The sequence below is a fragment of the Camelus ferus genome, chromosome 17 (assembly GCF_009834535.1).
Source record: "Camelus ferus isolate YT-003-E chromosome 17, BCGSAC_Cfer_1.0, whole genome shotgun sequence".
Taxonomy (NCBI): domain Eukaryota; kingdom Metazoa; phylum Chordata; class Mammalia; order Artiodactyla; family Camelidae; genus Camelus; species Camelus ferus.
In genome coordinates this window covers 48,717,850-48,862,028 of record NC_045712.1, presented here as the reverse complement: position 1 = coordinate 48,862,028, position 144,179 = coordinate 48,717,850, and the positions used below count along the sequence as shown (strand labels likewise).

Sequence of the window (144,179 nt, the reverse complement as noted above, 5' to 3'; positions counted from 1 at the left end):
CAGAGGGGAGCAATCCTTGGCTTTAAAGTCCCCATAACTACCTCTTTCTCTCCCTGCTTTTTGATACAGGCATCTTCTCCTCAAGCTTTCCTTTCCTTTGCTGTAAAGTCAATTTAATGGAACTCTTTTAGGAAACGGTTCTAAACAGCAAACTTGGTTCTCAATTGTCTTAACAGATCTCAAAGAGCCCAAAATACCTGAAGACATGTGACTGCCCCGCTTCACCTGCTCCTGGGTGGAAAGCACTTAGATGAATGTGGTCTTTTCATTCGATGACTATTTACCAAGAACTTACCACGTGTATCCCAAGGCACCATCTAGGAAGCACGGAGGACCCGAGGTAAGTCAGATGAGGACCCCGGTCGCCAGCATAAGTCTCTGGATCCCGGCATCCGTTTCTCTTCCTTCTCCTGCACGTACTCAGCCAGGAGATGGGGCCGTGACCCAGACCAGTCAGATCGTTCCTTTCTTCCACCTGGTGTGACAGGCTCGGGACAGACAAATTACCTGAGATAGACCAATACAAGTCTTATCTGGGATGGTTTTGCCGTATTTATCAAGAAAGAGGTGCTCTTCCCAAAGGAACTGTCTGGTGAGAGGGATGTGAGTAAAAGCCCACGAGAAGGATGTAGCCAAGTTGAGGAAAGCAGAGCTGGGAAGGAGAGAGGGAGGCTGAGGCTCTGGACCAGCCACACCTGCCGCATGTTAGACTCACGTCTCCGCATCCTGAGACAAGGTTCTTGTTCTGCCTGAGCTGTGGTTTCATCTCTTACAACAAATGAGTCAAGAAGTTTACATGTAATGGGGAGGATAGGTGTGTAAGTAACACATAAAACAAAGTTAGAAACAGCCTTTTTAAAAAAGTAGTATACAGACTTCAGGGAGACTAAGGTTTACTTGCGGAAGGAATTACCTGAACAGTGAAGGACATGAAGATGCCATTTGAACTGGGCCCTGAGTCACAGGTGAAACGTGGTCGTGGTGATTTTTAGAGCAGAGAGCTCAGGTGGAGGCGGCAGCCATGGCGTTTGTGTGTTTGTGTCTCGCAAAGACAGAGGTGCACAACACAGTTACACCTTACAGTTTTTACTAGTGAGGACACAAACGCTCAGAGTATGTGTAAGACTCCGAGAACATGGAGTCAGTTACTTAACAGCTCTTAGCTTTCGAGGGTAGGACTGTGAACGAATGGTCACGTCTTCTTTGCACATTTCTGTTTCTCAAACTGCGTTTTGGTAATAAGGAGAAAATATCATTTTTTAAAAACCGTAGTGAGAAAAATGCCAGAATTGATCCCAAAAGGGGGAGGAGGGGCACAATTAATGTCAAGTTTTGAAAGTGTTCATGCTTAAGCTCATTGAGTTTTGAATTGTTGCAAGACGGGTCAGTGGCAGTTCTTAAAAGCATACCCACAAATTCCCGGGTAGAATTAGCGCTAGGAATCACACCGCATGCTGTTGCAGCCTGCCCAGAATCAGCGCATGTGTCAAAGACCTCCCTGTCACACTCGACTGTCATTCCAGGAAAACTAGATTTCAGCATACCGGTTTATCAAAGGGAGTCGAAGACTCAAGCCATATAATCGCATCAACCGAATAAAACCATAAAAACCTGGCATTTTAAAGCAGGTTCTGTAAATGGTAAGGCTCCATCAAAAACCAGGAAGACTGAGCATTTCCTTTTCATAAGGGAGAAGTTTTTATTTGTGTAAAACTAAGCAGTGATGAGCGTGAACATACACACCTCCCTCCATTTGAACCAATGGAGTAAAATCAACACATTTCACAAAATCAGTTAGGGAATTGTAAAGACCACCCAGTTTAGACTCATGAGAAGTTAACAGCCTTCTCTCTTCTGTCCCTCCTGAAAAAGAGAAGGGCTCCACTCTCTGTCAGAATTGTTTTGGGCACCATTCTTTTACCAATGATCACGAATGGGACTTTGGATAAAAAAATTCTTGGCATCCTTCCTCCCCAACCAGCTTTCATTGTCTGAGCCGATTTCTTCTTCCTCTGTTTCTATGGGGTATAGCTGGGGGCTTCGGTCATAAGTTTTGTGTAGCTGGAGGTTTGGGAAAGAAGAGGGAGTGGACCAGAGACCTCAGAATGTAAAATTTAAGCCTACTTTATGCGGCATCACAAGCATGCTTTCTTGGGGTGACCTTTATGTTTACTGTTGTTTCATAGATTAATTGTTTTACTATTAGTGCTTCCCCTTACAGTCCCAAAATGAAGTGTGATTTGCCTATAGTCGTTTTTACAAAATGTCTAAGCATGCCCTAGTAAATTAGATAAGTGTACATAAACCTACTCTTTAATAAATAGAACTTAACTCATTTCAGATTTTTGAATAGGCTGAAGTTAACTTCACTTTGCTATTAAGGAAAACTCGTGTTCATTTCAAGAACTAGGCTACTGTATGAATAGGGAAGAAAAAAAGCAATGGGCAAATCGTGTCCAGAACAAACTCAGGTTACATTCAGGAACTTAATGCCACTTTAAATCAGCAGAGAAAAGGCAAAATATTCCATTAACTAGTTTGAGGACATTTGGCTATATATTTGAAAAAAATATGTGTATATTCTTACCTCATACCATTGACAAAAATAAATTTCAGGTAAATAAATATTTAAATGTATATTTTAACTGTAAATGTTATAGAAGATAATAAGGTAAAATATTTTTATAATCTTACTAGGGGGAAGACCATTATAAGATCTGCCAAGAAATGCAAAAACCATGAAAGGAAATTTGTAAGACCTGGCTACATACAATTGCACTACTTTGTGAATTAAAAGATACCATAAACAAAGTTACGTAGTTTGAATCAGTAGTTTGGAAAAAAATGTTTTGAACACATTTGAACACATGTAGCCCAGGCAAAGGGCTTATATCCTTCATACATAAATAGTTCTTGCAAATCAATAATGAGAAAAGCAAACAATCCAATTAAACATGGCCCCCGAAGAGAGAAAGTAGGTGTTAAACTCAAGATGTTTAATCACACTAATAAAGAAATGCTCAGTAAAATAACAATGAAGTATAGTGCCAAACATTTAGAAGATTAAAATTAAATAACAGAGTAGCACTAAAGATGTAGAGAAACAGGCAATGTAATTCACTGTTGGGCAAAGTGTAAATGATATAGCCTTTATAGGACAGTATCGACATGTTAAATCCGTACCCTTTATGACCCAACAGTTTCACCAGGAGGAATCTGTCTTATAGAAATAGTGGCAAGGGTGTGCAAACACATCTACAAAAGAATGATTGTTAAACTTTAAAATGGCATTAAAATCAATAGTAATCTATATAGTTATTAAAAGGACACTAGAAAAATAAGTTACAGTGTGTCTATGTGCTTCAGGCATGTATTACTGTATAACAGACCACTTCAAAACCTCTGGTTTAACACAAGTTACTGCTTCTCACAATTCTCAGGGATGGGAATACGGGCAGTTCTTTTGATCTGTGTGGTAATGACCATGGCCAATCACATGCTGCAACAGCTGGTGGCCCGTTTCTTGCTGGAAGCTTCAGAAGGCTTCACTCATGTCTGGTCCTCAGCGCTCCGCATGTGACTGGCTCAGGCCTCCACACAGCATGGTGGTCTCACAGCAGCCAGACTCCTCACAGATGCAGGACTTCCACAAGATGGCATTCCAAAGGGTCAAGCCCCTACGGCCTGTCAAGCTTCTGCTGTCCCGATGGTCAAAGTAAGTCACATGGCCAAGCTCAGTATCAGCGTGGACGGGAGCTACACAGAGGCATGGATGCCTGAAGGTATGGTCCTCTTGAACGTGCACAGAAAATGATGTAGCCCTTAAAAAAAAAAAAGGAATGGGCCGCTTTTATATTTCTTGGTAGACAGAGAACTGTCCAGGATGTATCTGTGTGTGTGTGTGTGTGTTTTGGTGCTTCATTGTGGGCTTTTTTTAATTATTGAAGTGTAGTCAGTTTACAGTGTGTCAATTTCCAGTGTACAGCACAATAGTTCAGTCATACATTTACATACATATATCCATTTTCATACTCTTTTTTGTGATAGGTTACTACAAGATATTGAATATAGTTCCCTGTGCTGTACAGTATAAACTTGCTGTTTGTTTATTTTATATATGGTAGCTAGTATCTGCAAATCTCAAACTCCCAATTTATCTCCTCCCAACCCCATACCCACTTGTAACCGTAAGTTTGTTTTCTATGTCTGTGAGTCCGTTTCTGTATTGTAAACAAGTTCGTTTGTCTTTTTTTTTAGATTCCACATATAAGTGATATCATACGGTATTTTTTGTTCTTTTTCTGACTTACTTCACTTAGAATGGCATTCTCCAGGAGCATCCATGTTGCTGCAAATGGCATTATGTTGTTGGTTTTTATGGCTGAGTAGTATTCCATTGTGTAAATATACCACAGCTTCTTTATCCAGTCAACCGTTGATGGACATTTAGGTTGTTTCCATGTCTTGGCTATTGTAAATAGTGCTGCTATGAACATTGGGGTGCATGTATCCTTTTGAATTAAGGTTCCCTCTTGTTATAATATGCCCTGGAGTGAAATTGCTGTATGATAAGGTAAGTCTGTTTTTAGTCTTTTGAGGAATCTCCATAATGTTTTCCATAACGGCTGCGCCAAACTACATTCCCACCAGCAGTGTAGGAGGGTTCCCTTTTCTCCACACCCTCTCTAGCATTTATCGTTCTTGGACTTTTGAATGATGGCCATTCTGACCGGTGTGAGGTGATACCTTATTGTAGTTTTGATCTACATTTCTCTGATAATTAGCAATATTGAGCATTTTTTCATGTGCCTATTGGCCCAGGATGTATTTTTAAGAGGCACGTTATAGAGCAGTATTACTAACCCAATCACATTTGTTATTAGAAAAAAGTTTTAAACTACATATATATATTATACATATATGTGCTTATGTATGTATGTGTGTGAATATACACACCACACACACAAAAGGGGAAAGAGACAGAGACAGAAAGATCTGAAAGGATATATTCCAGTGCACTTCAAACTGTTATCAGTGCTAATTATTAGGAGTTAAGGTATTAGATTGGGAATGGAAAGGTTTTTTTTAAATTATTGTTGGTTGGTTTGGGCTATAATCTTTATTTTCTCTTTTGTATTCTTTAAATTTGTTCCAACTATCATACGTCACTTCTGTAGTTTTTTAAAGAGAAAAAAAATTCCAATACCTCCTTTGGTTCACACTGCAGACCTACAAGCGGTTTCGATAAACCACGTGTTGATTGTGATCTTCCAGAACAGTGTGCTGAGGAAGGGGGACGGGTAAGCAGACACAGAACAGGGACATGAATCGTGGCAGGACAGTGTATTGGAATGACTTTATAAACAGCTTTCAAACGTGAAGAGATCCTTCCTTAAATTCTTCCTCCGCTGGATGTGATTTGTCCTAGACCAAACACAAGTTGTGATGTTGGTAGTAATTAAAATCTGATTTGGTTTGCCACACACGGAAGGATCTACCAGATGGATGTTGCTCCGCTTTGGTTGAGAAAACTAAGCAACCAGGACGTAAGAATGACGAGAAAGATGATATAGTGCATAGTCCATGCCAAGCACATCACATGCACGGCAACCCTGTACATGGTCCGCTCCTGTAATCTGCACTTGGCCATGGAGGAGAATGACTCTTTTCCTGGGCCCCATACCAAGCACCTGGGAGCCGACATCTGACCTCACGCAGTCCTGACGCAGGGCTCCTGTTCCACAGCTTCTCCGTGGGGACGGTGGTGGATGATCTCTGCATATACACAAACATTCTGAAAGAATTAGGAGCCGTATCCCGAGTACAAATAAGAAAGAGCGATAACCAAAAGTTTTCGCTGTTTCACTGCCCTGTTCCATTATCCTTTGGTGCACGGCTAGCTGACGTTAAGGGTGCTCTGATGCCCATAATCTCGATTTCAGCATCATACTAATTCAGAGGTGTGACTACCCCATCCGTATCTGTCGCTCTGCGCCCTGAGGATCCTCTGTGCCTGGCAGAACGTGACCTACCAGTGCTGAAATGAGCACTCAAGCAGCAGCTGATGGCACACCATGAGATCACTGCAGCCCGACAGCAGGCGTGTTCACCAGTTTTGACCATCATGACGGCAGTCAGGAGGCTTTGTGATAAAGGGACGAGGGAGCAGAGATCTGGCACCAGGCACCGGGAGAGAAGAAAGCAAGACAGTTTTAAACAAGGACCACATGGAGTGACTCATTAGATGCTGAGAGCTAATAAGAGGCTGAAGATTTTCAGCTGAGCGCCGATGCTGGGGGCAGCAGGACCTCCTAGCATCTAGAAATTGAGAATGCATCAGGAGGTGGTGATAAATCCTGTGCGGATGCCTGGTGCGTGGAGCTGTTATATTTTTAGGATGAAGGCAAAGATGTGAAAATCCAAGAGAGCGCCCGGGCGAAGCCAAGGTGTTGAGAGGTCTGCGTGTTTGTGCTTCCTTCGCTCGCCAGCAGGCCCCGTGCCACGGCTAGCATCCTAGGTTTCAGAATACAGATGGCGGCCCTTTCCTGATGGAGCTGGTCGTGTAACAGAGAAGAGACAATTAACCACAAGAGACTGTGAGATGTGATGGGTGTTGGGGTCGCAGAAAGGCAGGATCCGCGGAGGGCGTGGTCTAGAGAAGTGAAGAGACCTGCGTGGAGGTGCAGGCCCAGGACAATAAGGAGGAGTGATGAGGGAGGGAGGGGAGTCCCCGAGGAGGGGCAGGAGCGGTAAGACCAGAGCCGGCAGGACGGAGGGGCGACAGGGCCTGGATCTTTATGCTCAAACAGACTGCTCCGTGCCACACAGTGAACAGATGAAGTCCCCACCCTCCAGAAGCTGGTCAGACACGAAGGCACAGAAGAATAAGTGTGCCGAGCGTGAAGACAAAGATGAAAGACGGTGTGGTGTGACAGCATGAGGGGTCCATGGTGACCGCTCTTTTGGGAGAGAGGTTTGGACTGAGGTCTGAACGAGGAGAGAGAAGGCAACCTGTGAAAGTCTGAGGGAAGCATTCCGAGCAGAAGGACAGCAGACTCCTTGAGAAAGAAACAGGCAGGCGTGTGCTCAAGGCCCGGAACGCGGACCCCTGTGGCCAAGACGGGGAATGAAGGGAGGAGTAGGGGACACGGTGTCCGAGAGATGAGCGAGGACACACCAGGCAGACACCTGAGGGACGATGACCAAACGTCCAGGGTGGCCCCAGGTAACCCCAGTTAGCACCCTTTAGCTTGGTTTAACTACTAATACTGCCCTCCCTCCCTGTCTTAACTCCATAAAGTATGGCAAGGAGTTTAGATGTTGAAGTTCAGATGAAAGCCATTGGGAACTTTTCAGCAAGGGGGACAACGTGATCTGATTCATCCTTTAGAAAAGTCTCCCTGGCCGCGATTTAAAGACGTTCTTTAAGGGGGAAGAGGGGGGTCATGAGCCCAGTCAGGAGGCCTCCCACTTCCATTCATTCTGTTTAAGGCCCTGACACCCAAAGCACTTCTGGTGTTTCTCACAGTGCTGCAGAATCTTGGAATGTGGAAAGAATCTAGAATTCAGTTTGTTTGAATTCCTGTACCATGGAAGGATGCCTCCTACGATAGTTGATGCTTACTGGCTTTAACGAAATTGAAATAAGACTACCATCAAGTAAAGAGGCAGGGGACTTAGGCTAAGAAGAAAACCGTCTTTGCAGCAGGTCAGAGCCAGGTAGGTCCTGACCCTTTCTGAGACCCTTTGTGACCTTAGGCAAATGACCTAACCTCTCTAAGCCTTGGATTTGCCGTCTGCAAAACGGAGACAATAATAACCACCTGGGTGCCTTTAAAGTATTAAAAATAAGGTATGTAAAGCACTGCCTGGTGCGTAGTATTTCAATATTATAAAAAGGAATTAAGCAATAAAATTTTTTTTGTTCGTTAAGAAAGAAAGGGGGAATTTTATTCAAGCCAAATTTGAAGATTATAATCTAGGAAGAACACCTCAGAAGGTTCTGAGAACTGTTCTGCCAGTTAGAAATCAAGGCAGTTTTATAAGGTTTTTGAGACAGAAGGTGTTTATTTACAGTTCTCATAATCCAAATCTAAGCCTCATCTTGTTGGGTCATGTGACCCCTTACAGGCTCAAGAAGGAAAGTTACCTTTTAAGGAGTTGTCAGGTTGATGCTAGGAGAATGTTGCTCTTTTTTTTTTTTAATTGAAGTACAGTCAGTTGCAGTATGTCAGTTTCTGGTGCACAGCACAATGTCCCAGTCATATACATACATAGATTCATTTTCATATTTTTTCCATTAAAGGTTATTACAAGATATTGAATATAGTTCCCTGTGCTATAAAAGAAACTTAAGCAATAAAGTTTCTTTAATGCCATTTCCAAAACCCAGTCCAACCTGACAGAGTGAATTTCAGATTATTGTTGACATCACTTTTTCTAGTTAGCTTCAAACTTCTGTTGAAAATAACGCATTCTCTCCCCAGAGTAACACATGTGTTGATATGCACATCAAATTTTGCAAACATTTATTGATGGGATCTCAAAATAATTTTGCAAACCATTGAAGGGCTCCTTTTAAAACAGAAACTGAGATAAAATCACAGAATTGTAATTCCATCTACTCCCCCTCAGTACCCCAACTTTCCTGGCAAAGTGATTTAAATCTTTCCCCTCTGTTGCTCACACCCCTTCTCTAACTGCAGTCTACCCAACCTCACAGAACAAACAGAAGGGTTATAAGGGACTATCAGACACCCAAAGGAAAGTGTTGTACAGTTTCACCATTGAAAATTATTGAAAGTCTCCAGCCATCACTACCACGGTGTTTTTCCTGTAGTGATTTTTGTCCTTAAGGCTCTGGACAGGTCTGACTGTTCCTGAAATATACATTTACGTGGTCTTCACTCCAGCAGCTAGGATAAGGTGACCACATCTTTGTGATTTACCACTGGTGCTGAGAGACCAGGACCACAAACACTCGTCCACATCTATAGAGACAACGTTTTCCAGAAATCTTGAGTAGTAATTACACTAGCTCTAAAAGGAATTCATCGTAAAAATTTCACAGAGATTGTATCCATCACAATGCTGACATGAATTCTCTTTATTTTACATTTACTTATGTCCTCCCCCCAAAAAGATTCCATTTGAACTTTTCTAGTTTCAGAAGAATGTGAAAGGGTAACTTCCTCAACTTGATGAAGAATATCTTCAGAAATCTATAGCTACTTCTTAACCTATGACTATACTTTATGGGGAAAAACTCAGAAGTTTTCCCACTAAGATCAGGTACAAGACAAGGATGTCCCCTCTCACCACTCATTTTCAGTATTATATTGCAAGTTCTAACCAATGCAATAAGACAATAAAAGGAAATTTATGTATATATATATATATGTATATATAGCCTTACACACTTATGTACGTGGAAGGAAAAAATGAAACGGTCTTTGTTTGCAGATGATATGATTGTCAATATAAAGAATCCAAAAAAAAATCAACAAAAACTTGGAACTAGTAAGTGATAATAACAAGTTTGAAGGATGCAAGGCCAGTCACTTTTCTACATACCAGCAATGAACAAGTGGAATTCGAAATTAAAGACACAATGCCATTTACATTAACATCACCAAAATGAAATACCTAGGTGTAAATCTTAACAAAGTATGTACATGATCTATATGAGAAAACTATAAAACTCTGGTAAATAAAATAAAAGGAAGACCAAATAAATGAAGAGATTACTGCATGTTCATGGATAGGAAAACTCAGTGCTGTCAAGATGTCGGTTCTTTCCAACTTGATCTACGGATTCAGTGCAATCTTGGTCATAATTCCAGACACTTACCTTGTGGATATTGACAAATTGACTCTAGAGTTTACACCAAGAAGAAAAAAGCTCAGAATAACCAACACAATATTGAAAGAGAACAAAGTTGGAGTATTAACTCTACTCAACCTTAAGTCTTATGTTAAAGCTACAGTAATCAAGACAGTATGATATTGATAACAGAACAGACAGATAGGTCAGTGGATCATAATAGGAAGCCCAGAAGTAGACCCACATAAATATGGTCAACTGATCTTTGGCAAAGGAGCAAAGGCAATGCAGTGATGCAAAGAGTCTTTCCAAAAAACGGTGGTGGAACAACTAGACATCCACATGCCACAACAAACAAACAAACAAACAAACAAACAAATAAATAAATAAAAGAATCTAGACATAGACTTTATACACTTCACCAAACTTAATTCAAAATAGATCATAGACCTCAATGTAAAAAGCTATAAAACTCCTAGAAGATAACATTGGAGAAAACCTAGATGACCTTGGGTATGAAAATGATTTTTTTTTTTTTAAACGGAGGTACTGGGGATTGAACCCAAGACCTCGTGCATGCTAAACATGCTCTCTACCACTGAGCTATATCCACCCCGCTGAAAATGAATTTTTAGCTTGAACAGCAAAGGTATAATCCATGAAAGAAATAATTGATAAGCTAGACTTCGTTAAAATTAAAAACTTCTGCTCTGTGAAAGATGTTGTCAAGAAAACGAGAAGACAAGCCACAGACTGGGAGAAAATATCAGCGAGAAACACATCTGATAAAGGACTGTTATCCAAAATATACGAAGAACTCTTAAACATCCATAATAAGAAACCACCTGATTGAAAAAATGGACCTGTGAACCTTAACAACCTCCTCACCAAAGATGAGAAATAGATGACAAATAAGCATGTGAAAAGATGCTCCGTGTCATGCTGTCGGGGAATTGAAATTAAAACTATGAGATGCACACCTATTAGAATGGCAAAATCCAGAACACCGACACCACCAAACGCTGGTGAGGATGTGGAGCAACAGGAACTCTCATCCCCTGCTGGTGGGAGGAAATATGGAACAGCCACTTTAGAAGACAGTTAGATAGTTTCTGACAAAAGTAAGTATACTCTTATGCAATCAAGCAATTATGCTTATGTGTATTTACCCAAAGGAGTTGAAATAAAACCCTGCACATGAATATTTATAGTCAAATATTTAATTTATAATCACCCAAAACTGGAAGCAACCAAGCTGTCCTTCAGGAGGTGAATGGATAAATAAGCCGTGGCTCATCAATACAATTCAGGAATAAAAAGAAATGAGCAATCAAGCCATGAAAAGGCCAGGGGAGAACCATACCTGCATGTTACTAAGTGAAAGAAATTTGAAAAGGATATATATGTTGTATGATTCCAACTGTACGGCATTCTGGAAAAGGCAAAACTATGGAGAGAGTAAAAGAGCACTGGTTGCCAGGGGTTGGCTGGGGGCATGGGGTGGTGAGGAGGTACGAACAAAGCAGTAAAAAATACTCTGTATGATCCCATAATGATGGATACCTGTCGTTACTCCTTTGTCCAAACCCATAGATGATACAACGCCAAGAGTGAACTGTATTGTAAACCATAGACTTTGGGTGATTACAATATGCCATCGTAGGTCATCAGTTGTAACAAATGTACCGCTCTGGTGGGGGAAGCTGATAATAGGGTCTTTGTGTGGGTGGGGTCAGAGGTATACGGGAAATCTCTACTTTCCCATAAATTTTGCTATGAGCCTTAAACTACTCTAAAAATAAAATCAAGTCTTAATTTTTAAAAAGTGACTCTTTTAAACAGTTCTTAAGAGCGACTTGTCATTCCTGTTTGAAAAGATACTGGCTTTGAAAAGATTGCGCCTTGTTAAAAAATAGACAGCATCATAAAAAAAGAATTAAAAATGCAAAAGAATCTGATGCAGACCTCCCCACAGGCCCACCCCTGCCAACACTTGTTCTCAAAGTGGACATTTGCGTCTCAAGGGTCACCAAGAACACGGAACTCATTCCAAACATCTCTGCGGCTCAGTTGGAACAACTGTTCGTGTTTATAAGGCACATGGTCTGATGAAGATTCCATTTATTTTAGATTAGTCTGGGGGCTGGCATGGTGGCTGTGAAAGTCTGAGGATGAGAGGACACTTTTCAGCAGTTTGTGCTGGGAGCAGAGCCTTCTGTCACTGCCTCACCCTGTCCTGCAGACCCTCATTCTACCAGAAGCACCTATGATTCCCTGCCAGGGGGCTTTCTTCTGGGCTCACGGAGCCCAGGCTGGAACTGCTGGGGGCTTAGCTACCCCCGGGAGGAACTCCCAGCCAGTGGCAGCTATGCACTCCAGCTCTCTTGCAACCTGCTGGGATAACTCAAAGAAACAGCTACACGGACTCCCAGCATCCCAGCCTGGTTAAATCCAGCCACTGGTTCCCGTAACTCGATCTGCAATGGCCCTTTATTAGCCACCTTCCCTTCTTTCTCTCGCTTCCCTTCTTCCCTGGTATTTCCTGGTCTCATCTCCTCAATAAACTACTGACTATCCTTTTAGGATCTGCTTCTGGGGTAACCTAAACTAAGACAAGTCTTATTCCCATTTTCCTTGTTAACCTGACTTCAATTTTCCCCAAGTTCCCAGCTTCAAGTTCAAGGTCATGGGCTTCAAAGGAGGCTGGCTCACCCCCGCTCCAGAAAACTGGGTCCATCTCAGTGCAGGTGGCTCAGTGATGACCAAGGAGACATGAAGGGAGTTCAGCCCGGGGACTTTGAGGACGTAGAGGAGCCCGTTTGTTTTCAGCCCCTGGCCTCTGTCACGTCTGGGTGAGACGCTGGAAGTGGTGCAGTCATCTTGTCACCATGAGGGAGACACCGGGAGGATGGAGCGAGGAAGGCAGAGCCCTGATGACAGCACGCCTGGAGCACCTGCCTTTGGGATTCTCGTTACGTGAAACAATTCCTGTCGCTGGACACAGCTGAGTCAGGGTTTGTTGTTACTCCAGGCCAAAAAGAAATCTAATTAATACATTTTCATGACTAGAGAAAACAACACCCATTGCCATTCTTACTTGGTGAACATGGTTCCATCTCCTGCCCTCTTCCCCTGAATTGTTTGTCCCGATGTCTGTTTGTCCCGATGTCTGTCTGTCCCCTTTTGGCTCTTGATTTCTGTTCTAGCATGTCCTCTTTGGTTCATGACAGACTTACTTGTGCCGCATGAACATGCTTATCTTCTCAGATGCAGAAAACAGAATATCACATCATCAGAGTCTACAAGTTAGGAAAGACAGACTTAAGACGGTGAGGCACAAACTAAGGTAAGCCCTCATAGGTGTGCAAATCTTACTGGGAGAGGTAGGAAGTTGGCAGGCTAATGCTGAACGCCCTGGGACCCAAAGGGCAAACTCTGATCAGTGGTGTAAATTCAGAAATTCTGCTTCATCATTTTGCTCAGAACGAATCAGGCCCTGTAAATGGACTTAAACCCAGCTACCTCAGAGGAGAAGACATCAGTAGGTCAATTGGTTATTTATGGTCAAAATCCCTGTAGCCTCTCCCAATCTCAAGGGACTTATAAAAGCCATCAGGAGTTTTCTTGAAGGTCCTGGATGAAAAACAACCGACTGGAAGAGTCCTGAAGGGTTTTTAATCCAGACAGTGGCCAAGCCCGGCGATCTGACTTTACTGCGTGTCGTCTCCATGTTCGTGCCAGGCACATGGAGCCATGGGCTTGGAATGAGGCATCATTTCTGGGATCCACAGTTCTGACTCAGGGCGAGCACTGGGGTGGATCAGAGCTGACCCAGAGCCTGGTCGCGTGAGATCCAAGTAGCAGCCACCCCCCTAGTTATGACAACCCAAACAGTCTGTAGTCATTGCAATGTATATATACCCCCCAGGGTGGCAGTAGGGGGCATAAATCCTGAGGAGAGAACCACTGGGATGGAAGTGAGTTATGAAGACAATCCTGGGCTGAAGAGATCACTTTGGGAGTCGTTAGCCTGGAAATGATGTTTGAAGTCATTAGACCAATAGATATCACCAGGGAGTAGATGGAAAAGAGAAGACGTTCAGGGGTGAGATTGGGGGTGCGGCTGCACCAGTATTCGGAAGTCAGAGAGATGAGGAACCAGCAGAGTGTCAGCAAAAGAAACAAGTAGGTCAGGTGGGAGGAACGGAGAGAATGTGATGTCCCAGTGGAAATAAAGTGTGTTAACCAAAGAGACAGCATATAACTGTGTCAAACAGATCAAGTCAAATAGCACTGAGAATTGATCATTTGGTTTCCCATCATGAACGCTGTTGATGCCTATGACATTACCCATCTGTAAGCTGCTAAGTACAGTACTGATTCAACAAGAGGTGGGTCTTACATGTATGACCCCGCACCAATACTTCCTCTAAACTAAGCAGATCAAATGCAGTGTGATTTAATGTTTGTTGATTTGCACAGGTGATCCTTTGACACATCTATTTGATCTGGGTAAAATATGCTTCTAATTGATTCCACAAATAAAGGAAAATAATTACAGACACTAAATACAAAAATGTTTTCAACGCACTTTCTGTAAACAGACAGAGGGATCAGGCACAACTAGAGGGCGAAGTGGAACCATGATGGCGAAGTGGCAGGACATGTTTTCATAGAGTGCAGAGGTTCAGGGGGAAAGTTTGAAGATGCAGAGGAGAGAGGAGAAAGTTGTTGGAGTGATATCCTCGGGTGGGCAGGAGAGAACTGATCCTGACCTTTGAGTCATGTTATGTACGTTTCAGTATATTTCACAGATGCCGAGAATGTTAAGCTGGAGATACGGGAGCAGGTGCCGTATCCTCTGGAAACTTTCTGTCCCGTACCTGCCTGCTTACAGCTTCTGCCTCAAGCACAGCAGGAGGCCTTCTCTGGCCAGAAGAGAGCCAAAATGTTGGCCTCCCCTCCCCCAAGCAGCCCTCAGGCGAAGGCAGATGGGAGTTGGAGTGCGGGTGCCTGGTTCCTTCGCCCTTAGGGAGAGGCAGCCCTAAGGAGGTTCCTGTGCTGTCCCCCAGGGATCTCCAGGGCAGCCAGGCCCCAAGGCCCACAGCAGAAATCTCTTTGGCTCCCCCTGTGCTGGTTGGCTTCCCTCCCCCACCTCACTTCTCCACTTCTCGGGATCATCTCCCGAATAAGCTACTTACACTCAAATCCTTGCCCCAGTGTCTCTTCCGGGGAAACCCAGCTCAGACAGTGTACATTCAAACAACTGTAAGCCCTACCTGCTGGTTAGTAATACATGACTTCTTACAGGTTGCATAGAAAAGTTGTCACTCTGGACAAACTTCAAGCAATGTCTTTATGCCTTTGCAGATTTCAGCCCAGAATATAACATAACACAGTGCAATATTTATCTTGACGAAAATGACCCCAATCTGTGCTTGAGTGTCTCTCTCTGTCACATCAGCGTGACAGCACTGAGCGTTTAGCTTTAGTAAGTGGTTCCCTGTCCTTTGATAATACACCTTGGGCCCTGCATCCTGCTCAGTGCAATTTTCAGCTCCATCAGGGGAAGCCTAAGACAGCTCAGAATTCCCAGAGATTTTCAAACTGTGCTTCATTTGTTCTGCTATGCACTCAGTCTGTCTTGTCCCTTTGAACTGGACTCCCCAGGGGATTCAGTTAGGTAGCCACTTCTTTTGTCCTTTCGTTTCATATGCCCTCGCTGGCCATTTCCTTTTTAGTCTGAATTATGTTATTTCCTTATCCCCCACCCACCCCAACTCGCTCAACTTTCATCAAAAACCCCAGCAAGACAGGTAACTATAATATAAACCCTTCCTTTCCTTAGCACCTTAAGATTTCATTTTGCATAGTTAGGGGATAATTGGTTACATTTATATAGTGTTTCTTAGGTGCCAGACACTGTTACAAGTGCTTTACATGAGGTTTTTTTTTTTTTTTTTAAAATTTCTTTCTTCACATCAACTCTGTGTTACAGGAATAATATTATCTCCATTTTACAAGATTGGATTATGATGAATTTTAATTGGTACACTTTGAATTCCAGAGCACTTCAGGGCTAGAAGCAACCTTGAAAGTTCATGCAGGTGATCTTTTCCAAGTATTCTAGGATAATTATAGACCCAAACCTTTGAAATGGCTTACAGATGCTGTGAACGGAATTGTGTCCCCTTAGAATTTTTATGTCAAAGCCCTAAGCCCAGATGCGATGGCATTTGGAGGTGGGGCCTTTAGGAGGTGATTAGACTTAGGTGAAATCCTGAGGCTGTTGTTCCTCACGATGAGATTAGTGCCCCTTTAGGAAGAGACCAGAGAGCTTGCTTTTTTGTTTGTTTTTTTAAGAATTATATGTATTTGACAATCAGATCTAAAAGGAGTCCTTTATAAAAGAAATCTCCTATGAGAGTTGTTTTGTTAGGTTTTCTCTTTGGGGGAGATAGTTAGGTTTATTTATTTTTTACTTTTAGAGGAGGTGCTGGGGATTGAACCCAGGGCCTTGTGCATGCCAGGTATGTGCTCTACCACTTGAGCTGTACCCTTCCCTGCCCCAGAGAGCTTGCTCTTGTTCTCTCTCCACCCCACGAGGGCACAGCACGAAGACGGTCATCTGCAAGCCAGGCAGAGCCCTCACCGGAACCAAATTGGCTAGCACCTCGACCTTGGACTCCCTCACCTCCAGGCCTGTGAGAAACAAACATTGTGCAAGCCAGTGGGTCTGTGCTGTTTTGTTACAGTATCCTGAGCTGGCTGAGACAACAGGTTTCTGCAGGACCCAGCGTGGCCTCTCTCTCCAGGCCCATCTCACAGGATTATCCCGTCCCCTCCACTCTGACACTCTGGTCACAGAAACTTCATTCTGTGTCTGCAGTGAGACACGTTCCTCCTACTTCCGGGCTTTGATAATTGCTGTTTCCTTGGTCTCGAACTCTGTGGTAGACAAACTAACGGCCCCCAAAGATGTCCATGTCACAATCCCCAAAACCTGTGTATGTGTTACTTTACACGATGAAAGGACTCTGTGTGACTAAGTTAAGGATCTGGAGATGAGAGGATCATCTTGGATTATGCAGATGGTCCTAATGTGATCACAAGGGTCTTTCCAAGAGGAGGCAGGAAGTTCAGGGTCGGGAGAGAGAGAGAGGCCCACAGAGGCAGAGCTCAGAGTGATGCCTTTGCTGGAAGAGGAGCCAGGGCGCATAGTGGTCTCCAGAGTCTGGAAAAGGCAATCCTCCCCTTACACAGTCTCTGCCCAAGAGCCTCCAGAAGGAAAGAAGTCTTGCTGACCCATCGTAGATTTCTGAACTCCAGAATTGTAAGATAATAAATTACATTTGTTTGTGTCACTGTTGGTGGTGACCTGTTACAGCAGCAATAAGAAACTGATACTCTCTTCCTAGCTACTCCTCTCTTCATTTTAATTCTTATTGTTCTTTAGATTTTGATTCAAGTATCACTTCCTCAGGAAAGGGAATATCACTGTCACCCTTACCACTCTGACCACAGACTTATCGCGAAATGCCCTGTTACATTTTCACAGCCTTTCATACTTTTCCTTCATAGCCCTTAACACTGTCAGATTATTTGATTCACAGCTGTGTAACCCCCCAGATTCCAACTTCTGTGAGGGCAGAGTCATGCTGTTTTATTTTTCACCCATTATATTCCCAGCATCTCACACCATAAAATCACAAACATTCAATAAATCATTGTTTAATGAATAAATAAATGAATGAAGAAGTAACTGATTAATAGAGGACATGAAAATGATTGGTTAGCCCTAAAAGAGACATAGAAGATTATTGTTATAAGTTTAGCTGATTAGCCTCCAAGTAAAACTCAGTGCCATATATAAAAGGGATCCTATGAAGCATTAATTTCTATATTTAAGAAGCATCAGAAGTTTACAGTCAGAAACAGGTGCTGGTTAGTAAGAAATTGGAGGTTCATTTCTATCTCATTTTAATTCTTCTGTGTCTAAGTCGTGTCTTTTTCTTGCTTCCACCAGTTCAAGTATATGAAAACTGCTTTGAAAAGGAAATTAGCTCTGAAGTTAACTTTTATAACTTTCTTAGTCAAGATAATCCTCTGTGTGGTGTAGCAACAACCCCTCAAATCTCAGTGGTTTCAGACTCAGGTAAAATGACTTCTTGTCCTCAGGAAGTCTGAAAAAGTTGTCTTGCATCTGGTGATTCAGGAATTCAGACACCCTTCATCCCCTGAAGCCTCGCTTTGACCTGTGGCGTCCAGGCTGCCTGCCCTGGCAGAGCAAGAACTCACAGCCCTGAGCCACCTTGGTCCGGAAGTGACCCACATTACTTCTGTTCTCAAGCCATTGGTCTAAACTTGTCACTGTGGGCCTGACCCAACAACCAGAGAGTCCGGAAAGTGTAAAAGGTGTGGGGAATATTTGGCGAGTATTGTCCACAATGGCTATAAATGTTTTTGGCAGTGAGTTATTACTCATATGCTGTAAGTAAATTGAAATGTTGCCCAAATAATATTTAAATGTCCTTAAAAGTTCCAGCTCTTTGAAGAAGCGATACAGTGAGTCATTTTGTAAAGTCTTTTGTGATAATCACTTCATATGTCTCATTTTCAAGTCAGAGAGGCACGTTTATGTTTATGTTGGCTTTTCTTAAAATCCCAAAGGCAGCTTGCCCCAGCTCTTCCCGACTCCCGTTGACGTGGGATGACATCACAGTGGCGGCTTGAATCTGGCCACAGTGGGATCATCTACACCAGAGTAGTTAGCAAATGCTGCAAATGAGGACCTTTTTGTTTTTCGAAGAGGCGGCTGTTAAACATTTACTAGCACACCACCTTATAGACACTGGCAGTTAAAACAACTGTTTGGTACTAGAAATCAGATTGCAATGTAGTTTCAAAATGAGCCAGCTATATACAGTTTTAAAGCCAGATCATTTTGTGCCCATGGAGTTTGCACAGGCACCTGCACACGGGCTCATGGCTGGCCATGCGGAGGCTCCAGAAGGAGGAGCAGGAAAGGGCTGTTCTAGATTCTGCCACTAGTCACTCACTCACGAGTCCTTGCCCAGGTCACCCAGTCACTCTCAGGCAGGCACGGTTTTTCAAATGTCAAATAAAAAGTTTGTGCCAGCTGGCCTTCCGGACCCTCTCCTGCTCTGATATTGACAATGCAGGTCCCAGTCATGTCATGATGCACACGGTCTGCACTGAGACTGAAGGTACTAAGAACACCGAATAGTCTCCAGGGCAGATATTGTCATTTATTTCCAGATGCTTCTGTTGGGATTTGTGTTTGCTCTGTGAGAAGTGTGCATACCGCAAAAACATCTCTGCAAGAATGGCCCTCTGTTGTTGTAAAATAACTGAGAGAGTCATTTCCCCAAGAATTCAAGTTGCAAGCTCTGTCATTCTGAGAATGAAACTGTACAGCAGCAGCATCTTCCGTCTTTTTAGATCGTGCGCTCTATTAGCTTTTGTCCCAGTGACTTATTACTGCATAATGAATCACCTCAAAAACTCGGTGACTTAAAACATAAACCGGTTTAGTACATTTCACAATTTTCTGTGGCCACCTTTCATCATCCATAACATCAAAGAAGTAACTTAAACACCACCAGACCCCTGTAATCTTGCTGTCCCCCAGATACACCACTGCCACCACGAACAGCGAAGAGACCAAATCTCTCAAAGTTCCACTAAACATTATGCCTTGCCCCTCTAGATAAATCCTGCAGCAGGTTTAGCCCAGTCTTGGTATATAACAGTTATGTAAAAATGTGTTGATTTTGTCAGTACATTAAAAAATGTCTGTCTACAAAATACATGATTTATATATATGTATATATGTAAATCTCTTCATTTATTCTTCAAAGAATAAATCTCTTCCCTCATAAATCTTCCAAGACATTTATATATATTATATATAATATATTAACTTTATATGTGTACTGTTTTGTGTGTATTTGTGTGTGTGTATATATCTATATATCTATATCTATATCTATATCTATATATAGATATTTTTTTTTTTAGAGAGATTTGTTATAAGATATTGTCTCATGCAGTTGCAGAGGCTGGGGAGTCCCACTGTCTGTCTGCTGCCTGCAAGTTGGAGGCCCAGGAAAGCTGGTGGTGGAGTTCAGAGACTTGAGAGTCAGAGAGCTGATGGTATAGACTGCAGTCCAGAACGGAAGGCCTGGAACCAAGAGCACCGAGGGTGAGGGAAGTTGAGGTCCCAGCTCAGCAGTCAAACCCGGTTAACTCAGCCTTCCCCCACGTTTTTGTGCGATTCAGGCTCTCGGTGGATTGGTTGATGTCCACCCAACATCGGGAGGGCTCTCTGCTCTACTCCGTTCATCAAATCTTTTCCAGAAACATCCTCACAGACACACCTGGAAATAATGTTTAACCAGCTCTCTGGGCATCTCATGGCCCCATCAAGTTGCCACATAAAGTTAACCATCAAAGCTAATAACACTGATACTTTATTTAAGAGCTAGTAAAGAAAGTTTAGAAGATGTATACCCATGCCCTCGTCAGTAAATTTGACAACATCAAAATTTAAATAAATCTCTTACAAAATACCATGAACAAAGTTCAAAGAGAAGTGACAAATTTGTAGGAAATATTTGTAACATGTGTAAATACAACATGGATCAATATCCAAATTATACAAAACATTTCTACACATCAATAACCAAAGATAAACCACCAGAGAGAAAGACAGACAAGGGACATAAACAAGTCATTTACAGAAATAAAAATATAACCATAACCCTCACTAGTAATCAGGAAAGTGCAAATTGCAGTCAATTAAGTAACATTCTTTACCTCCCGGATTAATAAAAATGTTTTAACTTGACAATATCAGTGTCACTGACAGTGTGAGGGCAGAGCAGCTGAAAGTGGAGCCGAAATTGGGACAGGCAGCTTTGAGGCCAAGTTAGTGGTATTTATTGAAACACAAAAATACACACCTTCTGTGACCCAGTAATTCCCTTTTTACTAACCCCCTTTGTTCCTGTGCAGAAGAAAGCATTTTGATACTGTCAAAAAATTATTGACAAAGTCACGTATTTATAACATTTTTTATTTTCAGTTAAATGTCCCGAGTTACCAGTCATAACCTATGAATTTCAGTCGGCAGTTGTCATTTTTAATGCATTAATACATTTATAGGTTTTGCATGATTGTTATGTAAGGAACTACATTTTAAGTTACAAGAGTTAATAGCGTTATTTATAAGCAGGAAACAACCTAAACAATCATTCATAATTGAGGTACTAAGCAAAATGTACTGTAGTCACGGTTAAAAGCACGGGGTTAGATTGGCATGTGTTAACATGAACTGGTCTCCAGAACAAGTTGTTGAGTGGAAAAGAACATGGTAGAGTGTTATAGACAGGGGAAGATGATTTAAGCTAAGCAAATACATGCAAAACAATTCTATAAATTATTGTGATTTTGTAAAGAGTGGCATGTAAATGCAAAGAATATGGTCTGGAAGGACCTTTACGAAGCTGCTTACAGGGGTGACCTAGAGAGGTATTGAGGGTAGGAGCAGAAATCAAAGCAGAATTAAAAGGAACTTAAGCCCCATCTGAATATTTTAATTTCTATCAAGACAGCACTTTGCTGGGCAGAGGGTATAGCTCAGGCGATAGAGCGCATGCTTAGCATGCACAGGGTCCTGGGCTCAGCCCCCAGTATCTCCTCTGAAAATAAACAAACCTCTAAAAATCAGTAAACTCACCCCTCGCCAAAACGAAATAATTAAGTAATACAACAATAAATAAATAAATGATTTTTAAAAGGCAAGATGTTATATGTAAAAAGTAAAAATCATTAAAAAAATTAACCACTGAATTTTTTATTTCAACATTTTTGAAGACGCAAATCACTACTAGTAACAAGATGAAGTATCCACATTATATTTTTAAGTGAACAGAATAAATTGTAGGTTCCAGTGTGTAGTACAGCTTCATTCAGGGAAAGAGAAAGAAACTGTTCCATAGATACAAGCTGTATTTAAATGGGAACTATGTGCACATGGTTAGATCCCACAAACTGTTGGTGATGATGACTTTGTCAGGGAAGGGACCGAAGGTCAGAGGCAGAGGGCAGTGGGAGACTTTTACCTTTTTAAAAATATGCTTCTGTTGAGTTTCCATTTCTATAAGGAGCATGTACTAATCTTATCATAAAAATTCTGATTTGAAAAGTTAATTCTGGGTTGGTCTACTTGGCTAGTTATGAAACATCCTGAATTTCACACCTAAACCCTGGTCTATTTCCAGTCCCACTTTTGTTTAAGTGATGGAAATATTTGTATATCCAAGGGACTGGCTTGAAGTTCACCAGTTGAGACAACAAGAGGACGGCCTCCTCCCATCCCAAGTGCACTTTCTGGCCTCCTTCATGGGGAATGAAGAACCCAGAGATGCTCCATTACTCTTCTCTATGGGTAAGGAAAATGCCCCCCAAAGGGCCACATTGCATTTTATTATCATTATTGGTTTGTAACTCTTTAAGAAAAGGGTGTTGAGCAAATTTGAGTATCTGGACCAAATTTTAGGCAAGAATGTGTTGATCCAGACCAAATTATACAGCAAGTCCTGGAAGAGACAGTATTTATTGTCTAACCCCTTTTTTAAATTAACATAGGCACAAAGGGGTAAGTGTATAAATTGATGTTGTTCCCATCCCACCCGTTTGTGCCCCCGAAAAAAGATAAGAAAAAGATTTTACAAACAGTGTCTGTGTGATGGTATCAAACATGGTGGGAAAAGCCTCTTCGACCTCAGTCATTTCCTGTTTGTCAGTTTTCTATCTAGGTGTCAGGTTTAAATTTGGAACACACAATATGCAGTGACTTTATCTCAAGCAAGGGAAGAAAAGAAAAAAAGGAAAGAAACAAAACTTCAGATTACCCAGCTGAAAACAAAATATAATCTAATATATAAGGTCATGTTACTTCTCCTGGTGATAAAAGCTATTGTGCTATAAAGGCAGTTAATCTGCACGATGCCCTTGAGAGCCATAAACAACTATGACTCTAATGGCTTATGAACTGTTAGACTGTGGTTTGGGAACTGCTGACACTGAAAGACTATAAAATAAGAGTGATGATGAGAAGTGATGGATTCCAGAATTGGGCTAGTTCAAGAGAATCAGTCTTGCAGACACAGTAAACAAAATTATGGTTACCGAGGGGAAAGGAGGTGGGAAGGGATAAATTTGGAAGTTTGAGATTTGCAAATGTTAGCCACTATATATAAAAAAATTAAAAAAACCCAAATTTCTTCTGTGGAGCACAGGGAACTATATTCAATATCTTGTAATAACCTTTAATGAAAAAGAATATGAAAACAAATATATGTATATATATGCATGACTGGGACATGATGCTGGACGCCAGAAATGGACACATTGTAACTGACAATACTTTAGAAGTTCCTTCTGAGTAATACACAGGGGAAAGGGAGAGGGGGAAACCCTATTAAACCGTACTAGTGACTGACCCAGAGAACAGCACGTCGCTAAGAGGAATTTCTCTGTGCACGTGTGTCTCCCCCACCCAGATGTCCCAGTACAATGCCAATTCACTTATTTTTAATTGTGATATAACTGACACAGTGAAAATGCAGAAACCTTAATGGGATAGCACAATCAACGTATCCATCCATGTAACTATCACCCAGACCAAGCTTTACAATATTCAATCACCTTGGAAGAATTTCTTGCAACCTTTTCCAGTCAATTCCTCATCCCCTAGGGGGCGCCAGCCTCTCCTGCAACTGCTGTTGTCAGTTTAATTTGCATGTTCTTGAACTTAATCGAAACGGCATCAAACAGTAAGGGGCCTTTTATGTCTGGCTTCTTTCACTGTTGAACGCCATCTGCGTTGTTCCATTTTGAGATAGAATGAATGAAAGCACTGCGAGCATTCTTTACAAGTGGGCATGTGTTTTCATCTGAGCACAGGTCACCAGGTACAGTTCCTGTGGCTCCCGAGACCTAGGAATGAAAGAGAAAGGTTTCTCAACCTAAAACACGAGACAGAGATTGGATAACCATACACACAGCCCCGCACAAAATGAGAGGGGACAGAAAATAGAGAAGTCAGACGGCTGTAGCAAGTTCGAAATCCACCAGGCACAGGCCACCAACCTCTTGATTCGGGCCCACTTCTGCATCCTGTGAGTGGCTTATCCTTGGCTCTTGGCTTTGACCTTTGAGCCCTTAATTCCTCCCCCTGAATCATCATTTGTCTCCCATTAAAAAAAAAAGCCTGTGTTTGCAGCAAGATAGCTCTCTTAAGCTGCTTTCTGCTTATAGAAATTAATTTTTCATACTATCTCTGTCTCTTTCATTCTACACCAGTTTGATTCCTTTAACAATTCTGTGGGTTTCTTATATCAGTTTGTAATAAACTCCAATAAACAAAGCCACACCCACATTTCTTTCTGAGACAAACCCTTCTACATCTGGGCCACGTGTATGGCTGGGATGGAACAAAACTCTTAAAATTCTTAAAAGCTTTATTACTTAGTTGAGGGGGGGGGTCTATAAAAGTCTGCTCTTAAATCTTTCTGAGATCCTAGCACAGCATCTTACAGCTACATACTTGAGATATTTACCCCGAGGCCATGTTCCACTGATGCTCTGGATTTGGTCTTGCCGTTTATTATTTTCAAAATCTTTTACTGGGAGTCACTGGGGATGGAAAAGAATTTTATTTTCAAGCCCAGCGAGTCCTGGATAACTTATGGTTCCTCTAAATTTGACTCAAGTACTTAGCCATTCCTTATTTCATCTCTTTCTCCTGCTAAGTCATCATAATCAGGAGAAGCCCGGCACTTCCTGCATCCCGCCTGAAAATCTCCACAGCCAAGCCCGTGGGTGACTTGTTTTCCAAGTCTCTGCAGGCAACGATATTGCCTAACTGTGTGCCACCACGTAACAAGGACTGCTTGTTGCTCATCTTCACATACCTCTTCTGTCACTGCCGTAGGCATCCTCAGCAGTGGCCTCCTGAGGGCTTTGAATTTACATTTACGGTATTCTTAAAGCCCTACCAGCATCCACCCACTGCCCATCCCAAAGCCAGTGCCACATACTTAAGAGTTTTCTTAGGGCGCACCCATCTCCAGGCACCATCGGATGCACAAGAAATCACATCGACGTGTGATGGCTTCAAACAGAAGTCACGTAATTATACTCATTATTTTGTGGGGCAGGGCTCTCCAGAGTGATTCTTCCGCTCCATGTGACACTGACTGACGTCACTCAGTGGTATTCAACTGTGGCGAATGGATTGGTTTGGAGAGTCCAAGACAGCCTCGTCCCATGTCTGAAGCACTTTGGTGAGATTGACTGGAAGTCTGGGCTTAACTGCAGTGTCCACACATGCCCTCTCCAGCAGGATGGTCTCAGGACATCCAACTACTTAGAAAGGGCAGACATCAGGTCTCCCAGAGACTGCGTTCCAAGGGACCAAAGCGGAAGATGCTAAGCTCCTTCTGACCTGGTCTTGGAAGACACACAATATGCCACTGCCGCCACATTCTAATAGCTCTGAGTAAGTCACAGGATCTGGGAAGGAAGCCAGAAGGATGGTTCACTGGGGAGACTTGATAGCACATATGGTACGAAAGTAGATGTCACTTGAAGACTAACAAGAATCACTGTAATGTCACTGTTCTTCATCCAACTAGCAAATAACCATGTTCTACTTTTTAGTTATAAGTCTTTTCTGTGTTATGTAGTCTTAAGTACATTATTTAATATTTCTGTATTTTCTTTGCCTTATTGGTTATACCTCATAAATGTGGTGATTTAACTGAGATTTTAAAGTGCTCAGTTGAATGTCTACTGCTTAGTAAATATTAGGCATAATAATATAAATATTTAATATTTTTCATCCCTGTTCCTATAAGAATCCTGTTGCAAAGAAATTATTTGTAAGGTATAATAAACAAACAAACGAAAAACACACACACACACAAAGAAAGTACTGTTAACCAAAATTATCTTATTTTATTGTTGAAGTTTAGATATTTATAAATGTTATTTAGAAATGGTGAACAGAAAACTGGAAGGGCATTGATACATGTCAATACTGACTTATACTTCTAAAGAGAATGGGTTTACAGATAAATTTCTATCCCTCAGTCCCTCTTTTCAGTGATGATACTCTGCACATCAAAGCTCACAACTCCCTGAGATAGAAAAATCAAGTCCCCAAGGAGATGGGGACCGGACTCTAAATTAACAGGTCTCCCCAGTAAAAAAAAATAATAATAATAAAAAAAGTTCTCATCACAAGGTAAAAGAAAACAGGTCTCCTCATTAGGGTCAGAGAGTAGCCGCAGAATCAACTTTTATAATTATAATAATAGTTCTTGTTGTTGTTATTTTGAGTTACTAGCATGCTCAGAGAGCTCAATTTCAGAAGACAAGTCTAAAATTTATGGTTTTGTCTTTCTGAAGTTACGGCTGTGGTTAAAATCTGATAAAGAATTTCTGTTCCTTTTTCTAATTCCATGCAAGATGAATTCATTTATAAAAAGCCTCTACTTCATTCACTCATTTAAAAGAGAAGGTATGAATCAATCCACTCAGGAAACAAATCTTGTTGTAGATAAAGGATCCGTTGTTTTACAAAATAAAATTAAAAGTGTAAATGTGGTTAACGTTTTAAAGATAGGTCAATTGAAAGCACTCCTTGAACTCATTTGACCAAGTATTTTTTTTTTTCCAGTTTTTGAAATCACACCTGTATTAAGACATGCTCTCTCTTCCTCCGTCTGGTAGGCACAAGGTGTGGGAACTTGTGCAATAGATAATTAATCTCTATTGCTATCTATAGTTTCATAGTTAGCACTGTCTTAGCAGAAGTGTGAAAAAACATTCACACCTTTGAAAATGGATGATTAACTAATCAAATGACAATATGAATGTTAGACAGCATTACCGAAATGACTGCAAGGCAGAGCTCTTTATGATGATAACGTTCTCTCATTTTTAAGGGTGGATTGTTCAGTGGAATCTGTGGTCCTCAAACATCTAAGCAGATTCTCAACTTTTTAATTGCATGAGTCTTCAAAAAAGAATGAAGCAAATTTCAGATGCTTCCCTATTTAAGCATTTTTTCCAGTTTTATTGAGAAATAATTGACACACATCACTGTCTAAGTCTAAGGTGTACAGCATGACAGTGTGATTTACATATATTGTGAAATGATTACCACAATTAGTTCAGTTAACATCCATCTTCTCATACAATACAAGATACAATACAAGAAAGGGGAAAAAAAGGAAAAAATTTCTCATTGTGATGTGAACTCCTAGGATTTACACTCTAAGCAACTTCCCATGAAGCATACAGCAGTGTTAGCTATAGTCATTATGTGGTACATGACATCCCTAGTACGTAGTTATCTTGAAGTTTGCACCTTCCACCAACTTCATCCAGTTCACCCTGCCCCCATCTTCCATCTGTGGTAATCATAAGTATGATCTCTATTTCTATAATCTTGCTTTCTTGTTTTTTTAAGATTCCTCATATTAGTGAGATCTGTCTGGCTTATTTCACTTAGCATGATGCCTTTGAGGTCCATCCATGTTGTTGTGAATGGTAAGATTTCTTCATTTTTTATGGCTGAATAATATTCCATTGTAAATATACACCACAACTTTACCCATTCATCCATCGGTGAACACTTAGGTTGGTCCCATGTCTTAGCTATTGTAAATAACACTATGAACCCTCCCCACTGAATGAACTTTAAATTAAACACAAATTCAAAAAATAAAGAAAAACTGAAACTGATTACCACTTATCTACATTTTTAATTGAAAACATTCTTAAAATGAAACAATTTTATTTCTTGGAAAAAAAAAAAAAGGAAAACACGAATTCAACAGATAGCAAGCAGGGCTCCTTGCAGGAGACCCTATGATTCAGCAGAAATACATAAGTGAAGGGGGAGGGTATAGCTCAGTGGTAGAGCGCATGCTTAGCACGCACAGGGTCAATGGGTTCAATCCCTAGTCCCTCCATTTGAAAAAAAAAAAAAAAGTTAAAGTAAGAATTACGTAAGTGAGTCCTGGCCCCTGTCTGGGCAAGCCCCACCGCCTAGTGAAGGAGAAAGGCTTGAAAACAAATAAGGCGCTCACATAAAGCAGAAATGTGAACCGGGGCTGTGGAACTGGCACCGCCAGAGTGAGGCGGGAAGGGAGGCTGCGCGGAGCAGGGGGCACACGGGCTGGGCCGGGAGTGGTCTCCGCGTCCCACTCTCCTTGTAAGACAGTCAGCCTGAGGACGGAGGCTGGACTAGACCGATGGCCACTGCCAAAGCCCAGAAAATCGAAGCCGAGGGTCGAGTACCTTGAATGGGAAAATGTGGGTCAGAATTCCATGCGGTGATTAGTAAGAATAATAAGGTCTGGCTGCAGTTTGGAGTCACCAATGAGGGCGGGCACCAGCAAGCCCCGGGTGGAGGTGCTACTGTCCATCTTCAAAGTTTCTGAGACCTTTTACGTCAAGATTTCTCTCTCTTCCCCTTCTCTCTTACTGGATTAGAGAAATGAAGCGCAATCCTTTAAGACTCTGGAAAGCCCGACAGTCCTGCCTAGGGTAGGCTCCCCCACATCTTTGTGTCTTTACAGTAAACCCTGGAAAGCGATCGGTTGTGGACTGAACTGTGTCCCAAGTTCATATGTTGACGCCCCCAGCCTGACTGCAGTTGGAGGCAGGGCCTGAAAGGGGGCAACCCCGCGTAAATGAGGTCAGGGGGTGGGGCCTTAATCTGATAGGACTGGCGTGCTCGCAGAAACAGGGAGACACACCGGGCATACCGCCCCCCTCTTCTCCCCTACTCTGTGCCCAGGGAGGAGGCCGGCTGAGGACACACCCGAAGGCCTCCCCACACCCCAACCCGGAAGAGAGGTGCCACCAGAAACCAACCCTGACGGCAGCTTGATCGTGGCGTTCCAGCTGCCAGGCCTGTAAGAGTACACGCTTCTTCTGTCTAAGCCCCCCTGTGGTTTTGTTTTTGCAGCCTGAGCTGACTAAGGCACAGTCATAGTGGAAAGAATACGGCCTCTGGAACCAGAGAGGTGGATTTTAATCTGAGCTCTGCCACTTTCTAGCTGTCACTTATACTCTTCATTGTGAAATACGGACAATGAGTGTAATGTTGCCCCTTCGTTGATTTATTCAGCAATTGTTTCTTGAGTATGTTGTATGTGCCAGGGACTAAAGAAAAAAGATTATACTCTGTGGTGACAATTGGGAGTTAAAATCAGACACGGTCCTTTACCTCCTGCATCTTACAACAGAAAGAGGGACAGACAGTCGTGGGCGAATCTTATACATTCCTGCTAATTTGTAATTGTGATTAGTGCTTCCGCTTCTGTTAAAGAGAGGTCCTCACCCAGGGCTGTACCCCTTCCTGGGGCAGCCACCCAGAAATGGCTGGCCCCTGCAGGAACAGCCCCCTGCTCCAATTCAGGGCAATTCTGAGGGGCCCTCCCAGGCTCAGACGTGCTCACGGAGCTGGCCAAAGTCTTGTTAGGACTGCATTACATCACAGCTCAAGCTTCTCCGTCTGCCTAATCCTGGTTCTCTCCCTTATTTTTTCAAACGTGTTGACCCCCAGAGCACTCCCCAGCAAACTCCTGTGTGCTGATGTCCGCCTCAGAACTGGCTTCCCAGGGACCCAGCCCAAAGGGGCAGGTTTGTAGGAAATGCTCTGAAAGCTGGGATGGGAAGTCAGGACTCTTTAGCTGAACCTGAGGAGGGGGCTCTGGGCTCCATTCTTCAGCTGTCTGCTCCCAGACTAGGAGCCAGCAGGACGTGGAACCGGGATGGACAGGCAGGTCACATGCTCATTGTCCTGACACCAGCCAGTCACAGATCTTGTCTTGAGGCTTAGTAAGTCCAAAGGTCAAGTGTGCTGAGTCATGGCCCGAAACTGGAAGAGATGAAACCATCCTTGTGCCTTTGGTGTTACCTGTCTAGAGCTTAAGAATTAGTTAAAAGTAAAAAGACTATGACAGAAAAAGACAGAAATAGGTAGAGAGCTGGACAGGATAAATAGCCTCGAAGTCGATCCTACAGAAGAAAGAACTGAAAAGGAAAGGATAGGTTATTCAGTAAATACTTCTGGGAAAAGAGTGATAGAAAAATGGGTTAATTATTTGGGAAAAAAAGTCAAGGTAGATACTCAGTTCCTACTGTAATAAAATGAAGTAAGTAGGAAGGAAAGAAATAGATGTAAAATAGGAAACTTTTTTTTTTAATTTTTAAATTTTTTATTGAAGTACAGTCAGTTACAATGTGTCAGCTTCTGGTGTACAGCAAAATGTCCCAGTCATGCACATACATACATATATTCATTTTCATATTGAAAAAATTTTTTTGGAATATGTTTTTTAAAAACCAGAAAACAGAAGAAATATAAATGATAGGGTGAGGTATCTCTCACTGAGAATTAAATCATGGGATAGACAACAAAGAAAAAATATTCCATATGTGTGTAAGTCTGTCAAGTTATTATTAATAAAAGTAAAAGAAGAACAACAATTATAATAAATGAATGCCACAAATTAGATAGAGAAGTTAATATTAATCAGTATTAATCAGTAAGAAAAATAGTAATAACCCAAGTTTAAATGGGAAGGAACATAGAAAATTCATACACGGACAATTAAAAGGCTGTTAAGCACACAAATACATATCAGTACTAATAAAAATAAGTTGTAACAATATGCCCGTTTGTATCAAATTAGAAATATGCTTAAAATGACTTTCCCTGTGGTTGACAACTTATCCACAGTAATTGACACAATAATTCCACTTCTAGGACTTAGCCTTCAGAAATAAACAGAAGTAGAGATGAAAGCTTGATTTTTAGAAAATTTATCTCCGTGTTAATTTTAAAAGAAAAATCAGAGACATCGTGAACCTTCAGCAATAGATAAACAGTAAAATAAACTGTGGGAGGCAGACACAGCTCACAACAGAAAAAGAAGAGGCAAATAGTGGACGGGGAAGGGGGAGGGTACAGCTCAGCATAGAGCAAGAGCTTAGCATGCACAAGGTCCTGGGTCCAATCCCCAGTTAAAATAAATAAGTAAACCTAATCCTCACCTCCAAAAATTTAAAAAAATAGTGGACTGGAGTCATCCCGTAGACAGGAGCCTGTGTTTCTGTGCCTGGAATTTTAGGTATTTCCAATGGCCTTTTGCATCATTAGGGACAATTTCATGGTTAGCGAGAGGGTGAGGGCATTCAAGCAGCACCAAAGAAGTTAAGAATGCAAACTCTGGGTCCCATTTCCATTGGTTCCCATTCAGTTCTGTTGCTGGTACGATCTTCCATGGGACTTCTCTGTCTGAGCGTATCACTAGTGAGAGAGCACTGAAGCTTGACCGCACTTCTCAACACTTGAGTTTTTCCCCCTTGTGTCTTTCCCCTCGGCTCCAAATTGTAGTGGCCAAATCCAGCCACTTCAACCAGATTTGTAGTTCATGAGGTTTATCCAGCGTCTACTCTACTCAGTAAAACATTGTCAATCGGGACTCCATTTGGCTTTCTCTTGCTGGATACCTAATCACTCTTTAAGACTTATTCCAGATATGAGCATTTGTATATAAGTTTTCTGGAATTCAACTAATTTCTCCCTCCTCCAGGCTCCCACAGCATCTCCTCTCATGTTGGACTGTAATTATTTGTATTATGTGTTTGTCTCTCTCCCTCTAGACCCTAAGTTCCTTGAGGGTAGGAGCTTCATTTATTCATGTTTCCCCAGGAGTTAGCTCGGTGAATGGCACATAGTAGGCTCTCCAGTTTGGGCAAGGAGTGGATAATGAATTCATCAAGTTTGTCCCCTGTCAGGTTAACGATGCAGAGACATTTGGTGTAAGTCACTAAAGTTCTCACCTCTTATTCCTTCCCCATAAGGAAAAGATCCTTGCAATGTGGCCAGGGCAGCTAACTAGAACATCACGGTATTTCAGACGCACTGGACACCAAAAAGCTCTCCTGCTTTTTGTTTGCCATTTTTTTCAGCTCCTGGGAGAAATTCTGCAAAAGGTCATAGCATTTGCAGGAGCCGAGGGAGGGGAACTCCAGTGCGAGTCGTGCTGTGGTGCCACCATGATCTTTATCATTATTGTATTTTTTAGGAATGAGAGTCTCCGACCCCAGAGAAAATTGCAGTCTGTCTCATAGGAGACCATCCAGAAAACAGTACACAGTAAAAACAAACATAAAATATAGAAAGCCTACTGCAGAGGTGAGAGGTGATTTTTTCACACTTTTTTTTCCTCACCTGATAAGTGATAGGGCCCCGCTGTTAAATCTCCTTTGAAGGGTATTTCACAGAATCCTGATTTAAACATATTGTTCCTATTACCTAGATTTCAGTCCCAAAGGCGGGGCAGCTCTGAACTACTTTATCAAAAAAACAAAAACAAAACCCAAAAAAACTGAATATCGTGTGATGATAGTTCAAAAGACAAGTCTTCTAAAAGTAAAAGATGTTCATCGTAGTAACAAGGCAGGGATGGTGTTGTTGAGGGAACTGAGGCTCAAGAGGAGGAATGAGTTAGTAATGGAAATTAGAGGTAGGAAGGTAGACATACAGGTCCTTTCAACAACGTGAATGAGTCTCTGCTATTGAGTTGAACAAAAGCTAGATGTAAAACACTACACCCTGTCCTAGTACATTTATATGAAGCTCAAAAGCAGGCAGAACTCGTAGATTCTCATAGAAGACCGGAGAGTAGTTACTTTTGTGGGGGTGAGGTTTGGCTCTGAGGAGGGTCTCAGGGCACCTTCTGGACGACTAGAAATGTTTTCCGTCTTCACCTGGATGGTCGTTCAAAAGTATGCACATATATAAATACTCATTCAGCTGCACAAATATCTGCGTCCTTTTTGGTATATGATTCATATCTCAAGAAAAAATTTTAAAAGTAAAAGGAGAAAAGCAATTTGAATTTAGTTCTGTGTCTGTGAGTCTGGGTAGGAAGGGATAAATTGGGAGTTCCAGATTTGCAGATACTAACTCCTATATAAAATAGATTTTAAAAAGCAAGGTCCTACTGTACAGCACAGGGAACTATACTCAATATCCTGTAGTAACCTGTAATGAAAAAGAATATGAAAGCAAATATATGTATGTATGTGTATGACGGGGACATGATGCTGTAACCTAGAAATTGACACATAACTGACTATTCTTCAAAAAATTTTTTTAGTTCTGTTTAGTTCCAAAGGCTGTCTCCTTCCACTACACCCTCTTTTGCCATCAGTTTCAAATTTTGATTTTCAACATAGAATCTTACCCATTTTCCTGGGATAGTGCACAAAAACTCTCACAGATCCTTTGATACACTATTGCAAGTCAGTTTACAGAGTAGAAATTGCAGAGTACAGGAATGGTTATGAAAGGCTGACAGTAGCAGGGACTAGTTGATAAAGGGTTTGGGGAGCCTTGCTAAAGGAAAGGGTTTTATTTGCATGGGGAACCACTGATGGATTTTACAGGACAACTTCTATGATCATATTTGCTATCGTGGGTGAAATGGATCAGAGAGAATGGATGGGTGGAGGAAGGGCCAGGGACCAGAGTGAGTGAGAGAGCTCTCATCATCTCTGCAAACGTGAGCAGGTCTTGGACTAAGAGTCAAGACCGTGTGGTTGTACAAGAAGTAAAGATACGTTGTGTGGATGCTGCGATCGCTGGGATGTGGGCAGTGAGGCGCAGGCAGGAGCTGACTGAAGGGGCTAGGTGGTCTGAAGCACCAGGAAAACAGGGCAAAGTATATTCCTCTGGGGAGAAGCTAACGCTAGGCAGCTTGTCAGGGCTCCCGCCAAGTAATCTGGGATTCAGGGAAGGGTCCTAGTTCTTGTAATAGGTAGAGTGTCATTACAGGCTGAATTGTGTCCCCCCAAATTCAGATGTTGAAGTCCTGAGCCCCAGTACCTCTGAATGTGACTTTATTTGGTGATGGAGTATTTAAATAGGTAACTAAGTTAAAATGAGGTCATTAGGGTTGGCCCTAACCCAACACGACTAGGCTCTTTATAAGTAAAGGAGATCTGGATGCAGACCTGCATTGAGAGAAGACCAGGGGAAGAGACGGAGAAGACGGCTATCCACGAGCCAGGAGGAGAGGTCTCAGAAAAAGCCAGACCTGCCAGCACCCTGTACTTCCAGCCTCCAGTCATAAGAATATAAATATTCTATTGTTTATGTCACCCAGCAATGGCCACCCTAGCAAACTAATACAAGTGTCAACCTGGACTCAAGCCCAGGGCATGGGGGCCCGAGGGCTAAATCTCAGCTCAGAAAGCAGACAGGGTCACCAGCGCCCCTCAGATAGAGATTTTCTAGCCAAGAGCTAGTTCCAAAGTCCATCCACTGGTAGGGATGGGGCTCCTAATATTCTTCCAAACTGAATTCTCACTGGTTCAAAGATTAGGCAGAGCAGAGCTACCAGTGGGTTAAAAGGTACGGTCTTCAATTCTGATGTTAGGCAGGAATGGACACAGGCCAGGGCTGGCTAACCATCACAATTCCAAAAAAATAACTAGCTATCAGCTTGGAGCAAAAAGGAATGCTAGGTCCAGGCAGAATCGACTTGATAAACAAGATATGTGTTTATAATTGCACATTCCTGGGATATTTGACTGAAAAATAAAAGAGGTATGTATCTATACATACATATATATGTATACACATATGTTTAGTCTGTCTACTAAATACCTCACGTGCTCTGCCAGGGTTCAGCCACTGTCCTTGGTCCCTTGGGTTACTGCATCTCCTGACTGATCTCTGTCTCAGTATTGCTCCCCAGGAATGAGGCTCAAGGGCACATCATTTGCGGCATAAATTGCCATGACTTTCTCATTCGTCTATGTTTGTCAAAGAGTCGGATCGCCTAGGAGTCTTTGACTCCTTGCCTCCTAAGTACAGTTATGCAGTATAGCGTCTTCCTTTTCCATGATTCTCACATCCACTTCCTTTTTACACCTCCACTTACCCAAATTCAAATTCTTGTCTCATTCTGCCTTAACGACTGATAGCCTCCTGACTGTTCTGCGTACCTCCCTGCCCTCTCCGCCCCACCTATATCTATCCGACACGATGTCTTTGAAGCACATCACTTTGACTACAGCGCCGTTTTTCTACTTGTTAGTCCTTGGCTGCTTAGAGCAGTCAAACAGTCCGCAATCCAATGGTCGAGGCTTTGGGAAGCTGGCTTTTCTAACATTTTCAGCCTTATTTATAACCATCCTAGCTTCCCCAATGTTGAATGCATGCACATGGTTTCAGGCATTGCCCTCCAATGCGGTGCAGCCCTGAGCTCCCCCACCCCCACTCCCACTCAACCCTGTGCTCTTGCTTGTGAGCCTCCTCCACCCATTATGGAAGCACCTTTTCCAGTCCCATTGTCCTTCCAGAACTGCTCAGATCCCAGGCACGTTTGCTCATTCTTCCAGCACGCCAGGCCTCCTCCTCAACGCACATCACTTATCTTTCAAGGCGAACCCTAGTTTGTCTTCATTTTGGGGGGAGGTAATTAGGTTTATTTATTTATTCATTTTTGGAGGAGGTACTGGGGATTGAACCCGGGAACTTGTGTATGCTAAGCATGTGCTCTACCACTTGAGCTATACCCTCCCCGTCCTCATCTTTGGCATCTCTGCTCATCACCTTGGCATCCCATCCTCAGTGACAGGTACCAGGGAGGCCATTACGTTCCAGATGTTGTCTGATCCTCGAGATCACGGCTGGATAACAATAGCCCCTCATTCAATGCAGTGAGTGCCTCCAAACTGTCTATTCATGGCGCGATTGCTTAGGACATTTCTGCTGTTTTGAATTGCCAATTAAATTTCTGATTTTAACTTTTGAAAAAATGACATCTCTTTCCCAGGTTGATTGTAAAGACTTCACCCTCAAATGACCTAGTTTCATAGGAGGGAGGAGAGGAAGACACTTAGGTCCCAGACATTGAAGTACTGGTTTTCCCTGGGCTTCTCTGAATGTGATAGTCTGGCAGTCCGTTTTACGGGACACACAAAACCCATGATTTTACAGATATTCTTGCTTAGGATAAGGCTAAAGTAGACAGTGCCCATGGAAGTTTATTTTTTTATTTTATTTTATTTTATTTTATTTTATTTTATTTTATTTTAATTCTTACGGACATAATTCCCATTTGATTGAAGTATAGTCCATCACGGTGTGTTAATTTCTGGCGCATAGCATCATGTTTGTCATACTTATGCATATATATATATATGCTTTCATTATAGGTTACTACAAGATATTGAAAATAGTTCCCTGTGCGCTACAGAAGAAATCTGTTTTTTAATCTATTTTATATATAGTAGTATTTGCAAATCTCGAACTCCCAATTTATCCCTTCCCACCCCCTTCCTCCCATAACCATAAGTTTGTTTACTATGTGAGACTTTCTGCTTTGTAGATAAGTTTATTAGTGTCTTTTCTTTCTTCCTTCCTTTCTCCCCCCGTTTCTTTCTTTCTTTCTTTCTCTTTCTTTTTTCCTTCCTTCCTTCCTTTCTTCCTTTCCACATATGAGTGACAACATATGGTATTTTTCTTTCTCTTTCTGGCTTACTTCACTTAAAATGATGATCTCCAGATCATCCATGTTGCTGCAAAATGGCATTATTTTATTCTTTTTATGGCTGAGGAGTATTCCATTGTATAAATATACCACAACTTCTTTATCCAGTCCTCTGTCAATGGACATTGAGGTGGTTTCCGTGTCTTAGCTATTGTAAATAGTGCTGCTATGAACATTGGGGTGCATGTTATCTTTTTGAATTAGAGTTCTCTCCAGATATATGCCCAGGAGTGGGATTGCTGGATTATATGGTGGGTCTATTTTTAGTTTTTTGAGGAATCCCCACACTGTTTTCCATAGTGGCTGCACCAAACTACATTCCCACCAGCAGTGTGGGAGGGTTCCCTTTTCTCCACACCACCCGCCTTTTTTAAGTGAGTTGCTTTAAATAAAAAAAAAAAAAATTAAATAATAATAGTTCAAGTGATACTCAGTTATGGCAGAAACTGTAGAAGTGGTCCTTCAATGACTGAAACAGTATTAGATGATACCACATTTATTTCTCTCCACAGCTTTGCAAATTAGAAACTGAAGTCCAGAAAAACGTTGAAACTTACCCAAGTTAGAAAGCTAATAGGTCGCGAAGCAGCATTCAGGTGGAGTAACCTAGGTGTCTGGCTAAAGCTCTCCAAGTTTCCCCTTTTACCATGACGCCCTTTTGTATACAGGAAGATTTAATTACTTGTGTGTGTCTGACTTGTGTTTTTATGCCCCACTCTTCAAAAAGACTTAACTTTCTAAATTAAATTCATCCTCCAGAATGAATTTGGTGTGTTTCTAAACACATTTATAAACCATACAAAGAGAAGGACCTGATTTCCTGCCTGGCTGAGTGAAACATTAATTCTCCACCTTGGCATCTCAAACTACAGCTGTAATAAGGGCCGTTATGCCCAGATAGGCCCTTAAACGGAAGACCTGCTGAGCGGAGACCCACTTTCCCAGCCCTGCTCAACCTCGTCAGCTTCCCTGCCAACTGACCAGGCGGAAGCGGCAGCAGGGGAGGAGGGCCCGCAAGTCGGTGGGGAGGGGATCATTCTGAAAGCCTTAAATCCCTCGCAGGGAAGAAGCAGCTGCTCCTTGTTTTTCTAACATCTGTCCCACCTGTCCCCATCGGCGCCTCACCCTTTGGAGGCTCCAGCCAGCTAAAGGCGGATAGGACGGGTTGGGGAGGGGGCATTTCTGAAAGCTGGTTGTGGGCATAACTGCTACCCGAAAAGTTTCTTCCGCTGAGAAGAGGGCAGCTGGGGTTCTTGAGGGGTCCTGCCCCCTCCCTTCATTTTCCTCACAGACACACGGCTATAGTGGACAGATGGGCATTTGCAGCATCACCCTGGTCGGACGTGCGCCCTGAGGGTGTTAGCTCACAAGGCAGGTGCCCCCAGCGCCACTTTCTAGCTGTAACCTCGGGGGAGGAATAAGGCCCTGCACGCAGGCTACCTGCTCTAGGTAGGACCCCTCAGCACACCTGGCAGCGTGCTGCTCGCATCGGGCTCCCTCGCCGGTACCGCGCTTCTCCAGCCCTCGGGACCTCAATTTCACCGAGTTATTTCCCCCGGCATTCAGGACCGTGCCTGGAACCGGTGGCCATGAAATAGACACTTCTGAATGAATGAACGTTAAGGAAGAAAAAGGTAAAGGAGCAGGCTGGTTCATTAGGTTCCAAGGCGGGGGTGGAGGGAGAGGCTTGGACTTACACCGAGTCGCCGCGGGGCGCGCATTCCCGCAGGGTCGGCCTGCGGGCACTCACCCGGCCCCAACGCGCCTGCGCAGCCCGAGACAGCCCCGCCCAGGGCGCGCAGGCACGCCCCCTTCCCATCCTTCCCGCGTTCAAGCGCTCCCGCTCTGGTCTCGGGGGCGGGGCCAGGGGCGCAGGCGCAGTGCGCGGCGGAAGTAGCTACCGGAAACTGAACGGGGCCCAGGCCGCCCGGCTTGCGAAGGGCGCCGAGCTCCTCCTCCTCCCGCGGGCCGCCCCGCCGCACGTGCGGCTCCGCCCCGCCCCGCCCCGCCCCGCCCCGCCCCGCCCCGCCCCCTGTGCGGGAGGCCGCCCGGCTGCTCCTCCCCGCCGCGGAGATGGCGCTCGACCCCGCAGGTACGCGCGGGAGTGGGGGTTGCGGCGCGGCGGCGGGGCGGGAGCGAGCCGGGAACGAGCCGGGAATGCCGGCGCCAAGCCGCCCCCGGGGCGAGGGTTCGAGCTCGGGTCCGACGGTGGCTGCCGCGCGCTGTCCTCCTGACGCGTGGCCTCTTTGCCGCCGCCCTCCCCCCGTCCCTCTGGGCGGGGCCCCTGAAATGTCTGTAGCGCAGCCTGGAGAGGCCCCAGACGCCCGCGGGGTCCCCGTGCCTGTGACTCCCACGCCCTCTCCCCCTCGCACCCCGGCCGCGGGACGCCCGTGCGGCCCTGGCTTCGGGGCTCTCACTCAGCTGCCGTTCTGGAGGGAACGGTCGTTGGTTTTAGCCCGTTCCCTCCGTTTATGGAGGTGAAAACTCCAGGCGTCAGGAGAAGTGGCTTCCAAGCTTTGGAGAGTCAGAAATGGAGAAGACACTTAGGCGGGCCTCAGGGGAGGGGAGCAGACTGCCCCTCGGCTGGTGGTGGGGACCGAGTTCTGGTCGAACCCAGACAATTCCTTCCGCAGTCCAGGCGTAGACGTGCCGCCGTTGGAGGCTTCAGGAGGAAACAGACGGTTGCTGCGCGCTCTCTGTACGTCGAGTCTTGGTCTAGGCCCTGGGAATCCGGTGTTCAGGACCAACAAGACAGCTTGTGTCCCAGTGGTGGAAGGAAGAAGACAGCCCTCCCCCAAACACACACTTTTACAGACCGTGATACACATTAAGAAGAAAATAAGCAGAGTCGTAGGTAGATGGTAAATAGGACCATTTAGATGGAGTGGTCAGGGAGGAGCTCTGGGGGAAGTGTCCTCTGAGGACCAGAGGAAACAGGCCTGTAAGGAGGTAAGGAAAGTCCGCTAGGCTGTCCAAGCGGTAGGTGCTTGGGCTGCTTGGTGGGACTGAGGGCCAGAGAGTGGAGGAGATCCTTAAGGAAGGATGTAAGGAGAGTAGGCAGAACCTCAATGCTGCAGGGCCTTGAAGGCTGTGATAAGAAAGCATCTGGACTTAAACCTTTGGAGGCTTTCTGAGAGGACAGTGACGTAATATGATGTGACTTACTCCTTTACTCCCCTGGCAGCAGTGGTAGTGTTGTAGAGGGATCCTGAGATGGTAGCAGCAGTCCCGGCCAAACATGTTGTATGTATTGGCCTGCGATGGTCTTAGGGAAAAATGAAAAGAAATACAAAACTTCCGTAGATGATTGGGAGGAGAAATTGACAGGACTTGCTGTTGCATTAGCGGTGAGCAAAGCGGAGGCTTTAAGGCTTTTTACGTCAACGACTGGGTGGCTGGTGATGGTCAGATCTAACACGATGACCATGGGAAACTCCGATAAAAGGAGGGATGGAAACAAGATTGGAATGGAAAGTAAGAAAGTGGAGTCAGAAAGCAGGAAGAGTTTTAAAAAATTTCTTTGTTTAAATACCAGAATACAAATGTACTGAAGTCAGCTTTTTTTCCCCACTTCATTTTTGTTTGGTTCATAGGGTGAAGCATAGGTTCCTCTTTTGATGTTTCTCTTGCTTTTCACAGTCCACATTGGTCTATGCCCGCGCTGAGTTGATGTGTTTCTGAGTAGATGAATGAATAGTTAGGCCAAATGAAGTTTATGTGGTAAAATTTGTTTTCTCGTTGGTTTATGTTAAATTTTTAATCTTCATTTGAGAGCAGTTTTTAACTAACTTCGTAGGATCCATTTTTTTTTCGGAAGAAATTCTAAACCCAACAGTGAAATGCAGGTTGCATACTTTTATACGTAGTTTTATTTAAACAGTTGTTCCTTATATATGTATATATTTATTGAAGTATAGTCGGATTACAGTGTTGTGTCAGTTTGGTGTACAGCACAATGCCTCAGTCATACACGTACATATATTCGTTTTCATACTCTTTTTCACCGTAAATTACTAGAAGATACTGAATACAGTAGTTCCCTGTGCTATACAATATAAGCCTGCTGTTTATCTGTTTTATATCTAGTAGTTACTATCTGCAAATCTCAAACTCCCAATTTATCCCTTCCCATCCCCTTCATCCCCTGTAACCAAAGTTTGTTTTCTATGAGTCTGTTTCAGTTTTGTAAATAAGTTCGTTTGTCTTCTTTTTGTTTTTTTCAGATTTCACATATAAGTGATATGTGGCATTTTTCTTTCTCTTTCTGGCTTGCTTCACTTAGAATGACGATCCCCACGTCCGTCCATGTTGCTGCAAACCATTTTCCCTTTTTGTTACGTTAGTGGTAATAGCAGCACTGTCTGCAAGCTTACCAGCCGTGATCACGTTCATCAGTTTCTCTTGCTCTTTGAGTGCAGAGGGACAAAACTGGAGAGTCCAAAACACCCAGGAAGAGTGGCTGAGGAGAGAGAGAACTTAAAAAAACAAAAATCCTAGCAGCTGTTTGCACTTGTAGATAATTCAGACTTAATTTGCCCAAAGCCTCTGACGTTTTTAAATAGTCCATGGGCAGTTGTAATCTGCAGAGGAGAACCACCTCTCCCACCGCTCCCTGTTTTATTGACTTTGGCTTTGTTTTCTTATCAGCCTAAGCTTCCTGTTCCCCGGGAGTTCTCCCTACATCTTAAGCCATAACTGGGACTTTTGGTCACATAGTAATGACTCAGAAATATACAGTATAGTTCACTCTCCTATAATAGGACTTAAGCAGTTAGTCTTATTCCAAGTTACAACTTTCCCAGTTTATAACCCTTTCTAGAAGTATTGTATTTATTTTAAAAATCGGGTCAAACTTAGGTGAGTGAAATTTTAAAGGCTGTTTATTTTGAAGGTACAACCCATGATCACCTATAGAAACAGTGTTAAAAGTGGTGCTTATGAAAGTGGAATTTGCAAAAAGGTAAAGTTATTGCTTATGCTAATCTACACTGAATTTGTGTTGAAGATTTTCTTCAACTCATTAATCAGTGAGGGAATGGGTAAAATGTAAAAAACACTCCAAAAAAGCATTTGAGAAGGTAGATAACATGGAACATTTCATAGATTGCTGGCTTCGATAAAAATTTAAATAGGGCCCAAAACTGTGATTTGGGGGCTTATCTTTTCCACTGGCCGGAAATGATTTCTATCTCGATTCGACAAATTCTAGAATTTAACCTCTGCCCCTAACAAGTTGTGAAATAGCCCAGGAATGGGAAGCCAAGCCGATGCGGTACAGATTTTAGATTAATGGTCTGACACTGTCATACACCCATATGACAACTCCCAGGAACCTGGGCCTGATCATTTTCATTCCTCACTTTCTCTAATAACGAGAAGAGATTCCTTTCTCCCTTGTTTTTATTCTGCCTTCTCCTCTTTGAGCGGGATGGGTGGTATCCGTTCCTGGTCTATCAGTGTGGAGTCACAGTGCGGGCAGCGTGAGAGAGGTTACCTTAAACGCCAAGTGTTTCCCTCCATGGGTGTTTTTTTCCTCAGAAATCTAATAAGCGGAGGAACGTGGGATAGTGTCGGGGCTCAGGGGGTGGAGAATGGGGTCAGAAATTTCATGACGGTCCCTGTGTAGATGTTTAAGGAGTGTGAGTTACGGTAGCTCTTGGAATACTTAGGTTGCAAGGGTTCTGTTAGTGGTTCCCGTGGGGATATGGGTAGGTTAGCTGTGGGTATACTAGCACTTAGCATGGGCAAGGTCCTGGGTTCAATCCCCAGTACTGCCACTTTAAATAAATAAACTTAATTACCTCCCCCCACAAAAAAAAGGAAAGAAAATTCTTTTAAACAGATACGAAGAATCTTTTTTTTTCTGAGCATTGTGTGATTAATATGTAAAAAAAAATACTGCTATGTAGTTGGTGAGACACTTCTTTGTTTTATTATTGCTTTTACATTCCTACAGTATCCCATCAGCCATAAATTATATTATTAAATATTTTAGTTCAGAGCTAAAAATCTGTTTGACTTCCAAGTTTTGTGTATTTTGAAGCTCAAAGCATCTTTACCCTAGATAATGTATTTCTGTCTCGCTAGATTAATTTGACAGCCCTCTAATGGGTTGTTCCCTGAAATTTGAAAACCACTGGCCTGAGCATGAGGGAGATCAGAGTTGAGATCAGAGGAGTGTGTGCAGGGCAGGGCGGGGTTTGTGCTGTGCATCGCGAAATGTCTCATGACCCTGTTCCTGGAGTTTGAATTTTATCCAGAAACAACAGAAAAGACACTGCAAGTGTCTAGGCAAGGGAGTGACAGGGACAGCCTTCCTTCCTTTTGTGTTTATCTGACCTCTGTTCAGATCTGGGAATGTGGTCTCCGCTGAAGTGTCTGCATCAGGGAATCACACCTGACAGCATGGGAGGTCCATCTTTCTCTCCTGGGTAGTTTTAATTTTGACCATGTGGCCAAGCTCTTGTCTCATTTCTTTGCTATGTTTTTCCTCCCTTGTAATCAGTAGCTGATCTTTTGGGAGACCATTGAAGACTGGGCGAATGTTCATTCCTCGTCAAAAATTCCCCCTTGATTTAGCATCCATTGATGATTTTTGCTGGATTCATTCTTTCCTATGCTGGTTGCAAAATGGTTTTCTGTGTCCAGCATTCTCTCCCCATTTATGAGATGGTCGTTGACATTTTGCTGTAAACAAGAAACCACTTTGTTTCTTCTTTTCTTTATAGATTTGTCACTGGCCTGGACTCAGGAGATTCTGTTTTTTTCAGTGGTTTGTAATTTGCTACTGTATGTAATTGTTTTGGTGCCCATGCTTTTCCAGATCAGACATGGCCAGTGAGAGTTCCTTCAAAGTAGCTTCTGGGTCCTTGTGATGAGCGCCCATCATAGTTTGAGCTTTTCCTCTTTTTCTCACACAAGGTGTCCCTGGCTTATCTCCTACCTCGCCTGGCACATCCATAGAATTTACTGTCTTCTCTGACAAACCCTGGTTCCTTCATGTGAGAACAAGATACGGGCTCCTGGGTACCACTGGGCAATAGATGGATTAATGGAGCGCCCTTAGGAAGAGCCCGTCTCGGAGGGAGGGGAGGAAGCTGGGCCAGGATGTGGGTCCAGGGAAGCCTGTCTCTCCCTCAGCTCCGCTCATCGCAAAGTGCACGGTTGGTCCTGCTTTGGAGACGGGGAGCTGGGCTTTGTGATGCCCATCTGCCCTCACCCTTGGCAGGAGTAAGGAGAGGGGCCAGGGAAAGGAAACTACAGGATGGTCCTGGGGAGGGGAGGCTGCAGGTGTGGATGCTTCCGCGTTGCCTCCTCTGGGTGGCACCAGCTCCATCTTGAGAATACCTTGTCTGAAGCTATTAGGAACCTTAGTTTGGGTAGTGAGGGTCTGGATCAGGTAGAGGGGGTCCGGTAGGAAGGGGGTTTTCCCTTGCTCAAGTACGTAAATACACACAGATGGACAGTGTCTCGGGGTTGTGGTCAACGGTTTAAATAGCATTGGCCTAAGATATACCTCACACATACCAAACTGGGGCTTTGGTTTTTTGCCTCTAGGCCATTTGACATTGCTGTTCCTTCTTTTTGGAATTTTCCCTTTCTGCCCCATACCCAAATCTGTCTCATTCTTGTTCATTTTTGACACCTCACTTTTTGATTTGTGAAATTGTGAAATCAGTTTCAGAAGAGGCTTTCCATGATGGTCACCACTTTACAATGTTTCACGATTTTTTTTAAATATTTGGAATTTAAAAAAAAACACTAAAATATCAAATAACCTGGGTATAGAGTTTTTTTTTCACTCTAGCTCCAGAGTTGTTTCCTTGAGAAATAGAATGAAACTTACAGATGTGACCTGTTGTATGTATCAAATAATTTGAAAGATGAAGAAAAACCCATGTGAAAGTGGGATTATTTACTTGTGTAGTAAGCAGTAAATGTTTTTCATATGATTCCATCTCTAACTTTTTCAGACTGAATGGTTAGGAAGGACAGCCCTGTTAATTACACCTAGACAGTAAGAGGTGGCCCCCCCAACCCCAGGGGTGCACTCCGTTGTTATGGAAACAGCACCGCATTGAATTTGGGAGTGAGGACTGACTTGTTTCAGACTTTGCCATTAACCTCTGGCCCTTAAAGTATTCTAAACGGCATAATCTGGGATTTGAGGACAAGGGGTTGGGAGATTAAGATATATTAGAAGCTGAGGCTGCTTCAAGTCTTAAACTTCTATGTTTTTAAGTACTTGCAATTGGTCTCAAGGGGTCCTTGACTAAGCACAGAAAGTTGCTGTTTCGTGGACTGAATTAGTATGGTTATTTATCCATAGAGGGGGTTAACATCATATTTGTAGAAATCTCTAGCAAGAACAATTACCTTATACTTTATATAAATGGGTCACACAGAATGGGCCCAAGTAAGAATGTTGGTTCCCAGATTGACTTTTTCTCACACCATATCCCATTATATACTTTTACATTTTTAAGTAGAGAGATTGAGGGGGGAAAAAAATTTTAAGAATGGGGTGTTTACCATCCTGCATTGTGTTTTTGCTGAAGAACTGTTTGTTACTGGGAGGTTTCAGAGATTAAAGGATTTGTTCGTTAACTAAGCATGGTTAATTGAAATACAGAGTTTTAAATGTTTGTGCTGCAGAATAAGGAACATCACTGTATTTACAACCCCTAGTATGGGGAATGGTACGTGGCAGGTGCCTAATATTGGTTAACAGAACAAATACCAAATGAACCAATATATTTGTTCAAACACTTGTTAATATAATGATTGTCAAATATCAAAACTTTGAAATATATGTGTCATTTATTAAAGAGTTTCCTTGAATACCACATGCTAGGACTTGGAGCTATAGAAGTCACTGAGACATGGTCTGTGACCTCATTACACTTAAGTTTCCTCTAGTGGTTCTTAATCTAAAGTCTAATATTAGAATTATTTAGGGAACTTTTAAAAAATACCAACGCCTGGGTGTTACCCCAGCACCTCTGATTTAACTGGGTTGGGGTAGGGCCCAGATGTCAGAATTTACAAAGCCCTCTTAGGTGATTGTTAAATGTAGCCAGAATTGAAAACGTCTGGTACCAAAGCCTATCTTGGTCCTCTTGGGCTGCCGTATTGAAATACTATGAGGGCGGGGCGCTGAAACAATAGACATTTATTTGCTCACAGTTTGGGAGGCTGGGAAGTCCAAGAACAAGGTGCTGGCCCATTCGGTGTCTGGTTCATTATAAGGCCACCCATCAGATGAGGGCCTCCCGGTATGACCTCGTGTAAACCTTAATTACCTCTGCAGACACAGTCATTTCGGAGCTTAGGGCTTCAACGTGAATTTGGTGCTCCGGAACGGAGCTCAGGCCGAAGCCACCGCTGAACTATCGCGAGAGTTTGTAGACGGGTTTTTGCTGCGATGCGTCCTAAGCCCGCACGTGACTAGAGCCTTCACATTTGTGCACGAGAAACGTTGGCGTTAGAGGAAGGAGAAACCCCTTTCCGGTGCTGGCTCAGGGAGAACTTTGGAACGGAACGAGAGTTGAGTTTGATTTGAAATAAGTAAACTCTGGTAAGAAAAAAAGAGGTAAAAGCTGGAAGATAAAGGCAGAATGCGCTGGAGTGCGATTCGAGCAGTTACTTGCTGGGGAGCCTTGCAAGATTGCGTTGTGCTTTCTGAGCCTCTGCTTCTTGAAAACACCTGCTCCTACATGGGGTGATATTTGTAAAATGTTCCCTTCTGCCGCTCCTTCCTTCTTTCTGAAACTACTTGCTGTGCTTTTTCTGTGAGCTACATAAAAGTAAGCTGATTAAAAAAAAAATTTGGTGGGGGAGAGATCATTAGGTCTGTTTATTTTTTATCATTATTATTTTTAATGGAGGTACTGGAGATTGACCCCAGGACCTTGTGCATACTAAGCATGTGCTCTACCATTTGAACTATACCCTCCCCCCTACTAAGCTGATTTTTTTTTTTTTTAAGCTAAGGAGTGTAGTATAACCACTGGGATGGCAAAATGAGGATTTAAATTTTAGGAGTCTTAAGTTGAAGTTCTGATACTGCTGGGATTTGGAAGTTACTAACAGAGACTTGAAATTGCAGGCAGAGTAAATTTGGAGACAAGCACCAGGAACTCAGCATCATAAATGCCATTTTTAAAGATAGAAACTTGTGGGGTTACCACAGCAGGAGCAGGAGGAGCAGGAGCAGGTTTTACTTTGGAAGCGTTTTACACTTTTTCTAGTATTGTTACTGTTGTTGACATTTTTTAGACTCCTTTAAAATTTGCCTTCAGCCTCTCTCATTCATGCATCTTAATATGCTCATTTTGGCAAATTTCTGTTCAGAAGGTGAACTTGCCTTCAGCCAAGGTTAGGCAAAGGCAGTCTGGTGAAGGTGGTAGGTAGGTGGTCATCCTCGGAAATGCTACCCCCTAAAAAGTGGTATTGTGGAAGCGGCTTTAACTCAGACTGCCTCTGAGAGCCATACGGAGAAAGACGTTGTGAGTGATCTGAGCAAGGGCTGAGTCTTTGAAATAAGTGAATAAACTCTCAATATTAAAATACTCCCTTGGAGGAGAGTACAGCTCAGTGGTAGAGCAAGTGCTCACGCACGAGATCCTGGGTTCAATCCCCAGTACCTCCATTAAAATAAGTAAATAAACCTAATTATCCTCCCCCCCAAAAAATAAAATAGTTGGACAAAAGAATTTAAAATTAAGTCCTTGACTCTATTATCAAAGCAGTCCATGTTTTTTGTAAGATGGGAGAGAATGGTAGAGATAGGGTGGCAAAGGCATTGATCAGCACTGGTAGACTTGGGAGTGACCCACCATGTTCCAGATGTGCATCAGGGAGAAAATAAATCAGCCAGGGGTACATTGCTGCGAAGCCACAGGCAGGCTGCCGTCCATTCCTTTCTCCAGCGTCTGCTTCGTCTCCCACGACGCGGCGGGTTTTCTACTAGGTATCAACGGAAAATTGTGCTTCTAGGAAAAGATAGCCTTGAAGTTTTACCAAATAAAGTCAGTGTGCACATTTTCTTACAAGAAAGTATGGCCACAAGGGAGGTTCCACGCCTGCCTAGAACTGGCACGTCTTATTGCATAAGCTGGTTTCCTGCTTTTAGGTTTGCTGTCCCCTTCTGGCCTCGTCTCGGCTAAAGTAATGTGGGTGGAAAAGGAAGCCTTCACACCTAGCAATCTGCAGAATCTGAGGTCCAGGAAATAGGTGCTTTTGGGAGATTGGGCACACCTAGTGTGAACGAGGTGGTTATTAACGGTGGATGCTAGTAGCATACCGAAGTTCAAGTGAAGCAGGCTGTTGGGGGAGGGGGGCGGTATCTGACCCAGAAGCTAGGCAGAAAAAGCCACGTCCACCTGCCTGAAGCGCTTTCTGTGTTTTGTAAGTTTGAGCTCATAAAAAAGATCAGCTTGTTACTGACTGACCTACTATTTCACATTGGCCCTCGGTGAAGGTATTTTTCAGCCAACTGACAAATCGGTCCTCTTGCTTTTTTTTTTTTTTTTTTTTTTTTTTTCTTTCATTTCTTCATCATTTGACTTTACAGTCTGGTCAGAAAATGTGAACTGGGAAGTTTTGAATGTACCTATTTGGAATGATGCCTCTGAAACAGTCTATTGTCTAAGGGTTTTTTTCTTCAGGCTGCACCGTGATGTTGGAGGCACACGGGACCTGGCTGGCTGAGGTCCCCTTCTGTGGGCCACCGCCCCGTGTGAGTGTTCGGGTTGTGGATGAGGGTTCAGGACCTGCCCCTTTATCAGAGCCTGGGGTTCTTTCCCCTCTGTGCGTCTCCACGTGTTTATGTGCAACGTGGAATGAGAATACTTGACCTGAGAGGTTTTTAGAGGACTAAAGGGCTTCTTTCCCTGCCTTCATCTTGAGATCTCAAGTGGCTGGGATATTGGGGAGAATCTTTCCTACTCTGGATTTTCGTTTTTGTTTTATTGGTTCAGGTGTGGCTTGAAGAGGAGAGGGCGGGGAAGGGACACCGACCTTCCCTGTCTTTGTTTGTTTCCCAGTCTCAGTGCCTCTGCCCAGCACCCCTTCCTCATTTTACACTATCGTTGTAGAAGGAGATATGAACAAGCTGGCGAGAACACGAAAGCCTGGTCGGGGCATCAGTGTTTCTGTGCTGCTGAGAACTGAGTCCTCCTGGCTTCCCGGTGTGAAGCCCTTACTGGGAAGGTAACGATGGAGAACGCTGGTCTGACTCTATTGTGCGTGAGGCCACTTGCCCGGGGTCCTTCCATGTGAGCTTCATGGTAGCTAGCAAAGAAGAGGGACCTCAAGTAGAAACCGCTGCTGCGAAGAACACTTATGCACATTTACAAAGAAGCATTTTTCTCATTTTTTTCCTTCACAGTAACGGTAGCATGCAGATGTCTGCAGGAGCAAATACATGCGCTAAGAGGCTAAAAGAGGGAGGGCAGTGTATAAATAACAGATATGTTAGTTAGATTAGAACACTGTCACTTTTGCGAAGGCAGACCTCGCCCTTCAGCTGTCATTTCTTTCCTACGGGCAATTCTGTGATATTCTGATTCATTTCACCGCTATCTTTGTGGATTCCTAGCCAGTGCTGTTGTCAGTGGCCTTATCATCTCGGACTGCCACACTGCAAGAGCACGTGAGCCGCAAGCAGACTGAGCTAACAAATCCAGCCCGTGAAAAAGGTGAAAATTGACTTTTAGGTGATGATAAAATGTTGAGAAAGTTAGGGCTTTTGGAAATTTTCCCTGGTGGCATTATCTTGATTCTTTATCTCCATCTAAATTCATGTGAGCGTGTAGTAGGAAATTCTAAAAATTTGACTTTTTGCAAGCTTTTGTACAAATGTATAACATGCATGCATCACGTTGACACTGAGGGAATCAGTCTGTAGTTTTGTGGATAAAAAGTACCATGTCTATAGTATTTGTGGTGTTGAAGATAGCTTTGCAATTTGTACAAAATCCCAATTAATTAAAAATTGACATTTAGTGGTTGGTATGCTTCCAAATAGTAGCAGAATTTACATATTTTTAAGTGTACTATTTCTAATTTAACACCAAGAGTGTGGAAAACCTAAGTCAATATTCATGATTCTAGAATTTTCTTTGTTTCAGGAGGATTTAGAAGAATGATCAGAAGGAGTTCTTCGCAAGCCGTTTAAAAAATGTTTTACAGAGGAATATTATAACCTAGAATTTATAATGCAGGTTAATTTCTATTATAATTTACTTACGGAAAAATGGTTCACTGTGACAAAGCTATGTCTGTATGCAAAGAATGGATCCAAAAAATTAAGTGTTCTTGTTATCTAAAACCACTGTATGTTTCATCCAGCAAAGAGTAGATTCATCAGGACACATTATAAATAAGTTGTATAGATTAAATCTCTCTCTCTCTCTCTCTCTCTCTCTCTCTCTCTCTCTCTCTCTCTCTCTCTCTCTATATATATATATATATATACACAGAAGAATATATATGACAGATGGTTTATAGCCTCCAAAGCTTGAAATATTTACACTCTGGTCCTTAACAGAAAATGTTTGTTGACCCCCTGGCATAGGCAGCGGAAACTGGGATACATTTATAGGTGTGGTAAAGAGGGAAAAGTCACATGAATGTCTTCATATCATCAATTTGACAGTTTAAATGAAATAGATAATTTCCTTGAGAAATATAACTGACTCGAATAAATAAACAGCCATTAGAAAATTGGATCAGCAGTTAAAACTTGCTTTGTGTCTTATCTCTCATGCACATACATGCTTCCAAACCCTGACTAAACCAATTGTGTACACACACACACACACACCTGGCAGGATACTGGCCTATGTGAGTGATTGTGGGAGCTAGTTGGGCAGGTCTGGAATGGCTAGGGCGCCGTATCAGGAAGGGCAGCCTTGGATCTCTTGGTCATGAGCCGAAGCTGTAGTCCAAAGCTTCAGGAAACTCTTTTGTGCTCTGAAGGCTTTTCAGATGATTGAATCAGGCCCACCCAGATTTTCTGGGATAATCTCCTTGAAGTCAGCTGATTAGAGACTTTAATCACATCTGCAGAATACCTTCCTGCAGCTGGATCCTACAGCTGGATTAGTGTTTGTTTGAACAACAGTGAACTAAAGTCTTCCCAGATTGACCCATAGAACTATCACAGGTGGTATCCACTGGACTTTCAAAGAACTGGTCATAATCTTTCCTTTGTACAAAGCGGTTCAGAGAATACAAAGAAAAGTCCCTAATTTATTGTTTAAATAATGACTTTTATACCAAAACAACACATAGAGAGTCAACTCAAAGGCAGACACCTGAAGATAACCGCGAAAGTCCTAACCAAACGTCAGCACCCAAGGCAGAGGTGCTGCTAGCTACTACTCACCGTTCTTCTAAAGAACATAGATAATAAGAATTTAAAAAGAAAGATGCAGAGCTAACCACCCCCCCGCCCCGATTGTCTACATAGAAACTGGAAGATAATCTATTGGCAATGTATTAGATTTAATGAGAGTTAGTAAGGTTGTACTGGTTATAAGGACGATATAAAAAATTCAGTTGAACCTACATACCAACAATAAGAAATTACACGTTACTTATGGAAAGATACTTTTACCAATAGAAATAAAATCTAACAAAAGATGAACAGTGTCTTTAAGGAGAAAGTTAAAAAACTTTTTGTCTACTTAATTTCAGATAGTTTTGTGTCAGAATCAACTGCTGTGAGTACAGATTTATATCATGATTTATTTTTCTAATTTTTAAAAAATTTTATTTTATTTGGTTATAGTCTGTTTACAATGTGTCCATTTCCAGTGTAGAACACAATTTATCAGTTATATATGAATATACATATATTCATTGTTGCATACTTTTTCACCGTGAGCTACCACAAGATGTTACACACACTTCCCTGTGCTGTACAGTATAATCTTGTTTAGCTATTCTGTATATACCTGTCAGTATCTACACATTTCAAACTCCCAGTCTGTGCCTTCCCACCCCTCCCCCTGGCAACCACAAGTTATTTATTTTTATTGAAGTATTATTGATTTACAATGTTGTGTTTGTTTCTGGTGTACAGCAAAGTGATTCAGTTTATATATATATAACTATATATATATATATATATATATATTCTTTTTCATTATGATTTATTACAGTATATTGAATATAGTTCCCTGTGCTGTACAGTAAGACCTTGTTGTTTTATCTGTTTTATATACAGTAGTCTGTATCTGCTAATCCCAGACTCCTACGTTATCTATCCCTGACCCCCTTTCTCTTTTGGTAACCGTAAGTTTTCTATATCTGTGTGTCTGTTTCTGTTTTATAAATAAGTTTCTTCTGTGTCATATTTTAGATTCCACATATATGTGATATCATATGGTATTTGTCTTTCTCTGATTTACTTCACTTAGTATGATAATCTCTGGGTCTATCCATGTTGTTGCAAATGGGTTTATTTCATTCTTTTTTATGGCTCAGTAAATTTCCATTGTATAAATATACCACAGCTTCTTTATCCAGTCATCTGTTGATGGACATTTAGGTTGCTTCCATGTCTTGGCTATTCTAAATAGTGCTGCTGGGAACATTGGGGTACACGTATCTTTTCGAATTAAGACTTTTCTCCAGATTATATCATATTTTAAAGTTAACATATTATCAACTGAAGTAAAATATACGTACAGTGAAATTTATGGGTTGTGAGTTTTGATATATGCACATGCCCCAATCAAGACATCCCTTAAAGAATGTCCTTGTCACCTCCCATGGGTAACTAGTGTTCTGATTTCTATCACTAGATTAATTTTGCATCTTTTCTTGTGTACTCTTGTGTCTGGCTTCTTTTTCTCAACAAGATTGTTGAGATTCATCCAAATTAAGTATCAGTAGTTCATTCTTTTGTATTGCTAAGAAGTATTCAGTGGGCATTTAAGTTTCCAGTTTGGGGCTGTTATGAATAATGGTTCAGTGAAGAGACTTGACGAAGTTGTTTTCTGGACATATAGTTTCATTTATCTTGGGTAAATGAATACCTAGGAGTGGAAAATAAGTTGGGTGTGTATTTAACTTTATAACATAACAAGCAGTTTTCCGAAGAAGTTTGTCATTTCACACTTCCACCAGCATATATGAAGGTTCCAGTTTCTCCACGTTCTTCCTAACATTTGGCGTCATCCGTGTTTTTAATTTTAGTCATTCTGGTGGGTGTGAAATGATATCATAGGTTTCATTTGCATTTTCTCAATAACTAATGATTCTGAGCGCCTTTTCGTGTACAGGTTTACAATTTGTGTGTCTATTTTTGACGTGTCCATTCTAACCTTTTGCCCTTTTTTAATTGAGTTGTTTGCATTTTTTGTTACGGACATGTAGGAGTTTTTATATATTCTGCATTCAAGTCCTTTGTCAGATACATATACTGTGAACACTTTCTCCTAGTCTATAAGTTGTCTTTCAGTTTTCTTCATGGTGTCTTTTAATGAACAGCAGATTTTATACTTGATGAAATCACATTTATCATTGTTTTCTTTTTTTAGTGCCTTTGTGTTCTCTTTAAGAAATCTTTGCGCCAAGGAATTGAAGTGTTTGTGTGTTTAATAGTTTTAGTTTTTACATTTAGGTTTATGATCTGTGGCAAATTAAGAGTACTGTGATGTAGAGAGTCAAAGTGTTCAAGCTCCTTCCCCCCCGGCCCCCAGTGTTTACCTGGGTCTACGACAATTTGTTGAAAATGCTTTTATTTCTTTAATGACTAGCCTTGGTGCCTTTGTCAGAACAAATTGGCTGTATATACACAGAAGTGTTTCTGGACTCTGTTTTGTTACCTTAACCTGGTTATTGATCCTGACCGTGCTGGTGCCACACCACGTGATTGCTGAAGCTTTGTACTAAGACCTGAAATCAGGCCGTGCAAGTCATCCCAATTTGTGCTTCTATTTTAATGTTGTTTTGGCTATTCTGAGTCCTTTGCTCTTCCTTATACATTTAAAGACTTTATTTTGAAAGAGTTTAATGCATCCAGCTGCAAAATGGTGCAGTTTCCAAGTACTTTCTTCCCAGCTTTCCCTGATGGTCCAGTCTTACATAGCCATAGTCCACGTCTTCAGTGAGTGTGGGACTGGCGCCCATCCAGGTTGTAGCTGTTGTCTGGTGTCAGTAGTTCATTCTGTTTTATCACTGAGTAATATTCTGCTGTTTACCCATTCACCCGTTGAAGGACTTTTTAGATAATTCCCATGTCTTGGCTGTTACAAAGAAAGCTGCACTGAACATTTGTGTACAGGTTTTTGTGTGAATCTAAGTTTTTGTTTCTCTAGGATAAACCCCAAGGAGTGTGTTTGCGGGGTCATATGGGAAGTGTATGTTTGACTTGATAAAGAAGAGCCCAGTTATCTTCCAGGGTGGTTGTACCACTGGATGTCCACACCAGCCATGCAAGAGAGATCCGGTTATTCTGCATTCTTCTTAGCACTTGGTAGTGTATTATTTTATTTTAGCTGTCTTATTCGATCTGTAGTGGTATTTTTTTGTAACTTTAATTTACTTTGATTTGGACTTCCCTAAGCATAATTGAGTACCTCTTCATATGCTGTTTGCTCTCTGTATATCTTCTTTGGTATCATGTCTGTTCAAGACTTTTGTCCGTTTCTGATTGGATTGTTGTTTTCTTAATGTCGAACGTAAACAAGTCTGTATAATCTGCATACAGGTCACATATGAGATTTGCAAATATCTTTTTCCTAGTATGTGGCTTGTCTTTTTGTCTTCTTAACAGGGACTTCTGCAGAGTGAAAGTTTTTAATTTTAATGAAGTCCAATTATAGATTTTTTTTCTTTATGGATCATGGGTTTGGTGTCGTATATAAGAACTAATTCATTGATTAATTCTAGGTCATAAGAATTTTCTCCTGTGATTTCGTCCAGAAGTTTCTTCCCTTTAACTTCTTATTTTGAAATAATAACAGACTCACATAAGTTGCAAAAATATTAATATGTAGAATCTTATGTGTCCTTGACCATGACATCTTATGTAACTGTAATACAGTATCAAAAATGAGAAACTTAAGTTGGCTCAATACTGTTAACTAGACTATTGATTTTTGCAGTTTTTCACTGGTTTTTATTACATGCATGTGTGTGTGTATGGTTCTTTGCAGTTTTATTCCGTGTTCCTGTTCTTACAGGAAAAGCATTCAATATTTCACTGTTAAGTACGATGTTCTGCAGATTCTTTGTTGGATTGAAGAAGTTGTTTTTCATTCCTAGTTTACTGAGAGATTTGTCTGTTCATTTTTAATGAATGGCATTGAATTTTGTTACTTTTTTTTCTGACTCAACTGATGTAATTGTACGGTTTTCCTTTTTTAGATCTGTTAATGTGATCACATTGATTGATTTTCAGATAGTGAGCCAGCCCTCCAACCTTGGAATAAAGCCAACGTGGTGTGTTGTATTTTTCTTTTCATATATTGTGAGATTCAATTTGGTAATATTTTGAGGATTTTTGTATCTGTGTTCGTGAAGAATATTAACGTGTTTGTTTGTTTGTTTGTTTTTTTAATATTGCCTTTGCTTTTGGTATCTGAATAATGCTGGCCTCTTAAAATGTGGTGGATTCAACCAGCTGCTATCTTGTAATACTGTAGTACCTATTTACTGAAAAAATCTGTGTTTAAGTGGACCCTCACAGGTCAAACCTGTGTTATTCAGAGGATGGCTGTGTTGGTATGAGACTCGTAAAATATGAGCATTTATTGCTATAAATTTCCCGATAAGCACTGCTTTAGCTTTGTCTTAAAATTTTTGTTGTATTTTCATTTTCTTTCCGGTTGGTGTATTCCTTTTTTTTCCCTTGATAACTTCCTCTTTGACCTGTGAGTTATTTAGAAGTGTGCTATTTAATTTCCAGGTGTTAGGAGATTGTCCTGCCATCTTTCTGTTACTACTATCTAGCTGATCCCATTATGGTCAGAGAAAATACTTGCAATTTTTAATATTCCATTTGATTTACCTGCAGTGTTTTTCAGTTTATTTCTCAGGTTTTTTCTAGTGGTTGTCCTAAAGATTGCATTATGCATACATTGTTTATCATAGTCTACTAGCATGAATATTTTATCGTTTAAATTGAGTGTAGATATCTTAGTATCACCAAAGCCACTTTACCTGCTTCCCTTTATGATGAAGGCATCTTTAATAATACCTCTGCACACATTGAGAAAGCTGTAATTTTTGCTTCTGTCAAAAATAATTTTTAAAACTCAAGAATAGTTTATCATATTTACCCTTCCTACTGCTCACTCTTCATTCCTGTTGTTCTGAGTTTCCTTCTGTGACTAGTTCCTTCCTGTCTGAATAACTTCCTCTAGCTGTTCTTTTAGAACAGGTCTGCAGGCAGGAAATTACCTTCACTTCCCTTCATCTGAGCTATCTTTATTTTGTCTTCAGTCCTGAAGAATGTCTTTGCTGGGTATAGAATTCTTGATTGAACAGTTCTTTTCTTTCAGTACTTGGAAATACCATGCCACTACTTGTGGTTTCTGATGAGAAATCTTTTGTCCTTTGAATCCTCATTCCGCTGTGTTTCTCTCTGATGCCTTAAAGATTTTTCTTTGCTCATTTTTCAGAAGTTTGTTTATGATATGTCTAGGTGCATATTTCTCTGGGTTTTTAACTTTTTTGTTTTAGGTTTTTTTGTAATTTTTTTTTTTAAATGGAGATACTGGGAATTGAACCCTGGACCTCTTCCATGCTAAGCATTCTCTCTATCACTGAGCTCTACCCACCCCACCTTTACCTGTTTTCTGTTTATGTCTTTTGAATAATTTGGAAAGGTGTCAGTCATTATTTCTTCAAATTTTTTTTTTCATCCTTGTATCCTTTTTTCCTCTTTTACTGAGAGTATGGTAAAATCAATGTTAGATCTTGTCTTTTTGTCCTGCAGGTTCCTGAGCCTCAGTCCATTTTTTAAAAAAGCCATTTGCTATTTTTCAGATTGGAAAATTACTATTGAATAATCTTCTTGTCCTCTGATTTTTTTCTTATGTCATTTTCATTTGATTGTTATGTATTAATCTTATATATGGAATCTGTGCCAAACACTTACTGGTTCTGGTAACTTTTTGTAGATTCTTTTGGATCGTCTATAGAGGCAATCATATGATCTTTGAATAGCTATGGTTTTATTTCTTCCTTTTCAACCTAGAAGCCTTTTATTTTTCTTGCCTTATTGCACTGGCTAGTACATACAGTGAAATGTTGAGTGCAAGTGGTAAGAGCAGACTTCTTTATCTTGTTCCCTGTCTTAGGGGGAAACATTCAGTGTTTCATCATTAAATATGATGTCAGCTGTAGATGGTATTTATCATGTTCAGGAAGTTTCCTCCTGTTCCTACTTTACTGGGAGTTTTTATTAGGAATGGATACTGGATTTTTGTCAAATGTATTTTCTGTGTCTATTGTAATAACCATATGTCTTTCCTTTTTTAGTTTTTTAATAATGATGAATTGCATTTCTTGACTTTTGAATATTAAATGAACCTTGCAATCCTCGGATAGACCTCACCTGGTCATGAGATATTATCCATCTTCTATTGCTGGATTCAGTTTGCTAATATTTTGTTAAGGTTTTCATCTTTATTCGTGCTGGGATATTGGACTGTGGTTTTCTTTTCTTGTAATGTCTTTGTCTGGTTTTGGTATCAGGGCACTGCTGGCCTCAGAGTGGTTTTCTGGAAGAGTTTGTATGGAATTGGTATTATTTCTTTGTTAAATGTTTGGCCACATTCACTAGTGAAGCTGTCTGGGTGTGGAATTTTTTTGTGAGAAAGCTTTTAAGTACAGATTCAATTTCTTTAGTAGATACAAGGATATACTGGTTATATGTCCTTTTGAGTTGGGTTTGGTTATTTCTGTTTTTCAAGGAATTTGTCCATTTCAAATTTTCTGGCCTACATTTAAAAATTAAATACATTATTATTATATAAAAATGTATATCATTTCTGATGTTTGTGACCCTTTTTTCCCTGTCTGGTGGTTTATCAACCTCAGGAATCTTTTCAGAGAACTATTTTTGGTTTCATTGCTTTTCTGTCATTTTGCTTGTTTGTTTGGTTTGGTTTCTATTTCATTGATTTATGCTTTGATCTTTATCATTTCTTTTCTTTTGTTTGCTTTGTGTGTGTGTGTCTGGTTTTTGTTTGTTTGTTTGTGTTTACTTTTTCTGGGTTTTCAAGGCAGAAACTTAAGTCATTGATTTAAGACTGTCCTTTTCCAATGTAGGCTTTTAGTGCTACCAGTTTTTCTATCAGGACTGTTTTAGCTGCATCACACAAATTTTGATAGGTTATATTTTCATTCATTTCAAAATACTTTCCAATTTTCCTTTTCATTTCTTCTTAGACCCACGGGTTATTTAAAAGTGTGTTATTTAGTTTCCAAATGTTTGGAGATTATCAGAGATCTTTCTGTTACTGATTTCTAATTTAATTACAAAGGTGTCAGGAAACATGCTGTGTATGATTTGAATTCTTTTACATTTATTAAGATTAGTTTCATAGCCCTGGCTGTAGTTTATCTGGGTAAATAATCAGCTTCTGTCGAGTGGAACAGTCTTTAGGTCAAGTCACTTGATGATGTTGTTCAAGTACTTTAGAATTTTAACATGTAAATTTAAATGCATGTCTTTTTTAACATGCCTTACATATTTCACACTTGTATATTGGGGATTTATCTTTATTTGATCAACGTATCCCCTGTTACTTCTTGTGGCAGGACTTTTTACACAGAAGGTTCCAACGTTGCCTTCCATCTCGCAGGCTCTTCTAGGGCGTGGCTGTCCCCCGAGGAGAGGCTGAGCTTAGTGACTTGAAGTCAGGATGGGGTGACAGCAGTGATGCTCCGTGCCCCCCCCCCCCGCCCCTGCAGGGTCAGCTCGCGATTGGTCGTCTAGGACTGCTTCCTCTCCCATGAAACCTACTGCGGTACCAGGGACAGCCCTCTGGTTTGCCGTCCTCACTGAGCCACCCTCCAGCCTGCCCAGCCCACGTGCCAGATACATACGGGAAGAAAGACGTCATCTCGGAGGTAAATCCTCCAGCTCCAGCTCCAGCAGCTGTTGAAGTCAGTGTCTGAGTCTTCCCGGCTGAGCCCCAGACACTGAAGCAGAGAGAGTCGGTTCTGTCTGCCTGTCTGACTTCCTACTGCGGGTCCCCGTGCATAAGAGAACCTCCCTTGTCTTACTATCACCACGTATGATTGGTGGCTTGGCTTGTCACACCATAATAAAGATCATTTCTTTTTCAGTAGGGTCGAAAGAGGTACCCTTTCCAGTCCCTGCATACCTAATAGTATCTGGTTTTGTTTCGTTTGTTTTAGGGGACAGGTAGTTAGGTTTTTTGTTTTTGTTTTTGTTTTTGGTTTTTTTAATGGAGGTCCTGGGGACTGAACCCAGGACCATGCATGCTAGTCATGCACTCTACCACTGAGCTATACCTTCCCCCATGAAAACATCTTTAATTTCACTCTCGAGTCGCTCTGGAGTTCTTGGATATAAAGTGATTCTCTCTCAGAACTTTGAAGTTAACGATCTTCTTGCATCCAAGTCTTGCCAGTGAAACAGGATGTAAATCTGGTTCTTATTCCTCTGCCTGGTAATGTTTTTCTTCGTGAAGCTTTTAGGAGATTGGAGCTTCATATATTTCATCAAAGTGCATTTGAGTCATCTGTTATTTGCTTCTGTCTAAGGACTTGTGTCTTTTTATTTGCCTCAGTATATTTATTACAACTTATTCTAAAATTGTACTTTGTTTACTCTGTTATCCCTCTTAGGAGTCGGTTATTTCTTGATTAATTACAGTTACTGTGTTCGCTGTTTTGTTGTTGATGTTTGGTTTTGAGATGCCCTGGTACCCTCCCTGCAGCACTGTATCAGTTCAGAGGTGCATCAGAGGATGTGGGGAGTGCCAGGGAAAGTTTAGGGGCTCCTGGTCTTACGTGTCACGAAGATAGATACTGGAAAACTTTCTGATCTTTTGGAGATAAATGCCTGTGTTGACTTACCCATGGTCCGAGGGCAGCAGGAGAGTGGCTCCTACTGTGGCTGTTTCAACCAATCCTGCTTCAGTTTCCTCTGGGGAGTCTCCCTTCCCTGTTTCTGCTGCTTCAGAGCAGGGGCAGCTTCTACTTCTGGTGTCCTGGGAAGAAGCTCTGGGGTAAGGTTACCTCCTTCCATCTTGTCTCACGTCATCTGCATTTTGTCTTTCAGAATCCTCAATCATTTCAGCTCCAGAGGATACTGACCCCTTTGTTTCTCAGGGCACTCTAAGAATTTCAGGAGCAGCTGGGGGTCTGGAGCCCAGGGTCCCATTTTAGGCTAATTGTGGTAGTTGGTGTAAAATGCTCAGAAATTGCATGTGCTTTGTTTTTAATGCACACAGGGTCCTACTTGTCCTTCTGCTGGCTCTGTTTGTCTTAAGCTGCTTTTATTATTAGCAGGTAGAGAAACTGCTCGTGTGCCTCTTAGATGTCTCCATCCATCCTTGGATCTCAGTATTGATAAAAATCATCTTTCTGTGGATTATATTCGTTAAAAAGTTAAAATGCTTTAGTCTGTGACTTGAATTTTGACAAGAATATATGGAATATGTAATCAAATCAAAGTGTTGCAGTATTGTTTGCAGAAATTTTTAGAAAATGTTGCCTATGTCCCTCACACTTTTTCTGTTGTGTATAAAACAATATTTAGAATGATTTACAGCGACTAAAATAATCACAGTTTTATAACGTTATAAAAAAGAGTCACTTTTTAAAAATTTTATATATATATATATTTTGGGGTGAGTAATTAGGTCTATTTATTTATTTGTTTATTTTTAATAGAGGCACTGGGGATTGAACCCAGGACCTCCCGCATGCTAGGCATGCGCTCTCCCACTGAGCTACACCCTCCTCCAAAAGAGCCCTTTTGTAATATATTTGCATAGGCTTTCCTTTTAAGTACACCAGCGTTCTTATTTTCCCCCTAAATTGGTGATTTACTTGAGACTTTATTATATTAAAGAAAGACCTTTTTTTTTTTTCCTCCAGAGCAGCATCTCAGACATGTTGAAAAAGACGTTTTGATCCCTAAAATAATGAGAGAAAAGGCCCGGGAGAGATGCTCTGAGCAAGTTCAAGGTAAAATTCAAATATTCATGTAAAGATCAAATGTATTTTTTATAATATGATCCAAATTTAATCCTTAGCCTCACAGTCGAGTAGTCAGTGAATTAATATGTACGAATTACTTCTCACCCTTTTACTCAATATCACTCAGGATCTCAGCTTTCAGAACTTCCAGGCAGTGTTCCATTCATTTACAATTTAAAAATCTCCCAAATTACTAAGAAAAAAATTTTTTCCCAGATGTACAGTTACATATAGAGAAAAGCTTGTATTCATATTTTGGAGAAAGAAGTTATTGCGATGGTTTGGATAGGGAAAGAAGAAACATCAAATGTAATATGTGCCTCATTTTCCTCTGTCAACATAATCATGTAGATATATATTCTAAGGCGATTTTCTTTGGTGTCACTGTCTATTACTGAATTGTTAGTGGAATCTCAGCAGTACTTACAATGAGTCTTGTTTTCAAAAAATTTTTTTTTCTGTATTTTGGCATGCACCAGACACCCACATATGCAATGAAAATGTTTTCTTTGGAAAATGTTTTTTAGCATGAAATACTCCTGTAGTCTGTAAATCTAGAGATAGGTTGTTGATTGATATATAATATTATAGTGAAAAATGTAAACAAAGCAGTCGGTGAAAAGGGGGACCGTAAATGATGGGTAATTTGCAAAGCAGGTGGCAGTGTTACCGTCAAAATGTTTTTAAATAAAGATCTGCTTCTGCTTCTCGGAATGGCCACTGGAAGGGCGCAGCGGCCGAGTCTGGCCTGCTTTCCTGGCATCCCTGCCTCACTCCCCCACGGTCTTCATTGAGGGACTGCGTCTGGTAGTTCTCAGTGGGCTGTGATGGGCTGCGGTCCCACTGCAGGCGTCCCACAGCGAGGCCAGGCTGTGTCAGCTGCATGTCTGCTGTGCTTCTGGGACTGTGTCAGTAACATCTGGGTGCTGGGAACGTTTCTGTCCCTTAGACGCTATCTCCTTAGAGAATGGCCTCTGTGATTGGTGGAGAGGCAACGTCAGATGACGTTGTGTGATGGTTTTTGCTTTTTCTTAAATGATTTGTTCTGAGCTTTCTAGTTTTAAATTCATCCATGAATTAGGTCTAAAGTAAGTCCATCTATAAATAAATTGATTAACACATTACCAGTAATGTATTAGTGTCATTCTGTGGTCCTGCTTTCATTGTGAATTAGTTGCTTAATAGAGCACCTTCCTACCCCCCACCCCAGGTGTCAGGAGAAATGACCCCATTGGCACCTGCAGGTAGAGTTCAGTGCACATCTGGCATTGGCAGGTGTCATGCTGGAGGTCCCTGGAGCCCACCCCCAACCTGTCTCATAGAACATTTACAAATACGTGCCCTGACTCAGGTGAGGGAGGATAGAACTTAAAAATGGATAATAGAATTAATGCAGTTAACTTTTCACTCCTAGGAAGAGTATTTACTTATTACTGATCTGTTGGTCCAAAATGATAAACATGAGTTCTATTTATGCTGTTTTGTAACACATGATTCGGATATGTGGAATGAAAGAAAGCTAGCTAACTCAGTTATAGACTTGAGTTTTTCCTCTCATGATTCAGATGAAAATATAGAACCATTGGGTTAGGGTTTCAGAACTACCTTTGCTTACTCTTAGACAGTGAAACTTTGTTTGTGGTCTTTGAAATGAAAGAAATAGAGTGTAACTTTAAAGTATTTATTTGTGTTGTACAACTACTTGTTGTACAAACAACTTTGTGATGGTACAGAAAAGAAAATGTTTACTTTTTGCTTCTTTATCAAAACTTAAGTTGTTTAGGATGTTGACATTGTTGTTAAGTTTTTTTTCTAATATCTTGTCAAGATGTTAAAATTTTAATACTTTCATTATGTAAAATAAAACCTGTTTATTTTAACAATATTTAATTTTAATATTTAAAATCTTCTGAAGACTGAAAGCACCTTAGAATTTGAGCTCCATTTGGGTAATTTTAGTGCATTTCTTATGTTATAACAAATGATCTTTGAATAATTGAATTTTTATAGAGAATTGCCTATTGATCTTTTTAGGCCATATGGTCAAAAACAGTGTCTTAGAATCTAAGATTGATTATTTTACAAGAGAATGATCCTTAGTGTCTCCCTGTTTAACCATGTGAATCAGGGAAGAACGCACATTGGTGTTGCTCCAACAGCAGCAGAGCAGCCACATTTAACCTGGACAGTAAGACGTGATTTAGAATCAGGACGCTTGCCTTGTAGTTTATTTACTATTTATAGCCTTTGCTCTGTTAAATCATTGCAGGATTTTATATGAAAGTGTTATGCATCCTAATTGTGTAGTTCTTGGATAAAGATATAGGAATTTTAATGATTGATCTGACTTTCTGCTAAATGCCTGAAACATGGTTATGTAGGAAAGCTATTCTGTTTGATTTTTTTTTCTTCTTCCCTCCATGTCGTTTCAACCCGGCTGATCATAAGAATTGGGTCAGGCTGCCAGCGACTTAGGTTTGTGAAGGGAGTGGAACAGCTTTTCCAGTGACAAAGAGAAATGAAGTCACTCTCAATGAAAGAAGGACGCCTCATTATAGGCATGGACAGCAGTTATTGACAGCTACACTTCCTATTAACAAGGGGCGTTTAACTAAGAGTTTGGCTGTCGGATCTTTGGACTTGATCTAATTTGCTAGCATTAATTAGTTTCTTTTGAGCACAGACACTTGGTGCTCACAGCTATAGATTTGGAGGGCTAATTAGGATGGAAAATTGAACAGAATGGGGTAAGGCATTAACCTTCAACCATTACCAGCTGGGACACTGATAAAGACCACGGCGTCCACATGCTCCCTATTGATGTGAAGAGTGCCCTGATGAATATCCATTTCAGCCAGGTTTCTGTGGTCTTCCTAGTTCTCTCTTCATCAGAAGTTTGAACCCGCATCCTGATCCCCATTATCTGTCTATACACGGTTGGTTTTTAGTACACACTGATTTAGTCTGAGTTGTACACTTCACCTTATGTTTAAACAATTAAAATTTGTCTTAAATAGCAGCTAACATTTAGCATATTTCATCGTAATATCCCCTAATACTTCTAAAATTTAACTTCTGTCTACAATTACATGATTCTAATTCTACAGTTAATTTTTCTGAAGTCACTGTAACTTCGCCATTTCAGTATGATGACCATTATAAGCTGAAACAAGAAAATCTCATTTTGGGGGTGACAGTTAAGCAGTGTTGGTATTAAACGTGTCATCTTAGGAATCTTTGTCTTCGTCAAGTAGATATACCTTTTTGTTTGTTTTTGAAGAGAAAAATACTTTTGCACTTAATTTTGATGTGATGAGTGAAGATGGCTTGACTTGTAGATTGGATACAGAATTGAGACTCCTGACCTCACTATTGCATAAACTTTCACAAGATTATAACCTCTGCTGGTAGAGTATATATCAGAAGAAAGGCAATAGAACAATTAATTTAAATAGAAAACTCGACTTTATAGTATTTTTGTTTTGCCAGTGGTACTGGTGGCAGTGATTAAAGCCACTGAGCAACATGACCAGGTCTGTTTCCAGATGTTAACACAATGAACGCTGAGTACGCTGGGGATGGACCTGAAGGAAAACTAGAATTTTCTGACTTACTTGCTCCCTCCAGTCTCCCCCACTCCCAGAAGCCAAAACAGAGATCCCATTCCACCAAGTGTGATGATGGATCTGGGAGTTACCAGCTTGTGGTGTTTCAGGAAGATGGTTTGATGACCAGTCAGGGAAATGGTAGGACCACTCCCCAAATCCAGGTTTTCACACCAGCCAAGGGCCAACCTGGCAAGCAGGTCTCTCTAAGGACAGCAGTCTCAGGTCTGCCATGTTGTCTCTTTTCTGCCCCTGGACACAAGAAAAGTTACGTGTATTCAATAGTTTTATAACACTTAATTCAATGATTCCGTATTTAATGAAAGTTCTCACATACGCGTATTGGATCGATGTCATGCCAGTGGCGTCATGAGTAATAGACATCTGTCAATCACAAATACAGCTGAATGATTTTTAAAACAACTGAACAAAGTATATAATGGTCGTTACTCATTGATTTAGCAGTTCTCAGTTACATTTATTAAACCACACTTGTAGTGTAGGACTTAATGACTTACGATTGTCTTGTTTCTGAATAATGGCAGTTTTGTAATAAAATTATCTAAAATTGGACATCAGTATTCTTTAGTTTTACGGCTAGTTTTTATGGCTAGTTCCCCCCCACACACAGAGAAAGGTGCGGTGTACTTTAGTCTTACAACTTAAATCTTTAACTGCTAAATCTTTAAAGGACTAAATCAGCAGGGAATTTTGTCAGAGCAGATGAATTTAGTATTTTAAACAGCTAATTTATGCAACTCATTTCTGAAGGTATGAGTGAAAAGTCCACGTTTGAACACAGAAAAAATTATATGGCTTGAAACTTAGAAATATTGTTAAAATGAGTAAATATTATACAAAATATGAATTATAGTTTATCAGTACTTTATTAACAAGTTTGTATTATTTTCCTAGATTTCTTAGATATTCAACTTTTAATTATTTTGCTGTAATAGACTTAAATCCTTTCATTTTGTGAGCAATTAATGCCAAATTAAATGTGGTCTTTAAACAGATAGTGTCCTTTCATATAAAATCTGAGTACAATATCACACTTTATATGAGCTACCTGATGGTTCTTGAGTTGCGATTAGATTCTTTCCAGATAATCAGAACCTGTGACTGGTAAACTTCTTGCAAATACTCACAAATAATTATATTTTGACTAAATACATTCTTCTAGGAATCTTGTATGTCTGATGGAAAAATAAATAAGGGGGAAATTTGGTTTGTACAGAACTCTGGTATGCATTGAATTGGTAGGTTTAGAACTATTTAAAAACTAAGCAGTTCTTTTTGAGATGGGTCTAGAATTTGCTTCAAACTGTAATGTATAACACAGAAAAAAGTAGTATTTTTGTATTATTACAAATTATTAATCTTGTTACATTTCTAGAGTCAGTGCATGAACACGGTGTTGTATTATTTTCATAAACCAGTTCATTTTTGTGGCTGGCTTTTTTTGAGGGATGCAAAATACAGAGTAAATCCTAAATCACATAAAGAAGTAGTTTAAATAGTAATGATTTCTTATGATTTACTCAGGTTCTCAGAGTATTGTTCAGTTAAATAGATACAATAGAAATTTTATTCTGAGGCCCATAAATAAGCTTATCTGCCATATTAACTGTGTCTCCACAGTGTCAGCATTTGATAATACTCTTTGCATATATTTTAGTGTCAGACTGTTATTACATAACTAAAAATATATTTTCACAAAGCAAAAACAGAATTTTCAAATTCCCTTAAGCACTTGAATGGACCCTTAGGGTTATGTGGAACATAGTCATTGAAAAATATTTGTTGAATATTTCCTACTTGCTAGTCACCATTACATGAACAGTAAATGAACAGACAGAACTATTTATCATTATAGCCCTTACATTTCAATGAAGGAGGGAGATAAATATTATAAGCTATTATAAGTAAATATAATTGATCTGGAGAATAATAAAGTTGGTAAGGTCAGTGGTAGGGTGCTAGGGTTAGAAGGGGCTGCAATTTTTAATAGGTGGTCAGTAGATCTCACTGAGAAGGTGACATTTGGACGGAATTCTGGAGGGAGGGGAAGGAGTGAGACGTGCAGGTGTCTCTGGAAAGAACGGTGTGAACAGAAGGGGTGCACGTGGAAAGACACTGGAACGCAGGTGAAGCTGGCATGATTGAGGAACACCAGAAAGTCCCTGTGGTTAGAGTGGGATGAGTGAGGGGAAGAGTGGAAGGTGGGAGACTAGGGGCAGAATCTGTGTCTTGTAGACACTGTGGAGCGAAGTGAACGACATCGACGGCTTAGCAGTGGTATGAGACAGGGTCTGATGTACAATTGAGGAGCATCACTCGCCGCTGTGTTGAGTAGATGAAATAGGGGCGAGGGCAGAACCAGGGACGCCAGTGCAAGGATGTGACTGACAGTCCAGATGACAGATGGTGGTGGATCGGAAGGGTGGTAACAGTGGAGATGGTGAGAATGAGCACATCCAGGATGTATTGTGAAGACAGAGGCAAGAGGGAAAGAAAGGACTCCCTGTTATTTGCCCTGAACAAATAATGGATGGAGTTGTGGTTAACAGAGATGGGGAAGACAGTGTGGGGGGAAATATTATTTTAGTTTACTTTCCAGTGATTGATAAATAAGGAGTTTAATTTTGGACATGTTAACTTTGAGGTGTCTAGTAGACAGCTAAGTTTGAAGCCATTGTATTGGACAATAGTAAAAGGGAAACAAAGGAGGAGAATGTTTATCCAGTTGCAGTGGTTCTGGTACTTTTCTAAGAATTTTGTGTAAGTTCTCTTAGTGTATGTTTGGCCCACATTGCCAGCCTGGACAGTGGGAGATTAAAGACTGAATTGATGTTTGTTCCTTGGTTTTCCTTTTATGATTCCAGATGGACCACTTCCCTTACAGAATAAATCATGACTACACTGATAGGCTAATCCAACAGACTTTACTTAGTACTGCTATGTGCAGTGTCTGGTGCTAGGTGCGGTGGGGACTACAAGAACGTGGTCTCATTCCACAGAAACGGAACTGAATTAGCTCTTCATATCAAATGACTAGTTAATACATATGAGGTGATGTATCTTAGGTATCTTAATTCCTAGTTTAGTGTTTGTTCCATTAAAACATACCATTTGACTACATCAGAGAACAATAACAGTTCATCTGTGCTGACTTTAATCATTTGGAAGTGGCTGTCTAGCACACAGGTGTCATTAGGTCATCTAGCTGTGTCTACCATGAGTGGTAGATTCGGTGGGTGATGATTTGCTTTGTCTAGTGTTTGTCCTTTTGGCCTATATGCTAGTTTATCTCTACTTACTGCTTTTTAGTTGTGGATTATGTTTGCAATGTGTTATTTATCCTAGACTTTACCAAGATTGAAGTTGTTTTCTTCCAGTAGCTTAAGCAATTTTTATTATTTTCATTTTCTGGGAACACTTTTTTTTTATTGTTTCCTGTAGCACCTTTTAGGGGCTGTAGCCCTACATATATAAACTATAGACCATTTATTCATTAAATGCGGTCATACATAACATAATTTGAGTTATATATTTAACTTTAATGTTTAATTTTTATAATTTGTAATTAAGAATATCTACTTCTTGGATGTTTAGTTTTCACTGAAATTGAAACTCTTCTTGATTTTCATTACCTTAATCTTATGAAAAAAATTATTCAATTAAATATTATATGGTAATTAATAGTAGATTTTATGAAGGATCATTAATAAACCTGAACATGTTCATAATGCTAAATTTTTAAAAAGCATTATATAAAATTATATATGTAGATGGATATAGGAAAAAAGAAATACATCAGAATTTAATAAGTATCTGGAAATGTGGGAGTGAAGAAGATAGATCATAGGTTATTTCTTTTCCTATGTGTGGTTTTTTTTCATACTGTCCAAGACAAAAACATTACTTTCTTTAAAATTTTTATGTCCCACATGCATAAATTCTAAGTACATAGTTTGATGAATTATGATAGAATAAACATATATCAGTAATTACTACTGAGGTCAAGAAACAGAAATTACCAGAAGCCAGCCTTCTTTATGTTCTCTCCCAATCACTATCCCTTTTCTCCTCCTAGACGGTAACCACCATTTTGACTGCAAACTTCGTAGATTAGTTTGCCTTTTTAAAAATTTAAATGGAATCATATGGTATGTGCTATTTTGTGTCTGAGTTTTAACTCAACTTTGTGTTTGTGAGATTCATCCATTTTCCTGCATGGAATAGTAGTTCCTTCATTTTCATTGTCACATAGTACCATGATATGAATGTGCTATAATTCATTCATCCATTCTACTGTAATGGATATTTAGGTCATTTCTGGTTTTATACAAATAATGCCCCTATAAACATATCCTTTGTGACCCATGTGCATGTATTTCTGTGTTGTGTGTGTGTGTGTGTGTGTGTGTGTATATATATATATATATATATATATATATATATATTTAGAAATGGGATTTCTGGGTTATATGATGTGCATAATTTCAACTTTAGCAGATAATGTTAAACAGACTTCCAAATGACTGGAAGTACATACACCCAATGTTTAAAAACAACCATAAAGGATATGAGAGGAAGAGGGTGGATTATGAGTGATTTTTAAAAATATGATTTTATAGATTATTATCCATAATGAACATATATTTCTTTAAAAACCTATAATCATTTTACATTTTATAATACAAAAACTATAAATATAGAAAGTGAAGTTTTCTGTATGTTATGTGCTATAGAGAGATCACAAACTGAGAAAATAGTCCTAACACATGTGACAAAGGTTTGCAATCCTTAATGTATAAAAATTTACTATATACTGAATAAAAAGATAAGAAACCTTAACAGAGAATCTGAAACACTAAAAAAGACCCAAATCAAAATTGTAGAACTGAAAATATGCAATATCTGATGAATAAACTTTAGAGTGAAAATGGCAGAAGGTGTCATGAATCTAGAGATAGATCAATAGAAATCTAAAGAAAAGAGAAAAAAAGCTTAACAAAGATGAATAGAATCAGAACAGCAGACAGAAAGACGAAAAAAAAATGAAACCAATAAAGGGACCTATGGGATAATATAAAGCATGCCAATCTACACATAATAGGGGTCCCAAAAGGAGAAGAAAGAGAAAAGGGGTCAAAAATATATTTGAAGAAATAATGGCTGAAAACTTTCCAAACCTGAAGAACGAAACAGATATCCCAAGAACAGGAAAGACAGAGGGTCCCAAACAAGAGGAACCCAAACAGACCTACACCAAGACACATTATAATTAAAATGACAGAAGTTAAAGAGAGGATTCTAAAGGCAACAAGAGAAAAACAAAGAGTTAGTTACAAGGGAATCCCAAGAAGGCTGTCAGCTGATTCCTCTGCAGAAACTTTGCAGGCCAGAAGGAAGTGGCAAGATATTTTCCATCCTGAAGGAGAAAAACCTGCAACCTAGGAGCCACTACCCAGCAAGTTTATCATTTAGAATAGAAAGAGAGAGAAAAATTTCTCAGACAGACAAGCAAAAACTAAAAGAATATAGCAATACTAAACCTATCTGAAAAGAAACACTGAAAGGTCTTCTCTAAAATAGATAAGCAGCAAGAAAGAGAAAATCACAATTGGAAATATGATGATAACTACAGTGAACAGCAAAAGAATAAACATGAAGATGTAAAAGAGGACATCAGAATCATAAAATGCGGAGGAGGGGAGTAAGAAAATGTAGATTTTTTTCCCTTAAATTTGTTTGAGCCTATATCACTACCACTCTAAACCAAGTAGATACAGCAGTGGGTTAACATACTTGAAAAACAGGGTAACCACAAATCAAAAACAAAATAGATTCACAAAAACTGAAAAGAAGAGAACTCAAGCTTAATATGAAAGAAAATCATCAAGCTACAAAAGGAAAAAGAAAAAGGAAAGAACAAAGAAGAAATACAAAATAAACTGGAAAACAAGGTTTAAAATGGAAATAAATACACATTTATCAATAATTACCTTAAAGGTCATTGGACTGAATGCTCCAGTCAAAAGACACAGAGTGGCCGATTGGATAATAAAGTAAAAGCCTACACCATGCTACCTACAAGAGACCCACTTTAGGGTGAAGGACACACATAGATAGAAAGAGGATAGAAAAAGATACTTCATGCAAATGGAAATGACAAGAAAGCAGGAGTAGTAATACTCATATCAGACAAAACAGACTGTAAAACAAAGGCCATAAAGAAAGATAAAGAAGGACACTATAATAAACAGATCAATACGAGAGGAGGATATTACACTCATTAACAAAAATGCACCCCATATAGGAGCACTTAAATACATAAAGCAAATACTAACAGATATAAGGGGAAAATCTGATGGAAACACAATAATAGTAGAAGACTTTTAACACCCCACTAACATCAGTGGGTGGACTTTTCAGACAAAATCAGTACAGCAATGAAGATCCTAAATTATACAAAGAACACTTAGGCTTAATTGATATTTTCAGAACATTACATCCAAGAAAACTAGAATATACACTCCTTTCAAGTGTGCCTGAGGCACTGCCTAGGATAGACTGCATATTAGGGCACAAAACAAGTCTCAACAAATTTAAGAGAATAAAAATTATTTCTAGCATCTTTTCTGGCCATAGTGGCATGAAACTTGACATCAACCACAGGGGAGGGGGGAAACAAGAATAAAAACCAGTAGGTCAATGACATAAGTAAAGAGGAAATTTAAAAATATCTTAGGACAAAACACAACCACAGAAGATCTATGGGATGCAGCAAAAGTAGTGCTAAGAGGAAAGTTCCTAGCTGTACGGGCCTTCTTCAAAAAACAAGAAAAATCTCAAATAAACAACCTAACCTACCACCTAAAAGAATTAGAAAAAGAAGAACAAACAAAACCTAGTTAGCAGAAGGGAAGAAATAAAGATCAAAGAGGAAATAAAAAATACAAATTTTTAAATGATAAAAAAAAAATCAATAAAACCAAGAGCTGGTTTTTTGAAATCGAAAGCAAAATCTAAAAACCTCTGTCCAGGCTCACCAAGAAGAAAACAGACAGGACCCAGGTAAACAAAATAAGAAATGGAAGAGGAGAAGTTACAAGTGACACCACAGAAATACAAAAAAAACCGTAGGAGAATACTATGAAAAACTGTATGGCAACAAACTGGACAACTTAGAAGAAATGGGCAAGTATCTAGAAACATAACAGTCGGCCAAGACTGAATCAAGAGGAAATAGATAATTTGAACATACTGATCAGTAGAAATGAAATAGAATTTATAATTTAAAACAAAAACAAAAACAAAAACTCCCTGCAAACAAAAGTCTAAGACCAGTTGGCTTCGCTGGGGAATTTTACCAAACAAAGAGGAATTTATATTAATCCTTCTCAAACTATTCCAAAAGATTAAGGAGGAAGGAATACTCCCAAAGTCATTCTATGAAGCCACCATCATCCTGATACCAAAACCAGACAGACACTACCAAGACAGAAAATTACAGGCTTTTTGTTTTTTAATGTTAAAAATATTTATTTTTCTAACAGATCAACAACAGTTGGGAAGAAATAGAAGGTTGTCAACTATCTTACTATCTTTGATGAATACGGCTGCAAAAGTTACCAACAGAACATTAGCAAACTGAATCTAACAACACATACAAAACATCATGTACTATGATCAAGTTGGATTCATCCCAGGGTCATCAGTGTGGTTCAGCATTCGTAAATCAATCATTGTGATGCACCATACCAACAAAAGAAAGGACAGAAACCAGGAGATGCAGAAAAAAAAAAAATTTGATAAAATTCAGCATCCATTCATGATAAAAACTCTTACCAAAGTAGGTACAGAGGGAACACATCTCAACATAATAAAAGCTGTTTATGATGCACATAATGCCACAGCCAATATAATGCTCAGCTTTGAAAAGCAGAAAGCCTTCCTGGTAAAATCTGGAACAAGACAAGGACGCCCATGCTTGCTAGTTCTATTCATCATAGTATTGGAAGTCCTAGCTACAGCAGTCAGACAAGAAAAAGAAATAATAGTGATCTAAATTGAAAGACATGAGGTAAAATTGTCACTATACGCAGATGACATGATACCATATATAAGAAACCCTATAATAAAGACTCCACAAAAGAACTACTGGAGTGGTTAAAAAAATTCACAACATTGCAGGACACAAGATTAACATACAGAAATCTTTTGCATCTCTTTACATTAACAATGAAATACCAGAAAAGTAAAAAAAGAAACCTTTTAAAATTGCATCCAAAAAAAATAATTAGGAATACACCTGACCAAGGTAGTGGAAATTGAAGATGATTTAAAGAAATGGAAAGATACCCCATACTCTTGGATTGGAAGAATTAATATTGTTAAAATGGCCATATTATCCAAAGCAACCTGTAGATTTAAGTGATCACAATCTAATTACTCAGGACATTTCTCACAGAACTAGAACAAATAATCCTAAAATTTATATAGACTCACAAAAGACCCAGAATTGCCAAAGCCAGTATGGAAGAAAAAGAATGAAACTGGAGGCATAACCCTCCCAGACTTCAGAGAATACTACAGAGCTACAGTAATCAAATCAATGTGGTACTGGCTCAGAAACAGACAAATGGATCAATGGAACAGAATAGAGAACCCAGGAATAAACCCAGAGACTTATGGTCAGTTACACTTTGACAAAGGAGGCAAGAATATACAATGGAGAAAAGACATTCAGGAAGTGGCGCTGGGAAAGCTGGACAGCAGCATGTAAATCAATAAAATTAGAGCACTCCCTCACAGCATGCACAAAAATAAACTGAAATGGCTTAAAGACTTAAACATGACAAGACACTATAAATCTCCTATAAGAAAACATAGGCAAAATATTCTCTGACAATGTTGTCCTAGGTCAGTCTACCCAGGCAATAGAAATAAAAGCAAAAATAAACAGGTGGGACCTAAACAAACTTACAAGCTTTTGTGCAGCAAAGGAAACCATAAACAAAAGACAGCCTACTGACCAGGAGAAATTATTTGCAAGCAGTGCAACTGACAAGGACTTAATTTCCAGAATATGTAAATAGCTCATACAACTCAATAACAACAACAACCAACCCAATCAAAAAATGAGTAGAAGACCTAAACAGACATTTCTCCAATGAAAACCTTATACAGAAGGCCAATATGTTCATGAATAAAATGCTCAGTATGGCTAATTATCAGAGAAATGCAGATCAAAACTACAATGAGGTATCACTTCACACCAGCCAGAATGGCCATCATTCAAAAGGCCACAAATGACAAATGCTGGAGAGGCTGTGGAGGAAAGGGAACCTTCCTGCACTGCTGGTGGGAATGTAATTTGGTGCAGCCACTGTGGAAAACAGTATGGAGATTCCTTAAAAAACGAAAAATGGACTTAGCCTGTGATCCAGCAATCCCACTCCTGGGCATATATCCAGAAGGAACTCTAATTTGAAAAGACACATGCACCTCAGTGTTCATAGCAGCACTGTTTACAATAGCCAAGATGTGGAAACAACCTAAATGTCCATTGACAGGTGACTGGATAAAGAAGTTGTGGTATATGTATCTGCAGTGGAATACTACTCAGCCATAAAAAGGAAGGAAATAATGCCATTTGTAGCAACATCAGTGGACCTTTAGATTATCATACTAAGTGAAGGGCTTCAGAAAGAGAAACATAGTGTATGGTATCACTTATATGTGGAACCCCAAAAATGATACAAATGAACTTATTTATAAAACAGACTCACAAACATGAAAAACAAACTATGGTTCCCAAAGGGGAAAGTAGGGGGAGGATTAATTAGGAGTTTGGGACTAGCAGATATACACTACAATATATAAAACAGATAAACAGCAAGGTCCTACTGTATAGCACAGGGAACTGTATTCAATATCTTATGATAACCTGTAATGAAAAAGAATATGAAAAAGAATATATATGTATAAGTGAAATCACTATGCTGTACACCATAAGCTAACACAACATTGTGAATCAACTATACTACAATTACATTTTTTTTTAATTAAAAAAAGGTAAACAGAATCTCAGGGATCTGTAGAAAAGACCATGAGGCTGATAACCTTTATGTAATTGGAACTGCCTACCTACCAGAATGGTTACAGTTAACACACTGACAGCATTCACTAAACATACACCTGCTGCTGACCCCGCATCTCCACCCAGAAGAAATGAAACATGTTTTCTTTTGTGCCTTACTACTTATAGAAGCTGTTTCATAATAGCCAAAATCTGCAAGTAGCTCAGGTATCTCTGGAAAGGAGAAGGGGTGGATTGCGGTATATGCTCATACAATGGAATACTGCTCAGCAGTAAATTGAATAAACCAGTGTTATCTGCAGTAACAGAGGTGAGTCTCAAAACTATCATTCTGAGCGAAATGTAGATGTCATACATTTAAGAAATATTATGTCTTGAACAGGCAACATTCATAGACTAATCCAAACAATGGTTGTAGCTTTGGGGTCATAGTGGGACAGGTCTTGATTGAAAGGGACACGAGAGGAACTTTCTGGAGTGATTTTAATGTTCTGTATTTTGTTGACTTGTGTTGCACGGGTGTATACTTTTATTGAGTACTGTATTTAAATTTTGTTTATCTCATTGTATATGAATGTCATCTAATAAGAAAACGTAAACAAATACTGAACTCTGATCATGTGCATAATGCAGTATTTGCCAACAGGAAAATATGTTTGATGTATAGTGTTGAGGAGCCTTTGGAAAAGCAGGTACTTCCATTGCTGGCCAGGAGTGCAGGTCAGCACAATGTCGTGAAAGGAGTTTGTGAGGATTTTAGAACATTAACAGAACTTCCTAAGTCGTGCTCCTTGACCTCGCGGTTCTGGTAGGGATGTGTCTTAAGAAAATGACCAGAGATGGGTGGTGACATATGCATTAGGATGTTCAGCACAGCATTGTATGTGATACAAAATATTGTCCAGGACTTAGATGTCAGCAGAGTCTGACTGGTTATAGAAATTATGGTATTGGAAATAATCGCACACATTTGCAATCACCATGATGCATTATCAACTTGAGAAGCCACTCATGATATATTTTCAATCTGGGCTTGGCCGTTTCCAGTGGTCAAATCTGGCCCTCTGCTTGTTTCTGTGTTTCATTTACTTATGTATTATTTTTAGACGAGGTGCTGGGGATTGAACCCGGGACCTGAGGGATGCCAAGCATGCACTCCACCACCTGAGCGACACCCTCACCCCTTGTCTCTGTGTTTCCTTGGCCATACCTGTTCCTTTCGTGTTCCCTTCTGGCTGCTTCCACACTCCTGTAGTAGCTTTGAGGGGTTGCAGCACACAAAGCCCAAAATATTTACCATATGACTCTTTACTGAAAAAACTTCCTGATCCCTAGTTTAAATTAAGTTAAATTAAAAAAAATACTGACGTGATTACCAATTTAACTCTTTTTCAAGTAATTTCATAAACTTTTTTTTTCTTTTTTTTTTGGGGGGGAGGGAGGGAATTAGGTTTATCTATTTAAATAGAGGCACTGGGGCTTGAACCCAGGACCTCATGCCTGCTAAGCATGCACTCTACCACCGAGCTATACCCTCCTCCCACCGAGTTTTCTAGGTTTTTTTTTCATTTGTCAACCATTTTTTATTGGATAGAAGTAAGGAAGATTGAGTAGATAACCAGAGATTTGCTTCTTCAGAGAGTTTTAAAACTTTTAAAAATAATATTACTTTTAATTTAAAGAATTGATCTAAATTGCAGTCTTATTAAGTATTTACTGAGTGCCTGTCACGTGTTCAGCATTGCGAGGAGTGTTTCAGAGGGCAGAGCAGACGTATGAGACTGGGCTTTCTGGAACCTACTGTGTGGTTGAGAGCCAGACCAGACACACATAAAATAGCGTAACACCACATAAAACAATTTATAATAAAATACCGTTAGTTTAGGAAAAAGAAAAGCTGGTGAGTTCTGATCTAGTCAGATGTGACCTGGCCCGTGGCTGGGGTGGGAGGGTGGAGGGGAGCCGGAAAAGCGTCTCCAACCAGAGACTCAAGACGAAGGCACTGAAGTGAGTGCCGCGTGGTCTGTCTGTGCAGCAGGAAGGAGACTGCCCTTAGGAGACCAGGAGAGCACTTGAGGGATGGTGGCAAAGACTGGGAGTCAGGCCTGACTCTGTAGTGCCTTAAAAACTTGAGAGAGAAGTTGAGACTTGTTTTTCCAGTAAGAAATCAGAAGCGTCCGAAGTTGCTCCTTTCCCCTCCTTCCCTCTCTCCCCCTCATCTTGTCCCCCCCTTCCCAGGAACAGACTTCATACCAGCAGAATTGAATGGAGACTGATTCTGCAGCAGAACACGAGACACGTTGACAACTTTCCTCTCTCAGTTTTGGCTTTCTGTACTGTCTTAAAAGTGGAAGCTGCTGTTCATGAAGGTGACAGACAGTGGCGCGTGTGTGCCAGGGCCAAAGGGACAGCAGTCTCAGACTGCTGTGGCATGACCCGGCATTGGCACCGTGTGAGGGTGGGCGCTCCTGCAGGTCAGGGCTTTTGCAGGCTCCTGTGACCGTCTGTGTTCCTTCTCACAGGTGCCCTCAGGCATCTGTCATTCATTCTTTTCTAGAGAAATTGATTCATCCCATTTGCCAGATTTTTCAATTTGACATTTTATATGAAGTCCCCAAAGCTAAAGAAAAACCTTCTTTGGTCTAAGAATGGCCAGATAACCCCCTCCCCACCATCCCCCCATTCTAAGCCCAGTGGATCCTTGTAGCTCTGCTGATCTCATTTCCGTTCTGGCTGACTTTTCTAGACAGACAGTGGCCCTTTATTGTGATGGAAGACGCCTTTGTTGCATCAGTGGGAGCAGTTCTGTTCCAGCCCAGTGCAGATTAAAGCAGTTCCAGCCCTTGCTTCCTTTGCTCGTTACTCATCACACAAACTGAACTAGGCCTGTCCTAGAGTCAAGAGCACGTTTGGAAATTTGAAACTCCACTTGACAGGGAGCTGGACAGTCACTGAATTCCTAGATTGTGTCAGTACAGGGTGCAAACCTAAACCTAAGATATGTTGCATCCCGATCTTTGCCTGGTGTTATCTCCCGTAGAATGTATCTTATGCCAAACTCATAAAACTTAAATTTTTGAAAAATTGAATTTCGGACCATTTTGAAGGGTTTACTAGCCATACTTTGTGATTTACTAGTGTGAAAAATCTGAACTGTTCGTTTACCACTTATTTTGGCATCAGGAGACCATCTGGTCCACTTACATATATATGGTTGAGTTTATGAAGGAAGTCTTGTTTCATTAGTACCCCATGATTATCAGGGAGGACCAGTGCCTTGGTGATAAAGGCGTCATGCAGTTTCTTCTGTGTTTTTTCCTTCTACATTTTCCCTGGTCGAGGCTGTTCGGAGGATGAAGTTCAGATCGCCATATTGTTACATATCCTGGCCTTCTGATGGAAGCGCATTTGATGCCATGTCTCACGCAGGTGAGATCAGTGGTCCTCCACCCTTGCTGTACATCAGAATTATCTGGGAATCTTTTTAAAAATTACTGTTGCACAGGCTTCTCTCCACAAAGAAAGGTGCTGGTACATTTTTTCCCCTCAAGGTGATTTCAGCGTGCAGCCAAGGTTGAGAAACAAGGGCTTAGCCAAAGACACAGGAGAGCCCCTTGAGGCAGCACGCAGCGCTGGGCCGCGTGGATTTTACTCCTGTCCTCAGCCCGTTTTGTGCATCTGGCTGTTGCGTGCTCCACCGCCTGGAACACTCTTCTCCGCATTAACTGTGTTTGGTTGTTTTCTGTTACTGTAGGCATTCCTGGTTGTTGTGTGTGTGTTTTCTATTTCTGTTTCCCTTAATGCATCATGGAGATTGAGCCCAAGTTATCCAGGCCAGCCTTCAAGTTCTTTAGATTCCTAGCACACTCTTCTTAGGGAGTGGTAAACCCAGGTATGTTCTTGCGGTCTTCAACCCTGACCCCTTTTACCCTGTAAGTTACGTGGCCACCCCCTTCCCCTCTTTCCTGTTGTGAAAGTTGCTGACCTCGTGGCTTCACCCTCCTCAGCTGACTCTTGTCTGTGTTCCAGCAGCATGTTCTTTGGTTCTTCAGATTTAAAGTGTAGAATCTAATCGAAACGAGCAGAGATTGACTTGTGATCATTTTAGATCCGAGTCCCCGGGGTGTCCTGTGAGTAATTAGTTTACAGCTTTCGTGAGGACAGTTGTTGCGACGTGGAGACAAGGCCTTTATCCAGCTTGTGCTGTGTCCTCTGTCCTCACCACGCTGGTGGTTCTGGAGGGGACTGGCCCCGCTGGGAGGGAGGGCCTGGCAAGGTGACACCCCAAAACTGCGAGAACGTATCATAGAGCATATATACAAGTATGAGAGTTGAGCCTTTAAAAATCTTAACTTGGATTTAAAAACACACACACACACACACACAATTGACTTAACAAGTTATTAAATTATTGTCATCCAGTATGTTGCCCAGGTAAACTCTTAGCTCATCTGTTACGTCACTCTGGTCATATATACATCTTAAACTTCTATATCCCCAGTTTCTGAGTTTCACTAAAAAAAGGCTGGATCAAATCTACTATTATTTTTCCATTTTGTTTTGTTTGCTTGTGTTTAATATTTTTTTCTTTTTTTTAGTGGGAGGAGGTAATTAAGTTTATTTATCTATTTATTAAAAAAAGTTTTTCTGATGGAGGTTCTGGGCATTGAACCCAGGACTTCGTGCATGCTAAGCATGTACTCTGCCACTGAGCTATAGCTACCCCCTGCTATTGTTTTTGTTTTTAATTTTTTTTTCTTTTTTTAGTTGGGGGAGGTAATTCAGTTAATTAATTTATTTATTTAAAATTTTTGCTTAATTTTTTTACTGGGGATTGAATCCACGACCTCGTGCGTGCTAAGCACGCATCCTACCACTGAGCTGTGCCTTCCCCCCAGATCTCCTAATGTTGAGTTACCTTGACAGCTGGCATTCTTTTCACAAGGACACAGTGACTCTTGCTGCATCGGTGTTTTGAGCGGGCCTATTTGAATATCCCCACTTCCACCTCATAATGCAGAGTTGGCTTAGTTGGGCAGTCAGGAAACTGCTTCTTGTTTTTGACCTTGAAGGAACTTTGTTCTCCTGTAGTGGGTAATACTGAGTAGCTTATAGGGTTAATTGTTACTGAGATTGGATTCCTCACTGTTTTATTTTTCCTATACATTTTAACGTGCCATTTAATGAATGTAAAGTTATGCAAAGCATTTATATTAAATAGACTTGTTAAGTCTGACTTTCCTATCTGCTACATGGTTCCAGCTGAGCGTGTTAATATTCAAATATCCATTTATGCTGTGTGTTATTCGGGAATCTGCCTAATAAGAATACACCATATTCTTCGTCGTTAAATTATCACTGTTCAAGAATACGGTGGGTGGAGTATCTCAGTTTTCTTCTTTCCATTTCCCTTTTATTCCACGCTGTAAGGAAATAGGTCATGGCATCTATAAACGGGCTAGGAACTGAAGTATATTATGAAGTAAAAATTGAAGCTGAGTTGCCCTCTAGGGGTTCAGTTTAAACACAGCACATGTCGAAGTAACCTTAACGAGATCTTGGCGGGAGGCGTCCATCGGCTGAATCCGGCTCCACTTTTCATTTTCTGTTAGTGTGACCAGTCAAAGTGAGCTGATTTCGGTATTTCAAATGAGGAGGTCCCAATTCTGTAACCTACAGACAGTTTAATTAAGCATCCTTTTTGGTTTTTTGTTTGTTTGTTTTTACAGTCAGAGCATGTGTACCAAAACAATCCAACCATTTGACGTATTTTCAGGAGTTACTTGGTGATCGCTCCGCGAATTCTTTCCGACGCTCTTCCGTCACCTCAGTGCCACTTTGACCGCGCCGTTAGGTCAGCCGCCTTCCCTCTCCTGGACCGCACTGAGGCGGTTAGATCGTGGACCTTTATGCTGTCAGGATGTGCCGATGAAGCTCTTTTCCTCTGGTTTCAGCACCTTTGAGTGGCATCTTTGCGGACTGGCGCTCTCGCCTAAGTGGTACCCAGCTTTGCACTGCTTGCGGTCCAGCCGTTCTCTGGCGTCTGTCTCTGGCGTGAAGTGGTGCTCTACTTTGTAATTGTAGAGTTAGGCTCTTTACTGTTTAGTAAGTGGGAGCAATTTTTTTTTTCCATTATTGAAAATGCTAACTGAACTTGGACTTGAGTAAATACGTATGTAGATACTTAAATGTTTTGCATATTTGCATATCTTGCATATATTTTAAACATTTCTGTATCAAATTTAAAAATTCACAGTTATTGATCTGTTTTTAAAGGATCAGTGTGTATTATGTGTGTGTATATTTTAATAACATCCTTTGCTTCCCTTTAAAGGGTGCGATTTAACTTTACTCCTTTTAATGTATGTTTTTTTCACCTCTGTAGCTGTAGTGAGCTTTTCTATTTTTTTTTTCTCATGGTTATGGAAAAATGTAGATTATTAATTTTCAGAATCTATTTTTATCATTAATTTGGAATTATTTTAAAGTTCAACTTTTATCTATTAACTATTTTCATACCTGAAGACTCACTGAATTTTGACATATATATTAAAATACTAAATTGGCTGTGATATGGATCTGTGCTGTCCAGTTTAATAGTCTCACTAGTCACATGAGCTACGTCATTTCTCTGAGTGGCACTACCCACCTTTCAGATGCTCAGTAACCATGGGGGGCCTGTGACCCCCACACTGGGTAATGCAGGAGTTGATCGTCCCCTCCACTGCAGAGATTTTTATGGGACAGCAGGTGTATACATACAAATCATCTTTGTCAGTGTTTTTTTAACAAACATCTCAATACTGGTAGTTCCCTGTGTAAAATGAATTGACACGTGTAAACATTATATGTCTTTATATTTTCTTCTCTTTTATCAAAAGAATGTTGGGAAAAACTAATTGAAACTGATCCCATAGGAAATAGCTTTGCCTTTCGGTTTATCTTAGACAGCAGTGGATATTTCTGATGACACGCTAATGATAATCAAATGCTGTAATAAAAATGATATATTTTTGAAATATGTAAATATGTCTCCTTTATCTCCATCTTGCGGTAGAAACAGATGGAAATCCTGTTCTTGAGAACACAGTAAACTGTACTCATCTTTATGCTGATTTTTCCTGCTCTTCCTCATTACTGTAAATGTAACATTGTTAAATGTCTATTAGCAAAGTCTGAGGTCTTACTTTAGGAGCCAATTAAAAATTTTAGGTTCTATAATTACTCTTAAGGGGAAATCCAGAACTGAAGTGTCACTGGAGTTTGTTGCAATGTTAAGGAATATAAATATTTTAGTCACGGTTGAGAGAAAAACAGATACAAAAGCTTCAGCTCCTTGCTTGCAAATAGTTTTTTGTTGTTAAAGAGGATTGTGATGAATATGTTTCTGTGATAAATCTATGGAGTTTCATGAACTGTTTCTTACTGAGACATAGTTTTTAAAAATAAGTTTGAATTTTATAGTTTCTAGTTTTTAAATGTACTCAGTCCTTTTGTGAATACTTATTGTAAAGTTATTTTGGGAAGTAAATTAAAAATGAGCATTAAAACAATTTATAAGTTATAGCATTCCATATAAATGCATAAAATTATCTTTTTAAACCCCAGTGTGAGATATCAAAGGTTTTAAGTACTTATTTCAAATCAGAGTTATTTGAAAATTTTAATTAAAATTTTTAAAATCTTTAACATTTTCTTTAACATTTTTCAGTGAATTATATTTAACTTAATATTCTTAAATTTTGTATTGTGTGTTTTTTTTTAGTTAACTAATATAATTTACAAAGCAGTATTAATTTAAGAGTTAGGTTTTTATATTGAAGAGTCTATGAATGCTCTAGGAATTCTGAAAGAATATTTTAGTTAAATTCCAAGAGTTTGGGGAGACTTTTATGCAGCAAATTGGCTTTTTAGCTAGGTTAGATTTAGAGAGTTTTTTTTTAAACTCCATTTGTTTATCTTAGTAAGTCTTAGGGCAGAAATAGCCTATAAAGGTGTACCATCTAAATTACCTTTCTATTTAGAAGATATCCCCAATAGGAATTAAGACATGAAAGCTGAATATAACACAAGTCAGTGTTGTGGGACAGTGAGCAGAATTTTTGGTGCTCCTGGAAAGCCAAGCACAAAAGTCTAGACCTAATATGATAGAAAACAGAGATTTCCATGTAGCAAAGGTTTTTATTTAGGGAAATTCTGTGATCTTGGAAACTTAGTGTTAGATGGAGCTTTTGGGGTTAACTACTCTCAGCTCAGGAATTTTTCCGACAATATGTAAGACCTTCCGTTTTCAATACCTCTACCCCAATTCAGACTTTTATTTACTTCCTCCTGCATCTGATTATTAGTGTTTTAGAAAACACCATTCTTTTGATAAAAATTATAAACACTCAATTTATACAATGTAAAGAGTATAGAAAATATAAACCCCCTCCCCCAAATTACCCTAAATGTCAACATTCACAAATACAGGTGTCTCTCTGAACATATACAGAAGGAATTACATAAAACACATGGTTTTTAATAGCTGAATTTAGCAAAACAGAACAAGACTAAACTGAAAGATTTGCTGAAGTTCAGGTAAAAGTTTCTTGATTAAAAGTGTATAACTTCTAAATTTGCCTCAGATTTTAAGAAAAGATTACATAAAAGCCCTTAATAAGGCCGAGTCGTGTTTTTTAACTTCACATTGTAATTTTGGACAGGATTGGAAGTATTATTATACCCCTGCCACACCCTGTCTTTTAGGGTCCCAGGTATTGTAAGTTGTGACACAATTTCTAACACTTCTAATCTTTTGTGTAACCATAAATTCGGTACTCATCACCTCTTCTCCTCTTTTTCTATCTTTATTTTGATCCATTGCTTGACTGGCTTGATTTCATCATCACATAGTTTATTTAAGAACAGTCTTTGGTTTCTAGGGCCCTTAACATCTGTGATGATTGAGATGACCACTTGTTGCCTTATAAATTGGACATGTGGGATGGGTCATGTCTGCTTCCCTCAGAACTTTGTACACATTGCATTAATGTTTTATGACATTAAATGTTGCTCTGGGAAGTCTGAGGCCAGCCTGATTTTCATCCCCGCCCCCCTTGCAAACACCTTGCCATAGATGATTTGATTTTTCTCCTTGGATACTAAAAAAAAAAAATTATTTCTTTATCCCTGAGTTCAGTATCTCGGGTGTTGATTGCTCTGTATCAGTTCTTTCTGGACTATGCTATGTCCTTTTGATTTATAGATTCAGTTTTTCATGTCAGAAAACTTTTCTTAAATTGGCATTGAAAATATGTTTCTTTTCCTTTTTTGAATTCTCTACCTCCAAGATGCCAGTGATCCTTGGAACACTGAAATGGGGTTAACACTTGATGTTACTTGCAGGATAAGAAATCACCCCTAAACTTAGTGGCTCAAAATGACACACATTTATTATGTGACAATTGCTATTGGTCAGGACTCAGCGTGCCTGGGCTGGGTCCTCTGCTGCGGTTAGGCACTGGCTCAGGGTCTCCAGGCTCACCTGAAGCCTCGACCAGGGAAAGGGTCTGCTTCCCAGCTTGGTGGGCACTGGCAACGCTCTGCTTCCCCAGGGCTGTTGTGCTGACAGCCTCTGTTCCTTGCCTGGTGAGCCTCGCCCACAGGGCAGTTTTCTTCAAAGCATGTCAGCTGGGAAGGCAGCAGTGAGCCTTTGTAACCTAATTATAGCACAGACGTCCCATCCCATCCACATTGCTGCCTTCTTACTTAGTAGGGGACCACTGGTTTAGCCTGCCCTCAAGGGTGGTTTACCCCGGGCATGGGTACCTGGGATCGCAGCCCCCGGAGAAGCCACCTGCCACCACCCACACCTTGGTTTTCTCTGTGTTTGCATTACCTTTCTTCATTTCCTCTGTATTTACCACAATTATCCTAAGTTATTCTTATAAAATCTCTCACTTGAATTGTAGCTGTGTCTATTCTGTTCCTTATATATTTCTGTTATATTTATTAGCACTATTAGGAATTTGTTTAGGTCTTCAATTTATACTTCTCCTCTTGCCCTCTGTTTTATAACTAATTCCTTGAAGTCTAGCTTTCCTAAGTTTATGTTTTTATTAGTTTCTTATATAGTGTGACATTTGAGATGAACCTTCTCCTTTGGGTGTGTTTGCAGCATTGCCCTGCTGTTTCTCTGAAAAAAAAAAATTTTTTTTTAATTGAAGTGTAGTCATTTACAGTGTATGTTTCTGGTGTCCAGCATCATGTCCCAGTCATACATATACATACATACACTCGTTTTCATATTCTTTTTCATTAAAGGTTATTACAAGATATTGAATATATATAGTTCTCTGTGCTCTACAAAAGAAATGTGTTGTTTTGAATCTATTCTTATATATAGTGGTTATCATTTGCAAACCTCAAAAATTGTGAGTTAATTCTAACACTCCTGCCACCTTTTTCTGATGTTTGTCGTCCCTCATGGGGTGCAGTGAGGGCCGAGGGCTTCTTCTATGTATTTCCCAAAGCCTGGGAGTGGGGAACAGTTTCCTCTTCCCTGGGGGGCTGCCTCTGGGTGCTCCTCTATTGAGTGTGAGGCCCGAGAAATGCCAGCCCTGGTTGCTCTCCTGGTCGTGCTGGGCCCTCAGAAGGGGCAGAGGCTTTTATTCTAGAGGTTTTGTTTGTGTTTCACTTTGCTCTAGGCTTCCTGCTTATGCCCTGGCTCTTCTCTGGAGAGTGAGGGGTGCTACTCACTTGAATTCTCGGGGTTTTTCAGCTCATTTTCTTTGCCCAGTTTGTTCTAAACAGTGGATCTGGGGCCAGGGACCGTGCGCTGCTGAGCCTCGCCTGGGTCTTGTCTTTCTTCCCTGACAACTAATTTCTAAAGCTTGTGCTGTGAGACCGTAGACCCGTAGACATCCCCCTTGTATTGTGGAAGCTAGGCAGTTTTTCCTTTTTTTTTTTTTCTTTAACTCCTTTTGTTTATTTTATTGAGGCAGGGTTTATGAGCTTGAAATATCCTGCCATTTTTACGCAGACCTGTCCTCGGTATCCATTGCCCGAATTGTTCTATTAGCATATAGACTAGCTTTCCCAACGCAGAAAATTTCCTGCCCTTCCTCCTCCCTAACTTCACCCTGAAAGCTGGTTTCAGCTCCTGTCATTCCCCGCCTACAGGATCAAGGCTAAACTGACATTTAAGGTCTCCCGATTTCACTTAGCCGACTACACTAATCATGTCTTGTTCCCTTCCTTGAGCTTCATTTCCAATCAAATGTACATATTTTCAGTTCTCCCCTGCACGCCCTGGGTAGGTTTCCAAGATGCAGCCAGCGCATACCACGGTGTGTGTAGACCCTGTGGTTTTTAGATGTCTTGATCCAATCCCCTTTCTGGAGGAACACGCTCATCTGTCATGACCCCCCTGGATGTGCGGTCCCCAGAGAAGGGCGCTGAGAGGCCGTGAGCTGCACTGCGACCCCGACATTGACGCTAAGATCGGTTCCAGTACTCTGTCCTGCTTCATGTCACTGGGTCACATTGAGTTTATCCGTCATTCTCTTCTAAACTTCGGAAGTTTTGAAAAATGTAAACGTAGGAATTTGCATTTATCCCTGAGAAACTTCACCTTTAATCACAGGAAACGTTGGCAGGACTTGGTGATTGAAGAGACCACTGAAGAGAAGCTGATGGTGCCAGGAGGTTGATGTCATGTGATTTGCCAGAAGCAGCGGCCCTGGACACCCTGGGTTTGAGGGAGATGCTTGTGGGGCGTTCAAGAGGATACCCAGCTTTTAACAGAAGTTTGCTGTCGTCTTGGGTTTCCTCTGTAAAGCATTACAACCAGGTTTTAAAACAAAACATACACCCATTTCAGAGTATTCTTTTTTTAACTCACAACCCTGTTCTGGGTCCTGTAAAAGTCCATGCTTATTTTCCCTCTAAGACCTCTTATCTTTTGCATACATAATTAAATTTGAACTGTGTGGATTTTAAGTAAGGGAAGAGAATAATTGTTATATTTTGAAGAACCCCCTTGAGTTGTGTAAAATAAATGTAAAGTTAGTGATTTTTTTAAAAAAAAAAAAACACCTTTACGATATAATGCCCAGTTGTGTACAAAGTGCGGTCACAGGACCTTCCTATTTACCGTAACATCACCTGTCCATTACTGATACTGTCGTGCGGACTGTGGGGCAGTTACATCACTGAATTCCATCCGCAAAGTGATAGGACGCGCACTGCAATTTTGAGTGCCTCACTCAATTGCTGTGATGACAAAGACACATGCCTTTTCCCCACTGATACGTGAAAATTTCCACATTGCTTTATTTTCAGACTTTCGATAACTTTCTAATAGCTTTCTAATGTTGCACACAAGGAGTTAAATGCAAAATTTGGGGATAATTTTTTTTTTCTTGGATGAAATAAGCATCTCTCTTATACAATATAGGACAAACAAACTTATTAGCCACTTCAGATGTCAGATGGATTGGGAGAACTTTTTATAGACTTTTACGAAGTAAGATAAAGCGCTTGTATAACTTCATGGACCTTAGTGACTATCAGAAGTTAACTATGAAACTACTTGTGTTTCGTAAATAATATAAGGGAAGAAAACTCTGTAATTACAAGTTAAAAAGCTAGTGGAAACTAACATAAGTAAGTTAAAGGCAACATAAAGTAATGATACCAGGAATCGTAAATTTGTTCATGCTGTTTCATTTTTATGAACTAAAAAAATCATTTTCATCTTATTTTCCCCATCTTCTCTCCAGGGAATCTGTGTTCACTGACTTATTTAAAGTAGAGGACTTAGGTTCTTAGTGCATGCTAGGAGGGCCGTGTGTAGATTTATCTTTCCGAAACAGCAGCCAATGCTCATTTCCCTAGTTCTCATGGTACTGGTCATACTAGAAATCAGACTTGGGCTCAGCATATAAACGTATTTCTTCATTCTTTTGTTACCGTGGTCGAAGGCACAGAGATGCTTAGTTTATGTTACTGATTTTCTAGAAAAACAAAGATTAAAAAGGGTATAGATGCTGGAAGGAGTAGAGAATGCTGTTTGCTGCCCTAGAAATACCGTAGGTGAATGTTTTTCAATAGACTTATTTTAATCTGAGCTCATTTTGCTTTAAGACTTTAAATCGCTTTTTAAAATTTTTTTTAATTTTATTTTATTGACTTGTAGTCAATTTACAATGTTGTGTCAATTTCCAGTGTAGAGCACAATTTTCAGTTATACATGAACATACATATATTCCTTGTCGCATACTTTTTCACCGTGAGCTACCACAAGATCTTGTATACGTTTCCCTGTGCTGTACAGTATAATCTTGTTCATCTATTCTATATATACCTGTCCGTATCTACAAATTTTGAATGCTTTTTATGTGTTTCTTTTATCTTCAGTCTTCACTTTTATTTTAGTGGCATCTTAAAATTAAGCCCTGTCTGTTTCCCACGAGAGTAACGTTGTTGGCACTATGCCTTCCCTTTAGTGGTTAGTGGAGGGGCCACCTGCCTTGTGTTTGGGAATCCAGTCCTGGAAATTTTGTCTTATCTACAGTTAGTCTTCCCCCATGTCCCTTTTCCTTCTAAACATTTCTTGATCTGTCATGTGTACAATTAGAAACTAAAGTATTTGTACGACGCTGCCATTGGATATACAAAGAATGTTATTGATTCCTTTAGTTCCTTTGAGTTTCCCCCCCAAATTTGCAGAGGGTCCTGCTTTGCCAACCCTACAGAAAACACAGCCCACTGTCTCCACCCTCCCATGTTCACCCTTCCCCCCGCTCCTTTATTCCTGTAACTTTTTCCGCATCCTGACATGCTACACAACATTGTATTTCTTGTCTGTCTCGTTCTTTTGAATATGCTTCACAAGAACAAGAGCCTGGCTTCCTTTTACCCATTTATTCAGAGTACCTAGAGTAGGGCTTGGCGTGTAGAAATGGTGACTATTTAACACTAGGGGGAATGAAGAATATGTTGTTTGTGTTGCTTTTCTACTGTTGCAGAGGATGAGAATTAGCATGCACGAGCTCAGCGGCTTTCAACACTTTTTTTCACTTGACCTGTGGTAAGAAGGACACTTAAAAGTACAAGCCGGTGTGTGTATACCTGCATGTGCACGTTTGTGTGTGTGTGTGTGCATTCAGACAGATGAAATTTCCTCTTCTCTTTCGTTTTTAAAAATAAATGTTGCTTGCAATCTACTAAATTTTCAGGATCCACCAAAGAATTGCAGACTGCAGTTTGCATTTGGCAATAGATAAACCTAAAAAAAATTTTACGTATGTGGAACCTGTTTTTCCCCTTGTCTTATGTGACTGATTGGAAGTGTTTTCATTTCAAATTGATCTTTGAGAGTATTTTCCAGGTTTCTAGAGGAGCTGCTGTTTTGAGAAACTGATCCTTAAGAAAACTACGGATAAATTGTTCAGTAAAAATGACCTTAATTTGATACGTGCAGTTTCTCTCAAGTGTGCTTGTTTTTTTTAAGTTGGGGTTCATTTCTTTTTGAAGGAGGGAGATTTCCTTCCCTGTAACTGGGAGCAAGTAGTTGAGAGGCAGACGAATCCGCAGTGGAGGCAAAGGCAGCCGCTGGATTCATTTTGAGATCTGCATAAAATCCAGGACCAAGTGGGTTGGGAACAGACTGGGAGAAACCTGAATTCCTCTCCCTCCCAGCTGTTGTAAGACTTCACAGCCCAGGAATTATGCATATATTCAGTTAACTCGAATGTGACAGACACGGCCCATGATAATGTCATGGCGAGACTCCTTAGATGGTTGGCTGACTACGACTCTAACCATGTAATATTTTATCTAAAACCAGAAGACCCAGGAAATAAGTTCCGTTTGACATGAAAAAATATGATGAGCCTCTAGTTTTAAAGTTTGTATATTTTGAGAAAGCTCTTTTTAGCTTAATGTCAGCAAAGCAGCTGCTGTTTGAATTTACTTTGTAAAACACTGAATTATTCATTTCCATAAACAAAACTTCCTCAGTAATTACTTAGCATTAATTTATTTCTCTTTATTTCAATCAACCCTGTTGACATTCTAGTTTAAAATTAAAAATATTCTTTGTGGATTCTAACAAGTAAGACTCTGTGACAGCCACTTTCTCCTCTTCTAGGGCAGACACTTTCCAAATACTTTTTCACTGTTATATTTTAAATATTTTATGTTTTAATTTAATTTTTATTGGTTTTTTATTTTAATGAAACTTACTAATAAAATATAGGCCAAAAGTAAAATCCTTCTTCAGAGGTGTCTTACATAAAGTAGATTCTTAAGACCAAGCCACGTGTTTTTGACCTGTTAGATTTCGCCATAATGCTTTCTTTACGCATGTAGTATAATCCACAGCTGCTGTATTGGATTCTGACAGTGGAAAGTTACTAGCAACATTTAAAACAGTTGTTCATTTCATCACCTGTACTCACAGGCTGTTTAGTGGCCTATTTAGGAGGAGAAAGGCAAAGATTGTAGTTTTACATTTCCTGGGACTCTTCCGTCCGGCTTTGCCAGTGTGGGACAGTCCTGTAAGTCCTCTGCTGCCTCTCTGGTGGCTGCGGTGAGCCCTTCCCTCCACCTGCAAACCATTTTTTTTTTAATTGAGTTATAATCAGTTTACAGTGTGTCTATTTCTGGTGTACAGCACAATGCTTCAGTCATACATAAATATACATATATTCACTTCCATATTCTCACCTGCAAACTCTTACATTAGTTACTGCACTTGCCCCCTTGGTGGTCAGCCTGCCCCTGCCGTGTGATGTTTGGTGTCCTTATGCCACGGTGTCTGTCCACTTGAATGTATGTCATTGCCTTGCTGTGCCATTGGAAACCCCTTGAGGGCGGCAGACAGACCACTCGTTAGCTAGTCTGATTATTTAATCAAGGAGGTAAAGAAAGGCCTTGCTTATTTCTTAAAGTAGTATCCACTCAGATGAAACAGTGCTTCTTGGCGCACACATTCAGAGAGGTCCAGCAGCTGACGGAGATGCCAGCCTTCAGGGAAGGGCCCCGTTCGGTTCCCTGGGGTTGGTTCCTGAAAGGCAGTAACTGTACTCCATCCGCCATGACTGAACTGGCCTTGCAGGACCACAGAAAGGAGGGGACCTGTGGGACTGGGGGTCGGGGCTTCAGAGCTGGGACCATCCCCAATGAATTCCTCTGCTTCTGGGGCTGTGATGTGACTTAGAGTAAATAGGAGACCCTGCTCTGGGAGTTGTCAGATGACTGATGGTAGGTTTTGGAGGGCACACCACACATGCGTGGTTACTCCAGAGGGGAAGGGTTCTAGGAAGACTGGCAAGCTGGACACGGGCCTCAGCCTTTAGTTAGGAGCCACTGTGCACACAGACGTATCTCCTCTTCCCTCTGCAGGGTGTCTTAGGAAACAGTTAACTAAGCTACTTAAAATTGTGAGGTTTTACCTAAAACAAACATACTAGCTTTGAAAAAACATGAATCCTCGGATCTGGCGGTGCTGTTTCCATTCCTACAAGGCAGACAGTGATCTCGAATAAAGTGACAGCTGCGCCTTTAGACATGGGGCCTGTGCACCAGCTCATTGGTCTTTGTGCTTACAGTGTGATTTTTATATATGTATAAAACATTTTGTAATATACATATATTTTTAATATATATGATATTTTTAATGTATTATATTATATATTTAAAATATATAATATATAATAAGATATATATCACATATACTTTATATAATATATAACTATAACATGTTTTGTATATTATAAAATATTTTATGCATATACTTATATATTTGTTTTTATTTATATATTTTTATTTTTACTTCTGTATATTTTTTATATATATTTTTTATTTCTGTATATTTTTATTTATATATTTTTATTTTTTATGTATTTTTATTTCCGTATATTTTATTTATATTATAAATATATTTTATATTTATATTTATAAAATATACTATATTTATATGTAAATTATTTTATAAATATTTTGTATGTATATAGTATTCATATTAGAGAAATATTTCCCCTGAAATATGCTTCAGTCATAAGACAATCAAAGTGAGATGTCTGTGTGGGTCAAGAAAAACAGGGCAGAGTCTTTGGTGAGACTGAAGGCTACCCTTCTGTGTAGAACATGCTGACAGCCCAGCCTCCACGCTGCACAGGCAGCCCCAGTCTCAAATTCTACGTCTTTGGAGACTATCATATGGTAACAAATGTCGATTTTCATGCCCTTAGTATGGTCTATAGGTAACTTCTATGGCTGTTTGTCATAGGATATGAATTTTGGAAATCTAAATTTCTGGGTTAATTTACAGAATTCTTTGGTTCCTCCTTTTCTGTGAAGTGATTTATCTAAGACACTAGAAAAGGCACATCTAAGGTAACAGCTAAAAATTATTTAGTAAGTGGTAATAACCTACTTTGTGAGGTTTAAAAATATATATAATAAATATATACTTCATATATTTTATAAAATATGTAATTTTTATACATATAACATATAATATAATAAAATATTATATATTACAAATAATGTATGTAATAAATATATGTAGTGAGCAATGTTCGGCATACAGTAAGTACTCTAAATTGTATTGTTATTTTCGATCCTAATAAATAGTGCTTATAGCTGTGATTTTGCTTTCTTAAATCTGTGGTTTAAGATTTGAAATTTTTTTTGTTATTTTCATCTGAATTGTTGAGTTTGCTACAAGCCAAACAGCAGTCTTCTATTCAGTCAGTCCCGCAAATGCTTCTGCTTTTCTTTTCTCCTCCATGTTGGATTGGCAGAGGGTTAAGGACTGAAAGGGGAGGAGAACCTCCTCCTGGTTCTCTTGAGCAGTCTAAGTTACAGATACATCAGCCTTTTGTTAATTCGGGATTCACTGCCCTTCACCCTGCGGGGCAGGGCTGGGTCAGCATGTCCTGCTTTTTCTGGAAAAGTCATAGACGTAGTTTGGTTGTTTTCAGGTGTCTGAGAGCTCCTTGGAGGTGGCAGTGCTGGACAGAGGGTGACCTCTGTTTGTCTTCTTTGCCCACCTCGTAGACGTCTGCGCCCAAAACAGGATTCCTCTCCACGAGTGATGAGTCCTTCATCGAGGCGCACGTCTAACTGCAGGAGCTGATAAATAGCGAAGTTTGTTCTTTTAAAGAAGTCAGGTTTCTTGTATGTCAATTTTCTATTTGCCCTGTGTAAGATATATTTAATTACTGTATTCCATCTCTGTGTTCAAATTAATCAGACCCTGCTACATATCGGTGCTCAAATTAGAATAATTCTTTAATCAACTGTGTTATCCATGCCATGGTAGACTAGAATAGAAAAGCTAGTCTTGGTATATTGAAGATGTGTGCATTTTATTTCCTATTGTAATTTAAAAGTAAAATCAGAAATATTGATTTCTACTTGACTGGAGAGATGATTTAGTTTGAATATCAGTCTGATCTTAATCAGGTGAGAATTAATTGAGTTGGAGGTATTAGATATTCAGTGATGTTAACTGAACCATGGTCAATCTAGAGAGAAGCTTTCTTTTGTACTATGTCAGAATTCTCAAATAGCTCATGCACCACCATGTAGAAGAATCGTGTTCATCCCTCCACCTCCTTGTCTCATTAAATGCACCACTAAATTCATTCTGTACACAATCTAATCTTTAAAGTAGGAAGCTAATAAATCGCCACTTAATAGAAAATTAAAAGCATAATAACTTGGTCATAAAATGCTATTATTGTCAGAATTTCATAATGAGGTATTTTCTAGTACCTAATTTTAAAACCGAGTGATTAAAACCTCAGCTTTTCATGCATACCTGGAACTTAAAACAAAAGTAAAACTAAGATTTTTTTTTGAATATTCAACATCTCAAGAATAAAGTGAACAATACAAAGTTATTTTAATGTTTATTGCCAGAAATCAAAGTAGAGTGTGTAGCATTATACTGGTCTGAAACACGGCATGGGTTTTTATTTATTTTAAGAGTGTGACAGCAATATCATAAGTGTTGTGAAAATATAAATGGTGAGATAACACCTCCATAGGACTTGCTCTTCAGTAGTAAAATTGTAAAGTCTTTAAATAAACTGCGGCCAGAACTGAAAGGAAGGATCTGCCTGGTTAACTCAGGACACTACACTCATTAAATGTCTAATTAAATTTAGCATGACATGTCTTTTATTCTTTTTCCTTCTTTAAAACTGAGACTTTGGACCCATTTGTTAGCCAGGGAGCACGTGTTATCCTTGTCGGATCTCTTCCATTGGCAGCTGGTGTGACCATGTTAAATGAAGAGAAAGACAATGGTGTGACTTGACAGTGTCCTGTCACCTTGGGAGAGTGCTTCCCTGGGCATTGGTACGCCGTGCAGCTCTCAGTTTTGCAAAAGGGAGTGTTCAGGTTTGCATGTGAGAACAGTTAGCATTGGATAAAATTAAGCCATGGGTGCAGGAGTGTCCCCAGTGAGATCAGGAGCGGTTCCCGCCCTGCGTTGCTAAACAGCAATTCAAGGAAAGGGTTGCTGAAGGAGGGGAAAAAATGAGAGATGACCTTTCTGTGCATCAAAGCCACGGCTCCTCTCTCCTGGGCTGCCCCCTCCCCTCTCCTCCGTCCAAGACTATTGCTGTGTTTTCTTTCTTTCTTTAAATTACATTTTGTAAAGGTGACTCATGCACAAACTGCCAGCATGCAGTAGAAGTGTATTTCTTCAATCTTTTCTCGCAGACCCTGAGTTTTCCTCCTGAGGCATCAGTGGACGTATGTGCGCTTGCGTGTATATGTGTGTGTGTGTGTGTGTGTGTGTGTGTGTGTGTGTTCACTTTGAGTCGTGGAGACCATCCCCTGTCCCTGCACTGTCTTTAGTGGCTTTTGGATGGTGTTTTGTGGTGTGGTGTTTCTACTTTGGCTGTTGGTGTGACTGTGATGGATTAAAAGAAAACTGATTAACTGCCTTTTAATGGTGCCACAGACTATTTTTTATGACGTAGAAGTATTTGTTGCTTCAGCTAAGAGAAGACAGGATGTGGAATGGCTGGTGGTACACCAGCCTCTTCATGATTCTCTACAAACAATTCTTGTTAGATATTGATGTATGTATTTATTTTGTTAAGAGGGACACAGCCATGGTTATTTGTATATTTGAATTGCCTGCTGTGTTTGGATATGAAAAACTTACTGTCTCTTTGAATGCCGCCTTTTAAGGGACATGCCAAGCTGTTTCAAATCCTTTGTAAATAAATTTGACAAACCAGCAGAGTATGAGGAGGGTGACCCGGTTTTGTCAATAATCTGGAAACCGTATCCAGCGAGGAGGGCGGAGCAAGTGTTCACACTGGCTCTGAACCAGGACGAGGAGAAGATAGGAATGGTATTTCGTATATATTTGATGATGAGGCAGCCACAGACTTAACTCTAGGTTTTTTTCAGGCTATAAATTTCCCCCCCCACCTCACCCCACCCCAGCACGCGCGCGCGCACACACACACACACACAGTGGAACTGGCTACCGTGTAAGACAAGGAATTTTCTGTAACCGCAGTGTTTACACAGTGAGATGAACTAGAAAGGACGTTATGAATTGAGTAAGGGTCAGATTAGTGACCTCGGAGGTCCTGCCTGCTCTCACCATTCCCATCCCACAAGTCTAGACCAAGGCCTTTCCTGGACCCACCGTGAGTGGCGGTTAATGGTCTCTCGTGGCCCACACTTAGGCCCAGAATAGGCTGTCAAACCACCTGCAAGAATGAAAAACTGCAGTAGTAGGTTAGTCCACTGCTTACATTACCAGCATTATTTAAAGCACTGCTGCTTCTGTGTGGTCCCACTTCTTGCTAGGGGATGGCAAGGAGGCCCAGAAGGCTCCGTGGTCGGAAGTGTGTCAGCTTCTTTGTTGGTTGCTCTGATCTGTGTGTGTTAGCGAGTAGGTGTTTAACTTCGGAGGCTGGAGGAGGGAGCAGAGGGGAACGTGTAACACAAAGGTGGCAGGAACCAAACTCGTCCTCTTTTATTTCTCTCTTTTCTACTGAAGTACAGTCAGTTACAATGTGTCCGTTTCTGGTGTCCAGCGTCACGCCCCAGTCATGCACACTTGTGTTTTTCTTGCTTTGTCACTGTCCAGATCCTCCACCTCTGTCTTGATTAATAATGCCCATGGGTTCTAATATTTGGGGCGCCTTAAAGCCTCTTTTACATGTAGACTTTTTTTCAAAGACGGGGTGATTTGGTACTTTCCTCGGCCACACTAGGTTGTGCTAATGTCTGCCTTTCAAAGTCTGATAGCACTTAAAATCCGAAACAGAATTTGTTGTTTCGTTATATACTGTTTGAAGAAGCCACTTTCTAGCGGGTAAGATCCTTACTTTAAATATTCAAATATATTTGATAAGAATTCTGGAAGACGAGGTGTGCACCCAGAGGGTGAGGTGTCTGATGTCATTTTATTTTAGACGATTGCTAAGAAGATGGGAGCAGTGAGCTGTGTCTTCTTTTTATCCCATGGTAGGGATGGGGTGTGCTGAGCCACCCTGGGTCTCGGCTGTGACCTCACGTGAGATGCCTGGCAGGGGCTTCCTTCTCCTGTGCGCCTGGGGATTTCCGCTGGGTCTGGAGCTTTTTCTGATGGTGGAAAGGAGTGAGTGGGATTCCACAGTAGTTCCAAGTGTTTGGTTTTTTTTGGTTTTTTTTTTTTTTGAACTAAAAAGGCCTGATTCTAGGCCAGTCCTTGCCACATTGTGTGTCTTAGAAATGTGGTGTAATCTCCTGAGAGCTCAGTGTCCTCCTCTGGTAAATGAAGGTGATAGTAGTGCTTATCGCCCAGGTTCTGTGAAGTTCATGTGAGCTAACAGAGGACTCGTTATAGTGCCTGGTACGTAATTAATGCTCAGTATATTTCGGTTGCTGTCTTTATTTATTTTTTTTATTGTGGTTACTGTTAACACCTTTAAATACGTTGCAAGAAAAAATTATGAAGTTACATGGGAAAATGGTAAAATGAATAAAAAGGCCACCTGAAATAAGACAGTTTATTCTAATGGAGATATGAGTTAAGAGCCACTTTGAGGGGAGAGGGTATAGCTCAGTGGTAGAGCACATGCTTAGCATGCACAAGGTCCTGGGTTCAATCCCCAGTGCCTCCGTTAAAATAAATAAACAAATCTGCTTACCTCCCCCTCCAAAAAAAAGAAATGAAATAAATAGATAGACAAAGTAATTATATATAATTAATTATAATATAAATTTTATATTATATAATTAACATATAGTAATTAATATACAATCTATTATAATATATAATAATACATAAAATTTTATATTATATAGATAATTATAACATACATTTATAGAATTAAATATAAATATAATTATATATACATATATATAAAATAAAGAACCACTTTTGGCCCTGCTGCGCATTAATGTGGTATTGCCGCCTCTTCTCCATGAACAGACATCACCTCTGTTCCGGGTGCTTCTTGTCAGGATCCCATTGTATTCCATTCACCTTCCATTCCAGCAAGCAGAGAGAATGGATGTGAGCAGCTCACCCCAGCCACCTGTCTGCCTCTCACCCAAAGCCATGGGTACTGCCCTGTCCCCCACGGCAGCCATCACACACGTGACTGCTTCACTTAAGTTAATGAAAAAGAAAAATCCATTTCCTCAGAAGGTGCAGAGAACAATTCCATCGTTGCAGAAAGTTTTACTGGACAACAGAAACATAGTGCCAGCCATATTTATAATTTTAAATGGACAGTAGCCACATTTTAAAAATGTGACACTAATTTTTCAAAGGTAAAATTTATTTGAATATATTTTACTTAATGTATCTAAAACACATACTGTATTTTTAACATGCAATCAATATAAAAACTATGAATGAGATAGTTTACATTACCTTTTCCTTCCTAAGTTTCCAGAATCCAGATGTTTTTCACACTCAGAGCACAATGAGATTCAGACCAGTCACATTTCAGACCTTGCTTGTTAGCCACTTGTGCAGGGTTTAGAGGGTTACACACGCAGGTTGACCAGATGAAAACGCAGCTGTTTGATACTCTCATTGAATTCCTTTGTGCACCTGCCACTGTCTTATAAACACGTTGAAGTTAGGAACCATATTTTATATTTAATGAACAGTTGGTTAAGAAATAACGGTCCTAGAGAGTTGAAAGTACAAGCTGTTTAATGCGTCAGTGATAAGGAGCATTTATTCTAATCCTCTCCATGACCTTCTGTAAATCAAAGATATTTCTGGACAGCAAAGTGACTTAAAATCTTACCACAAAAACTAGTAGGTGATTTTCACTCCTCATCTTAGTAGACGTCTCAGCGGCAGACATAGATGACCCCAGTCTTCTTTAATCCAGACTGTCCTAGAAGAGATAGCCATCTGTGGGTACCTTCATGTATTTTTATATTTAAAAATCAAATTAAAAACTTACAGAAGAACAAAGGGATAGTGACCTTAGAAATTTTAATAATAATCAAACACAGCAAGTCCCAATTTTTATTCCACGTTTCCCTGTTTCGAAAGTTTTTTACTCAAAATGGTCAAAGTTGTTTGAATGCAACTAACTATCCATCATGAGCCTGGGATATATCTGTCTTGTCAGTACCGACTCCTGATTCCAAACACACCTCCAGTCGGTCCCACTGCACCGTCAGGCCTGGTTCTCCGTGTCCTTGCATCTAGAATGCAACATTTCCAAAAATGTTGATGGCTGCTGATGTTTTTGAAGAGAGGATGGTTATCTCTTTTGCTCCATAATTAAACTGTTTTGACTTACACATGCCATACATACCACTTCCTTCTGATCATCTTTGTTTATAAACCAGCCTCTGGCATTTGGAGCAAATACATCTCAGCACAGAAGATGGACGAATACTGCCTTACTTACCACAGTGGGATAGTGCAGGCTCTTTTTAGAGAATGCTGTGTGAAAATCCCTCTTGTCGAGTGACTAATGGGATGAGAATGCCGTGATTCCCTTCTGTCCTTCACGTATGTTACTTGCTCATTAGTTCCTGATTGACGAAGTTCACCTCAGATATGGTCCACCTGAAGATTCCCGTCTGGGGCTGTGATTACCCAGCCCCTTCACCGTCATCCTCCGAGCCTAGAGGGCTGCTGTCAGTTCTCTGTGTTCATCTTCTGATTCACCTAATAAGTGTGAGGCATCTGTTAGTCAGTTTCCTTTTTTCCACTATAGGCAGCATATTAGTTTACAATTGCTGCTGTAACAAATTAGGCGAATTCAGTATCTCAAACAGCGCACATTTATTACATTACAGTTCTGCAGTTCAGAAGTGTGACGTAGGTCTTGCTTGGTTAGAAACACGGTGTTGGCAGAGCTGTGGTCCTTTCTGGAGGCTCTGTGGGAAAAGTCCATTTCTTTGCCTTCTTCAGCTTCTCGAGGCCTGTGTTAGCTCGAGCTGCTGGAACAGAAACCCCATGATGGCTAAGAAACAGCAAAACTTCACTTCTCACAGCTCTGGAGGCTTGACGATGCCCTAGACCAGAGTGGCCAGCATGCTGGGTTCTGGTGAGAGACCTTTTCCCGGTTGCTCGGTGCTTCCTCAGGACAGGAGGGGAGAGAGGAGGGGAAGGGGATCTCTGTTCACTCCTACAGGGGCTTTAATCCCTCTTAGAAGGACTCCACCCCTGTACCCTTTTCATCTTGATTACCCCAAAAGGTCCCACCTCCAAAAACATCACCTGGCAGAGTAGTTGGAGGAGGGGCCGTAGGGTTTCAACATAGGAATTTTGGAGGGAATTTTGGAACCAGCAAGATAACACCTCTCTGACCCTGCTTCCATCATCCTGTCTCTTTCTCTTCATCTTGTGCCTCCCTCTTCCACTTTTAAGGACCCTTGTGATTACCTTTGGGCCCACCCGATAATCCAGATAATCTCCCTATTTGAAGGTGAGCTGATTGGCGACCTTAATGGAATAGATTCCCAGGTCCCAGGGGTTAGGATGGTGGGGGCTGTTACTCTACCTAACATAATCAGAAGGTGAAAACCAAATAATCTCAAATCTCAGTTTTGTTGAAAACATGAAGACTGCTTTTACACATTCATGAACAGTGATGTAATACACCAGGCAGTGCAGTAAGGAAACTGATCACATGATGGTTTATTTCGCTGTTGCGGCCTTCTTCCAGGTGATTCCATCATTTTGTTTTCTTATTATTTGTCATTTTTAGCATAGTTGGGAATAATTGATGAGTCACAATGAAGTCCAGGATGATATAGTAAACTGTTTCAAAACGTAGGAAAAATAAAATCATTAGGAATCTGTATTGTGTCTGAGCCTCATTCAAAGATCCAGTGAACCTCTATGAAATTGCAAGTCAGAAATGAGTTTTGTTGTGTTACAAAATGTTTGTTTTCTTTGGGTTTTTTTTTGGAAAACCTCTTAAGAAAAAATAAAAATAACAAAATATCCTTAAAATAGTTAGAACCACTCATAAAAGAAACTCATTAATTAAAACTGGGTCCAGCGGATCCCAATTTATATTCTTCTGAGAGTCAGTCACTTGGTTTCCTTGCCTTCTGTGATGCCACAGAGTCCTCCGTGTCTGCCAGTGGCCTCTCTCCGATAGACCCTTAAGTACTGGTCTCCCTCGGGGCTCACCGGGGCTTCATTTCTTTTCATTATTTTTAGTAAGTTACTTCTGTCAAAACAGTATCTTCCGACTTGCCTCAGACCCACACAGCCAAGTGCTGTATGGACAGCCCTGCTTGGATGTTCCGCAGCGCTCCCCCCACCCCACTCTCCCGCCCCCCTGCCTCCTGCAAACACGTCCTCATCCCCCCGCCCTCCCCCGGCTTCTTCCAAAACGAACAGCATCACGTGATCCTTGGCTGGGGTTTTCGGGTCACCGCACATCCTTCCTCCGTTACCCTCGTAACTGGTGATGTCCCCAGCCCTGTCGCCTTTCACCCGTGATCGCCACTTCTCTCCACGGCCGCCCCCTCTGCCCCGTGACCCCTCCCATCCCTTGCTTGGATGATCACACCAGCTTCCCACCCAGTCTCTGCTTTCTTTCCACTCCTGCCTCCCCTCCTGCTCGTCTGGTTCTGTGCAGAAGACCCTGCGGTGCCGTTCTGCGGGGTAAACTCTCCTGAGGGTTTCCATTGCCGTTAGACGAAGCCTAGACACCGCTGCCTGCTTTCCTCCCGCGTCCGCCAACCGCACGTCACATGCGCACACGTGCACATGCAACGCACACACGTGCTCGCGCACATGCACGTGTGCGCCCTGCCACTCGACCTGAAAGGTCCCAGCCCTTCACCTGCCCTGCCGCTGCTCCCTTCCCTCGTCCATTCTCCCTCCTCCCCTTCCTCCTCTGCCGGCTCACCATGGATCATCGCTTGCAAGTGTGGTCAGACCCTCCTGGGTGGGCGTGGAGTCCCGGGTCTGTGCCCCCGCGGCGCCTCCCGCCTCCCGCGTCAGAGCAGGTGCCCCACTCCGCCGGCAGCGCCTCTTAGCCGTCTGTCCTCCTGTCGTGTTCAGCATGGAGCCCCCCAGGACCGCGCACAGGGCTGGGCGCGGGGTCAGTACTTGGAAAGTATGTATTGAATGAATACATGATATTTTATGAGCCTGTGGATACGTACTGAAAGAATGTATGAAAAAAAGATTAAAGTTTTACTTTATTGAATCAGTTACTACGTGTGAAAGCCGGAATTAACTCATTGGACGGTGCCTGGTTCATAGTAAATTCAAGCGTTAGCTATTACTATCATGAAGGCAGGAATGTAGGTGACTTTTTTCTTTTTTATTCTACTCTCACAACTTAAGAAAAAAAATGAAATATTTACAGTTGGCTCTCCTCTTAAACATTAAGGTGACAGCATGATTTGGTGATTTCCCATCTGCAGTTATTTTCCATTTACCTTTGGAAACGGAAACAGTTTTAAAGATGTGAGTGCAGTGAAGAAGCCACTGTTCCAATGAATGTGTCTCCTGAAAGATGATGTCGCTTCTGGGTGTGAGATTTTTTTTCATCAAATGATTCGTTTTATGGACCTCTTGAAAAATTGTCCATGGAATTTTATTGTTGTTGTTAGAGCAGTTGCTGGCAAATACTCACTGATCCACTTTTTTCAACTATATTGAACTTGTCCTAATTAGCCTCTCATCCAGTCTAGAATTATTTATAATGTTTGGCTTTTTTGTAGGTTGGATTGGATTCAGACCTTTCCAAAAGTCTTATTACTAGCATCAGTGACTCAAAAATTGCGAAGAGATCTACAGTTTCATTAATAAATTTTATAAGCAAATGTACATAAAGTCAGAACTGTTTATAAAATATTTCACATCGAGTTCATGACCTGCCATCCCTGCCATCGGTTATACAGATAATGTGCCTTGTGGCCATGGCTCCCTTAGCTGAGCAGTCGGTAGGAGGAGGGGACACACTTGTCCCGCGTGGTCTCTGCGTCGGGTCAGGGCTTGTCACCCCTCGTGATGAGCCTGGGGAGCGCAGGACCAACGTCCCCCCCTTCACAACTTCCCGAAGCTCCTCAGGCAAGCAGTCTGCAGGATCCAGGGCTTCACTTAAAAGATAGCTTTTCCTGGGAAAGTTAGTTTTAGATTTTAATTTCCGTTGTAAATTCAAAACTTGCAGACACCTTTGTCCAAAGGAAAAATCTTACTAAAAGTCAACACATTCCCGAGACCTTCCCTAAACTGGATCATTTTCAGTCCTGTGTTTTAGAAACCTCTTCTAATTCAGTAACTGGTCAAAAGCTCGTCTGTGCATTGTTCAAAGTACGTTTCTGTTTTTTATTCTTTTTTTTTTCTTCCATTTTTCAGTTTTATTAGGTAGAATTGTTACAGTTTGCACATATACAATATACTGCATGTAAATTCTGTTTTTATTCTTATCCAGTCCTATATCAGGAAGCGGTTCTATGCTGAAGCTTTCCAGTTGCAGAGTTGCTAATATATTTTGAATTTAGGGTGATTTAAAAATCTGCCCTACTACATTTCTCTCATAAGCAGGACCTCCTAAATGTGTCTCATTTAGATTAAAGTTCCAAATTTAAAGTGGAACCGTTAAGATGGTGGCGTAATCACGGAAATATTACACATAGCTTATGTGTTAAAGTTCTAAATTACAGTGGAATCCAAATAGATCTTTGCTTTTTGTAATGCTGGGAAAAAACAGGTACTGTATAAGTACTTTACTGATTAAGGAAATAAAAGTACTAGAAAGTTAGAAATAAGTACTGTGTCTAAAGATGGTTATGTAAAAATTCATAAGCTTTGGATTTCTTAAAAACTGTTAAGTTAGTGAAGTTTTACAAGGAGTGGTTCTAGTCAGAGACATGGAACATTGGGGATTCTTTCTTTTAATCTGGTCTGTTTTCAGACTGTCATTGCTCATTGAGAGCTTTAGCTCTAACTGGATGACTGCATTTGTGCAGAATAGTACGTTGCTTGAAAGTGACTACGTGAAAAGGGTGAGAGGTCCCGTGCCCAGGGTTTCTACTCCCATGCACAGTGGTGGTTCCTCCTTGGCTAAGGCAGGAAGCCTTCTTTTTGGGGGTTATTTAAATATGAAAATACATTTTTAAAAATTCCATAAATTAAATGAGTTGAAAGCGATGAATTCCAAACCATTATTTCTCTTCCTGCTTTTATACGGGGTTTCCCCAAAGTTTTTTCTTATATAAAGTGGAATTTATACAGACTACTTGTACTTGTTTGCTTTGCCCATTATCTTAGACTAAAGTGAGGCGAAGACTTCACCTCTTTCTGTTTTTCTTAGATTTAGTGGATCCAGATTTTAGGATGCCCAAAGAATATTTTTACCAGTAGTTTATTATACATTAAGTAGTTTCTTTCAGAGAAATGAGGGTTTACAAAAGAAAGAATTTCATGTTGTTTATACTTTAAAGAAAGAAGTCTTCAGTGCTATCTTCAAGCACATTTCTTTAAAGGTGAAATAATTGTTAATAATCTCTCTTACTGCATATTGATACTGTTTTCATTACCTGAAGATATACTTCAGTGAATAAAATGTTATTTTTGTAGCCTTTAATGGTCATCAGGTTGTTTATTATATGGGTGTACAAGCTCTTTAACATTGAAAGACAGAAGCCGTTGAAATCGGGGCTGTTTCGGATACCTTGTAGAAACCGGCTGGCGCTACTGTGAGCATGAGCATCGTATGAAAGCGTGCTAATGCGGGATGAAAGAAGGATCCTCATTAAAATCTCGCTGCTAAACAAGTGACAAAAACCTTACCAACAGCTTGAGGCTGCAGGCCAGTCCCGGTCATTCCTGAAGAGATGTGGACAAGTGCGAAGATGCCAACACCTGCCTTTGCTGTCCTGAGAGCGCAAAACGCCGCCTGGAGTCCCTTCCCTTCAGTCATGTTAGGGAAAACGAATCTTAGCATAATCAGTGCCTCGGCTTTCCGTTGTGAATTTCTCAAGTGTGGAAGCACTGGGTTTATTCACTTCGGGAAGTACTTCTGGTAACAGCCATTGTACTGTATCTGTGTTTTCTGGGAAAGGACTGGGGTTCGGTCAACTGGCATATTCTCACTGGGTGAGATTCCTGGTGACCGTTGCTGGGACGCGCGGCGGTGGCTGGTGCGGGGCTCCCGCTTACAGCCAGGCTGCCGTGGGTCACCGCCGTCCTGGCGTGAGTCACTCCCGGGCCAGCCGTGTGTTCGGACTCCCGCTGAGGAGTGCCCACGTCTGAGGTTTTCTTTAGGACCATGTTTCTGGGGTCTAGAAAGGCAGAGCTAATACTCGGCTGTAGTGGAACGGCCAGCTGGTGGGACTGCTGTGCGCGCCGGGGTGGCAGTGAGCGGACCTCTGGATGGCCTCGTGGCCCCCCCGCAGGACCTCGGATGAGAACGGGCTGCTGATCAGTCCACCCTGCCCGTTTGAGTTGGGGGGGGGGGGTCCCTGGAAGGATGCGGAGGAAGCCGCCTTGCCCCGATTGCCCCGCACGCCCAGCTCATCGGCGCGGGGAGAACCAGGACACCTGAATAAAAGAGATACCTGATTGGGTCCAGGAGTCGGAGCGCAGGGCGGAACCGCTGAACCGGTGGAGGAGGCGCCCGAGGGTCACGGTGGGGACGGGGCTGAGTTGAGGTCGCCCTCCTTCCCTCCGAGCGCGCGCGCGCTGCACGCGGTGTGGACTTGCCCGCACGCCCCGCGCAGCCGCTCCGCGGGGTGGGTGTCCGCGCGCATCCGTCTCAGCCATTTAGCCGGCGTGTGGCTGAAAACCGTCTTTGTTACCTGTTACGTGTCTCCATGGAGACTCCTGAAATCACCTGCTCGCTTTAAGGGGCAATTAAAATGATACTCCGTAGTAACGGAAAGAGTAACGTATAGCTCAAGAAAAGAGGGGAAGCCTGATAATTTTGTACCAAAGGAGTTCTCAAAAGCTATGTAGAAAAAGCATGCATTATTTTTCGCCAGAGCTTCTTTGTGGGGACGATGTCGTGTTGTAAGGTCTGCGGTGGGAATGGGTGGTCGCCTACAGCAGGCTGGAGGCGCAGAGGCCGGGCCAGCAGCCGGGGTGGGGTGGGGCCCATCCGACAGAGTCGCGGGGCCGCTGTGGGCGGGATTTCTGGGTTGGTGGTCCTGAGAAGGCAGGAGACCCAGTGGCCAGTGCAGTTTAAAAGGCAAACTCCCAGAATGGAAATTTAGTCGAAAGCTATTTGAATTTCGTGGGTGTTTCAGAGTTGACTCAGGAGTGGAATGGGAGCCCTGTTACCCGAAGTTAAGGACCACTGCAGGTTGTCTGAAAGAAGGGGGGGGACCGTGATGGCGTCAGAAGACCTGCGGTAACTGCCATCAGATGCCCGTGTCTGGGCACCACTCCCCTTTTGCTGTTCCCACTCATTTCTTCTAGAATATCCTCTTTTCCTCTAGAGGCAGACCCTAGAGATACTGCAGGTGTGGTTGCAGACTTCTGCAGTAAAGCCGGTCACACACATTCTTGGGTTTCCTAGTGCACACAGAACTTTGTGCTCACCACTGTACTGTAGTCTGTTTAGTGTGCAGGAGCACGTCTGAAAATGTATACACCTTAGTTAAAAAAGACTTCATTGCTAAAAACGTGAAGAATCATCTGAGCCTCCAGTGAGTCATAATCTTTTTGCTGGTGGAGGGTCTGGCTCGACGCTGAGGGCTGCTCACCAATTAGCCTGGGGGTAGCTCAAGATTAGGGTGAATTTCTTAAAATAAGACAGCAGGGATCCCTGCCAGGTCAGTGTATTCCTCCTTTCACGAATGCCTTCTCTGCAGCAGGCAGTGCTGTTGGATGACGTTGGATCCACAGTGGGACTGCTTTCAGAACTGGAGGCCACCCTCTCTAACCTGCCACTGCTCTGTCAATTAATGTAATATTTTAAATCCTCCGTGCTCATGTCAACAGCCTTCACAGCAGCTTCACCAGGAGGAGATTCCATCTCAGAACACCACTGTCTTTGCTCATCCAGGAGAAGCAGCTCCTCCATCGCGATGGAGAAGACGTGAACAGTCCCATCTTCAGCCTCCACATCTGACTCCAGTTCTCTTGTTTTCTCCATGTCTGTAGTTATAACAGTGACATCAGAGATTGCTGATCACAGATCACTGTAACAGATACAGTAATGATGAAAACGTTTGAAATATTGTAGTTGTACCAAAATATCATGCAGAGATGGGAGGTGAGCAAATGCTGTTGTAAAAATGGTGCCTATAGACTTGCTCGATGGAAGGTTGCCACCACCCTTCAATTTGTTAAAAATGTAGTATCTGCAAAACACAGTAAAATGAAGTATGTCTGATTTAGAAATCCTACTTACTCTCTGCATTCTGTGTGTCTGTGAAGCCACTCACTATCTCTGTCCTCTCCTTTCAGATCTACAAAATGAACAACTTTTATTCATGTACATTTTTTTTGTGGAACGTGTATTATGTGCCAAGCACAATCTAGGAAATAGATGTTAAATGAATGAATATTTTAGAGTTGTTAAATTATATTGATGTGATTACAAGTCATTTATTTTCCTTCCAAATTTTTTATTTCAGATTTCACGAAATGTTGCAAGGACTCTGGAGTCCTCATGGTAGTAAAATGCCAGAAAGAAAATTCTGCATTGAAAGAATGTCTAACTGCTTAGTAAGTAGTTCCCTTAGTGTTTGTGCTTCTGGGTGTATGCGTGTGTAATATACGTGGTAGGTAAGAGTATGTTATTTGACTCCTTACATGTAATATATTCTGTACTTCCCAGCAAATTCATCATATTGTTGGCTGAATCTAAAATTTCAGTTTGTTAAAGATTCTTCTGAAAAAAAAAAAGCAATACAGTATATTTATGAAGGGTCTTTTCAAGTTAGGTGTGTTTGTCAGCATTTTATCTGCTGATTAGGTCAGTCAATAAAAAGATACAATTTTCACATGATTCAATAAATTCCTTCTCATGAATAGGTTAATCTATAGAATACATTTTAAATGGGTTTGTATTTATCTCTTCTAATGAAAAGGTACTGAATTAGACTTTGGTCAGCCTTGTGATCGTATAATTTAACTCCCAGAAAAGTGGCACTAAATCAAATGAAGGATACCAACGTAAATTTAGATTTTTGAAGTTAAATCATTATAAAAATAATTCTTAAGTATCACGGTCACTGATACTTCATTGTAGTTTCTTGAATCTTCAAGTAACAGTGTGCAGAGTCCTCTGAATGCAGGCGCTTTCCGCTTATCTCCCCCCCCCCCCCGTTTTTATTAGCCACGTGTGGACAGGCAGTACCCGGCAGGATGGGACTGCTGAGTAGCTGGTGGGTTGTCCCTGAGATCCCGGTTCTGCTGAACCTGCATTACGGCTTTCTGAGCTGGGATCCCCTGGCCTGGGAAGCACAGATGTCAGCGTGGTTTGATTCTTCTCAGGAAGTTAGATCAAAAGAAAGTAGTCATTAGCTGAATCTTTCATGTGTTTTGTTTTTTTTAATTGAAGTGTAGTTAGTTACCATGTGTCAATTCCTGGTGTCCAGCATCATGTGCTGGTCAGGCATAGACATACATATGTTCATTTTCAGATTCCTTTTCATTAAAGGTTATTACAAGATACTGAATATAGTTCCCTGTGCTCTACAGAAGAAATTTTTTGAAATCTATTTTTATATATAGTAGTTAATACTTGCAAATCGTGAGCTCCCATATTTATCTCTCCACCCCCACCCAAGCATAAGATCGCCTACTATGTCTGCAAGTCTCTCTGTTTTGTAGATGAGTTCATTGGTGTCTTTTTTCTCATACACCTGGATTTATAGACTTTTAGAATACTGGTTTGGAAGACTTCAGGGATTATTTAAACTAATTATAGATGGGGAAACATACTCGAAGTCCACGTGTCTTTTCCCAAGTTAATAATAAAAACAACCCTAATAGCTCCTCTTGTCTAAGAGCCCAGACCTGTACTAAGCGTTTACCCGTGGAGAAGTGACAGTTCTAGTCCCCAGAGCTCCCAAGGGATGTTTAATGAGCAGAGGGACCTCTTAGACGACTGCCTGACGGAATTTGTTAGATTCTCGTTTGTACATTGATTAAAGGAGTTTCCAGCTCGGTTTCAGCCCTCGTAGTAACTTGTGAGCCTTAGCTGGGTCAGGCTGCCCTGGAGGAGGCGGCGCCAGCGGGGATCGTGGGGAGGGCGGCGGGCTCGCGGGCCGGGTCCCCGGAGTGGTGGCTCCGCTGCGCGGGGCGGGCTGCGCCTCCCGGGGCGACTGCACATCTCCCCGGCGCCGGGCACGCGCGGGGTGCTCACCCAGTGTTAGCGCTCTTTCTGAATCTGCACTTGCTCTTTGCTAGCCGCTGTTATCTGACTGCAGATGGTGTGAGTATGCGCCCATGCGTCGCCCCCGAGAGACGGGAGAAAACCCCGGGTTCTGGTCCAGGCGGGCGGGCTGGGAGGGGAGAGAAGCGGGGAGGAAGCCACTCGGGGTGAGCGCCCTTTGCGGACAGTAGGTGGGAGCTGTTAGGGAAGAGCTCGACTGGCGTCCACGTCTGACGCCCGCCAGGAGACACTGGTCTCGGCTTCGCCCTCCACGCTTCCCGGTGTTCCGTGCGCCCCCGCCGCGCCGGGGCCGCACGGCGCCCACGTGATCGTGACGACACGGCGACTGTCGCGGCCTGGGCTCCCGGGACGGTGCCGCGCCTCTCGGACTATCCTGGTACATCGCTGTTCAGAAGAGGACCATTAGACCTGTTTTGTTTTGTTTTACTAATTTGGTAGCATACTGTTTATAATGAATTTATGACCATTACTAAAAATCTGTTTCTAAAGGTTGTGCCTGGCGCGCCGGGTGTCTGAACGTATTACTAAGGTAAGCGTCTATTGTATGCTTGTACAGTGACTCAATTTGAAAAGATTTCTGTTTCCTTCTTGTAGCTATAATGATCCAGTCTTTTATGAAGAATGCAAAATGGAATACCTGAAGGAAAGAGAAGAATTCAGAAGAACTGGAATTCCTTCCAAGAGGAGGCTGCAGAAGCTTCCCACAAGCACATAGGCGGATATTCAGATGGTCCTCAGGGCCCCGATACTCATGGGAATCACAGGCACCTGCTGTAACAGACTCAAGAAGTCTGTTTGCTTTATCCTTAACTATGGAAATAACTGTATTTGAAATAAAGATTTTTTTTGAACTTCACAGTTAAGTGTATTAAATGGGACAAGAGTAAGGAGTGAAATGGGGTGGGTGGCCTGGTCATGGTGGATTTTTCACAGATTTGTCCACAACCGGGGTTCTCTAACACTGATACTGATTCTTAGGTTTCCAATAGAATCTAATTACCCCCTCAGCGCACAGACTCACGGCCGATGGAGGGGCAGGGAGCAGAGACAAGCAGGAGCTGGACAGCCCTCCACTCCAAGGCGTTCAGACGCGGCGGTGGACCAGAGTGGTTGTGAGCCTGGCTCTGCCGCGACCAGCTCAGCCGCCGTGGATACCAGTCTCCATCACCATGAGGATGACCTGAGGATGCAGGCGAGTGGGGCCCACAGGACAGTGCCTGGGACACGGTGAGCCCCTCTCCAACGGCCACCAGTAGCAGGACAGGCTGGCTTGGAAACACAGGTGAGGAGACAGGTGTTTCTACATTAGTTTTACTTACATCGTTCATGGAAAATTTCCTACCATGTACTGTTACATTCCTTGACCTGGTAACTTGGCTACTAGAAATATTTTAACCTTAAATTTTTAGTCTTCTTTGTAAGCATGAATGACCATTTCGTAGCATAGTAATAGTTTCAGGAACTAGTGTAAGGAATTTCTGTCCCAATGCAGTAATCTGGTCCCAGGTTGAGCTTTTATATTAGAAGTAGCTTTTTTTTTCTTTCTGTTAACGCTTTACCATAGCCACTGCAGCCAGCTTCCAGGTAAGTACAATTTATATTTATTTCCATAATTCTCATTAAAATTGCAAACAGGAGTTAATACCTGCTAGGACAAGAGGTAACTTTGGCCCCAACCCCATGAAACAGATCTGAGATCTAGTTCATAGCAGGGCCCTAAAGAACCAATGGGTGTTCCACGCGTTGCTCGAGTGGACCATAGAACTGTCTTGCTCGTACTTGAAACCCAGAGACCACATCTTCCCAGCACCCTGACAGGAGCCCCATGGAGTCCGGGAGAGCCCACAGCAAAGGGTCTGCAGGCCCGCCCCCCCCGGTGGCCTGTGGGTACTGGTGCGTTTCCTTGGAGCCCAGGAATTCGTTTGTTTTTAATGACGTAAATGAAGAAAGGGTAAAATGGTTACTTTAAAAAGCTACTGGAGTATACAGTCTGAGGCTATTTTGTGATTTTAATTAGCATCAGAGGGGCCAGCTTCTGTTTATGTGGAAAATTCCTTTCTGTAGACATCTCTCCCCGAGAGGTGCTGGGCAGCCCAAGGCTACAGGGTGTAAGTCCGCTCATTGCTCTTCACCGTCCATCCTGAGCCCGCCTCCAAGTGACAGTCTGCTTTCCACCTCCTCCAGAGCTTTCCTGGAGAAGACCGTGGCTTTTTTCCCACGAGCGTCCGCCCTTAGTGCGTTAGGTCCGAGTTTCCCCACTGTCTTGGTTTCCTCGCACTTCACACGGGTGCATCGCTGCTCCGCTCTGACGCTAGGTTCCGTTTCAGCAGAACCTCGGTTTCCTTTTAGAGAAGATGAAACTTATTTTAGCTAACAGGGGATCCAGAGGCCTTTTTTGTTATCTGTGTTCTCTTCATTCTGCTGAGTTATGGATGTGATGAATTGGGTTATCCTTATAAAAATCTGAGGATTAAAGCAATCTGGAGCAAGTTTCAGCTAATGTGAAAAAAGTCAACAAAGTTTTCCATTTTAAATAGACAGGAAGCCACAGACGGCCATTCTTCTGAGTCTTACCAATAACAGGCATGATCTTGAGTGTACATTTAAAAATTCGTGACTGGGGAAAGTGACTTGGTTAATCGTTCCTCAAGAGCTTTTGGTCATCTCTTTAGCACTTTAAACTGTCAGGGACTCACTGATTTTCCAGCATTCCTGTTTCACAGCTACCCTGCTGTTTAGATGCAAAAGCACTGTCTCCATTCAAAAGTTGGTTTAGCAAGACAAATGTCTGCTACATGAATGAAATTAACAACTAATAATTAGCATGCGACCTTGGAATACAGAGGCAAGGACAGTATTTCACATCCACTTCAGTGTCAAACAAAAATAATTTATTCTCATTAAACAATGTCTTGGCATTGTTCAAAACATTAATCAAGCCATTGTGTCACCCGACTTAGTATCTTTACCAGGAAAACTTCCAATCTTGGGTTTTAAAAAGGCAGACCAGTAAGCTACATTAGAGATTAGAATATACAGCCTGCCCAGCCACATGAGAAACGGTTGCTGCTGCTTTGTTGTTACACAGGTAGTTGCTTCCTTCCGCTAAAGCCTGGAGCCTGGTATTTGTTTTATGCATATTGGGTTTTGTTCTATTACTTGGCAGGAGATTGTACTCCCTTGAGTTAGCTGTGTTCATCGGTCAGAATAAATTCCAGCATCTGACACCAACTCCATTAATCACAGACGAGCTTGAATAAGTAAGATAATAGAAAGACAAAAATACCCAGTGAATGGTGAACACTGTTTATATGTGTATGCTATTCAGTTAAAATAGGAAAGACTTGAAATACTGAGTTCAGGGTGTTTGAAACTGTCTATCAATCAGAAAGGATAAAGGCCTTTTACATGAAACACTTTCTCTCAAGCAAAAGGTTTAGAGCAACGTGTTACTAATATTCTTAATACCACCACCCTGAAAGAACACAGAGAAATTGCCTTGTGAAGTCATCCTTGGTATTTCTTTGCTTGTTTATAAATGACAGGCAGGCCCACTAGAATCAGAACATTCTGGGGACATTTCGTGACTGTAATATGTCATGTATCAATACAGCACAGAATTTGGTTTCTAGAATTGAAGTTCCTAATTCAGCTTCTTAAAAATCACTTTCTCAGTAAGTAAACCATTTTGTTTGAGAACAGAGCTGGCCAGTTTCTAAGCGGCTCTATGTAACAAGTGGGTGTAGACATCACACAGTCACACACACATTTAAGTTTTCATTACAGAGCACCGCAAGGGACGGGTCAGACGGAAACCTTTGCGATGCTGTTCCTACGTCTAACTGGATAATGTGGAGGACTGTAATCGCTTGTTCACATGCCATGTGGTTTTTCAACTAGTTTTTTGCAAATTTTTTTCAACTAGGATTTGAGTGATATACTGGGACAAAGCGGGACTTCAATCAGCAGGTTATTTCAAGTCTTAAAAGTCCAAGCTGTAATTTTCAGTTTTATCAACACTGTGATTAAAGAATGATTTTAAATCTTAAAGTCTGAGACACAGGAGCACATGAGGATGGAATATGCTAGGTACTGCTGTTCCACTATAATACGCAGTATTAAAATATAACCAGCTCACACTGCCATTTACTCCTTAGTGCAACTTACAGCAACTTACAATTTTTCTCTGATCTAATGGTCTCCTTTATTTTTATGAATGGATATTTAGGCATTTCATATGCTTTGTAAAACCATGCCTGAAAACTTTCAATTCTATTCATGTGAGAGGCAGAAATTTGTATCATCCAAGGCAGAGGTGTCACGTGGAAACCCCGGAAGTTTATCACCTCACCCGGCAGGATACTCTCAACCACAGCGGGAGCCGGCACGTGCTCCTTCCCGCCGAGAAGTCGACCACGCGACGTGCTACGCCGTGTGCAAGTGCACAAACTGAGCAACTCCGCGGGTGTCATCAAAGATCTGCCTTCAGTCTGTTAATGATTTCCCAAAGCCACTGAGGGAGATACAGCAACCTCGTGACCAAACCAGGAATCACTTCAGAAATCAATTATTATAATGGCAGTTTTGATTGCGTTGGTCCAAGTAATGCAGTGGTGGCAGGCTGGGTAAAGGCAAAGTTTTATTTCTAGTTTCCCCAAACGCTGTCTCGCTTGACTTGGGAGGGCTCGGGAACACCCAAGAGTTGTCTTCCAGAGAATTCCTGCCGTAAGAACTGTGTTCCTGAAAGTGCGTGCTGTCGTGAGGAATGGAGTGTTCGTTGTCTGTCCAGGACTGGAGGACGGCCCGCTCCGATAAAGCCCTGGCCTCCCCCGGCAGAGGGGAGGGCGTGGCGGGACACGGCGGCCTGCCGTCCGGGGAGCGCGGCGGCGGTCTGGCATGCGCTGAGGTCAGCGGCGGCAGGTGCAGGTCCGTGCTGTCTTCCACACGTCCTGCCCTGGCACAGGCTGAAAAGCAAGCACAGGCTGAAGGTCAGCTGTCGTGGCATTTACGATCATAAAACACATAAACTTGTCATTCGTTTGGGTGATTCTGGAACGGGAAATAAAATAAGCGTGACCACGTCAGTGCCCTCACTGGGGGTCTGTGACCAGCGCACGGATGGCAAATGGTCTCATCCTAATCCTGGATCAGCTGTTCACAGACTCTGTGACATTTCACTGCTCCAGGTGCCACCTTCCTTGTTTGCAAAATGGCCCCAGTAGTCCTGTCCCACTGTCTCATACTGCAGGTGAAGAAGTTCCTTTTTAAAAAGTTAGAAACCAATTAGAGACCCTGTTCTTGGCTCTCAGAGTGGCCAGAGAAGCCTTGCAGCATGTTCGTGCATCAGTACGGAACCAAGGATGCTACTCCTTGGTTTGAGTAATTGTATTAAATATAATATTTCTTTTCTTATTCAAATCTCTCTTCCATAGGTGGTCCAAAAACAAATCTTTTCCAGAAATAATTACATTGTGAATTGGTGAGACCCAAATGAAGTTAACATGTATTAAAAGGCTTTTTATGGAAAAAACTATGTGAATAAAAAGCTGTAAGATGCTCTTATTTCTTATAAAATACACATAATGGTAAATGTAAATTCTGCAATGGTCGCAATACAGGTGAAATTAAAAAAGAAAAACAAAAAACCCCAGCAAGGAAAATGTGTTTCGTATACATTCAACGATGAGAAACCCAACTGCTCTCAAGTCGTTCACCCAGAGCACACAGCGGGGGCAGGAGCCTTCCCTCCGCCTCACATCCTGCCCGGGCAGCAAAGACAAGCCAAGTGCGTCTCTGAGATGGTACCGAGTGCACGAAGGCTGACCCTGCAGTTCTAAGGGAGGAGGAAATCCAACCGCGTGCTCACATAAGCTCACTGCCTAGTCCCTGGGAGGAGGCGGCATGGCTCAGCTTCTGCACCAGCTGAGATGCAGGCTGGGGAAAAGGGGATCCGGTCTCCTGTCTGTCCTGCAAAGCGCGGAGCTCTGTGCCGGGCGTGCCGGCCCCGAGCCCGCCTGGCACGTCCAGGAAACGTGCTAGAAAACTCATGGTTTCTCACGCCCCAGCTCAGAAGGGACACAAGCATGAGCCATTTCCAAACAGGAAAAAGAACATTTCTCCTGTATTACTTTCTGGAAGCTCTACTCAGTATTTAAGAGCCACACTGAAAACTCACTGAAAGATTACTCTATGAGTCTCTTTGAAGAGACATCTTATTTCTTCTGTCAACTTAAAGTCGTCTCATATGTAACTCTGGCCACTGGAAACCTTGAGGGCAAAATGAAAGGTGGATCACGTCAGGGCTGCCGAAGCACCTTGCTATCCGTGCTGACTCATAAGGAAAGGAATCTGAATTTAGTTTTCCATCCCACTGTGCGACCTTCCTGTCCCCAGTAAACATCCCTGAGGAGAACTGTTTCTAAAATCTCTTGTGCCCTCTTAAGGAACAATTTGAGGTGCAAATAGCAATTTTAAATAAATGATTTTTTTTTTAAATTAAAAAGTCGTATCTCATTCTTCAAAAATAAATTTTAGGGCGCTCCAATTTGTATCACGCAACTTTACGCAATACAGCTAGGTGTGGTACAAACACACTGATTTTTCTCTGAAGGATAAAAATAGCTCTGGCGAGGTAGCCACTACTGGTGAACACAAACCTCAAAGGGTTTAGTCAGCCAAGCAGTTAAATATGAGAAACAAAGCAATGGGAGATTTTGGTTGGAAGGGCTAAATAAACAGCACCTAGTCTCCATCCTCAACAGCCTATCCTTAATGGAATGCAAAATTCAGTTGACAAAAAAAACCCTGAAAATAACCAACTGATCAGTCATCTTTTTAAAGACAAATTAAAGAGCCAGCTCTTTGGGATTTTCTATAGCACTGCGACGAAAAACAGCTTTCGGTGTCTTGGTGCCTTTTTTTAAACAAATATATGAAGTCGTTGTGTTAAAAGGTCAATGAGAGCAAACCTAACACCTCGGCCTTAAACACAGAAGCAACACTTGGCTGAGAAGGAAGCCACAAGGGGAAAGGACACAGCTCTGCAGGCAGCACAGAGCGGCGACACCTCTACGTGTGAAGCTGGCCGGCGGGCCGCCGCGCACACGCAGCCTCATCGGGCGCGTCTGATGAGATTTTCGATAAGACCCGCGAGCGAGCCGGGCTGCTCTCTGAGGAGTCTGGCTGGAATCGGCGGTTCCCGGCAGAGCCTGACTTGCCTTTCCTGGCCGCAGCGGGGCTTTTCAGCTTTCTGAGCAGCTCAGCCTGCACTTGCGTCACCAGATGTAAATTAGACATCTCTCTCTTCAGGTCCCAGTATGCGCTTTGCATGTTAGCGCTGAAATACAGGGTTTAAGAAAAAAAAGTTAATTGTTGTTATTCTGTGGACAGAGGGAATAACTGTAAAACAGAAATGAGCTTATCTGCATTTCTGCTCAAATTAGTTTTGAAATATAAATTAACTTCATTAAGTAACTGAAATATTTAGAGCATTATAATTAAGTGAAAAGACGCTGTTCATAGTACCGACCTAATTGTTAGCAATTAACTGAACTATGTTAAACAGAAGGTATTTTAAAAAGTTTAGCCAACGAGTTTAATAGTCCTCCTCTCAGAACTGAGGTGTTGTGACAGCCTGTGATAGGCAGTGCTGTTCATATATTTAATGGTAAGGAATATGTTCTTCATTTGCAAATCTGATCAGGAATGAAGTGACAGTCACTCATGTATGGATTTTAAATCTGTGTCTGGTTACTCTGTTCTGATGTTGTAAATTGAAGTGCTGTTAAGAACTGCTGAGCGTGTACCCAAGCCCACATTAAAATAAAATTTAGATTTCATGTATTCCATTCTTTTATGTCTGACTGGGCTGTCTCATATGGTTGGCTCTGAAGCAATGTGACCTGACAGCAGAGGACCTGGGGAGCCAGATGACTTCCTGGGGAGGGAATGGGAGCTAGAGATGGGGATACAGCAAACACATAAAACTCATGGTACCTCTCATTCTATGGTTAAAACTACTCTACCTCAGTTATCTAACAAATTATAAATCAGTTATTTTAAACCTAATTTTATTAAGTTCATCTTCCATTAAGCATTCCTATCTGGATTTTAATAATTTTTGCTTTTCCATGCTCTTAATTGCCAACTAAGTAAAACAGAATCTTCAGCATTTATCCTTACTTTGCTGCACCAGAATACATAAAATATGAAATGTACAAACAGTTGATCTCATAGTGTTCAAATTACCATTATTGCCTCTTAAAGATATTAGTGTAATTTTAGTAATAATGAAATCAAATTAGATAAACATCACTTCATGCTTCAATTTTTGTCTAGCTGCAAACAAAAACCTTTGAAGAAACTTCAAGGATAACACTTGATACCTAAATCTAACAGCTTATCAATTATCAAAAGCGATACAGTCGAAAACAGAAGTATTCTCAATTATGTAAAATTACATACCTTTTGGTCAAAACATTTCCATGCCACTCAGACTACAATTCTTTCATCAGAAGCAGAAGAATAAACTTTACACTGCTTTTGAGAAACTCTACTTGTTTTAGTCTGTTGTCAACGTCATTTGTTAACCAGTGGTCTATTAAAGAACACAGGGATTTTTGCAAGTTTCTGACAGGTGTGAAATAATTGCTTCACAAAACTTAAGTTAGCCACCTCTCTTCCCCAGTCAACGTCTGAGATGCGTGTCACGGTGAGCGTTCCTCAGAGGAGCCCGTGTGAAGTGTGGAGAGAGCGGGCGGTGCCTGGGTGCAGCTCGGGGCATTCAGTATGCTTTCCAGAGAGCCCCTCACACTGCGCAGCAGGGAAGTGTGAACACTGCAGTTCAGAGACAGTGGTTTATTACTGGCCTGAGATGGTACATCAGTGCCTGACTTGGAGAAAAGAAAAGCAATACTGCAGACAGTGTCTGGATACTGCAGCCAAGCATGTAAGACACAGCAGGAACAATTACAGCGGAGGTGTGAGAGCAGCATCTATACACACCTTCCAATTCAAGTTCAAAAACTAGGTCACCACGCTTAACACACATCAGATTGTTTTCTTTTGCCCTTAACGTCGCCTGAATTGAAAACTACAGATAGAAAAATCTAGTCATTACTAAGTACGAGCTCTCCCTCTTGTGGGAAACAGAGTAATGGCAGTTACTCTGCTCTTTACAGTTCATAGGAGAGCGCTGGAGTCCTCCAAGTGTGTTAATTTTGTAAAATTCTACTTGAACAAAAGGTTGACATCGTTACTCACGTGAGACTGGAAAAGCTGTCATCCACAAATCTTTAGCGGAGCTCCAACTAACCTGGACTGACCTGTGTATTTCTGAGACACAACCTTCCCCTTCTGCCCCCACCATCGGGGAGTGTAAATTAGTTTTGCTCTAAATGCCACACGAGCAGCATCCTAAGGCCATACATAAATTTTATAAAGAACTTAAAAACTACTTGAACACTGAGATGCAGCACAAAGCATCCGAAATGAGAACCCGAGACAGTAAGACAGATGAGACAGACTGGTAATGAGGGCTGAGCCTTCACTCTGCGCTGGACAGGCGCCCCTGCCCATCCGCAGACCGACATGGCCACCTGGGAAGCGTGCGCGCGCACACGCACACACGAACACGCAGCCTTCCTAGGTTCCTAGGTCCAGTATAAAGTTCCACATCTCTGAATTTTAAATGTAATGAAACCTGCTTACCCACATCTCAGGAAGGGGGGACACGCCCAGCTTACAAAGTAAAACTGTAAAAGCTCAGTTTTCTTAATTCACACTGTACATTCAACTCTCATATTGAAATGAAAGTTCCTTGTATAAGAAAAATCTACTTAAGTTTTTACTTCAGCCATAGTTTTCTTCAGCTTTTGAAAATGTACTGAACTACTATATTCCCCAGAGGAATTAAAATGAAAGTACGGCACAGTCTTAGCCAAGAACTAGAGACTCAGACGTGTGCATTTTGCCAACTGTTGATTCCCTCAGACAAGCATCTTTCAGCTGTTTTTGACTGAACGGCGCAGCAGGCAGCCATTTCACACTGCAGCTCACACTCTGGGATGTTTTGTTTTATTCCTTATTTTAAAAATGCATGTCTTAACTCACAAAATTTCATGACCACTAAGGCAACACAACAAAGTGTGCAAAACACTAACTTAATCCCCATTTTCTAAGCTCAGAGTCTGCACTTTAAGAAGCTACCCCGCCCCCAGATCTGGCGTCAGCGCTGGGAGCGGCAACCGGAGGTAACACCAGCCAGCGCACGGGCAGGGCGCCGGCCGAGCTTCCGACGGGCGGGGCTGCTCCTGTTACTAGTTGTGCAGTAAGAGTGTCATGTCAAAGGTAATTAAAAGCTTCCCTCAGGAAACAATATGGTACCACTTCACCTGCCTGGCAATGTGATGGAGGAAATAGAAAAAAAGGGAATTTTCCAAATAACTGGAAAATCATCCTTAAAAATTTCTAAACTTCTAGTTAATGGTTTTATGGAAACATTCCTATGTGCTTTTCTCCTAATATAGTAAACTTAATTTATCAATGGAATTGTTCCATTTATAAGTGGATGAGGCAATTTACAAAGATTAATAAAACGGCGGACTCTAAACTGGAAGCAGGTATAAATGACAAGGAAAAGGGAAAGCAAGACAGAATGCACTTAGGAGTGACGCTAACATAAAAATGCACGATGCAAAGTGTAGCAAGGGTAAGCCCCAAAGTTGGTTATTGGTTTTCTAGCTGCTAACCAGAAGATGGAGGCCTTCTGCTTACAGAAGATAAATGCAAAGCAGTCTGCAAAAGCACAGTGTCCCGAGCACCAGGGAGCCAGGAGGGCGTGCTTTAATTAGTACAACTTTCACATACAGCGATGTTCAGACTGAACTCAAGGCGATTCTAACATCTGTTTCTCTAAGCCTAATACAAAGCTTTAGAGAACGAACACTGCACAGAGTCCTGCAGCCTCAAAAACCAGACTCACCTCCTTGGGGCTTCTTCCTCCTCCAAATCCTGGCCTAGAGATTCCTCACTATCTTGCTAGTTATGTGGTGTCAGCTTTCCGAGTTATTCTCATAGAAGTGATCCAAACTATGTACTGTCGCCCGAGAATGGAAGCAGAAGTCCCGTTCCAACACACTATTTATACAAGCCCTTTTCTCTGACCTACTGTGATTGTAACACATTTGTTCCCTGCTTCTTCCCAAAAATGCTTTGAAGAGGCTTATGAAAATGACAAATGCAACAAAATTAATAAAGGGAAACCTAGGCTGACAGGAAAAAAGAAGGTAACTGACAAACAACTTTGAAAAATAATTTACATGGACACTGTACTAGACACGTGTTTAAATATAAGGAGAAAGCCTCCCTGCTGTAAATGTGGATAAAAGCTGACGGCATACATGAGCTACTGTTTGAAGGGCAAGAGACTGGCCCATGAGGCCTGCCACCCTCACTGCTGGCCCTTCACATGTGGTGGGGGCCGCCCAGGGCCGGGAGCGGGGCCGCCTGGTGTTTCCTCGACCGTCTTCCCCTAACTGATCGTTTCTCTCAGTCAGGTTTTCCACAGGAATAGGTCGGAGGTAATTCACATTACTTACTTTAGGCCAGTAAACTTTGGAAACCAAACAATCAGACGATCAATTCAAATTTAAGTTTTTTTCATTGCCTAGACCTATCTTTATAGTGAGGGGATACTAACACAGTAGAACAAAAATTATCAGACAAAACAATGTACTTGCGTTACTTAAGTAAAAATGATGTATATATATTTGAGAAAAAAAGAGGCTGAATATTCCATACATAAACTCTGCTACTTTTACTCTTATCCCAAGAGAATAGTTCTCTTAAAATTCATGTCATATGAAAGACTAAGGGTGTCTAAGTTTACCCCCAAGGCAGAGTGGTACTAATAAACATAATTACCTACACCCCCCCCAAAAAAGGCAAAGTGATACTGCTGTATAGGGAAGTACATAATTCTTCATGTAAAAATCAGAATTTATGACAGAATACATCTATACTGCTAGCTCCCTAAAACCCTGTCTAAAGTATAACTGCAAAAATTCTGTCTAAGGCATCACAATATACACCTTTCTGCTTCTCAAGTTCAAGCCTATTGTTAAGCATTAGTTCACTATTTTCTCTGCATCTCTTGTGATCAGAGATTAAACGCAGTACCCAAATGGTGTCCATCTGAGGTTAAATCATAACAGAAGTCTAGGAACCTGCACAAAGAGGCTACAGGACAAGACTGCACTGTCCTGAGCGCAGGAAAACGGTCATACCTGGAGACGCTCAGTCTCTGGACATCTCCGCTCTTCGGACTGTCTTCCTGAGGTGGGTCCTGTCATTGTTTAAAAAAAAATTTACAAGTTGTCATTATACTGCGTTCTATTCATTGTCAGTACTTGATTAGCCTAGCCATGTTTCAGCTTTTAAAGAATATGTTAACTGCAGCATAAAACTAGATCTTACATTCAATGTTAATGAAATAACTAAACCTATACCAGGTAATTTCTGTATTTCTAATTATTTAAAGTCATGAATGCTTTAATTTTCTTTAAAAAATGCAATTCCTCTCACATAAAAGAACTTGGAGTCTTACAAAATGTATTTCTGAAAACACCCATCTGAAGTCTGTATTTTAAAAAGGGTAACAAATTTTATCAAATTACTCTTTATTCAAAGTACAGCTGAGTGAATTCATTCCATCAGAAAATGGAAGTTTGTTAGTATCTCACTTTTTGGTATCATTACCAAAAAAAGTACCAAAATTTAACAGGTTACTGTTGAAAAAGATCAGCATAAATTTCCACTTCCCACAAGACAATGGTAGGACGAGGACTTCATAAAGTCCTTATATGCCTTTAAGTTTTAGTAGTTTAGGTTATAGGTGACAAAGAGAACCTATGAAAGATATTTAAAAGTGAACTTAATATGTTTAAGGCAATTCTGTAACATACTTGTTTGCAATGCATTTACTTTCAGGGTCTGTAACAAATAAAAACAATACCACAGGCACTAATTTTATTAGCAGGAATGGCCACTATAAACTGACAGGACAAAATTCAATTTTACCATTTATTTATATCATCTCAATGGTATGTTTTAAAGTGAAACACTGAAGCGCCACAAAAGGACTTCACGAGTCCTCTGCACTTGGGGGTGTAAAACATCAACCATATTATAGGATTCAAGGGTATTTGGACCTGACTGTTCAGAAAATACCAACTAAGGACTGTAACAGTTTAGCTGCGTCTTAGGGGAGCCCTGTAGAGACGGGAAACTGGCCCACAAACAGGGGAGGTCTGACCCCTAGCCAAAGCACATGACCTTGGACATGTTCCTTTCCTGTTCCTCACAAGATATAAAGGAGTAAGATCAAGTCACTTTGAGTTTCTCGGTATTAGTTAATAATCATTAATAAAAAATATACATAAAATATACATTTTAATTAATGTATACATGTGTAATGGAAACCTTTCTCATTTTTAAAGCCAGTGATATTAAAAAAAGTAACAGTTTGGGTTGTTCAAGTATTTTCCCAGTTGCCACCTAACAATTCAGAAAATCTAATATAAATCAGCAAGAGGCTCTACAGAAATTATCTGTAATATGCAAACACCTGGCGCTGGAGTCCCACGGAACCCCGGGGAGCACTGCTGAGCGAAGCGGGTCCCCTGTACTGCAGGGCCGCTCAGAAGCGCCGGCACAGCCCAGCGCAGCGTCCACCTCCAACCCGCCGTCACCGGGTGCCTTCCACTTCTACACCAGCTCCGCTCTACCTGAGCCGGCGTTTCCTACACTTCTGCCCCAGTGTGTGCTTTTCTCAAAGGACCAAACTGTTCTGAATATAAATGGCTGGAATATTGGAGGATACACAGAGTCCAAAAGATCCACAGTGGAACTTTGAACTCAATAGTACCAATCAACTGAGTTCACTAAGTACTTCAAAAAAAAAAAAAGCCCAAAAAAGGCCACTCTTACATCCATGTAGCAATGCTCTTTCACACTCAGAAGGTGTTACAAAATGTTTCAGAAAGTAGCACCTTATAAATATTTGTAAATACGGCTACAGTAAATAGAAGGAAGATGATTAATGTGAACATACTGTCTCTCTCCTTGGCTTGCTCTTGGTCTGCTCAGCAACACCTTTGACACAAGACTTAAAACTGTACACATGCCACAGTATCAAGATTCAAATTTGAAACTCTTGATAAATTGATAAATTTCCACTATTTATTTTCCTGGTGGATATCTTTATATTAGTTGTGAGCATTTTTTTTAAAACCTTTAAATCTCCCCTCCCCCAGCCAAATAAATTCCTATGAAGGAAGGACCATGTCTTAAATCCTTAAAAAAAAAAAAAACCTCCCTTATCTCACTTTAATTCTTAAAGTTTCTTAGTCTCTGACTGAATTTCGTCAGCAGTAAAAGAAGTGATTTCTAAAGTTTCTTCTACCTTCAAGTCTATTTCTGTGATTTATGAAAGATGAATTAAACTAAAAGCAAATTTATCCCCCAGCACCATCTAGTGGAAAATATTAAATGCTGAGAACTGAACTGTATCACACGTACACTGCTTTTCTGGATTACCCTAATGTGTAGTTCACTTTCTGAAAACCCTCTGTACCAGGCACTATGCTAATTGCTTTACCTATTACCTATTTTAACTTTCATAAAAAAATAGGTATTTAACGTCAGCTTTATAGGAAAAAAGTTCTAGACAGTTAAATGACTTTGCTAATGTTAATAGGAACACAACAATTATGAACCAAATTTTTGTAATTCCAGGGTACTGCTTCCTACTATGTAAGTAAATATCCATTGTTTATAAAAACTATCGCATCACTTCAAGTAGAATGTATATACTGACGATTACAGTTCAGAGCTTCGTGGTGAGACCTTTTCTGGCAAGCACAGCTTTGTAAAAGGAGCCTCTTGAGGGCTGTGGCCACTGGGGCTTGTGGGCAGGATGCTCAAGGCCTCTGAGGGAATTGTGTCATGGGTCACAGGTTCAAAGCCAGGAAAACTAACTTCAGATGTCAAATAAGAAAAAAAAAAAAAAAAAAGAAATTGGCTCTAACAGGAGTTGCCAGTAATTTTTGTAGTAGATGTTTCCCTTTTATCAGGACTGGGGGCTCTGAATCAAGTTCTCACTGTCCAGTTCATCTGGTAAAGGCCAAAGCAGGATGCCCCATCACTCTTAATGCCGTTCTTAACCAGCGGTCACCTTCGGTAAAGGCGACATTACAGAAAAGTACAGTCAGCTCATCCAAGGACACCTGGGGCTCAGGGCAGAGTCCTGGCCGGTGGCCAGGAGGTGAGGGCACAGCCCCTCTTCCAGTCAGTGGCAGCCTGGAAGAACCTAGGGGTAGTGCTGGATGCTCTGATGGGCAAAATGGTTGAGCTGAGAAGTAATGATCTAACTGGCTCCCTTAGTTTGAAATCCATGAGTGTATACAATGGCTCCTGAACTCCAGACTATTAAGCTTTTCCATTTCCCGTAGTAACTATTTTAAACCCTGCCTTTGGTGCACCTTCTATCCTCAGCGCTCTCCGTCATGACATCTGAACAAACGTATCCAAGCTTTCTAGGACCCAACACAAAGCTCAGCCGCCCCTTGGTATCCAAGGGGCCTGGTGTCAAGACCCACAGCAGGGACCAAAACCTGTGGGTGCTCAAGTCGCAGAGCCAGCCCTCTGCACCCTCAGGCTGGCATCCGTGGATTCAAGCAGTGACGGACAGCGTGGGCTACGACTGTGGTTGGCAGATGCCCAGGACCGACTGTATCTTTACTGAAAAAACCCTTGTATACAGGACCTCTGCAAGTCACATGCACACTGCTCAGAGGTCGCTGCGTCAGTACATAGACTGTTGGTGAGGACCTGAGAGGCATCCTGTGTTTCAGTGGATGACTAACCACACTTCAGCAGCTCAGCAGGGTTTTCAGTTTTGCCTTTTGCCCCTCAATTCTTGAATTCTCAGCTATCTGCTGAAAATTAAAGTTGTTCCGAAAGTATTAGACTTCTGAAAATTAGTGGATGCGGTAAAGGTTTTTCTCTCTCTCTCTCTCTTTTTTAAGAATTCTAAGAATCAAGTAGTCTCTTGTGGTGTCTAAGGTAATCAAATTATAAGGTAAATAAACTGGGAAACATGAAACCTGAGCTCTCTCGCACTTTACACAGAAAAAAATGCCTTGAGGAAACTGAAGGAAAAGGAAGTTTGAAAGAATCGTTTTAATAAGGTAGTAAACTAATAAGGGATTTTTTAAAAATTAGCTTTTAAACAACAAAATTATGTAATTCTAGGATTATGCTAAAAGTATACAGCATATCAAATTTTAGCAAAAATGATTACAAGGAAGATAAAGGTGAATGAACGTTCAGAGACTAGCTCTCTAAGCAGCTACAGTTTACTGCTGACCCTGTGACTTGACACTTATGACAAGGCCTGCGTGTGGCGCGCCCAGCATTTGAACCTCCCGGTGGAACCAGTCTGTGGTACCGTTTGTCTGGCTTTCTGCAGCTCTAGTCTGAGGTCTCTACACTCTCTCCTCATCAGCTCCAGCTCTTGCTCCAAACCATGGATCTTCAGGTCACGGCTCAACTTCTCCACCTCCCAGTCTGACGAAGGTGGATTTAAATTCCTTATCACTACAAAAAGGAGGGACATTAAAGCTGTTATTTCTGCCTTCTGCACTGGTTGCAACTCAAAAAAGCTTACGCTAGTGAGAGGTGGGTACAAGAAAAGCCAAGTGTAATACATACACAATTAAGGTTTTGAAAAACAGTAATCGCTTTCAAATATCTATGCTAATGAGAATAAGAAATCTAGTGATCTTGTCTTAGAACGTATTAATCACCCCATCCCTGATTTTCTGCTTAGGTTTAAGAGCAAATTTGTCAGTTTGAAATTTTAAAATATACAACACTAATCAAGCATATGTTAAAATTACAGATAGATCAGTAATCTACGTCAAGGTGAAGACTGTGATAAGAATTAAGCGAAGTGAGTAAACTGAGGCTCACTCAGCTAATCACTCCATCTAGTCCCTTTAGAAAGTATAAAGTTTCACTTCAGAACAGTTTCACTCATAAACGCGCCACTGTACAAACTCAGTGCAACCAGATACTAACGCTTGACTTAGCTTCTCAGTCTCTCTCTGCAGAAAAAGCCCCAACGAGCTACCGTGAGAGATCTCCTCTCAGCCTCCAGCCAAAGGTCTCTCAGAGCCTCATCTCCAGCCTGTCTCATCAGAGTGAGTGTTCATGGAACAGGCGAATAATACTCAGACCCTCAGCCCTGACTTTTCAACACAGCATCTCACCTGCACATTTTAACAACCTTCAGAAATTAAAACAACAAACCAAAACAAAACAAAAATGCAAGTGTAACCACTCCACGCCAGTGTTCAGCAGTGGGCAAAAGCCTCTGAAGAGGATGAGGTCCACTCCCTTCTTCATCCACTTCATCACAAGCCAGCCCGGAATAAAACCTGGCAAATTCTCTCCAAGAAAAATGCAATCTACATCTAGGGAGAAGCTAAAAGGAGTTGCTATTTTGTAAAAGCAGAACAGAGACATTGATACAAGCCTAAAAATTTAAAAATAAGTTAAGGCCTTATCAGCATACAGATATAGAAAACTGATCATGGACATAAACATCAATGGAAAAATGTATTAATTCCGTTAGAATATTTGTAACAAGTAAGTGGCCTACCCTGCTGAGTTTCCACCTCTGTCCTTAGCTGGAGGAGCTCTACTTCTTTAGATTGTAGCTGTTCATTCAATACTTTCAAAGATTCAGAGTTGTCTTTATTCTAGTTAAGTAGGGAAAATGCCAAATTACATTCAATAAAATCTATAGATCGGTATTATATATTAATTTTCAGGTAGATACTGTAATTCTAGTCTTTTTAAAAGCAAGGTGGGAACATGAACCCAGTTTTTTCTTCACTAATCTCTTTCTCTAACTCAGGACTTATTATTCACAGGTTTTTTGTTTTTTTTTTTAACACATTGACAAATTCTACCAATTCATGATTTCTCAAAATAAGTTAGTGGTGTTAGACGTACTTAAGACTGAAACATCATTACATACTGCATATTTATTTTGTATAAGGACAACTTTCAAATGTTACCATTAAAATTTTCTATATTTGCCTTGAACATGCATATTTTCAATTTTTTACTTAATAAATGCAAGTCTCTCTTATTTCTAATTTTAAACCTCTTCAAGGAGAAAATATTTGCAATATATAGATATCATTCTCTTCAAACCAACCTACCATTTTATCCAACTTGCTCTTCAAATTGTCTCTGTCAATGCAAACCTCTCGATACGCATGGTAGGCCTTATTGACTTGTTCTCGTCCCACAGAACTGGCTTCTTCATCCTTTCGAGCCCCGATAAGCTAGTGGCAGAAAATCAGGAGAAAGCTTAAGAGGATACTCCATCTTAAAAAAAAAACCAGTTTTCTGATGGCTCCACATCTTAATCACTGTAATGCAGGGATGAAGTCTGGACTACGGGTAAGTGAACATTTCACTGCCACAGTGAAGCTTTACTGATTAAGAAAACAAAAAAGTACAGAATATTTTTTAAAAGTCTTCTTTTTATGCTCTTCCTTCATCAGTATCTTATACTTTGTAGTATCTATTTTATATTAGTTCATCACATCAAAACACAGTACATCATTCTTGTATAGTGCTTGAGTTTTCCAAGCCAGTATACAGTACCAAGTTACTGTGTAGCAAAAGTATCAAGTTAATGTGCACCTGACATTTTAAGGAACAGATGTGTTAGTTCATTAAATCTGTATTACTCCAGAACAGAAATTAATAGGATTGTATGTCACAAAGCACAGAAATATTTTCCAATGTTCATTATACTAAGTCACATTTTTCTACTGACCTTTTAAATAAACCTAACTACGAGCTCCAAAGTGTTATGTTTTGTCACTCTATCCCAGTATGTCACAATTTAATTATCATTAAAGAAAATTCGTATGAATACAAAGAAACTGATTTTTTCGTATTTCCTTCAAAGGACTCAATTCTACCAAGCCCCATCCTCAAGTTTTTATTCCTAGATTATTTCCTTCCTCCTTTGTGGAAGCTGCTGTTTGTAAAACATGAATACACTGAACATCTGAAGATCATAAACCATGATCTGAAGAAACATGAACTAAGTTACACTTCAAAACTTAAAAAAAAAAAAAGATGAGTGAGGAAGATTTCTCAACATACAAGCCAAGTAGATCTGATGATTTATAACTGAATCAGATGTTTATATATTCTGTCACCTTTAGGAGTGTCCAATTTCTACATGAAAAAGGTAAACAGAAAAAACATTAGTTAATCAGTTAAAAGCATTCTCATTATGTGTGTTCAAGAACAAAAGAGAATGTTGAGGTAAAGAAGATGTGGAATTTCAGTCCAGATGAAAACATTATTAAACGTGTCAGAACAATGTTCCAGGAGCTTCTTCCTTGGACACTTAATTTACTTTGTTGGTATATAATTTTTTGCACAGATTTAAAAATGCTGTGTAAAATACATACTACTATGAAGGTAAGGCCATCTGACAAAAAGAGGTAAGAAAACTATTTGATTGATACAACATTGTAAACTGACTATACTTCTATATCTATATCTATATGTATACACATACACACACAAAAATTGAAATTTAATCCCTTCATGTTGTTAAATCCTATTCTGCAAATATTCACCAAGTGTTATGATACGTGAAGCACAGAAGGCTACGTAAAATGCCCAGGATTTTGAGATTGGCAGTGTGCTATCCTTGGAAATATGGTACACTCATGGCAGACAGGACGGAAAAATATTTAATTCTCCAAATACTCTGGATTTGAATTGTTCTTTAAGTCATACAACATAGATGAAGGTAACAGATAAATTACCTTTTCTTCCAAAATTCTTATTCGTTTTTTTAAGAAAGAGTTCTCTTTTTCTGAATCCTTAAGTCGTTTCTTGATGTCTTCATATGCAGTGACCAGGGCAAAATGGGAAGCGACAGATTCATCTCCGGAATATATTGAGACCGGAGTCACAGTATCTCTCCTCTGGGCTTTTTCATGATTCAGAATGCAGATATCATCTTCCACCAGCGTATCCATGACAGCTATTTAAAAACAAAAACATAAAATACAAATGTATCAGTGAATAAAGAAGCAGAAAAGAGAACACATATTTAGAATAATGTGAATATTGGGGCAATGTTTAAAAACTCCTATTTCTTTGTGTTTTTTTGAGGTATAGTTGGTGTATAATATTGCATCAGTTTCAGGTACAACATAGTGACTTTTAAAGGTTATATTCCACTTACAGTTATTATAAAATATTAGCTATATTCCCTGTGTGGCTCACTATATCCCTGTAACTTACTTATTTTATACATAGTGTCTGTACCTCTTAATCCCTCACCGTCTTCCCTTCCCCTGTATTCTCTCCCCTCTGGGAACCACTAGTGTGTTCTCCATACCTGTGAGTCTGTTTCTGTTTTCTTAAATCTGCTAGTTTGTTTTCTTTTTTAGATTCCACATGTGATACCATACGGTAGTTGTCTTTCTCTGTCTGACATTTCATTTTAACATAATACCCTCCAAGTCCATCCATGCTAAATGGCAAATCTTCATTCTTTTTAATGGCTGAGTAGTATCTCAGTGTGTGTGTGTGTGTGTGTGTGTGTGTGTGTGTGTACCACAACTTCTTTGTCTATTGATGGACATTTAGATTGCTTCTATGTCTTGGCTATTGTAAATAGTACTATGAACACTGGGGTGCCCATATCTTTTTAAATCAAGTCTTTTCATTTTTTTCAGATATATGTCCAGGAGTGGAACTGGTAGGTCATATGCTATCCTATTTTTAGTTATATTTTTAGTTTTTTGAGAAGCCCCCATACTGTTTTCCATACTGGCTGCACCAATTTACATCCCCATCAACAGTGTACAAGGGTTCCCTTTACTCCACATCCTCACTAGCACTTGTTATTTGTGCCCTTTTTGATGACAGCCATTCTGACAGGTGTTAGGTGATGTCTCACTGCAGTCTGAATTTGCATTTCTCTGATTAATGATGTTGAGCATCTTTTCATGTGTTTGTTGGCCATCTGTATGTCTTCTTTGGAAAAATGTTTATTTGGGTCTTCTGCTCATTTTTCAATCAGGTTTTTTTCTGATGTTAAATTGTATGAGTTGTTCATATATTCTGAATATTAACCCCTTATCGGTCATATCATTTGCAACTCTTTTCTCCCATTCAGTTGGTCTTTTTGTTTTGTGGATGGTTTCCTTTGCTGTGCAAACGCTTTTAAGTTTAATTAGGTCCTATTTGTTTATTTTTGCTTTTGTTTTCTTTGCCTTAGGAGACAGATGCAAAAAAATACTGTGATTTATGTCAAAGAGTGTTCTACCTGTTTTCTTACAGAAGTTTTATGGTTTTAAGTCTTACATTTAGGTCTTTAATCCATTTTGGGTTTATTTTTGTATGTGGTGTTAGAGAATGTTCTAATTTCATTCTTTTACATGAACTGTCCAGTTTTCCCAGCACCATTTAAGAGACTGTCTTTTCTCCATTGTATATTCTTGCCTCCTTTGTCATAGGTTAACTGACCATAAGTGCATGGCTTTATCTCTGGGCTCTGTATTCTTCCCCACTGATCTACGTGTCCATTTTTGTTCCAGTGCCATACTGTTTCAATGACTGTAGCTTTGTAGTATAGTCTGAATTCAGGGAGCATGATTCCTCCAACTCTGTTCTTTTTCAAGATTGTTTCAGCTATTTGGGGTCTTTTGGGTTTCAATACAAATTTTAAAATTATCTGTGGTAGTTCTATGAAGCATGCCCTTGGTATCTTGATAGGGTCTGCACTGACTTTACAGAGTGCCTTGGGTAGTGTGGTCATTGTAACAGTATTCATTCTTCCAATTCATGAATATGGTATATCCTTCCATCTGTTTGTGTTTTCTTCAATCTATTTCATCAGTGTTTTATAGTTTTCCAAGTACAGGTCTTTACCTCCTTAGGTAGGTTAATTCCTAGGTATTTTATTCCTTTTGCTGCGACTGTAAGTAACATTGTGTTTCCTTAACTTCTCTGACAGTTTGTTGTTAGTGAATAGAAATGAAAGAGATTTATTTCTGTGTATTAATTTTGTATCCTGCACCTTTACCTAACTCATGGATGAGCTTTAGTAGTTTTTTTTGGTGTCATCTTTAGAACTGTCTATGTATCATATCATGCCATCTGCAAAGACAGCTTTACTTCTTCCTTTCTGATTTGGATTCTTTTTATTTCTCCTTCTTGTCTGATTGCTGTGGCTAGGACTTCCAATACTATGTTGAATGAAAGTGGTGAGAGTAGGCATCCTTGTCTTGACATTAGAGGAAATGCTCTGCGGTTTTCATCACAGCGTATGCTGTCAGCCATGGGCTTGTCATCTATGGCCTTTATTATGATGAGGTGTGTTCCCTCTGTGCCCACTTTCTGGAGAAATCTTTTTTATAGGCAGTATTGCATAGTGGTTAAGAGCATGGACTCCAGGACCAGGCTGCCAGGATTTGAGTCCGGGTTCTAGTGTCTATGTGACTTTGGGCAAGGTGCCTGACCTCTCTGCTTCAGGTTCCTTTTTATAATGTATAAGAAACAACAGCTACTTCACAGAATTCTTAAGAATATTAAATAAGTGGATATCTATAAAGCATTTAAAACCATCAACTAAGCTATTATTAGTAAGCTTTATAAAAAATTGTAAAACACCATTTTCACTAAGAGGGTAAAAAATTTTCAATATTTTATACCCATATATTTCTTCCTCAACATTTCCACTCATTAGATGTAAGTAACAAGTTTTACAGCTCACCAAATTATAAATTTTCTGAGTATAATTCTTTACAACATATCACAGAATTTTTTTGCATACTCCACTATGTTCTTTCTACACTAGAAATTGATTATGTTTATTGTATGTTCACAACAGAAGACAAAGGAATTAACATATGAGTGCCCACTATGTCCCAGTACCATGTACTATATTCTTTTAACATTATCTCATTTAAATTCATCATAACAATTCTATGAGGTAGATTATCATCCACGTTTTATAGGAAGGGACTAGAAAAGTGCAGTAATCTGCCCAGGCTGAAGTTGGTAGAATGTGAGCTCTGTGACACGAGAGGTTACATCTGCTTTGCTCACCACTGTGTCCCCAACTCATCACTGTGGAAGGTGCTCAAAAATACTGGTTATTCAGAAAGAGACTCAGACGTAGAAAAAAACTTATGGTTACTAGGGGAGAAAGGGGGAGGGAAGGATAGTTTGAGAGTCTGGGATTGGCAGATACAAACTACTATGTACAGAATGGAGCAGCTCAGAGAACTAAGGAAACCCACTTCCTACTCACTTGACTACTGTCGATTACAAAGAACGTTAAAAGGTATGAATCAATAGTCAGATACAAAGATACACAGGGCTAGGTGCTGAACAGAAGAGCCTCTGCCCTCCCGGAGTTTGAAGCCAGCGCAGTGGCATATGGAAAAGTGTTGGCTCACCAACCTGGAAACTCTCTGAACCCTCTCCTCTTTGGGTTTCTGTGGAGGCCTCATTACATAGGCATGATTGATTAAATCACTTGGAATTGATTCAGCCTCCCGACCCTGTCCCTGTCCTGACCCTGCGCTGCCCAGGTCAGTGGGACTGAAAGTTCCAATCCTCTCATCACCTGCTTGCTTCCCCTGGCAACCGGCCCCATCCACAGGTGCTTTCCAAAAGTCACCTCACCAACATAAACCCAGTCAAGGTGGAAAGACTCTTGTTATAAGTAACAAGACACCCTTTTCACCTTTATGGCTCTGAAAAGATTTTAGGAACTGAGAACAAGAGGCCAAATATTATGACAAAAGATGCTCCCATGGTCTCAGGAAATTCCAAGGGTTTGGGGAGCTGTGAGCCAAGGAACCATGGATTAAGACAAAATATATATGAGAAATATATTTTAGTCATCTGAATGACCACATATTTATTTCTTATGAATCACAGTATTGCAATATTAATGGAGAAAGATGGGCACAATGAGCCAGATGAGGTAGAAAAGTGTATGGTATTTCTTGAGGCTGTGGGGGAGACATAAGGAGAAGAAAAAACAGTCAAACATTACTCATCAGAATTATTTCTCAAGATCTTAAATTTCAGTCTTTACTGCAATCAACAATGAGGGGACCCTCGTTGAGATATTCTATATACACTGGGGGGTGAGATACTAGAAAACACAGAATCATCTTCAACACCAGATTAGTCTTTCTTCTAGGAAAAAATATGATTGTCCTGTCATATTTAATCATCTTAACATTTACTATGTATTGTTCACTAACCAAATGCCAGGTACTAATGTGTCCTCACAGCAGGGAGGCAGAATTTACCACTCCAAAAAAATGTCTCATAATTCTGGATTGTGTACACCATCACTAATATGTCATTTAAAGTATGATCCTTTATCTCAAAAACTTAAATAACTGTGCTTTGACTTCTGATGGGTAGTCCTCAGAGCTTTTTGACAGACTGTCTCTTGATACAATCTTCAGGTTGGCTAAAATAAAAACTTTCCATTTCTTTCTTAGACAGACTATTGATTAACCTTGTTGCTGACGTGTCCTGGCTGGCAGGCTAAGAGAGACACCCACCAGAGGACACCTGGGGTCTACCCTGGACCAGCGCTCGGTACCAGCATGGCTCAGGTGTTCTGGTGAATTCTCCTGCTATCTGCATCTCATTACTTTTAAGAATAATCCTAAAAATTGTACACAAGCTATTTTTACTTAAGATTTGGAGTCTTAAGAATTACCGGGGCAATTCCTAGGCAGAGGGCCTAAGGGGATCTGGGCAGCAGGCCCAGGCAAACATAGGTGGCTGGGTTTCTGCTAAGATTTAAATTAAAAAACCAAATTGATATATGGTCTGAACAAAACTTGTGCTAGTAAAATGAGAGACTGAATTAATTCAGCTCTGAAGAGCCAGGGATATCTATTCCTTCCAGCCACAAGGTGTTCTCAGCTGACTGAGAACCTAGTGGAATATCTGAGGATCTATCCTCGTGACATCCACATGGAACATGTAGGACATGCGGCGCTCCAACAGGGAATCCCACTGCAACCATTAAGTAAATGCTGCTCTTCCAAGGACGCTCAATATATAGACTGATCACCTTGTGTTCTGAACACGCAGTGGTTTTGCTGTGGGAGGGAGAAACCGAGACAGGTAAACAAGTGGGACAGGCCCAAGGGCAAGTCTTTAGAGAGCCAGACTCAGAAGAGCACATGTTCCCATCCACCACACTGTCCTCAGGGAGTTGTTCAGTGAATATCTCACATCTGAATTAGACTACCAGACTGATGATGGGAAACTGCAACAGAAAGGCCAAACCGCTCTGGACAGCCAGCCACCTATGGGGATACCAGCTGGGTTTACGTATGCTTCCAAGTGCTTATTTAATTGGGAATTAAAGGAAATCCTGCCCTGAAACAGCCAAGATGGGGCCATTTTTTTAGCATTCCAAAGCTGATTTTTGCATGCACAGTTAGGGAAAGCTGGCAGAAGGAAAGTTCTTACCATGTCAGTCAGTCTCCTGGGTCCCTGCCTGCAGGATCTACTGGAAACAAGAGTGGTCAGAATTTTTCCTCTTTTTTAAAATTAGATTAGCAGGAGAAAATATTTGTAGGGCTAGCTCCTTGGCTCCTTTGACTTGGGAAGACTTGTAAATTGTTAAAATTTTAGAGCGCTCTCATCTTAAACTATTTTACCTATTTTGATTGGTATGCAGAAGCCCCCAAAGACTTCAGAATTCCAAAACAGCCTGATTGAAAGATCTGTAGAAGGCTACTGAAAGATTAATGCTATAAAAGGTTTGTAAAATTAACCGACAAAAAACCCCTTTAAGGCTGGCATTACTATTCCTACCTTCGACCCGCCTTTAAGTAACCCTCTACCTTCCCACTCTGAAGACACTGTTAAATAAACACTACCTTGAGATAGGAACTACCTGATGCTGTAGGCGAGCCTCTTCAGGTCAAAGGCCAACTGAGAGCTACAGGCAAGGAATTATAGTCAGGATCTTCCCCAGGGAGGATCCTCAAGAGTTTCTGTGAATGGGTTACCAAGATGGGAGGCCACTGGTCTGACTCAACCATCTGCCCCACCCAATTTGAATCCAATTTCTTTCAGAACTTTACATTTACTGTGCCTGTTCATGGTTGAAAATTTGGAATGAAAACTATGGGGTGTCTGTGTGTCTATGTGTGTTGTAAATGTGTGATTTGCCAAAATTAATTTGTAAAACAGCTCTATTTAATTGGCTTAACGCAAATGAAGCACTCATACTCAGAAACAGAAAACTCAAATGAATTTCAGAATCACGTGATCTGAAATCATATAATTTTAATGAATGAAAACAAGTTTAAGTTTGTTGGTTTAGTTAACAGACAGCTGTTTAGAGTCATTGTCATTAAGTATAATACCTTCATTGTATCTAGATTTACTACAAATCAAGTAAGATCTTACATTATTCCTGTTAAAAATTTGTCAGCAAGAAAAATAACTTGATATGATGAAATTAAATGTAAATGAGTTTTGGGATAAACTCTTTAAGAATAAATTATGTTTTTAGGAATGTCTACATAAAAATAGTTCTTCAGGATTTTGGGAACTTGAAACTGTTAAGTTAAATGATGGGAATTCAATGACTATTCAGATCATTTCTAAATAAGATATTGGAATGTTAATTACTGAATACAGGCTTCCTTTTACAGAGAAACTAAAGATATTTAGGACCATTAATCTGGCACCACACTGAGACATTTTCTATAAGGAAGCACCTGTTTTTAGAATTAAAAGTAGTATTTATAAGTTTGCTGATCTAAGGAATGCTAACGGAAAAGACAGTTCAAAATTGCTTACTTCTAAGGTTTTCAAGAGTTGAGAATTCTAAGTAAAATATGCAATTAAAACTGCTAAACATTGATAAGAAAAACATTTTGTGTGCAAGGAAAAAGGTATGAGGAATGGAAACGCATTTAGTTAAGGGAAGTGAGGAAAGTTATTTTGTCCTAACGACGTGAAAGAGAAAGCACAGAACAAAATTTGAAGGCAAAAAGGATGTCATAGAAGGTTTGTTGAAAAGGAAATCAAGAAGAGTTTTGTGTATGGTTAGGATTTGGTAAGATTAGACTGAATTTAATTAAGTAAATGAATTTTGTTATTAAAAATAAGCTGATGCAGGACTGGAGTTTGGTTTGCTTCTCTGTTCAGAGAACAAGGTTTTCTCAGAATACTGTTTTTGATAACAGACTGTGTAAGTTCTTACAAAGTTATCTTTTTATTCTGACACTTTTGCAAAAATGCTCTGTCTTCCAAAAAGAGTCATAGGAAGGACTTTTTGACTATAGGTTTCTGACAACTTTCAAATCATACTGCTGGTAAGAAATGTAGGAATTCTAATGAAAAACCTGATGGTCTCACAAAACTTAATAGAAGATTAAGATCAAGGATTAATCACACAGGACTGAGTGAACTGATGAATATGGTTATACTTTTTTTTAGTTTTTGGTTAAAATGTTACTAGTTTTTAATGTGTTTTCCAGATACCAAAAAAAAAAAAAAAACCTTTCCCCTCAAGCTAATTATGACTTAACAGCAGTTTGGTAAATTACACCTTTGTAAGGAGAATCAAAACAGTTATCTACCTTTTCTCTCTACCTGATCCCTGCAAAAATTGGTAACTCTTAGGTTCCAGCAGCTTTACCCAGTAAACAAGGAAGGGCCCCTAACAGGTGCAGGAATCTCAAGGTGTTTTGGAGACCTCAAAAAGAGAGGAATTCACTCGAATCCATAGATACTGCAGGCAGAACATGTGGCAAGCCCTTGGTGTATTTTCTTGGCTTTAAGAGGTTCAATCCAAGATTCCTTATGACAAGTTCCAACAGAGCCAGTTTAAGAGTCTAAGTGGTCAATTAGGCAGATTTATTTTGCAAACAAATTAGTTTTAATTTGGCTATATTTCGTTGAAATGAGTGTAATTATAGAAATTAAAAGTTTATGTTTCGGTGGACATTAAATTCTAGTTTTAATTAAGGTTTTTGTATTTACTGCCTAAGACTCACTTCTCAGATGTCTCCTTGTTACGTTATATTATTATAACGTTTAATTGGATTATTAACATGACCCTCTTAAGTTTGTTTCTGAAGCTTATCACAGCAACCTCTCTTTGGATGAAGATCAGATTTGCCATGACTGGCAACCAGGAGATTATGCATACTGGAAAAGACATGAGATAAAAGACTCTACAGCCATGCGGGACAGGACCCTATCAGGCCCTCTCCTGAACGAACTATAACCCCAGTTGCTGACACCTGACTTTGACTAACTAGCACTACCAGACTAGGACGAGAAGACATCGACATCTGAAGTATAGATAGCTGACCCAAGATGCTGGTCCAGGCCTGTATAATATTACTTTGACAACTGCTCACACTTTTGCTTATGAACAAAATGTCTATCTTCCCTGGGCTCAATCATTTGCAAGTTTCAAAAATAATTCAATCCAACTGCTGGGTTTGTGGCCAATTACCTATGTCCAGTACTCCTAGGTTTCCTTGTTGGATTTCTCCTCTCCAGAGCGCTAACTGTATGGTCCTTATTTTTTGAAGAAACTCTAGCACTGTGCAAGCTACCACCCGTATCACTAAGTGAGATTCTCACCTGGACAATTAATGACACCTGTTCTGAACCTGGCCATAAATACTCCTTTTCACTAGATGTTAAATATTATGTATCTCCTAAGAGGACCCAATGGACTTATGAAACAAGTTTATGGCCTTGGCTCTCCCCAGGTTGTTTAGAAATAGTGCAATTGGTTTCCCTTGGGCTCAAGGTCACCTCTGGGTAGCCTTCGAAATAGCCCCTGCCCTACTGCCTTTAATGCTAGTACCCTGGGTTTCTATCAGTTTTCCAACGGTATGACCGTTTGGCTGAGATATCTGTTAATTCATAGCACAAATGAAGAGTCAAATTTCCCCTCTGAATGATCCTCTTCCCAGTTTAGGAAATATACTAGGAAAATGGTTTGATTTAGGAGGATCCTGGCTTAAACCTTTACCAATGACATTATTACTCCTATTGCCAATTCTGATTGCATACATAGTTCTCCATAAATTAATGAGCATGCACAATGCACATGCAAAAGATAATCAATTCCAGACAACTTGGAATTGACCATTAGTGCTTGCCAGACATCTACTCTCATAACTCCCTAAAAGGAAGGAATCAGGCTATTAAAACCTGATACCAAGGGACCTGATGGACCCAGGGCAGGTAAGCAGCCACCATGGAAATGGGGGACCAAGTATTTGATCCTTAGGAGACAACTTTCCTTCTTGATCTTGTAAGGGGCCACACTGACCCATGACCCACTATTCACTTTGTACACTTAGATCTGGATTGTGTAAACTGTCAGTAATATGTCATCTGATGTATAATCCTTTGTCTCAAAAATTTATATAACCATGCTTCGATCTCTAAGGGGCAGAAGAGCCCTCAGAACTTTCTGAAAGACCATCTCCAGATTGTAATCCTCCTCAGGTTGGCTGGAATAAAGTTAGGGTAGAGGAATATTTCTTCTGGACAGCATGCATTTTCCTACTTCTTGGGTAGGTACCATTATCCTAATTTATAAACAAAGCCCTAGAAAAATTAAATACCTTGCCTAGCACTACACAGTCAGCAGCAAAGGTGGGATGTGAACCCAGGTATGCCTTCTTCCAAATTTGTGCCCTTGATACTACATTCTGAGAGGCAACACAAAATGGATTCTCATTTTCTCAATAAGAATCTGGATAAGGCAGAACTCAGTGGCAGAAAAAACACTGGCCTGAGATTCAGAAACCCAGACTCTAGTTAAGATCTGCCACCTTGACCATTGATTAGTTTACCACTCCAGATCCAAATTTTCCCACCAGTAAGATGCCAGAGTTGAAATACATCTGTGAGATGCCACCTTCCTATATTGTGAAAGCAAAGTTTTAATGTGAACATGGAACGGCACCTTAAACAGAAAGGAATTCACAGATTTGCCAAGCAACTGAGTAAAAGATACAGTACACGTACAGTTTACATGGAAGGGATCAAGAGCCTTTCTTCAAGACACAGTATATCTATGCACCTCAGCATTCGAATGGCCTATAACTCAGTGAATGCCCCCAAATGTACTTAGCATCAGATACACAGTACGGAAAACCCCTTTTCATTTTTATAACCCTCACTGAGTTATCTCACTAACTGCCTTATTCCAGAAGTCAGTTTGTACAGCCAAGGAATCAGGACTCTTTCTGGTTTAGCAAAGGTATGAAGAGTAGTCTAACTCTTTCCATTCCTTTCAAGAAGTGATACATCTCAATGCAACTGGGCATCTTTACACACTAAATGTTACTAGTCCTATTATTAATTCTTCTCTGATAGTGAGAAGACAACTGTACTTGAAACCAGAATATATGTGCCAAAAGAAAGAGAAAAAAGTTACACTGATTATGAAGTACTTTATCATAGTTTACTTAATAACGATGACAATGTACTGCGTTGGTATGGCAGGCAGTGTGCTTTGCCTTTTAAGGGAATTACCTCATTTGTTTTTCGTAACAATTCATTAAATCTACATAAGACCTACCAGGTGGGCAAGAATTTCCACCTATCACAGATGGAGCCAGTAATGAAAAAAATGGCTAGTTGGCTCTAGACCAACCAAACTCTTGGAAACTTTGCTTTGGTGCCTTGGAGAGGAAGCATTATTCCCATTTTAGAGAAAAGAAAGATGAGGAAGAAATTTGATCTCTTCCTCAGTGCCAAGTGAGTAAGTGGAAAATTCAGCCCTCTGATTCTGGGTTAATGTTGACTTAATCCACTGCATTTCCCGTTTCGCTACAATGTTTCCTTAATATCAAACCCTTACGTTGGTTTATAACCGTCCACTCGAATTAAAATTTAACCACCTTGTGAGAGGTGACCATTTCTAACTTACAGACGATGTCAGGAGTGATCACAACAGGTAGATAAATCACATATGACAAGTTTTGGGAACTGGAATTTAAATTACTCCTTGAGATCTTGTTTAATTCAATTTAAAATTCCAAAAGTAAAAAAGCAAGCGTCTTCTATGTTGAGGAGGCATGGGTCAATTTCACTACTAGTAAGTCGCTGTCTCTGATCGTCTCAGTGTATCTCCAGCACAGCCTGGAGCACTTTTGCTTTCATCTGTATTACAGCTTTTAGAGTGCTTCCTCTCATTTCCGGGTGTCTGAGTTTCTAGTTTGCAGGGACGAGGGTCTCAGCCTACCCGGCATGATCGAAAACCACACTGAACCCCAGATTAAACTGGAAAAAGGACGAATTCGTACTGTCAGCCCTCGATTACGCACAGAGGGCTGCTGTACATTGCCCCAGACACTAGTGTCCTAGCCACGCGCTCCTCTTTCGTCTCCGACCGAAACGCAGTCTCACTAAATGAAACAGACCTGAAGGTGCCCAGGGAAGCAGAGCACTCGGGGGAAGTGAGGACCGAGCGGGGCCTGGAGCGGCTCGAGCCCGAGGGGACGGGGTAAGGAATGCCGGGGCGAGACGCCGCCGGTCCAGTGACGCCTCTCTCCGCACCAGCCACCGCAGCGGAGGGTGGTCCCGCCACTGCCCGCGCCCCACCCGGCCAAAGTCAATCACTCACCCCGACGACGGACTCCGTGGAGCCGCCCCCAGCGCCGCAGAGTTTCGATTCCCCAACGTGTGGAAACGGACGGAAAACAAACCGGGTCGCCAAGGGGTCACCATGGGTTTCCGGTTTCCTCGTAGACACCGCCGCTTCCCCAGCGAAGGCAGCCGCTCCGTGGGCGCCGCGGAGGGGCTCCCATTTCTCTCGCTTCGGCGGCGGTCGACTGGGGCCTCGGAGGTTCTGGAAGGAGGCGCGGGCCGAGGGCCGAGCCGCCGCCGGAGAAGGCTCGTCACCCGGCAACAGGCGCGCGGGACCCCGGCCCGCCGGCGCCGGCCCGGTCACGGGGGACCGGCCCCGTCAGAGGGGCGCGTCGGAGAGGGGGCTGGGCGGGAGGGCGATCGGCTCACGGCTGTAAAAAGGCCTCCCGTTGTCCGCGGCTGGACGCCTGCGCTGCGCCAGCAAACCGGAAGTCAGGCCCAAGGGAGCCGGGAGAGCGTTCGCGAAGCCCGTGCTGGGGGTGGAGGGAGAAAGGAGACTCGGCGTACTACGCCTCCCGTCAGCCTCCGCGGCAGGAGGCGGGGGCCGCTGCGTACTACGCGTCCCGTGAGCCTCCGCGGCAGGAGGCCCGGGCCTGCTTCGTACTACGCGTCCCGTGAGCCTCCGCGGCGGGCCGGCGGGGCCTCAGTGACGCGAGAGGCGGAGGTGGAGGCGGAGCCGACCTGGGTAAGACGTTAGCCCCCGTGGCGGCCGTTGGGCCGACGGTCTCCTTCATCGCCGTCTTTTTTCCCCTCAGCCTCCGCTGGGGGTTCCCGAGCGGTGTGGAGCGGTGCGGCCCGAGTTGGCTCCGCTTGGTAGCGCTCTTGCGGGTTTCCGGCGCTCGCCTCGCGGTGGCCACTAACGCGGGAACGTGTGACGATGCGTGCCAGCTGGGGAGCCGTTAACCGCCGCCGTTCTTTTGGGGGCGCTGCTCCAGGTCTCCTGGTTATCCAGAGCTCTGCTCCTTAAAAAATGTGGACTCTGTCGACTCCAGGGCGGAGCTTCGGGATTAGGGGTTGTACCCGCCGCGCCTCCTCGGTTATTTCTGGAAAAGGGACAGGTCCTGGGCTATGGGGTCGGGAGTAGTTGAATTCCTCGCCTTCTTCGGGGATCGTAGCCAAATGGAGCCCCTCAAGCTGTAGCCTATTTCTGGTTACACGAATGAAAGAGAAAACGGTCCTCTTAGCGAATTTTATCCTTGGTAACTGCCGATGAGCAACAGCAACGCCCCTCGCCTCCCTTACGTAGTATTTTGTCAACTGAGGGTTTACGTATCGTTTGAGTCGGTGTTCTGTTGGAAGATGTTTTTGAATCGCGTTTTAATTCATCAGTCAATTCATCAAAGGATGGATTCAGCTCCAGGGTTTACTTTAAAATGTGTTTTTATTGTTGTTAAGCCTCTCTTTTTGCTTCAGATTTAAGTGATAAGTCGCAGCTATTATGAACAAAGATGACAACGTAACCTAAACATGACATTTTAAAAATATTTAAAAGTCTGTATTAATGTAATCCTTTAGAAAGATCCATTCACTTCAGTTTATCAGGCTGGGACATCAGTGCAGTGTTTTTAGTATTTTGGACAAGAATCAGCCCTTTTTTGATTGCCTGACTAAATGCGCTTTACAAAATAAAAGCAAACTACCAAGAGGTATGTTTTTGCTGGTAGTTTTTGAAGAATGTTAACCAAAATCGGTTGAGGCACCCCAAATCATCAAAAATAAAATGGTCATCTGTTTTCTAACATTTCTAATAGAAATTTATTCACAATTCAGAGTAATTTGAGACTTGTTGAAAAAGAAGGGAAATTCATTTTTATCTTTGAGTAAGGAGATGACTTAGCTCAGTATTTTAGCTTATTGAAGCGTCTTATTTTTGTATTAAAATACATACCTCCCTATTATGATTATGAAAAAGTGGGTTTTGTTAAGAATACTATTTGCTTGTTCAGAATGCGTAAACGTATCAATTTAGTCAAGTGAAACACCTTGATTTTTTTGTGAGTAGTGCCCCTGCTAGTATATAATATAATATACAAAATATAATCCAGGTATTCTTTAAATTAAGCTGGAAATGGTCACTTTCTATCCACTTGTGCATCCGCTTTAGTTAATTTTAATAAATTATTAAAAATGCCACACTTTAGTTATAAGCATATATTGAAGTTTTATTACAAGTTTTGCTGCAAAGAAAAAGACCTCCCGTAAGTCAAGATACAGCCTTGGTAGGGACGTTTGGTAGGGGAAAAAAATGGTCAGATAATCATCACTGAACTTAGATAACAGAAAAAAGAATTGAGGGTCATTAGATTCTTCACTAATAGTCAACTGCTTAGGTGAGAGAATGGTTTCCCAGAGCAAGTCTTAATTCCATTGAAGTTTACTGGAAGGTTGCTTAGGCATTTTTTTCAGGAATGTTCATTTCATCCCAGGAGAGAGTTGTGAATTACAGTCATCCAAAAAAAATCTGTACCAGCAGGTTTGGGACAATTTTTTTTAACCATTATTACATTTTCTGTAACTGTAAATGTTGTCTGACATGTTCAAAACAATTCAAGGCTTTGAAATATATACTTGTTATAAAATGGCCATTTTTGGAATGAGTTCAACACTGGGCATAAGGCATTTTTTTAAGTGTCAAATGTCCTGTTTACACGTTGTGAACAAAAAAAAAAAAAATACGTATCACAAGAGCTTCTCCCCCAGGGACCTTTTTCCATCTCCTCCCACCCTTGCACCAGGGTCCTAATGTTTTCCGTCAGGAGCTGCTCCTGAAGGGTATGAAACTGGCTTCAGCAAAGTTCCCTTTTTCACTGGCTTAGGTTGGATTCAAAGCAACGTCTGAACAAAGAATATGGGCCCTGGCACAATTCCTGTGGCTCAGCCTGTTTCTCTTGTTCTTAGGCAATCACGCATTTTTACAGCTGCTTCAAATCTTATTTTTGTTTAATTAAGCAGTGCGTTAAAACAATGAAAAAAGTGTTCTTTGTTTTTTTTCAAATGAGAGCTAAGCATTTCTAAGCTATGGCGAATATATACTGTTAGAGGAGAGAGAAAGCACCTTTAGAAGAAAATTTTTAAAGCAAACATTTGATTAGTGATTTAAATTTTATATTAATTTAATTTTATTTAGATCACACCACCGGAGGGATCTTTTTTTCTGTGTCTCTGTAGATGTGGCTTTTCAGTATCAGCAGAACAGAATTAAGATGGCAGAACCTTTAAGTTGAAATAGCAGTGTCTCATTTCATGTTAATATCAGCTTCAATTTCATCAGTATTGTCTTAAAAGCACTCTTCCTCTTCTCCCCTACCTAGCATGTGTCCAGGTTAAGAGCTTTAGGGTAAGGAGATGGTTTCAGTGGCAGAGATAAAAAGCAGATTCAAAAATATTACCAAAAATGAAAAAATCTGTTATCTGGGCATACATAGTCTTTTTTCTTTCTTTTGTCCCACACCTCATCTCACACACACACACACACCTGCAAGGTACACATACACACACAGAAGGTTGTGAACTGCGTTATCAAACTTCATGACTTCTATTACACTGTGTCTATCTGAATCTATGTGTGCCTGAAGCAGCAGTCTTCAAACTAGGCATCATCACATATCCCTAACCCTTAATCTTAGAAAGTACATGAAGACTTTTTAGGCAGTTATGTGAATGATAGTTTATGGGTATTAATTTTCAGGTTGCCAACTTGCATGTTTCTGCCCCAAAATTGATGTGCCTCGGGGTGTGCCTGATCCAGGCACCTTGCCCCTTTCCTCTTTGGTAATTGTCCTCCTCTCACTCTGCAAACAAGGCAATACCTTTCATATAACCTAAGTCTTGTTTAGAAAGTAAACGATTGTAATGACTGGGTAGCTAATTGTTTTGCAAGAATGGTAATTTCCAGTGGCTTTTGAGAATATTGCAGAAGGACTCAACTGAGTTGTCAGCTGATCATTAAAAATAATTTTATGACATACCCCTATGTGATTTTTGGTACACAGCTTAGTAATTCAAAAGAATAATTATTGGTATAACCAGAAATACTCCTGCTCCCAATAATTGGAATGGAAGAATACGAAATACAAGAATAGAGTTAGCATGCAGCCTGTTTCTTTGTAGCAACAAACAATATTCATCCTGGATACA

At 41.0% G+C, this 144,179-nt stretch overlaps 2 protein-coding genes across 5 annotated transcripts; one reads left to right on the top strand and one right to left on the bottom strand.

Moving 5' to 3' along the window:
- Positions 1–38,406: 38,406 nt before the first annotated feature.
- On the top strand, positions 38,407–109,092 carry CMC1 (C-X9-C motif containing 1). Of its 4 annotated transcripts, XM_032459401.1 has the most exons (5): positions 38,407–38,596; positions 53,838–53,995; positions 60,604–60,693; positions 106,471–106,561; positions 108,831–109,092. In XM_032459401.1, the coding sequence occupies exons 2-5, from the start codon at positions 53,938–53,940 to the stop codon at positions 108,949–108,951; spliced, it is 360 nt and encodes a 119-aa protein (XP_032315292.1). In that variant the 5' UTR covers positions 38,407–38,596; positions 53,838–53,937; the 3' UTR covers positions 108,952–109,092. The 4 variants fall into 4 exon arrangements, with proteins under 4 accessions (XP_032315292.1, XP_032315295.1, XP_032315293.1 ...); XM_032459402.1 differs by lacking the exon at positions 53,838–53,995 and having other exon boundaries at positions 38,410–38,596; XM_032459403.1 differs by lacking the exons at positions 38,407–38,596; positions 53,838–53,995 and adding an exon at positions 39,162–39,202.
- A 1,139-nt stretch (positions 109,093–110,231) lies between these two features.
- On the bottom strand, positions 110,232–140,158 carry AZI2 (5-azacytidine induced 2). The gene is made up of 8 exons (XM_032459400.1): positions 140,020–140,158; positions 128,165–128,385; positions 126,527–126,652; positions 125,959–126,058; positions 124,744–124,892; positions 120,521–120,579; positions 115,454–115,572; positions 110,232–113,200 (listed from the first exon to the last, which is right to left on the bottom strand). Exons 2-8 carry the CDS (start codon positions 128,378–128,380, stop codon positions 112,800–112,802), a joined length of 1,170 nt encoding a protein of 389 aa, XP_032315291.1. The 5' UTR covers positions 128,381–128,385; positions 140,020–140,158; the 3' UTR covers positions 110,232–112,799.
- Positions 140,159–144,179: the final 4,021 nt, after the last annotated feature.

Coding starts and splice junctions, on each gene's coding strand:
- CMC1 (XM_032459401.1), top strand. CDS start 53,938: ATGTCCACACCAGCCATGCAAGAGAGATCCGGTTATTCTGCATTCTTC. Junction 53,996..60,603: donor TGCATTCTTCTTAGCACTTG/GTAGTGTATTAT, acceptor TTTTTCCTCCAG/AGCAGCATCTCAGACATGTT. Junction 106,562..108,830: donor AAAGAATGTCTAACTGCTTA/GTAAGTAGTTCC, acceptor TCCTTCTTGTAG/CTATAATGATCCAGTCTTTT.
- AZI2 (XM_032459400.1), bottom strand. CDS start 128,380: ATGGATACGCTGGTGGAAGATGATATCTGCATTCTGAATCATGAAAAA. Junction 115,573..120,520: donor CAGAGACTGAGCGTCTCCAG/GTATGACCGTTT, acceptor CCTGTATTTCAG/CGCTAACATGCAAAGCGCAT. Junction 113,201..115,453: donor CCCCGCTGCGGCCAGGAAAG/GCAAGTCAGGCT, acceptor CTTGCTTTTCAG/CCTGTGCCAGGGCAGGACGT.